The following is a 121,896-nucleotide window of genomic DNA, read 5'->3' as shown; positions in this document are numbered from 1 at the left end:
GGGGTTCCAGGTGTCTTGTCAATAGTTGCGTGGCAATGACAATATAACTAATGCATTTCCACAGAGCCCAATGTAAAACAGGGCAGCTAAGAACTCAGTTCAGAGATCTCTTACTACATCAGGGTGTTTGTAACCAAAGGGAAGAAAGCCGCTGTGAAGGCTGGAGTGAGTTAATAGGCAATCAAAAGATTAAAGAGATAGTCTCTGTTATTCCTAAGTGGTGCTAGAGGATGTCAGCTTCCTAAGGCCACTTCCTCAGCATCAGCTGTGCCCTGCAGGGTGTCTGGCACATAGTAGATGCTCACTAAATATTGATCAAATATATCGTTTTCTCATCCACTAATATAACAACTCAACTAACTCTATCAGAGAGCTATGACAGCATCTCCTCACTCACCACCTCCATCTTTGAAATGTTTCAGCTTTGGCAGGGATGAAGAAAGGCTTGTCAGTTGGCATTTATGGAGAAAGGAATCAAGCAATGTGTGGCCTGGATGAACTCCAGGTGATTCCTGCCCTCTCTGACAGGACGTGCTCTGTGGTGATTGTCATGCAAATGACCCTGGAACAATCACTGAACAACAGAAACATCAAACAAAAGCAGCCTCTGGATTTTCTGACAAACCAGGGATAATCTGCAGGTGCATACTGCTGCTGGCATTTGTAAGTTCTTACATTTGGCGGTAAATATTGGGAGGGCTCTGTCGGCAGGTTAAACCTGGGTTATTTGATTTATGGTGTTCCAAATCGGAACAGAAATTTAAACCTGGGTTATTTGATTTATGGTGTTCCAAATCGGAACAGAAACTCATTCCTTGCCTGACACGCAGGGATTCTTGGCAATAGACATAGACTGAATGGAGCTCACCTAAACCTGTTTTCCATTGACTTTTACCCTTGTATTTGCTTCTGCTAAGAAATTGAAAATGCCGAAAGGCAGCAAATAAAACCTGTGGCCAGGATATAGCTTTGCAGTGGTTTGGCAAACGCTAGGCACACTGAGTGAAGAGCAAAAGGAAAACAACTTGGGAATCCACAGACTGAAAAGGTTGAAACGCATTTGTTACAGCATGTAGCCACATGCCTCCTGGTAGAGCCATTACAGTGCATGAGGTGAGTGCCATAGGGATATTTTGTGTCTCTGACAAATAAGGGAAATGTCACCAAAACCTGCTTGGGCTGAAGTCCAAAACACATTCTCTGTATTTAACAGATTCTCAGTCGGCACAGGCGAGTTGAGATGTCTCAGCCATTGTGTGCCAGCAAAGCATCACCTAGAGGTTTGGATCGTAACCGAGAGTGGAATCATTTGAAATCCACGGGGTTTGAGGAAAGCAGAGTACCATAGCTCCTGGTGGCACACTGCTCATTGCATGACCCACATTTAAACAGCAGCAGCCTGCTGAAGTCAGGCCATAAAGGGGATGCCTGGAGGAGTCCTGATCAGGAGGGGAGGGAAGACAGGGAAGATGAATGCATAATATCTGGAGTCCACAAAATTTATTTTCTCCCAAGGTTTACAATTATGGGGCAGAGGGAAGAAGGCTGAAGACAAAGGTGGAAGTTACTTTGCAGGTCATGAGTCAGATGGGGAAATAAAGTGTCATGCCTCTCCTACAGGAATGCTGAAACCTGAAAGGATCCCTGAGGACATGTGGTACACACTGAGGCCCCTGTAGCATTTGCCACTGAAGAGATACTTGAACAATGACAGCCAAGCAGGCAGAATGGGGAAAGTGAACCAGCAAGTGCACTCAGCCCAGTGTTGTCTGTGAGTTGTCCTTGCTTGGCTCTGAACCAGTTATCTTGTTTGAGAGATGCCCACCTTGGAAAATCTGAGTGGTCCTTAATAGCAGTGGTTCTTAAAAGTTAGGAGTTTTTGGGTGGTCCAGTCAACTCGCTTGGTGGCTAACTGAAAGTTCGGCAGTTGGAGTCCTTCCAGAGGCTCCTTGGGAGACAGTTCTGGTGATCTACATCTGAAATATCACCCGTGGGGTCACCATGAGTTAGAATCAACTCAGCCGCAATGGGTTTGGTTCTTAAAAATTAAGCATGTACCAGAATCTCCTGGAGGGCTTGTTCATACACACACTTCTGGGCCCTGTTCCTAAAGTTTTTGATTAAATAGGTGGGGGATGGGATGTAAGACCTGCATTTCTAACAAGTTCCCAGGTGATGCTGTTGCTGCTGGTCCGGGCTACAAAGTTTGAGAACAATTGCTTTGCAGTATGCAATGGCCTGGGACGTCTTTATAGGTGGTTCTGGTTCTTGGTGGTTCTGATTCAGGAGAGATGTGGTTTGTTGCCTTAGTTTCCCAAACTATCAATTTCAGAGCTAATAGGAAAAAGTAGAAAGTAAACATGTTAATGTTTAATAATTCCTTGGAGTGTGGCAACTGGGAGTATTGTGTGTCATGTATTTTGTTTTTCTGTTTCATTCATCCATGGGGAATATGGATGTAGCTATTCTGCTTGTCGCCTTTTCCTCCCGACTTAAAAAGCAGTACCAGCTTATAACATTTGGTTGTGACGTCAAGCCTCAAAACTTCCTTGTAGCCACCAGGGCAGCAAGGCAAATTCAAAGTGAACGACTGGCAAAGATTAAACATTTCTCGGGAGACTCTGCTGCCTTTTTTGCACAACCAGCTTAATTAAGAATCTGTGGCAATATATTAACCACAAGCTTATGGTTCTCAATATGCCAATCAAACATAATGAGATAAATGCAAATGTCAAAGCACAGACTCTTTGCCTAGGAATATCTGAGGGCTTAAAGCTGTATCCTCAGTTGCTAGAAAGCAATGGGAATAGCTGGGCCTGGGGAGGATGGGGTTTGCCCACTGCAATTTAATAAAGCTGTGGTGTGACCTCTAGGACTGAGATATTCTACATCCAGGTAAGATCTGAGGCTCTGAAAATAAGGCTAAAAATCTTTGGTGTACAACATCACATTGATGATATTATTATTATTATTAATAACGTATCCCAAAACGCTTGCCTGCTTCTAGCGAGTCGAGCTAGAAGTCAGGAGTCAACAACCAACGTTCTACATCCTACTTCAGTGAGTAGTATTTGGGGTCTTAAAAGTCTGCAAGCGGCCATCTAAGGTACAACTATTGATCTCTTTCTGCAAAAGAGATCAAAAGAAAGTGAAGAAAACCAAGATGCAAGGAAACGATTAGTCCAAAGGACTAGTGGACGACAGGAACCGCAATCTCCACTACTCTGAGACCGAAGAACTAGATGGTGCCTGGCAGCCACTACTGACCGCTCTGACCAGGATCACGATAAAAGGTCCCAGTTAGAGTGAGAAAAAAATATAGAACAACATTCAAATTCATAAAAAAAAACCAGATTTACTGGCCCAAGAGAGACTGGAGGAGCCCCCGAGACTACGGCCCATAGATACCCTCCTAACTTGGAAATGAAGCCATTCCTGGAGATCACCTTTCAGCCAAATAATAGACAAGCCTATAAAATAAACAATAACAGCTGTGAAGAAAGTGCTTCTTAGAACAATTATCTATATAAGAACAAAAGAGCAACATCTGGTCAAAAGAAGAAAAGACAGGAAGCGGCAGAAAAGCACGTTACGGATTGAATTGTGTCCCCTCAAAATGTGTGTCACCTTGGCTACACCATGATTCCCAGTATTGTGTGGTTGTCCTCCATTTTGTAATCTGATGTAATTTTACTATGTTTTGTAAATCCTAACTCTACCCGTGGTTAAGAGGCAAGATTAGGTTATGTTAAAGAGGATTAGGGTGGGATGCAGCACCCTTACTCAGGTCACATCCCTGATTCAATGTACGGGGAGTTTCCTTGGGGTGTGGCCTGCCTCACCTTTTAACTTACAAGACATAAAAGGAGAAGGAAGTGAGTGAGCAGAGAGATGGGGACTTCCTACCACCAAGGGGCCCGGGATCTCTGCACTGAGAAACTCCTAGACCTGGGGAAGATTGATGATAAGGACCTTCCCCCAGAACCAACAGAGAGAGAAAGCTTTCCCCCAGAGCCGGTGCCCTGAATTCGGAATTCTAGACTGTGAGAGAATAAATTTGTTTGCTAAAGCCATCCATTTGTGGTATTTCTGTTATAGCAAGACTCTACATCTAAGACAACTGGAAAAATGGAAATGGGGGACTCGGGGTGGTAACGGGAAGAGTGCTGACACAATTGCAGGGATTGCAACCAATGTCATGGAACAATCTGTGTATAAACTGTTGAATAGGAAACTAATTTGTTCTGTAAACCTTCACCTAAAGCACAATAAAAAACAAACAAACAAAAAATGAAAGCCTGCATCCCAGGTCTGTCACTCTAAGATCTTAGACAGGTCAAATGACATCTCTTTTTCTGAATATCTTGTTAAGTAGGAATGCTAGAAAGGAGCCCCGGTGGCAGAGGGGTTAAGTGCTCTGCTGCTAACCGGAAGGTCAGTGGTTTGAACCCACCAGCTGCTCGGTGGGAGAAAGATGTGGCAGTTTGCTTCCATAAAGATTATAGCCTTGGAAACCTGATAGGGGAGTTGTACTCTATCCTATAGGGTTGCTATGAGCTGGCTTTGACTTGATGGCAACTGGTTAGATAGTAGCTGACTTTGTTTCACAATAATGCATATAAGAAAAGAGAGTAAGATATTTAATTACGTTAATTTATCTTTTCAATGATTGTGCTAAAAATGTTTAAAACAGAGGACTGTCATCAACTTGGTGAATTTGGCCCTCAGGCAGATTTGGCACATTTATAACTGGCTGAACAGCTTGCAACTTAAACAGATGGTTGTTACCTGGAAATGCATATTCTGGTGATGTGCTGAGGGGCTTACCTTGCTGAAAGGCTTGGTGGTGTTCACCATTTTTACTTAAGACCTGAATAAAAGTCAGTTGTCAATTTCATGAGTGTCACAAATTTGGAAGTGGTAGCTAATATCATCTGTGAATAAATCAAGCCAAATATTTTTTTTCCAGTTTGACTATAGGGTGATTATAATGTCACCATTTAATAAACATAAAAGTAGATGTTCCAACAAGATTAATTTTTTTTTCTTTAAATGAACAGAGTAGAACTGCCTTATAGGGTTTTCTTGGTTGTAATCTTTATGGAAGCAAATCACCAAGCCTTTTCTTCCATGGAGCCACTGGGTGGTAGGTTTGAACAGCCAACCTTCTGGTTTGCAATAGAACACTTGACTGTTGTACCACCAGGCAGGGCTCCTTACCTAGGGGATAAAACTTAAAATCATATGTGTGGAAAGCACCTTTAGGTTTCAATATGAGGCATCAGTGTGGAGTCTAAGGAAGTTAATGTAATTTTTGTTGCCTTGAATGGATTCTAGTATTCAGAATGAGATAAATGACTGTATTGCACAAAATTAGCCAGACTACGTCCAGTATCACCACTGTATTGATTGCAGAGAAAAGCAGTCAGATAAGTGAAGGGAGTAACTTCATATGAGGTGTGGTTGAATGAACTGGGGAGATTTTAGCCCAAATAAATGAAAAATAAAGGAAGAACATAAGCTCTGATTTAAAGTTCTTGAAGGATAGCAATGTGAAGAGAAGTTATAATTAATATTTTATTTAAAGCCTTGGGACTATAATTAGAATCAGGATTTAGGGAGGTAGATGTTAGGTCAGCATAAGAAAAACATTTCTTAAAAAAAAAAAAATATCAAAGTAATAGTGTACACAGTTTACAGAAGCAAAGGATGCTACAAAGCAAATAATTAAAAACCACAGTTATCTTCACCTTCCCGCCCTCATCTTTGTCCCCAGAGGCAACCTCTAAGAACTATTTTCACTTATTCTTCTGGCATTCCCTCTTCTTTCTAAATACAATATATGTTCTACTTTAAAAATAAAATTTAATAACTTCTACTATGTCGTCATTGTTGTGTGCTCTCCATTTGATCCGGACTCCTAGTGACCCTATATGACAGAGTAAAACTGCCCCGTAGGGTTTCCTAGGCCGTAAACTTTACAGGAGCAGATTGCCAGGTCTTTTCTCCTTCAGAGCTGCTGGTAGGTTTGAACTGCCAATATTTCAGTGAGCATCCAAGCACTTAACCGTAGCACAACCAGGGCTCCTGACTTTGGTTCTCTATCACCCTACCTTCCCCTTCCCCATTCTCTCAATATAATTAAATAACTGTTTCCAGTTAAATCAATATTTAGATGGCACATTACGAAGATAGGTATGTCTGAGCCACTTAATGTATTATGGTTACGTTTTCCTCAGAATTAATGTTTGTCTTATTTTTTGTTTGCTTGGTCCATCCTCCCCATGAGGTACTATTCATCGATTCATCCCTGTCTTAGTCTTCTAGTGCTGCTATAACAGAAATACCACAAGTTGGTGGCTTTAACAAAGCAATTTATTTTCTCACACTTTAAGAGGTTAGAATTCCAAATTTAGGATGCCAGCTCTAGGGGGAGGCTTTCTCTCTCTGTCAGCTCTGGGAGAAGGTCCTTGTCTCTTTTCAGCCTCTGTTCCTTGGTTCCTTGGTAATCTACATGTGGCATGGCATCTATCTTCCCCCATCTCCACTTACTTGCTTGCTTAATCTGCTCTTTTATATCTCAAAAGAGAGTGACTTAAAACACTTCTTTTACTAATATTTCCTTATTAACATAATAAAGAAAACCCATTCCCAGAAGGGATTATAACCATAGGCATACCAAAACCCATCACTGTGGAGTCAATTCTGACTCATAGCAACCCTGTAGGATAGAGTAGAACTGCCCCATAGGGTTTCCAAGAAGTGGCTGATGGATTTGAACTGCCAAGCCGAGTTCTTAACCTCTGCACCACCAGGGCTCCAACCACAAGTATAGGAGTTAGGACTTAACAACACATATTTTGAGAGGACACAATTCAATCCATAACAGTGTGGAAATTTTTATATTCATTGTGCTTTGGAAACTCTTCGCTTTTAGTTCTGAAAAATTTTCTCATGTTCTTTCTCTTTTTTTTTAAACAAATTTTGTCCCTTCACTTTTTGTTTTCTTTCTGGAACTTCTATTAGTCAACTGTTGTATATTCTGAAGTTTCTAATTTTCTCGTGTTGTCTCTCTGTTTCTCCATCTCTTTTTATTTAACTTTATATTCTGGAGAATTCCACTATTTTATCTTTCAATAAGTGTATCAACTTTTTGTTTTCATTGCATTATTTTGAATTCCCAGGTAGTTCCTACTTGTTCTCTGAAAGTTCTGTTCTTATAGAATCCTGTTTTAATTTTATGAATGCAGTATCTTATCTCTTTGAGAATCTTTTAGTATTAATTTTTTCTGCATTATCTGTCTCCTCCAAGCCTCTCTTCCCCTTATTTTTTCTGTGCAATGGTTTGGCCTCAGCCTTTCATATTAAGGGCTTTCCTAAAAAATAAATGTTGGGATAGCCAGTCATATTCTAGAGGAAACATGTTAGATTGGGTTCCCTGGGAAATAAACCCTGTGAGGCAAGTTTACTGTGAATTCCCTTAGGATCAATACCTGAGAGGGAGAGGGGGGAACTGAATGAGAATATTGTTACAATCTGTCCTCAGGCAATCCATATAGGAAGCTTCGAGATTGAGATGACTGTTCAGTTGTTGCTGTTAGCTGCAGTCCAGTTGGTCCTCAGCTCATGGAGATTCCATGCACAGTAGAAGAAAACACTGCCTGGTTCTGTGCTATCCCCATGATCGGTTATAGATCTGACTGTTGTGATCCATAAGGTTTTTCATTGGCTGATTTTTGAAGTAGATTGCCAGGCCTTTTCTCCTAGCCCATCTTAGTCTGGAAGTTCCATTTAAACCTGTTTAGCATCATAACAACATGCAAGCCTCCACTGATAAATGGGTGGTGGCTGGACATGAGTTATATAGACTGGGAATTGAACCAAGGTCCCCTCAGGGAAGGTGAGATTCCACCACTGAACCACAAATGCCCTCAACTCTCTCTTCAGAGAGGTACCAAATTGAAGCAAGAGGGCTGGGCCTATTTACCCCACATCTATAAGTCATTGGATGTGGGCTGTTCCCCAAGAAATGGGTGTGATTTGGGGCAAGACAGCTTTCTACATTTGAGAGCAATTTGCTGAGTGGGAATCTGCTCTGAGTCATAAGCAAGTAACACTTCCAGCAGTTGGGAGTACCACCTTGATCCTGAGGGAAATATTTGGGTAACCTGCTTCAGCATTCACTACAGCAAAGTACTAAAATGCTGTGATGTGGATGAAGTTAGGCAAATGGTAAACCTTACAACAAGATAATCTTTTTGTCCATTTTTTAGGGAAAGTCTCAAATGTTAGTATCAGTGGTATTTCTCCTGAGCTTGTAAATTTCTACAGAGAGGAAATTGGGGAAAGTTTTGGGTGGTAGCCAGTGATCTCAAAAGCTAGACAAAGAACTCAGCATTCAATGGGATTATATCTAATCCCATTATTTTTAGGAAGCATTTAGCCTTCACCATTTAATGTGTCAGAAACCCTGATGGCATAGTGGTTAAGAGTTTGGCTGCTAACCAAAAGGTCAGCAGTTCAAATCTACCAGATGCTCCTTGGAAACCCTATTGGGGAGTTCTACTCTTTCCTATAGGGTCACTATGAGTTGGAATCGACTCGATGGCAACGTTTTTTTTTTTTTTAATTTACTGTGTCCGGTGTCCAAGTGTCGATTATCTTTATGGCTCAACATCTTTAGAAAGCAAACCAATATGCATCTGTCTGGGTAGGAGAGAGGATAATTTCCTGGCTTTATGGGATGAGGGGAGGATCTGGGTGCCTGACTCTTCTTATATACCCTTTCAGCAAATTCTCCCATTTTTAACCCCATATCCCATCTCAGATATACCTGATACACCAAGTTCCGGAGCCTTTCATCGGCCTTATCTTCTTCTTTGCAGGCTTGAGTTTAAAGTTCCTCTATTCCGTCCAATAAGCTTCTAAAATTGTGTGGATATTCCTGGCTCTTTGTTCTTGTGGGAACTTTAAGTTATTTTCTTGTTTCACTTGGATTTTGGAGATGAAGATAAGAGATAAATGTGTTGTTCAGTCTTCCATGTTTGACTTTAAATTCCAGTAATTACTTTCTAAAAGGCAGAATATGCTGTCTCAAGAGGTGATGAATTCTCAGTCACTGAAGGTGTTCAAGCAAAGAATGGACAATCACTCAAGGGGCATGTTGACAGGATTCCTGCCTCAGATTGAAGCTAAGAGCTAGCTTCATCCAGTCCTGAGATTTGATAGCTTTATATGATATGGAAGAAAGGGCTTTGTGTCCATGAAAGGAAATGCTACATGAAAATCAGAGAACTGGAGCCCATCTACCGCAACCTCCTCATCTGATGAACGTATGTAATATTTGGGTCCTTTTTTGATCTGACACTCTTCTACTACTCAAGTCTCAATTCACACTACTCCCCAACACACCCTTGAATTCCTTTGTACAACATTCTGTGAACAGAATTCCTGGCAGTTTCTCATATGCATCATGCTAGTTCAAGTTCCAACGTCTTCAAGCATACTGCTCACACTTGGGGTGCTCGTCCCACTTTTTTGTCCAGCCTACACCTATTCTTCCTCCAAAAACTTAGCCCAAGATTTCTTCCTTCCTAAAACCTTCCCTCAGTGCCTGCCTCAGTCTTATTCAGTTGCTTCTTTTCTGTTTCTCCCACTAAACTGTACATTCCTTGGAGGCAGGGATAACATCATTTGCAGTTTTGTGCCTAGCACAGTACTTAGTGAATGGTAAGAGCTCCATAAATCTCTGTTGATTAGATTTATAAATGAATAAGGACGCCATCTGAAAAAGCTCAAGTAACTGACCAAGGACACATGGGAGATCAATGGCAGAGTTAGCTGGGAACATAAAAGCGTTTTTAAATTTCCAGTAAATTTTTCTGCCACACAAACTTATGTTTTCCTACTTGCATATTTTCACGCTATTCTGTTGTAAGATGACCAGTCTTTCTTTCTTTCCCATTTCCTTCTTTTTTTTTTTTTATTCTCTATTCCATTCAACAGTGATTAAGTGACCTCCTTTTGTTAAGTTTGGAAAATACAAATACGAATTCTGTTCATCAACTCTAATTCCATTTTTCTGTTACATATGTCCAGTCTTTCTCAAAGCTACACCTAACGTTCCTAGAAACCCCTGAGGTTATCTCACATTTACTCAGATCAAGGCCTTTTGATTATTACTGTTTATTTCCATTTTTATCCTCTCTGCTGTCTATCCCTTCAGGGGGGTTCCTTGCTGAGTCTCCATTGCTTTTAAAGCCATTCCATCACTTACTATTGCTGATGCTCCAGGCTCGCAGGAGAATTCTGATGTCTGTTAGAAGTATCTACGGATGCTTCTCCTTTCTTTGAGTTACATGTCATCCCGCTGGCTCTAACACAGAGTTCCTTGAATCCAATTGTCTTACAAAGTTTATAAATATTACTGGCCACCCATCCTCCTTCCTAGGATTTAAACATAAATCATACAAGCCCATAAGGAGTAAACCAGGGGCAAATTCAAGTGATGGTGACTTAACTGCCCTGTCCAAGACCTCAGGCTTTGTCATTGGGCAAATCTGTCCTGTGCAAATTTCTCTTCCCTTAGTATAAGCTATTTCCCTCAAAACTTTTCAATTCCTCACCCAAATAAGCTCAAGCTGGGCCTGCTCTTCCAGTCTGCTGGAAATGCTCAATCATGTCTGGATTCCAGCAATGAACATATTTTAGGCTCAAGCTGAGACCACCTCTAGAAGAAGAACACAATGAATTACATATTCTAGCTGAGTGTATGGATTCACGAATGGATAAGCAAGACAAAGGATCAGTGCCCACGAAGCAAGTAAATACTCTGATTATCTCTTCTGTCCTGTCTGCACTTTGGGGGTCAAACTTAGGTCAACTTCCCCACATTTATTCCCCAAAATTATTTGGATGAGAAGGCAGAACATTCATTTGTCTTCTATGTTATTACATTTAAGATATTGCAATACTAAGATCTTGCATTAATAGAAATCTTACCTTATGGCGGGCAGTGTTCTAAGAGCTTTACATGAATTAACACATTTAATCCTCATAATAAAACCCTATGAAATAAGGTAATGTTTTATCTCCATTTTATAAATGATGAAACTGGATCACAGAGAAATTAAGTACCTAGCCCAAGATAACACAGCAAGTGGCAGAGCCAGGATTTAAACAGATTCTGATCTGGCTCTAGACTCTAAGCTCTCAAATGCCGTGTGGCTCTGATCTTTCTTATTAATGTAAGATAATATCCTCCAAGTGATCTGTATGCAACAATAAACTTCACAATAAGTGACACAGAAAGTGAATAACAGAATAACCATTACCTATGACTGATGAACACTATTTTCTAGGCACTCTGTTAAAATGTCTTACCTATATTATTCACTCAATATTTACAACAACTCTGTGTTTTTTTGTTCCTGTTTTAGTGATGGAATACTAAGACACAGAGCAGTTAAGTAACCTTCCTAGTTTTACACAGCTAATAAGTGGTGGAACCAGGATTCTAAGCCAGGTCTTTGGGAATACAAGTCTAATATCGGAACAGCCTCTCAAGACTGCCATCCATGTAATTTAGAGGAGGCTCTAGGCTTTATTTGACTTAGTGTTTGAAGTTCACTATCGTTGCAAGTGTCACATAGTCCAGGACATGTAGTACAGTTAGTAATCATGGAAGCATCAACACTTTGTAGTTGCTGGGGGGCTGCCAGGCCATCCTGCCCTTCAATACTTGTAATTTCTCGTCACTTTGCAGCTCACTATTCATATTCATACATAATTTCACTTTTAAAATTCTATGCCACACAAGCCTTTCAAGATTTGGAAATTCATGAAAGCCTGGGGTAATCCCTTTTGACCATTATGAGACCAAGTTGCACTTTCTTGCATGTTGACTATTCTCATAAGTTATGTTTCTATATATACATGAGTTTGTTTATATACCTCTGTATATAGCGCATTGCTTACTATCTTAAGATTGCACTATTTAAGCAATTGCAGAGTGGTGGAAGACTCAAATTCTTTGTAATCATTATTGCTTTTCTAGATGTATTGTTCTGGACATCTGAGAGATCTCCATATTTTTACTTAAAAAAAAAAAGGAATCATTAACTGTTATTAGCACCATAAAGTAACATCATGATATATAGCAGGTACTAGTTCTATCGTAAAGGCACATTTGTTCTCCAGTGTTTTTTAAACAATTATTTTGAGAAAGTGGGAATTATAATAACTATATCTTAGAGATAAAATTGGGTTATTCCACAAGATGTCACTATTTCCCTTTTAGTGGAAATAGTTTGCCATCAGATTGTTTCTAAGATATTTTAAATTAATAAAATGAAGTAAATAATTTCTTTTTGCACGGAAGAGTCAACCAACACAACATACTGTTTATAAAGGGACACCTTTTAATATTCAACCAACCCAGCACTATAAGCTACCTTTGAGCTGGGCACAGTACAGCCTTCTTAGCAAGGAGCCTGATCAGTATAGTACTGACATATTTTTAAGAGAAGGATTCAAGTCCAGTTCAATGGTCTGGTTAGCTCTAAAGAAAAATGTGGGTAAAAAAATTTCTTCTTAAAAAGCAAGAGTTTCAATTATAGTCTACAAAACTTCACAGCCACCGTATACTTGCTCCTCTCTTCTTGGGAGTTATTGAACCTTCCCAATTTTATTGACTCAGTATAGAAGATTATAGAAGATTAAGTTCTAAAAACACTAGAAAACAGAATGAGAGAAATACACAAAGTGTCTATGTCCTGTCGTTGGGAGCTTTAGATTTATTTATTAGTATTGTTTTCCTGAGGGACAATATGCAATCCATTTCAATAACCAGATCAAATACAGAGGGCTCAATTTGATTTTGCATGGAATAAGTGTAAAGGCCATTTTTAACTCACATTATTTTTGTAACTCATGCCATGTTTTATTTTCCTGTCTAAAATGTCTTAGCCATGAGTCTTTGAGAACAGATAAACAGATTGGTGAGGAAGCCCAGATAAAACATTGACAACAGCTTTTGATTTTTTATAGCCTGTATTATCTTGTTTCTATTATGCACATTTTAAGAAATCTACCTGCCAACTCAACAAAAAAGCAGTTTGATGACTTGGTGGGAATGGACAATATAGATGAATTCATTCAGCAAACATTTATTGAGCTTTTGCTGTGTTTCTATTGTTTTGACGTGGTGGTGACGGCACAGACATGAAAGATAAGGTTCTAGTCCTCAATCAACTTCCAGTCTAATGAGGAAGATAGACAAGCCAGGAGGTGTAATACACTCTTAGGGCAGTGGCAGCTGTACTCATAGGAGGTAAGCACCATAGGCTGACAGATTAAAATAGGGGAGCCTGCAGCTCATGTTCCAGAAACCGTAGCAGCCCATTAAGTCAGCAGTTTTACTTGAGACCATCCACCCAACGTTAGACCATGAAAAAAACACCCAATTCAGGGTACATCTGAAGTAAAGAAACAAAGCATCAGGCCTGCTTTTTCTAGATTAGCACATGCAAGATGTTTATTTTCAAAATAATGTTTTATTCAAGCAAGAATGAAAATAAATTTATTTTTAAATGTTCCCTAATAGAATCTTAGGCTTAAAATGATCCTGTCAGATTGAGTTTGGAAACACAAGCTTTTATGTTCTCTATACTAAGTAATCTGTTTATTTCAATAACAGAAATCTGAATGTTTCACTGGAAAAACACATTGTGGGAAAAGAGATTATGTCAAGGCTTCTTTTTCATTGTAGAAGCCCAATAGGTCTTAACATAAAATAGAGTGGGAATTATTGGTTATATCATTGAGCTATTGATCTGGGAGATAATTGCATAGATTGGTAGCATTTTAACCAAAATAAACAGTTATTTTTCTTCACAGAATAGTATTGTTTTAATTCTTGGCCAAAGAGAGGACATTTTTTATTCTTGTTTTTCGTAGTTGATATATGTAGATTAGTGTTTTCTCTTGTTCCCCTTTGAAGTTTTGGTATTTTTAAAAACCAATAGAAAATATCAGAAAACTTCTGGGTTGGTTACAAAAGTGTATGAATGGGGAAGAGAGAGAAAGCCAAATATCCAGCAATTGATTCTTGCTAATAAAAGTTACGGGATATACATAGAATGGAATACTATGCTATCATTAAAAATAGTTCTGTAGGAGAATAGTTAATGGTAAATAAATACATTCATGATATGTTTTAAATGAGAAAGCATATTACAAAACTTGGTACGGTATAACTCAAATTCGTATTTAAAAAACTGTACTGTTTTGCTGGTGTGTACTTAATTTTACAAAAGGAATTTATAATCCATTTGTAAAAAAGAATTTTAAAAAAGCAATAGAGGTTGTATATGTGTCTTCTTTTTTTGATTTTTAAGAAAAAAAACTGCTCTTCAGTCTTATTTTTTTATTCTGTTGTTATTTCGAATGGATACAAACTATCCCATAAATTTGTACTTAGATATCTAGTAAGTACTTTTAAGGTATTTATTAGTTTTTTTTTTTGTTTGTTTAAGTGATAATAATTGTTGAGTATGTCTTTGCAGGAAAGAAATGACTGAGGCCTCAAGTTATAGCATTTACAATTACTTGGATTTCCAGGGAATATATGCAAAGACTACATTACATATAAAAGTACATTGTTCATCTTAATGTTTGGCCCCAAATCTCCAACCAAGTGAAATTCCTTGGGCCTTATCTGCTTCCCAAAGGCTCATAATTTAGTGCTCTTTAAACACTAAATTACCTCCTCCTGGCATTCTTCTCCCTAGGCCTTAGCTGGGTTACTACTTGGACTTCTAAAGGCAGAGATTTCTCCTCACAGGTGGGAGAAGTTTCCTGGTCAGCTCACCTACTGGGGCCATGTCTTAGTTACCTAGTGCTGCTGTAACATAAAAACCACCAGTGAGTGTCCTTAAAGAACAGAAATTTATTTTCTCACAGTTCTGGAGGCTAAAACTCCAAATCAGGGCCTCTGCAATTTCTCCTTGGTGGTAGTCTCAGGTGTTCCTTGATTTCCTGGCTTGTAGGCAATCCTCACATGGCATCAGTTTTCCCCAGTGTGAGTGTCTCTGTGTCTAATCTGATCTTTTCATAACTGAGAGTTGACTATCTTTAGAACCCACTCTATGTGAGAATGAGCTAATTAATAAACAAAGAAAACCCTATATCCAAACAGGGTTACATATGCTTTGAGAAAATACAACTTTATCCATAACAGGCAGCATGAGATTGAAAGTCTCAAAAAATAAAAATAAAGTAATCCAAGTCTCCACCTCATGGAACAGAATAAGCATAGATTATTCTCGCCCGTGCAACTCCATTTGTAAAGCCTTTACTTTCACTAAGAGCTATACTTTCACTGTAATGACTTTGATGTTAAAGTTCATTGTGTATCCTTCTGGAGGGTGGAGGTTTGAGCTCTCCTACAAGGTTTGATTGTACAAGGTCAACAGGGATGGCTGATTAGCTTCCCTGGCTAACTTTCTCTAATCTCATATCTCATGGTTATGGAATGGTAGAAGGCTACAAAAAAAAAAAAAATCCATTGCTGTCGGGTTGAAGCCAATTCATAGTGACCTTATAGGACAGAGTAAAACTATTCCACAAGGTTTACAACACTGTAAATCTTTGAGAAAGCAGGTTGCCACATCTTTCTCCCATGAAGTGGTTGGTGGTTCAAATCATTGAACTTTCAGTTAGCAGCTGAAAGCTTAACCACTGCACCAGTAGGGCTCTTAGAAGACTACAAAGGCAGACAGCACATAGGACATGATTAATAAGAAAAACATAAGCAGCAATACAACCTCCATGTGAAACACACACACACACACACACACCACTACTAAGAAAAGCAGTTCATCTGATACAATATAGAAGTGGATTGGAAAATATCCTAAATAAATCCTTGTTTTGTTTCCTGGCTTTCACTGTTCAAATTTCAGAGGACAATTATTATTGTCTTCAAATGACTTTTATGATTCTATTATTTGACTAGAGCTCAGATTGTCTTCTCTAGCTTAGTGAACCTCAGCTCAGATCTCTGTTGGCTGGTCTGGCTAATTTGATGTGGAATGTGATCGTACCATTCATTTCCTGACTTGATGATGGTACACATTATCTTCATTAACCACCACTCCTCTGTGAGTTTGTCATACTATGGTGGCTTGCATGCTGCTGTGATGCTTGAAGCTATGTCACCAATATTTCAAATAACAGCAGGATCACCTATAGTGAACAGGTATCAGCAGAGCTTCCAGATTAAGACAGATTAGGGAGAAGGACCTGGCAATCTACTTCTAAAAAAAAAAAAAATTACCAGTGGAAACCCCGTGAATAGCTGTGGAACGTTATCTGATATAATACCAGAATTTGAGCCCCTCAGGTTAGAAGGCGCTCAAAATACAGTTGGGGAAGAGCTGCCTCCTCAAAGTAGAGTCGACCTCAATGACATAGTTGGAGTCAAACTTTCAGGGCCTTCATTTGCTGATGTGGCACTACTCAAAATGAGAAGAAACTGCTGCAAACATCAATTAATAATCAGAAAATGGAATGTACAAAGTATGAATCTAGGAAAATCGGAAAAATGAAATGGAACACATAAAGATGGATATTGTAGGCATTAGCGAGCTGAAATGGACTGGTACTGGCCATTTTGACTCAGACAATTATATGGTCTACTATGTCAAGAATGACAAATTGAAGAGGAATGGCATCGCATTCATCTTCAAAAAGAACATTTCAAAATATCTCCTGAAGTATAACACTGTCAGTGATAGGATAATATTCATACCCCTACAAGGAGGGCCAGTTAATATGACTAGTATTCATACTTATGCACCAACCACTAAGGCCAAAGATGAAGAAATTGAACATTTTTGCCAGCTTCTGCAGTCTGAAATTGATCAAAAGTGCAATCAAGATGCACTGATATTTACTGGTGATTAGGACGCGAAAGTTGGAAACAGAGAAAAAGCATCAGTGGTTGGAAAATATGGCCTTGGTGATAGAAATGACCTCAGAGACTATGTGATAGGATTTTGCAAGACCAACAACTTATTCACTGCAAATATCTTTTTTTCAACAACATAAATGGCGACTACACACATGGCCCTCACCAGATGGAATACACAGGAATCAAATCGACTACATCCATTGAAAGAGACAATGTACAAGTTCAACAGTATCAGTCAAGAACAAGGCCAGGGGCAGACTATGGAATACACCTTCAATTGTTCTTGTGCAAGTTCAAGATGAAGCTGAAGAAAATTTTAAAAAGTCAAAAAGGGGCAAAGTATGACCTTGACTACATCCCACCTGAATTTAGAGACTATTTCAAGAATAGATTTAACACATGAAACACTAATGACCAAAGACTAGAGAGCTGTGGGAGAACATTGTGAATGAAGAAAGTAAAATGTCATTAAAAAGATAGGAAAGAAAGAATAGACCAAAATGGATGTCAGAAGAGACTCTGAAACTTGATCTTGAAAGTAGAGTAGCTAAAGTGAATGGAGGAAATGATGAAGTAAAAGAGATGAACAGAAGATTTCAAAGGGTGGCTTGAAAAGACAAAGTAAAGTATTATAATGAAATGTGAAAAGACCTGGAGTTAGAAAACCAAGAGGACACAACACGCTCAGTGTTTCTCAAGCTGAAAGAACTGAAGAAAGAATTCAGTCCTCCAGTTGCAACACTGACGAATTCTATTGGCAAAATACTGAACAGTGCAGGAAGCATTAAAAGAAGATGGAAGAAACACACACAGTCACTGTAAAAAGAATTGGCTGATGTTCAACTATTTCAGGAGGTAACATGATAAAGAACCAACAGCACTGAAGGAAGAAATTCAAACTTCACTGAAGGCATTCAAGAAAACAAGGTTCCAGAACTGAAGGAATACCAATTGAGATGTTTCAGCAAACTGGTGCAATGTTAGAAGTGCTCACTTGTCTATGTCAAGAAATTTGAAAGACAGCTACCTTGCCAACCTACTGAACAGATGGATATTTGTGCTCACTACAAAGATAGGCGATCAAACAGAATGAGGAAGTTATCAAACAATATCATTAATATCACAAATAAAATTTTGCTGAAGATCATTCTAAAGCTGTTGCAGCAGTACTTTGACAGGGAACTGCCAGAAATTCATGCCGGATTCAGAAGAGGACATGCAATGAGGGATATCATCGCTGATGTCAGATGGATTTGGGCTGAAAATAGAGAATACCAGGAAGATGTTCACCTGTGTTTTACTGACTATGCAAGGGCATTCGACTGTGTGGATTATAAAAACTATGGATAACTTTGCCAAGAATGGGAATTCCAGAAAACTTAATTGTGCTCATGAGGAAGCTGTACTTAGACCAAGAGTCAATTGTTTGAACAGAACAAGGGGATGCTGCGTGGTTTAAAATTAGGAAAGGTGTGCATCAGGGTTGTGTTCTTTCACCATACTTATTCAATCTGTATGCCAAGCACATAATCTGAGAAATTGAACTATATGAAGAAGAACATGGAATCAGGTTTGGAGGAAAACTTATCAACAACCTGTGATACTCAGATGACACAACCTTGCTTGCTGAAAGGGAAGAAGACTTGAAGCATTTACCAATGAAGATCAAAGACTGTAGCCTTCAGTATAGATTACACCTCAACATAAAGAAAACAAAAATCCTCACAACTGGACCAATAAACAACTTCATGATAAACAGAGAAAATATTGATGTGGTTAAGGATTCGTTTTGCTTGGATCCACAATAAACACCCACAGAAATACCTGCTGAGAAATCAAATGACGTATTGAATTGGGCCAATCTGCTGCAAAAAAAAAAAAAAAAAAAAAAACCTCTTTAAAAGTGTTGAAAAGCAAAGATGTCACTTTGAGGGCTAAAGTGTGCCTGACCCAAGCCATGATGTTTTCAATTGCCCCATATGCATGCAAAAGCTAGACTACGAATAAAGAAGACCAAAGAAAAATCAATGCCTTTGAATTACGGTGTTGGCTAAGAATATTGAATGCACCATGGACTGCCAGAAGAACAAAAAAGTCCATCTTGGAAGAAGTATAGCTGGAGTGCTTTTTGGAAGCAAAGATGGCAAGACTTCGTCTCAAATACTTTGGGCACGTTATGGAGAGGATTTGGTCCCTGGAGACTCTTCTGGTGTTTGGTCATTAGTGTTCCATATGTCAAATCCACTCGAGATGGTCTCCAAATTCGGGTGGATTATATTCAAGGCCATATTTTGGTTCTCATAGACTTTTTAAAAATTTTCTCTAACTTCAACTTGTACATGAGCAATTGATGGTCTGTTCTGCAGTCGGCCCCTGGCCTCATTCTGACTAATGATATTGAGCTTTTCCATTGTCTCTTTCCATAGATGTAGTCAATTTGATTCCTGTGTATTCTGTCTGATGAGGTCCACGTGTATAGTCGCCATTTATGTTGTCGAAAAAAGGTATTTGCAATGAAGTCATTAGTCTTGCAGAATTCTCTCATGTGATCTCTGGTATTGTTTCTGTCACCCAGGCCCTGTTTTCCAACTACTGATCCTTCTATTTTTTTCCAACTTTAGCATTCCAATCATCAGTAATTATCAATGCTGTTTGATTGCATGTTTGATCAATTTCAGGCTGCAAAAGTTGGTAAAAAGTGTTCAATTTCTTCATCTTTGGCATTAGTGGTTGGTGCTCACATTTGAATATTAGTCATATTAACTGGTCTTCCTTGTAGGCATATGGATATTATCCTGTTACTGACAGCCTTATGCTTCAGGATAGATCTTGGAATGTTCTTTTGACAATGAATGTGACTCCATCCCTTTCTGATATGTCATTCCCAGCATAGTAGACCATTTGATTGTCTGATTCAGAGTGGCCCATACCAGTCCATTTCAGCTCACTAATGCTTGGATTATCAATCTTTATGCAGTTCATTCCATTTTTGAGGACTTCCAATTTTCTTACATTCATACTTCATACATTCCATGCTCTGATTATTAATGAATGTTTACCAGCTGTCTCTTCTCATTTTGAGTCATGCCACAACAACAAATGAAGGTCCCAGAAGGTTGACTCCATCCATGTCATTAAGGTTGACTCTACTTTGAGGAGGCAGCTCTCCCTCAGTCATATTTGAGTGTCTTCCAACTTGAGGGGCTCATCGCTGGCACTGTATCAGACAATGTTTAGCTACTATTCATAAGGTTTTCACTGGGCAATTTTTTCAGAAATAGGCTGCCAAGTCCTTCTTCCTAGTCTGTTTTAGACGGGAATCTCCACTGCACTGTGTCTACCATGGATGTCCCTGCTGGTATTTGAAATACCGGTGGCATAGCTTCCATCTTCACAGTAACACACAAGCCATCACAGTAAGACAAACTGACAGATGAGTCAGTATGCCACACAGAATTTTTATCAGTTTGTGAAATGCGATATGGTCTCCTCCGTCCTTGCCAAGCTGTTCCCTCATCCTGGAAAATTTTCTCTACTGTTCACTTTGGCCCCACTAACTCATACTCCAGGCTTAAGTATTTATCCTTTGTTAAATATGTCTCTTCCCTCTCCCCTTCCAATTACTGTCTCTTCACAATACATAATATTGACTTGGGCACTTGTAAAAAGTGTTTCTCTAGATCCGGACCAGGAATCTAGCCTCTTTCTCGTCTTGCTGATGGATGCAGTGGTGACTGCCCAATGGTGGAGGTGGGGGAGAGAGAGGAACATTCTTCCATTATCCCCCTCCTTCACACTCCAGCACTAACAAGAAAGCCCTTTCCTACCCAGGAAAAAATTATTAGAAAAAAGACACTTTCCAAGTAGCTTCTTCACAAATTTCTAACCTGATTATCTTAGAAATGCAAGGTAAATTTCTCTCAACTGCAAATTACTGCTATTTCAAAATAACTTCTTCTTATTTTTGCATTTTTGATTCCTTCCCCAGCATATTCATCATCAAACTATTAATTTCTCTCTGAAGCACCCCTTCTCCTCCATTCCCCAAATTAGTGACTTAAAATAGCCTGCACTTTTTTTTTTTCTCAAAAGAAGTTGCTACTCCTTACCCAGTTCTGAAATTTCACAAAGATGCACATTAATGAGATTTCCTTTTCACCTGCTGTACTGGGCCCCAGACGGGCTCTTTCTTTTGCTGTATTCACGTACATTCACTCTTGGAAATAAGGAGCCTTCATGGTTTAGTGGTTTGGCACTAGGCTACTAACCAAAAGGTCAATGGTTCGAAACCACCAGCCACTCCACAAAAGTAAGATATGTCAGTATGCTTCTGGAAAGATTACAGCCTTAGAAGCCCCACAGGGCAGTTCTACTCTGTCTTATAGGGTCGCTATGAGTCAGAATCAACTTGAAGTGCTTTTATTAGGAATTTTATTTAATGATTAGGAGTGAGTGTTCTGGAGTTCTGAAGCAAATTGTTTTACATTATGCAATTTAAAAAATCTTTCTCTGGTCCTCAGTAAAAAACCCCATTGCCGGGGTGTCAGTTTTGACTCACAGCAACCTTATAACCCTCAGTATTCTTATCTAAAAATTGGGATAATAATTTAACCTACCCCCTAGTGTTCCTATGAGGATTAAATAAGAGTGAACATGTAAAGCTTTTAGAACAATGCCTGATACCCAGTTTTATTTTACACTTGGGTTTGAACAAAATGGATTTGTGTGGAAGATATTATTGTTCACTAAAGAAAGATTAAACATCAAAGAGAAATTTTAATAGGGAATTTGGTTAAGGAAATGATGAAGCCATTGCAGTTTTTAATTTCCTGGGCTTTATTACAAAGTACAATGGATGAGATTAACCAATATTCGCTAAGTAGAGAAACCTACACTTTCAAATTCAGTCTCTTTTCTCAAATAATTTTTCAGAAACTAATGGAGCAGTGGTTAAGAGCTAGGCTGCTAATCAAAAGGTCAGTAGTTCAAATCCACCAACTGCTCTTTGGAAACTCTATGGGGCAGTTCTACTCTGTCCTACAGGGTAGCTATGATTCAGAATCCACTTGATGGCAAAGATTTTTTTGTTTTTGTTTTTTTGTTGTTGTTAGTAAGGAAACAGGAGGCAATTGGATTCAGTGGTAGAAATCTCACCTTCCTTGTGGGAGACACAGGTTCAATTCCCGGCAATGTACTTCAAGTGCAGCCACCACCCGTCTGTCAGTGGAGGCTTGCGTGTGGCTATGATGCTGAATAAGTTTCAGCAGTTTCAAGGCTAACACAGTTGAGGAGGAAAAGCTTGGAGGTCTACTTCAGAAAAACCAGTCAGTGAAAACCCTATGGATCACAACAGTCCGATCCCATTGTATATGGGGCTGTCACTCGTGAGGGGCAGCTACAGTGCAGCTAAGAACAACAGTAAGAAAACAATAGACTTCTGTTCTTGTTTATCTCGTTCTGTTCTGTTTATCCGAAGCTATATTTACCCCTCTGCCTTTTACTACCTTGCCTTTCACAATCATTGGAGTTGGGCAGAAATATTCCCAGGCAGTCTCTTGAAACTTTTTTATGGAAGACTCTTTCAATGCTTGACCAAAGAGGAACCCACATTCTGCATTAGGATTTTACACAACTCCTGGACATGCCTGAGAAAGAACATAAAATTCATCACTCAGGGACATCATTTGGATTTGTGACTCTCTCTAGAGGCCAGTGTACCCATAAAACAATGAATGGATTAGATCCACTCAAACGTGGGTTTTTTTTTTTTGTTTGTGACAGATGTAATATTGATAATATCCTTAATTTAATAAGTCACCCAAATATAATTCAGTGCACATTTCTAGTATAAATTACTAGCCATATTCATCTTTCTTGACTGTTAATAACACCAGAAGAGTGAGCACAACTGCATAAAAATTCCATGTTGAAATTTAGAAGGAGGGCTGCTTTTGTAGCAGGACTTGCTGATCCTCCTTGGAGAAGTGTCTCGAGTGCAGCCTCTTACAGAAAGCCAGCTCATGCAAGCCAAGCTCGGTCTTACTGTGAATAATTTGTAGCCAGGCAGGTAACAGTGGGGAAAGGAAAAAATTCCTTAAAAAGCTCTATCAAATCTGGCCTCTTTCCTTTATCGCTACACAGTTCTTTCCCCGTCTTCTCCTGTAATGGATTTCTGCCTGTTCTGAGTCACGGGGATTTAGAACATAGACAGCAATGTCTGTTCTTTTTGGAGCACATAGACGCCTCTGTACTAACGGGTGACCTGAAAATAGCTGGGGAAATCAGACAGCATGGGATACAAATTTACATAAAATGAATATTTCGACTGGAGTGTCAAATGTAGAGCTATAGATTATATGCCCTTCTGATAGTATAATATGGCAGCAAATGAAGAAAAAAATACATGTGAAAGTTAGGTTTAAACCCGCTGACCTTATTTCATGCCCCTATCTCTATTTAAGTCCTACAAACTGGCTCAGCGTTACTAACAGAACTCCATCCTTTAAGAACGCTGTGCTATTGCAATGACAAAATATATTTTATCACAATTCTAGCTTGACCTCTATGTTGCATTTGACCTGAGTAATCAAATCTATTTTCTTCAAATATCTCCTTCCTTGGTTTCTAAAATATTCTACACTTTTAAAACCTGACATTTCTAAATCTTCTAGTTTTCCGAGTTTCCTTTTCCCCCCATTATTAAGTCTTTCTTCTGGGTAGGGTCTTTTGTGGGTGTGGGTGCTAAAGACCTTGTATTTCTCCCTACAATATTGTTTTATTACTTGATCACAACCTTAGAACAACCCCATATCCTTCTTAAAGTGCCTGTGATCACCTCTATATGAATGATTAAAAAATCCATATGTCCAAACCTATTTTGGAAGTGTCTGATTCTTCCCTCTCCTTTCAGGCCTCATATGCAGTTAGTCATTGAGTCGTACTGATTATTCCTCTAAAATATCTCTAGGGATCAGAATAATAGGTGAGATCATCGTTGAGAGGACGACATTGGAAGACAGGCTATTTCTCCAGCACTTGTGCTCCTGCTCAGCTTCCCCGGTTTAATCAGTGATATCACTTCGCCTGTTTCCTCACCTGAAATCTCAGCGTGTGTGCCATTTTCTCACTTCGATACTCCATATGAATTGCTTTTAATAGTCATCCCCTCTTCTTTGGGGCCACCTTCCTAGTTCAAGCCCATCACCCCAAATTACTCCATTTTTCTATGCCCATTATCTCACCAGGGTGCCAGATTTATTTCCCAATTATCAGATTTTCATCTCTGAATCTGCATTTAATTATCTAGAAAAAAGAAGTGTTAGATAAAATGATCTCTATTCATCTTTCCAATACTTGAAATTCTACATGTTGTTACTTAAGCTCTATGATTCTATATTACTGTGTACTTTTCCCCAAAGTCTTAATGTCTACTGATTGCCCACCAAAGAAATATCACATTAACTTTCCCAGCTTTCAAGACATACTCTGGTCATATTCTGATATGGCTGCACCTTACTGAGTAACCAACTGCATTTTCCCTTAGACCATTGTCCTCCCTGTCATCTAGACAGTACAGTGTGTTCTGGCACGTGCTCCCTTCCATTGTTCATACACTTGTCCTCATTGTTAATTAGCTTTTTTATCTTTTTGCTGCCTATTCTTTAGTACCAGGGAGAGTATAAAGTAAGACTGATGTGTGATAGATACAGATGAGAAAATAAAATATAACATTGGGCTGGGTCTCTTGCTATGGTCTCTGACAATTTCTCTCTAACGATACTCTTCTTATAAAGGGCATAATAGCTGTTGGCAACCCTCTATTTACACCCTTCAAGCTCATTAACTCTCATGGAGGACTTTGACCCAGATTGGGCCATTTATTGCTATCGGAGGAATGTTCCACCCTGAATGAATAGGCCTGGAAAACATGTTCTCCAGTTGCTGGCAAACAGTGGTTTTTGTGGCAAGGAGTGGATGTGGCATCAGCTCTAGCCAAACCACAAAGAATGTGTTAACAGAGGTGAGAAGGAATGTTGAATAAATCAAAATAACTGGTGTTCGCTATACTCTGTATAAAAAAAATATAGGCTCAGTTAACATAATATGAACCTAAATATGTGAACTTGTATGTAAACATATTCATTTATTCAATAACTGTAATATAATTTTGTCTACCTGAAGTCAAATGTGCAGCGATTGGGAATTTGGCAGACACATCCAGCTGTCTAGTAAATATCCATGCTCCCCTGCCACAAAAGAGAGTATTTGCTAAGAAGCTAATGCCCAGATGACTACATTTCCCACTCTGCTTACATCTGGGTGGTGCCATGAGATTAGCTCTTTTAAAAGGAATATGACAGATGTTTCGATTCCAAGCCAAACTGATTAAGCAGCAGGTGTGCCTTCTCTCTCTCCTTTCTGTTTCCCTGACTGGAACCTTTAAAGTATGGTGGAGCCACCATATGGAGAAATTCTGGATCCTGAGTCACCACAATGAGGTTACATGCCAAGCATTCTCACTAATTGTTGTGTGAGCAAGAAATACTATTTGATTACATCAAATCACTGAAATTTGGGGATTTATCTATTGTAGCAGCTAGTGTTACCCTAACTAAACAGGAAACAGCCGAACTTGACATCATTACCAAAAAAAAAAAAAAGATTGATTGTATTAAATTGACCTAACATTGGTTCCCTTCATTAATGCGTAACAAAAACTCCTTGAGGACAGGGATTTTCCCCTGTCTTGTTCAGTACTGTATCCCAAATAGTACTATGAGTACTGACACGTAGTAGATGATCAGTAAATGTTTGTTGATTAAGGGTGTATTTGTTGTCTTGTGCTGCATAACAAATTATCATGAACTACTCGCTTACATAACATACATGTAGTATCTCCCAGTTTTCATGGGTCAGGAGTCTGGGCATGGCTTAACCAGCCCTTCTTCTTAGGAACTCAAAATGCTGCACCTAGGTGTTGGCCAAAACTGGGTTCTCATTTGAGACCCCAGGTCCCTTTTCAAACTGATGCAGTTGTTGGCAGAATTCATTATTTTGGGCAGCAGTAGAACTCTTATCAGTTTGTTTTATCAAAACCAGGAGGAGAGAGGTTCTGATCTCTAGGCCCTCTAGGTCCTGGACATGACACCAGGGATATCACTGCTGATGCTAGACAGGTCCTGGGCTGAAAGCAGAGAATACCAGGAAGATGGTTACCTGTGTTTTATTGACTATGCAAAGGCATTCAACTATGTGGATCATAACAAATTACAGATAACATTGCAAAGAATGGGAATTCCAGAATAGTTAATTGTGCTCATGATGAACCTTTACGTAGATCAAGAGGCAGTAGTTTGAACAGAACAAGAGGATACTGTGTGGTTTCATCAGGAAAGCTGTGCGTCTGGTGTTGTGTACTTTCACCGTACTTATTCGATCTCTAGGCTGAGCAAATAATTCGAGAATCTGGACTATATGAAGAAGCATGGAGCATCAGAATTGGAGAAAGACTCATTAACAACTTGTGTTATGCAGATCACACAACCTTGCTTGGTGACAGTGAAGAGGACTTGAAGCACTTACTGATGAAGATCAAAGACCACAGCCTTCCATATGGATTATACCTCAACATGAAGAAAACAAAAATCCTCACAATTGGACCAATAAGCAACATTATGATAAAAGGAGAGAAGATTGAAGTTGTCAAGGATTTCATTTTACTTGGATCCACAATCAACAGCCATGGAAGCAGCAGTCAAGAAATCAAAAGGTGCATTGCCCTGGGCAAATCTGCAGGAAAAACCTCTAAAGTGTTGAAAAGCAAAGATGCCACCTTGAAGACTAAAGTGCACCTGACCCTAGCATGGTGTTTTCAATCACCTCATACGCATGCAATAGCTGGGCAATGAATACGGAAGCCTGAAAAAGAATTGATGCCTTTGAATTGTGGTTTTGGCAAAGACTATTGACTATTCCATGGGCTGCCAAAAGAAGGAACAAATCTGTCTTGGAAGAAGTACAACCAGAATGCTCCTTAGAAACAAGGAGGGCAAGACTACATCTGACATACTTTGAACATGTTATCAGAAGGGATTAGTCCCTGGAGAAGAGCATCATGCTTGGTAAAGCAGTGGATCAGTGAAAAACAGGAAGACCCTCAACGAGATGGATTGACACAGTGACTGCAACAATGAGCTCAAGCATAACAATTGTGAGGATGGTGCAGGACCGGCAGTGTTTCGTTCTGTTGTACATGGAGTTGCTATGAGTTGGAACCGACTTGAGCACACCTAACAACAACAACAGCAACAGGCCCTCTTTCAAAGAGCTCAGTTGATTAGGCTAGGCTTATCCAATACAATCTCCCTTTTGATTAATTTGCAGCCAACTGATTACTAACCTTAATTACATCTGAAAAATCCCTCCACCTTTGCCATAAAATGTAACCTAATCGAGAGAATGACTGTCCCATCATCTTTGTCATATTCTATTGGTTAGAAGCAAGTTATAAGTCTTGCCCAAACTCAAGGGGGAGCATATTATACAGGGGCATTATTCATTGGGGGTCATCACGGAATTATGCCTACCACAAAAGACAAAAGCTATTGAAAAATTGCTCATTTTAAATGACAAGTACAGATCATTATTTTAAAATAAAGTTGGAGACTACTTGAAAGTTTGCTATAACATAAATTCAGCATTTTTAAAGATTTTAAATTTAGATAATACTTTTTTAAAATTAGTAAAACTTTGATGAGACGGTGAAATAAATATTATATTGCCTTGCATTCTTTATAGACCTTGAGTAAGCATAATATAACATACATGCTTATTTATGTCACTTTAGAAAAATTATAACAAGGTAAAACTTTTACCAAATGATAGTTAATAATCTATTTTGAGAGATAGTCTTACATTACACTAGTAATTAAAAGAATAATGAGGACAAAGTATTCTGTTTATGTAAGATTGGTATTAATTTGGCAGATATAATAATTATTGCATGATGTATGTTGTGCTGTTGTTAAACCTGGAGGACCTATCATCTAAAAAGTTAGTAGAAATGTATTTCTGCTTTTCAAGGTGGAGACTTCTCTTCTCCCCTTTGTGATAATCCCCATCTTTACTCTGGAGAGGTCTACCTTTGTGAGTTTTTAAAAGTGATTCAGATATACAGAAAAGGTACCTATGTTTTCTTCTGAGAAAGTCTTGAAATCAGTAAAGTAACCCATGTTTAAGACTGAGATAGTAAATATTCTAATTGGTAATATGATTTTGATTTATAATATCCTGTGTTGACTATCTGTTCTTCACTTGTTCTTAGGGAAAGTATGTGTTTGTGAGTTTTCCTGTATGATCAGGGAGCTGGTGCCTAGATTTTTGTTATTTCTTTTCTTCTGGTAGCTTTAGACTTAGTTTGCTCTTCTTTTTCTAGTTATTCAAGTTGTAAAGTTAGGTTATTGATTTGTGCTTTTTCTTCTTTTTTTAATATAAGCATTTTGCCTCTATAAACTTTTCTATGAGCCCCCTGATGGTGCAGTGGTTAAGGGTTCAGCTGATAACCAAATGTTTGCAGTTTAAATCCACCAGCCACTCCTTAGAAACCCTATGGGGCAGTTCTACTCTGTCCTATAGGGTCGCTATGAGTTGGAATCGACTTGATGGAAATGGGTTTTTTGGGGGGGGGGCGGTTTACTTCCTCTCCTGTATCCAATATATTTTGGTATGCTGTGCTTTTATTTTCATTTGACTCTAAGTATTTTCTGATTTCTCTGTTGATCTCTTCCTTGATGCATTGGTTCTGCCGTGCCAAAAAGGAGAGAGATGGGGACAGTAGAAAAAGTTTTCTTACTACTTAAAAGTAGCCTTTTACTTGTTTCAGTGTGTAGTTAGTTGCTGTTGTCTCAGAGTTTTTATAGAGTTGAGATAACAGATTTCTAGTTGCTTTTCTTGGTGCTTGTGTGGAAAGCTTTGGAGCTTAGGCCTGCTGCTCACACTGTTCCCAGCTATCTCTCTTTCTTCTTTTAGTAAAGTCTTGTTAAACACTTAATCCAGTTTTAGTTGTGCTTTAGAGAATCGAGGCATGAGCCTACCGCTCTGTTTGGAGTGAAGCTAAAGAAGGCAAAGTGCCAGGTATGCAGGGATGGTTCAACAAAAAAATCAATGTAATCCATCACATAAATAAAACAAAAGACAAGAATCCCATGAACTTATCAATTAATGCAAAAAAAGGCATTTAACAAAGTCTATCACTTATTTATGACAAATATTCTCAGCAAAATAGGAATAGAAGGGAAATTTCTCAACATAAGAAAGGGCATTTATACAAAGCCAACAGCCAAAATCATCCTAAATGGCGAGAGTCTGAAAGCATTCCCCTTAAGAACAGGAACAAGACAAGGATGTGTTTTATCACCACTTTTATTCAGCATTGTGCTGGAAGTCCTAGCCAAAGCAATTAGGCTAGAAAAAGAAACAAAGGGCATCCAAATTGGAAGGAAGAAGTAAAAGTATCCCTATTTGCAGATGATATGATCTTATACACAGAAAACCCCAAAGACTCCATAAGAAAACTACTGAATCTAATAAAATATTTCAGCAAAGATCAGGATACAAAATAAACATACAAAAATCAGTTGGATTCCTCTACACCAACAAAGAGTACATCAAAGAGGAAATCACCAAATCAATACCATTTACAATAGCCCCCAAGAAGATAAAATATTTAGGAATAAATCTAACCAGAGATGTAAAAGACCTATACAAAGTAAACTACAAGATGCTACCGCAAGAAACCAAAAGAGAACTACATAAGTGGAAAAACATACCTTGCCCATGAATAGGAAGATTCAACATCGTGAAAATGCCACTTCTACCCAAAGAGATCTATAGATACAATGCAATCCTGATCCAAATTCCAATGACATTTTTCAGTGAGATGGAGAAACAAATCACCAACTTCATATGGAAAGGGAAGAGGCCTCAGATAAGTAAAGCATTACTGAAGAAAAAGAACAAAGAGGGAGGCCTCATACTACCTGATTTTAGAATGTATTATACTGCCATGGTAGTCAAAACAGCCTGGTACTGGTACAACAACAAATACATAGGCCAGTGGAACAGAATTGAGAATCCAGATGTAAATTCATCCAAAAATGAACAGCTGATATTTGACAAAGACCCAAAGTCTGTTAAATGGGAAGGAGACAGTCTTTTTAACAAATGATGATGGCATAACTGGATATTCATACACAAAAAAATGAAACAAGACCCTTGCCTCACACCATGCACAAAAACTAACTTCAAATGGGTGAAAGACCTAAATATAAAATCTAAAATGATAAAGATCATTGAAGAAAAGATAGGGACAACTCTAGGAGCCCAAATACATGGAATAGAGAGAATACAAAACATGACTAACAATGCACAAACACCAGAAAAAATACTAGAAAACTGGGAGCTCCTAAAAATCAAATGTTTGTGCTCATCAAAAGACTTCACCAAAAGAGTAAAAAGACAGCCTACAGACTGGGAAAGAATTTTTGGCTACAACATGACCAATTTGGGTCTAATCTCTAATATTTACAAGATACTGCAAAACTTCAAAAACATAAAGACAAATAACCCAATTAAAAAATGGGCAAAGGATATGAACAGGCACTTCACCAAAGAAGACATTCAGGTGGCTAGCAGATACATGAGGAAATGATTAGCCATTAGAGAAATGCAAATTAAAACTACAATGAGATACCTTCTTACCCCAACAAGGCTAGCATTAATCCAAAAAACACAAAATAATAAACGTTTTAAGCAGTCATGGAGATACAGGAACACTCATACACTGCTGGTGGGAATGTAAAATGGCACAACCACTTTGGAAATTGATTTGGCGCTTCCTTTAAAAGCTAGGAATAGAACTACTATACAATTGGTATCCAGCAATCACACTCCTTGGACTATATCCTAGAGAAATAAGAGCCATCACACAAGTAAATTTATGCACACCCATGTTCATTGCAGCCTTCTTCATAATAGTAAAAAGAAACAACCCAGGTTTGCAACAACAGAAGAACGGAAACAAATTATGGTACATTCACACAATGGAATACTACACAATGATAAAGAACAATAACAAATCTGCAAAACATCTCATAATATGGATGAATCTGGAAGGTGTTACGCTAAGTGAAATTAGTCAGTCGCAAAATTACAAACATTGTAAGAGACCACTATTATAAGAATCCAAGAAAAGTTTAAACACAGAAGAAAACATTCTTTGATGGTTATGAGGGTTGGGAGGGAGGGTGAGAGGAATTCACTAAATAGACAGCAGACAAGAATTATCTTAGGTGAAGGAAAGGACAACACATGATACAGGGGAAGACCACACAACTGGACTAAACCAAAAGCCAAGAAGTTGCTTGAACACAAGCAAATATTTTGAGGGACAGTGTAGCAGGGGCAGGAGTCTGGGGACAATGGTTTTAGGGGACATCTAGGTCAATTGGCATAACAAAGTTTATTAAGAAAATGTTCTGCATCCCACTTTGGTGAGTGGTGTCTAGGGTCTTAAAAGCTAAGGAGTCCCTTCTAAGATGCATCAATTGGTCCCAACCCACCTGGAGTGAAGGAGAATGAAGAACACTAAAGACACAAGGAAAATATTAGCCCAAGAGACAAAAGGGGCCACATAAACCAGAGACTCCATCAGCCTGAGACTAGAAGAACTAGATGGTGCCCAGCTACCACCAATGACCACCCTGACGGGGACCACAACAGAGAGTCCCTGATGGAGCAGAAGAAAAGTGGGGCACAGAACTCAAATTCTAGTAAAAAGGCCAGACTTAATGGTCTGACTGAGACTGGAGGAACCCCAGAAGACAAGGCCCCCAGACTCTCTGTTAACCCAGAACTAAAACAATTCCTGAAGCCAACTCTTCAAACAAAGAATAAACTGGACTATAGGGTCACCACAGGGCTGCTATAGGGTCTATAGGGTTGCTATGAGTTGGAATCAACTCGCCGGCAGTGGGTTTTTTATAAGACATAAAATGATATTCTTGAAGAGTATCACTTATAAATGGTACTCTTGAAGAGTGTGCTTCTTAGTTTACGTAGATACATGAGACTAAATGGGAAGCTCCTGTCTGGAGGTGAGATAAGAAGGCAGAAAGGCATAGGAGCTAGTTGAATGAAGAAGGGAAATTCAGGATGGAAAGGTGGAACGTGCAGTCATATTATGGGGATGGGAACTAGGGTCACACAACAATGTGTGTCTAAATTTTTGTATGAGAAATTAACTCAAGCTGTAAACTTTCACCTAAAGCACAATTTTTAAAAAAATAGCAGGTGAAGGACCCTTCTCCCCACCCTTAGACAAACATAAAAAGAAGCTCAACTCAGAATTGGGGGACAGTGTCCAGAAGCCCTGGTGTCCCAGTAGTTGAGAGCTCAGGCTGCTAACCAAAAAGTTCTCGGTTCAAATCTACCAGCCGCTCCTTGGAAACCCCATAGGGCAATTCTACTCCATTTTATAGGCTCGCTGTGAGTCAGAATTTACTTGATGGCAATAGATGTGTGTGTGTGTATGTGTGCGGTGGGTCCATAATCATTTCTTGGCTGTTTGAAGTGGCTAGTGAGAACCAGAATAGATTTAGACAGCATCTAACAAATGACCTCAGGATACTCAGAGGCACTTGGGAGATTAAAACCTAACAAAATACTAGGCTGCCTTATGTTAAACAGGATGAGTACTCGTACTAATATGAATTATTTAAAAAAAAAAATTAGTACTTAATTTGATGTCACACTCTTGTGAGGCCTTAAAACAGTTTTTTTGACTTTTTACTCTTTCTGTTCTTTATCCAGTTCTGGACAAAACAAATATGTTACACTTCTCAACTGTAGGTAGAATTTACAGTTTTAACTTTCTTTTAAAGGCCTTGATTACATCTAAAAAAAATAAAGGCTACAGGACAACAGGAAGAACAGTGGTGTTAGAGCACTTAAAGAATAAAAAAATAGTAACTTAAAATGAAAATATATTAATTTTATAAGTTAATTCCTGAACATAAATTTATATATGCATTAACTTTATATGTAAAACAAACCAAACTCCACATATGATTACTAATCAGAATCTTAGTAAACACAGTTGGAAAATACCCAGTATATTTAAACTGTCAAAATATCTACTTAAAAAAACCCTACATTTCATTTAAAAATTTGGTAGAGGGATATAATCACAAACAGAATGAAATGTATTTGATTTAGGATTTGGTAAGATTCATTAGCTTGAGATAGATTTTGAAAATATTTGGTATTTTAAGTCAAGTAAATAGCAGACAAAAGAGCTTGTTTTTATGCCACACCCTCCTTCCATCTGTAAGAGATTTTCTGATTTGTCATGCCAAGAGCTGACATTATAAAATTTGTGACTCCTCCCAGAAAATAGCAAGAAAGAATCTGAAAAAAAAAAAAAAAGTCATGCCATTAAGAATGGCTGAGACCAGCAGACACACACACAGCTATGCCTGTTGTGTGCTGACTCATAGCGACCCTATGTGACATAGTAGAACTGCCCCATAGGGTTTCCTAGGCTGTAATCTTTATGGGAGCAGATCACCACGTCTTCCCCCTCCCCCACCGAGGAGCAGCTAGCGGGTTTGAACTGGCAAACTTTCCAATATCAGCTGAAGATTTAATTAACTGTTGCTCCACCAGGGCTTCTTTATAGCTATAGAATGGAGAAGAAAATTCCTGAGTGGAGAGATGTAATACCTGTCTTCATATTTTTGAAGGACTACCAAAGAAATAATGAGGGTTTTTTTTTGTATGTTTTGAAAAGAATGACAGAGTTTGGAATAATAGAAGTTTTGGAAAGTAGAGATAGACATAATCCAAGGATGAGCTTTCTATCAATGGCTGTTCAGAAATGAAACATGTTGCTTCACAAAATAGGCAGTTACCATTACCACATATGAGAAAATGACCTAGCTGGTCAGAGACATTGTAGAAGGAATTTTCTCATGAGATGGGAGACGGAAGGTTAGACTTCTAAGCTCCCTTCCACCTCTAAGATTCTATGATTTTGACAATCTTGTTCACCATTTCATTTTGAATTAAAGGTTTATTTAATTAAATTTATTTAATTTATTAAATTAAATAAATTCATTAAATTAAATTGTTTATTTTTTTTTGCTTGGTACCCGTTGTTTCTTACGCATTTTCTTTTGGCCTATCTTTTGATTGACCAAATGCAAATACATCTCTACAGATTCTGCCTACACCTCACTAACATTTAAAAAAAAAAAAATGAAAAATTGAATCAATTATGTAGATGCTTTATCTAACTTGACACTAAGCATGCACAAGAGAGTGGGATACGAAGCATCATCTTTTTAGGGCACACTGACTGAGTTGTTAATGTTACTTCTGAGCTGAATATACGAAAGAACATGGTAGCTTTACATTCCAGCCTAGTGATACATATTACAACAAAGAAATCAGTGATCTGGGCTGCTATTTCTTTTTTTTTTCTTTTTCCTTTGGCTTTTCATAGTTTACAATGGAGCCCTGGTGGCATTGTGGTTAAGAGCGCGGCTGTTAACCAAAATGTCAGTGGTGTGAACCTACCAGCCACTCTGTGGGAGAAAGAGGTGACAGTCTGTTTCTGCAAAGATTTACAGCTTTGGAAACCCTGTGGGGCAGTTCTACTTTGTCTCCTAGGGTCACTGAGTCAGAATTGACTCAAGGGCAATAGGTTTGGTATTTTTTGGCTTAGGGTTTACAAGAATATTTCTATCCCTTATTTCATTTAATCTCACCACAGGTGGGTAAAGCTGGTATTAGTAATCTCATTTTATAGATGAGAGAATTGAGATTGAGGGACTTAAAGCAGCCAGCCCAAGGGAATATACCTAGTAAATGCTAAAACAGAACTGCTTAATGATGAAGTAGGGTCTTGAATCCAAGCCTTCTGTCTCCAAGATTTATTTCCCTTTAGCATCAGAGGCTGGTTTTACTTCAGAAACTTTTCTGGAAAATAGGTTTTAGAATTTACAATTTAATGTTCTTACACCTCAGTGGAGACTGTCAGAATCTGAATACATTATCAAATGCAAGGAAAAAAATTATGGTGCAATTAAAATATGGCAGAACATAATTTATGATTACATAACTTAATTCCATTTTCTCTACCTTTAGTTAAGGAAGAATGCTGAGTGGTGGCCTTTTCTGATCTAAAAGCAGTCTATTTCCTCCTCTGAATTACATTACCACACGTTTAGTATCACAGCAATTTTCAGCTGAGATTTTATTTGTAAAAGTAGAATCTACTTGATACAATTTCTTTTTATGACTGATAAAGCCTTTTCCTCTTCTCCTCAGTGGACTGCTTCCAGACCTGATATTTGTAAATGTGGCTCCGTCAAGCCATGGAGTCTTCTGTAGGTTCTAACCCATACCCATTGCCGTCAGGTTGATTCCAAACCATAGCAGCCCTATAGTAACCCTATAGGACAGAGTACAACTGCCTAGTAGGGTTTTCAAGGCTGTAAGTCTTTATGAAAGCAGACTGCTATATCTTTCCCCCGAGGAGTTGCTGGTGGGTTTGAACCACCAAACATTTGGTTGATAGCCGGGTGCTTAACCACTGTGCCACCAGGGCTCATTTGTTATGAAATTAGTCACATACGATCCTGTAGCGCATAGCAACTGCACCACAAGGGGATAAATTGCCTCTTGGTAGAAATAAAATATATACTCCTGTTCTTCCCCATATTTTGCTAGGCTAAATTTCTGAGGGACTAGGACATAAACCTCCAAAATATCATTGGATATGGGTGTTTCCGTAAAAAAAAAACAAAAAGCAGTTGAATCAGTTGGTTAACAAATACACAAAAGAAATCTTATTTTTTTTCCCCTGCATGTCAGCTGGCAGTTATGGTAAATTTTTTGGTATTGCGTAGACATCAGCATTGTCTACATGATGCCAGAACAGCTTGTTGATGAAAGAAAAATGCAAACAAATGAGTTACATAATGTTATGCAGCTACAACTTCAATTTTCTTGATTAACTATTCTGTGTTTTTTCTGAAGTGGTAAAATTATATTATGCTTCATAAATTCTTTCTTATGGATATAAAGTCAGGGAGTAGTTTTCTTGATTTTGAAATAAAATTGTTAAGAACCTATTTATTAGTTTAGGCAATGAATCTAAAAATAGAACTGCCTTTCAAGGACTTCAACTTAAAATGACCAGTTCTAAATGAGATCATGTTTTATTGACTACGGTAAAGAAATAAGAAAAAATATGTATAATACACACACACATATAATTTTATATGCCACATAATGAATTAGTAGTAGAATTTTGGCTTAGAATATTTTATCTATGAGTAAAATCAGTAATGGATTTAAATAATAATAAGGGTAATATAATTAGGTATTTATTTAGGAGTCACTAGAACGCATAAGCACAATCAAAGATGATCACTCAGAAAATACTTAACAGAGGCTTGAAGGGACATTGTTTGGGCCAAGGAAAAATAACATTTATTAAACGATGTTGAAATATGTATAAGAAAATTTAAGTGCTAAATTGTACATTTGATAATTGTTTAGGTATTTCAAGGAATAAAAGATTGATGAAGACCGTGTTAGAGAGGAGGTGCTCCAGCTGAGCCTTAAAGCAAAGGTCAAGTTTGAATTGATAGAGGTGAGAAAGGAAAACATTCCAGATGAGAAGGGCAACTTGAGGGAAATCCTAAAGGTAAAAGCAAGCAGGGTTTACATTTTCATTTTATTTGTGAAAATATAATAATGCGAATGTCTTAATGTAAATGGCTTAGGTCTAAGACTAGAAAATGTCTTGAATTTCCATCTCCTTTCTGATTTTGTAGACTTTGTCATTGTTGACCTGTTAGTGGCAATGTTTATTAGACAATAATACAAATAATAAGGGAACTATCTCAGTAATCCACTTATTTTTCTAATGTGCACTCATAGTGTTCAGCTCAACATATATCAATAAACAACCATTCTCATATGCAGTTCTCCAAATCCATTATTTACCATTAAAATGGCAATTTACAAGGAATATGATGAAGAGAACATGACCTTCTGGGATTTGGAATAATGATGTCATTCAGCTAGACTTCAGGGCAGGGCCTGAGCTAGGGCAAGAGTGCAAGACTGTGTCAAGTGCTGTTATCATCACTGGCTCCTGTACTAATGTTCCTTGGGCGGTTTTTTTTTTTTTTTTTTAAAGTTTCCCTTAGTTTTCTTAAAATAAGACAAAATGTTTTTTTTTCCAACACCTAGTGGGAAACTGATAACCCTTAAATATTTATGTGAAATGTGTGAGATGTGCCAAGTGGTATTTTATCTAAAGTCAGATGTCATTATAGACATTCAGAGTTTCACAGTTATGGAAAGAACCAGAGGAGAGGTAGAAATGACCAGAGAAAGGAGATAATTCCTCAGGAGAGTTAAGTAAGACCTTCTGGGAAATCCTTCCTAAATATGTTGTATTTCTTAAAGTGTGGCAAGTGAGACAGTTTTTGGTAGTTCACAAAACAACACTTTGATTTCAATAACTACGTATTGACTATCCACTAGTGAATTAGGAAAAAAAAAAAAAAAGCATATACGGCATAAAACCACAATTTAATGTTGTGGTCTTAAAGTGTGGTTCCCAGACCAGCAGTACCAGCAGCATCTGGGAAATTGTTAAAAAATGCAGATTATCAAACTCCACTTAGACCTGCACAACTCTGAGGATGAGGTCAAGCAATTTGTGTTTTAACAAGCCCTCCAGGTGATTTTGATATGTGTTAATTTTTTAGAACCTCTAATTTGATGAGTGTCCCTGAGTGGTACAAATGGTTAAGCACTGGACTACTAACCAAAAGGTTGGCAGTTCAAATCTACCCAAAGACTCCTTGGAATTAAGGTCTGGCTATTTGCTTCTGAAAGGTAACAGCCTTGAAAATCCTATGAAACAGTTCTGCTCTGCACAAATGGAGTCTCCAGGAGTTGGAATCGACTCATCTAATAACAGTTTGATGAATTATTTAGAATAAGATTAAGTAAAATACAGTTTATACAGTTTACTTACATTAAAATTTAAGTTTAATGAAAATAAATTTCAGTATAAGGAGCATGTGGATAAGACAAATGTCATGAAAGTAGTATTTGAATTAGTGAAGTTTAAGACTAGTGCTCTCCTGTGTAGGATTGTAAGGACTGTGGTTTGGCAAGAATTCACAGAAGGCACAAATGAGAAAAAAAGGAAAGGCCAATGTAAACTAACATGTGTCAGTAAAGACCATTTAGAAGATCTACTAACAAAATCAGTAAATCATAATTTGTGACTATCTTGCCTAATATTGAATATATGAACCCAATTTTTACAAATAATCTAGATAAGAACAGCAGTACGGTAAGATCCTTGACTTTATGGCTCAAACACACAAGCACTTCCCAGAAGGCCTGAATTAGTGGACGTTGTGTTTGTTAAGACAGAAAATGTTAAAAGCAAATTAGAGTCATCTGGGTCAGAAACCCTGCCCTCAGTTTTCCTTCTTTTTGGCAGTAGCCCAGATTGGACATTCCTTGTACCACTCTCTATAACCCAGAAATTGTGCATATATCAAGGGATACATATTCTCTTTCACAGAGAAGGCCAAAGGCAGTTTATTTCAGCCTCCTATACAAACAAATGTATAATCCTACTTTTTTTCAGGACTTTAATGTGTGTGTGTATGTGTGTGTGTATATATATATATATATATATATATATATATATACATACATAGATATATAATGCAGAAAAAAAAGAAAATGGCCCGTTGTCGAAAAAGTAGTCAGCAGAAATACAAATGGGTATGTCCCAGATTTTGAAATCATCACGTAGAAACTTTAAAATAACTATGATTAGTATATTAAATAATCAAGTGGAAAATGTAGACAACACACATGAACAGGTGGGAATTTCAGTAGAAGGATGAAAAGTATGAAAGAGAGTCAATTGAGAATACCAGGCATGAAAAATATATCAGAAATGAATAATTCTTTTGATGCACTTATCAACAGACTATACACAGCAGAGAAAACCGTCAATGAACTTGAAGATAAGTCAACTGAAATGATCCAACATGAAATACAAAGAGGAAAAAAAAAAGAGAGAGAGAGAAGAAAACAGAATAGAGCATCCAGAACCTTGGGACAATATTGCAGTACATAAAATACCTGGAAATGGAGTCCCAGAAGAAAGGGACACAATAAAATAAGTAGGGATGTTAATCAAGAATTCTTCAAAATAGACGAAAGCCAAAACACAACAGTTCCAAGAATTTCAAAGAACCCCATGTGGGATAAATACACCTAGGCACATCATAGATAAACTGCTGAAAACAAAAATTAAAGAGAAAAGCTTGAAACAGCCAGATTATACAGAGAAGAACAAAGCTAAAAATGACAGACTTCTCACTAGAAAGTAAGTAAGCCAGAAGAAAATGAAGTGACATTTTTACTAGGTAAAGGAAGAAAACAAAACAACTTGTCAGCTAAGAATTCTAAAAAAAAAATAAGAATTCTATATACAGACAAATAACCCAAAATCCCCCAGAAATTATTTTTAAAGTTATTGAATACATTGACAACTCTATCAACCAAGTTGACCTAATTAAACTCTACAGAACAATCCACCCAACAACAACAGAATACCATCTTTTTTTCCCAAGGGCACATGGAACAAGAAAGGCCGTATTTAGGGCCATAGAACATCAACACATTTAAAAATATTGAAATCATACAAGATATATGTTCTCTCACCACAATGAAATTAAGAAACTAATAACAAAAAAGATATCTGGAAAATCCTTACATATCTGGAAATTAAAAGAAAAAAAAAAAACTTCAAAATCACTTATGGGTTGCGGAAGAAACCACAAAGGAAATAATGAAACGTTTTGAACTGAATGAAATCAAATTCACAACCTATCAAAATTTATGGGATGTAGCTAACATAGTGCCTAGCGAGAAATTTATGGCATTAAATGCCTATATTAGAAAAAAAAAAAAGATTGTAGATTTTACACAAGTGCTTTCAATTTTGTACACATTCTTAAAAAAAAAATAAAAGAGACATAACAATTTCCAACTCACTGATAAGGTCTGCATTACACTGATACCAAAGCCAGACAAAAATATTACAAGAAAATTATAGATCAACAACTTTCTATGAATATAGATGAATAGACATTTCTCCAAAGAAGATATGCAAGTGGCCAACAAGCTAATAAAAATTCAATATGATTATTTTTCAGGACAACACAAATTAAAACCATGAGGAGATACCAATACAAACACACTAAAATGATTAAAATTTGTTAAAATTAACAAAAAGACTAACAATATGAAGCACTGGCAAGAATGTGGGGCAACTGGAATTCTTATATACTGCTGGCAGGAATGCAAAATGGTACAGCCACTTTGGAAAACAACCGGGCAGTCTTTTTATTAAATTAAGCATATGCATATGACCCAGCAATTCCACTTTTTGGTATTTACCCAAGATGAATGAACATACACAAAGACCTGTAGAAAAATCTTAGGAGCTTTATCTCTAATAACCAAGTACTAGAAACTACCCAGATATCTGGCAACTGATAAAGGGTAAACAAGTTGTGGTATATCCATACAACTGAATACTACTCAGTGCGTGCGTGCACGCGCACACACGCACACATGCACACACGCTGTTCATATTTACACATGCAACAAAATGATGGATATCAAAATCATTAAGTTAAATGAAAAAAGCAACTCCACGAAAGATTTAATACTATATGATTCCATTTATATGAAATGTTTTAAAAGGCAAAACTGAAGAGATAAAAGAAATATTAGTGATGGTCAAGAGTCAAAGGTAGAGGGAGGGAATTTCTGAAAGCTGCGTTGGGGAACTCTTGCGTTAGAAATGTTTTATATGTTGATTTTGGTGAAGGCTACTTGGCTATACAAAGGAGCCCTGGTGGCACAATGGTTGAGGGCTTGGTTGCAAGCAGACAGGTTAATGGTTTGAACCCACCCAGGAGCTCTGCAGGGGAGACCTAGCAATTCACTCCTGTAAAGATTAGAAAACAAAACAAAACCCGTTGCCATTAGTCGATTCCAATTCATAGCTACTCTATAGGACAGGGTAGAACTGCCCCATAGGATTTCCAAGGAGTGGCTGATAGGTTAGAAATGCTGACTTTTTGATTAGCAGTCAAGCTCTCAACCACTGCACCACAGCCTAGAAAACCCAATGGAGTAGTTCTACTCTGAGTCAAAATCGACTAGATGGTACCTAACAACAACAACATGACTATATATAGTAGACAAACCTCATTGAATCGAGCAGTTTAAATGGGTGAATTTTATTGTATGCAAATTACCTATAAAAAATGGAATGATTCACATAAAAATTTTGCATTTCCAGCACTTAAAAATTTCAAATGTCTGACACTATTTGGCCCACACATTCTGGAAGAGCAAAAATTGGTTGGAGCTAATTAGCAACCACCGACTTTGGGAAGTTCAAGTGCTCTCCAGTTTGCCACCGTTCCCAGTAATTCCTGTTCACAATACTGAGGCCAAGTGTCAGAGAACTATTTCTCTATACCTATGTATTTATCAAAAGTGAAATAAATAAAAGATAGTCTGAGAAGGCTTTGTGTTTTTATTTATGTAAATGAAGGCTATTCATATGTGTTAATATGTACCCTGTTTCATTCATCCATTTATACTTTCAGTTTGGGCCTTTTAGGTATTTGAATATGCCAGCCACACAAACAAACTAGCTCGTTAAATGTATTTCTTTTTCTTTAAAATAATCCAACAGTATGTATTCAGATATCTTTAAGATTGTAGATTTTTATCTTGCCAGAAGAAAGAGTTAATATTCAGACTTGAATAGATCCTTTCTGTACATAAAAGAATGTCTCCAAGTCAAAATGATTCATTGTGATTATTGCTTGTAGTCGTTGGTAGTGGAGAAGTCCACAGTCTTTAAGCCTTCTGTTAAACATTCTGAATCTCCACCAATCCACTCTTTCTCTTTTCCGTAGCAGCCCATGTTTATTGAATCCTATGGATTCTTGAGTCCCTGGGTAGTGCGAATGGTTAGCAGCTGAGAGGTTAGAAGTTTGAGTCCATCTAGAGTAACCTTGGAAGAAAAGCCTGGTCAACTATTTTTGGAAAATCAGCCATTGAAAATCCTGAGTACTGTTCTACTCTGACACGCATGGGGTCGTCCTGAGTTTTTTTTTTAAATGGATTCTTAGTTTCTATGTATTTGCTACCCTTGATGGATGAAGAGGTTCTTGGAATCAGGGACCATTTGTCATTCTTGCCTGGAAGACAGTACCCAGCAGAGTGACTGGCACATAGCAATATTGAATTAGTGAATAGAAACATGCTCAGTAGATGGACATTCTTTCAGAGAGCTTAGAAAGCTGATTCAAGTAGAAATATTATCCCTCGGGTATTCTGGGTTCTTGCTCAGAATCCCAATGAGCCTTTTAATGTTGAGCCCCTTTTTTGATTCTGGCACTCAGGATTTCCGTATTGATTTGAGAATTGGAACACTCTCATAACCCACTTCTCTATTTTTAATGAAGTATCAGGAAATTCCTGGGTTATGAACCACTGACTTAAATACAACTCATAATTACAAACCAACCCACAGAAGCCTATTATATTAAATATTTGAGGTATACTACATGGTTTGTAATAACAAATATGTACACTTTGTGACACTCGCCAAAATGCTATTATCATTACCGTATTATTATGTTAAAGATGTTTTAGTATACCTGGAAGTGTTTCTTTAATGCCTTTTATGTATAGAAAGGTACGCTATACACTAAAACAAAACATCTAACTAACCGACATTAGATACGAACTGTACCCAGAGGTGTAACTAAGGTATAGCAGGTAGGTGCTGCTTGTGGTGTGCCAAGGAGCAGTTTCTGTTGGCCATCACAGTTTACATTACCAGCTGTGAGAGATCATTCAGTAATTTAACTCTAATTGTCCCAGATGCTATTTATTTATTTATTTTTTTTGTAGACAGGCCCCTGATCTAATTGTTCTAATTTACGTACAAATTTGGCTTAAAGACAGATTTAGGAATGGGAATTATTTGTAATCTGGGGACTGCCTGTATTTCTATGTTTCCTTTAGCCCAAGAATTTCCAGCAATGGTTTCAAGTCATCACTGACTTCATGATAGAAAATATTAGCATATCACGTAGATGATTTCATAGACGTGGACATGGGTTTGAACACGAGAGTCATGTATAGGAATCTTGTGATTTAAAAATACTGCTCTTCCTCCTATTTTTCTTCCTTCTCTTTCTTTCCCATTTATCCACCTGCTTCTCCCTTGTTTCCATCACATTCCTATTCGGAATCAGCCTGACAGCAATGCATTTTTGGTTTGATTATAAGAATGGAAACACTGGTGGCATAGTGGTTAAGAGCTACGGCTGCTAACCAAAAGGTTGGCAGTTCAAATCCACCAGGCACTCCTTGGAAACCTTATGGGGCAGTTCTACAGCTATGAGTTAGAATAGACTCAATGGCAATGGATTTGGTTTGGTTTATTATAAGAATAAGAAGAAAGCAAGATATAATATATTAGAAAGAATACAAAGTAGAATAAAAATAATTAAATGCAAGAAATAAAATATGTAGCTGGATAGAGCTCTGGAAACATAATGATAAATCTTTCAAGGAAGAGTGAAATCCAAATAAAATTGTTAAAAGCTCCATCTGTGAGCGTACAAGCTAGCCAGAGGGTGGGAGCGAGGTCAGAAGTATTTGTGTTTTTAGAGTCTTCCTTTCAATGGAACAATGTACAAAGTAAATTGAAGTATGTCGTTAAAAAGACATTGCTAAGTGTCATTCAAAGTTACCTCCTATGAAAAATGGTTTTTCCTCCAAACAACTTTATAGGTAATAAAATTCCAATCTAAAATCTAGAAAAGCCTTTCCAAGTTCTAAAGATTTTCATAGAAGCTCAACCATCTTCAATTCTCCCTACTGAGGATGTTGCATATTTTTGGAAATGATTCAGAGAACAGCTAAGCACCATCTGTGCACCATTTACAGGAGAAAATAAAGTATCTTTAAATTATTTAAATTCTGAGATTTGTTATTCTTGTTGGACAAAGTGGAATCAGTTTTGCTTTTAAGAAGCAAGTTACCCTTACTCAATGTATACTAAAGAAATAAATATCTGAAAGAAAAAAATCTTGCTGAAGAAAATATCATGACAAACACAGACATGCACTAAAGATACGTTCAAGACAATTTTTCAAGCTGCAGGAAAAAGATTTCAGATAGAAACACATAACTATGCAAAGGAAGGAACGGTTCATGACATGGTGAAAATGTGGGTAAATGTAAAAGCTTGTCATAAAAAAGTCAATGTGTAAAATTGGAAGCTATCTGGTAAGTTGTATGAACCTAACCAATAGGCTGGAGTGATCCTTAACCTATTGGCGATTAATGGAAACTAATTCACAGGCTTTCTCTATAGTATATGGAGTATTTAATTGTTTTTCAAATGGTTTTAGTGATTCAGACATGCCAACCAATTTGTACAAATTTTATGCCTTTCAGTGAGGGAATCACAGTCTATCCAACTGAGAGAAATTAAAAATAAAAACAATAACTTAATTCATTAAACAAAGTAGTTTAAGATTGCAAATACAGTCTCAGCCTTGAATTATTATTATTATGAATATTTTATAATTAAAATATATTTTAGCAGTAGGTAATGTTTCTTCTAATTTTTTAAAAATTTTTTAAGCAGATGATCTTTTTAATGAGCCATAAACTATGATAACTACACACACGTAGATGAACTCTTTAATCAAATAATACTTATAGAATAGATAATTGATATATTTAATGATATGTATATTACCATTGTATTGAATATCAAGTAGAAATATGATAAGAAACATATATAAATGATTTCAATTAGTCTTATTTATATAGCAAACCAAAACCCAAACTCACTGCCATCAAGTTTATTCTGACTCTGCCACCCCACAGGACAGAGTAGAATTGCCCCAAAGGGTTTCCAAGACTGTAAATCTTTACAGAAGCTGACTGTCCCATCTTTCTCCCACGGAGTGGCTGGTGGGTTCCAACTGCCGATCTTTCAGCTAGCGGTCAGGCGCTTTAACTACTGCACCACCAGGGCTCCTTTATTTACATAGAAACCAAAAACACTAAACCCGTTGCACTGAGTCAATTCCGACTAATGGATGTCCTGTAAAAAAAGAAAAACCAAACCCAGTGCGGTAAAGTCGATTCCAACTCATAGTGTCACTGTAGGACAGAGTAGAACTGCCCCATAGAGTTTCCAAGGAACGCCTGGTGGATTCGAACTGCTGACCTTTTGGTTAGCAACCAGGACTCTTAACCACTACACCATCACAGCAACCCTGTAAGATACAGTAAAACTGCCCAATAGGGTTTCCAAGGAGCAGCTGGTAGACTCGAACTGCAGGTCTTTCGGTTAGCAGCCGAGGGAGCTCTTAACCGCTATGCCACCAGGGCTCCTATTTATATATAACCAAAACCCAAAAACCAAACCCAGTGCCGTCGAGTCGATTCCAACTCATAGCGACCCTATATATAAAATCTAAAATTTTCCCTTTCAGTTTGCTAGTTCTTCAGTGACATTCCTTTAATATCAATGACTATAGTTTTCCCTTATGTCAGCATTTATTCATCCTCATTATTATCATCATCTTAAACAATTCAAGCACATATACACAATATTATTTGCTTACATTGAAGCCCAGGTCCTTCTCAATGGTTTAGGATTCTTTATTACCAATGCTTCCCCCACCACCTCGTACTGGATATTGGGTATACATTCTAAACATGTTATGAACGTTCATAGCAGCATTATCTATAATAGCCAAGAAGTGGAAACAATCCAAATATCCATAAACTGATGAATTAATAAATAAAATACTGTATATCATTACAATGGAATATTATTTGGCAAAAAAAGAAATGAGGTACTCACAGGTACTGGAATAATCTTGCAAATATTAGGCTAAGTGGAAGAAATTAATCACAAAGAAACACATATTGTATGATTCCGTTTATATGAAATGTCAATAATATTACAGAAACAGGAAGCAGATTAGTGGTTTCCTTGGGCTGGAGAGGCTGGGGGGTTTGAAGAGGTGATGGCTAAGGGGTGCAGTGTTTCTTTTGGGAGTAATGAAAATGTTTTGAAATTGATCATGATGATGAATATACAACTCTTTGAATACACTAAGAGCAATTTTATTGTGCACTTTAAATGTGTAAATTCTATGATATGTGAATTATAGCTCAGTAAAGCTGTTAAAAACTGTATTAATATTTTATAATAATTTTCACCCTCATTCTTTCACAAACATAGGTGCTACAGTATGGGTAATTATGTCTTTATAATAATGGTTAATGGAATGTATGCTTGTGTGTTCTCTAGAATTTTCTAAGGTAATAGCTTTATAGCTTTAGGATATAAATATGCATATTTTCAGAAAGGAACTCAATTTATTCTCAGTATTTCTACTGTGCTCTTCCTAGCTATTTTCCATTATACCTGCTATAATCTATAGAACCTCAGTATCATCCAATAAATTATCATTTTGTAATTTCAAAGTTCGACTTGCACTCATACAGAAACAAAACAAGAAGTACAATTGGTTGCCTTATTTCCAGGAATAATTTTTAATTTGGGGGAAATTTTTTACATATTTTAAATTTAATCTAATATTATTTTAAAATTTAATAATGTTTATGGTAAAATGAAAACATTTAAATATGTTTATATTTAAAATGTATTTGTATATTATGTTGAGTAAAAATATTTTAGGGTTTGCAGGACACATATGATCTCTGCCACTTAATTCTCTTTGCTTTGTGGTGGTGCACTTGTGTTTTGTTTTGCTTGCAACCCTTTAAAAGTATGCAAACCATTCTTAGCTCATGCACCATACAAAAATGGTCCCATGGGCTGTAGTTTCTGACTTCTTATATAGAGTTATGAAATTGGCAAATAAGGAATTTAAATATACATGTGTATGTGTAGATATATATATTCCGAACTGTCCTAGTTATCTAGTGCTGCTATAACAGAAATACTACAAGTGGGTGGCTTTAACGAAGAGAAATTTATTCTCTCATAGTCTAGGAGGCTATAAATTCAAATTCAAGGTTCCGGTTCCAGGGGGAGGCTTTCTCTCTCTGCCAGCTCTGGAGAAGAGTCCTTGTAATTAATCTTCCCTGGATGAGGAGCTTCTCAACACAGGGACCCAAGGTCCAAAGGACGTGCTATTCTCCTGGCTCTTGTTTCTTGGAGTTTCCTTGTATCTGTGCTTGCTTCTCTCTTATATCTCAAAAAAGATTGGCTCAAGATACAACCTAATATTTTGGATTGAGTCCTGTCTCACTAAGATAGCTGCCTCTAATCCTACCTCATTCACATCATACAGGCAGGATTTACAACACATAGGAAAATCGCATCAGATAAGAAAATGGTGGGCAATCACACAATACTGGGAATCATGGTCTAGCCAAATTGATACTCATTTTTGGGGGACACACTTAAATTCATAACACAAACTAAACCCATTGTCTTTGAGTTGATTTGGACTCATAGCAGCCACGTAGAACAGAGTAGAACTGAAACCTTACTTAGGGTTTTCAAGACTGAAATCTCTTTACAGAAATGTACTGCCAGATCTTTCTCTCATGGAGTGGAAGTGAAAGGGGTTCAAACCGCTGACCTTTTGGTTAGCAACCAGGTGCTTTAAGCACTGTAACAACCAGGCATCTATATATATGTAGATGTAGGTATCTTTGTATGTGTGTGTATGTATATCCATATATATATACGGATATGGATGTATATATATAGGTGGATATATATATCCACCACTTGCCCGTCAGTTTGTAGTACTGTGGTGGCTTATTGATGCTGGAAACTATGCCACTATTATTTCAAATACCAGCAGGGTAACCCATGGTGGACAGGTTTCAGTGGAGCTTCCAGACTAAGATAAACTGAGAAGAAGAACCTGGCACTCTGCTTCTAGAAAAAGTAGCCAGTGAAAACTTATGAATAGCAGGGGAATATTGTAGGATATAATGATAGAAGATAAGTCCCTCAGGTTGGAAGGAACTCAAAATACAACTGAGGAAGAGTTTCTTCCTAAAAGTAGAGTCTACATTAATGACAGGGATGGAGTAAAGCTTTTGAGACCTTCATTTGTGGATATGGCAAGAATCAAAATTAGAAGAAAAATCTGCAAACATCCATTAATATTTGAAATGTGGAATGTACAAAATAGGAATCTAGGAAAATTGAAAGTTGCCAAAAGTGGAATGTAATGCATATATATGGATATTCTGAGCTAAAAAAGACTGGTATTGGCCATTTTGATTTGGACAATCGTATTCTTCTACCATGCCAAGAATGACAAATTAAAAAGGAATGGTGTCACATTCATTGTCAAAAAGTACATTTCAAGATCTATCCTGAAGTACGATGCTGTCAGTGACAGGAAAATATCCATACACCTACAAGGAAGATCAGCTAATACAACTATTATTCGAATTTATGCAGCAACCATTAAGGTCAAAGACGAAGAAACTGAAGTTTTTTTTTTTTTAACCAACTTCTCAAGTCTGAAATTGATCAAACAAGCAATCAAGATACACTGATAATTACTGGTTATTGGAAGGTGAAAGTTGTGAACAAAGAAGAAGGATCAGTAGTTGGAAAATATGGCCTTGGTAATAGACAAGATGCTAGAGATTGTGCGATAGAATTTTGTAAGACCAATGACTTATTCATTGCAAATACCATTTTTCAACAACATAAACAGCTACTGTACATGTGAATCTAACCAGAAGGAATACATAGGAATCAAGTCAACTAACCCCACTACCGTTGAGTTGATTCCGACTCAACTACATCTGTGATAAGAGACGATGGAGAAGCTCAGTATCATCAGTCAGAACAAGGCCAGGGGCCAACTGTAGAACAGACCATCAATTGCTCATAAACAACTCCAAGCTGAAGCTGAAGAAAATTAAAACAAGTCCATAAGAGCCAAAGTATGAGCTTGAGCATATTCTACCTGAATTTAGAGACTGTTTCAAGAAAAGATTTTACGCATTGAATACTTATGACTAAAGACCAGATGAGTTCTGGAATGACATCAAGGACATCATACTTGAAGAAAGCAAGAGGTCTTTAAAAAGAAAGGAAAGAAAGAAAAGACCAAAATGGATGTCAGAAGAGACTCTGAAACTTGTTCTTGAACATAGAGTAGCTGAAGCAAATGGAAGAAATGAAATAAAAGAGCTCAACAGAAGATTCCAAAGGTTGGCCTAGGAAGGCAAAGTATTATAATGACATGGACAAAGAGCTGGAGACAGAAAACCAAAAGGGAAGAACATGTTCAGCATTTCTCAAGCTGAAAGAACTGAATTAAAAATTCAAGCCTGGAGTTGAAATATTGAAGAATTCTATGGGCAAAACAGTGAACCACGCAGGAAGCATCAAAAGAAGATGGAAGGAATACAGAGAATCACTGTACCAAAAAGAATTGCTCGTCATTCAATCATTTCAGGAGGTAGTATATGATCAAGAATCAATGGTACCTAAGGAAGAAGTCCAAGGTGCACTGAAGGCATTGACAAAAAACAAGGCTCCAGGAATTGATGGGATACCAATTGAGACGTTTCAATAAACTGAAGCAGCTATAAGTGCTCGCTCATCTGTGCCAGGAAATTTGGAAGACAGCTACCTGACCAAATGACTGCTTATGCCTGTTACAAAGAGAGGTGATACTACCAAATGCAGAAATTATTTAACAATATCATTAATATCACATGCAAATAAAATTTTGCTGAACATAATTCAAAAACGGTTGCAGCACTACATCGACAGGAAACTGCCAGAAATTCAAGCTAGATTCAGAAGAGGATGCAGAACCAAGGATGTCATTGCTGATGTCAGATGTATCCTGGCTAAGAGCAAAGAATACCAGAAAGACGTTTACCTGTGTTTTATTGACTATGCAAATGCATTGAACTGTGTAGATCACAACAAATTTTGGATAACACTGTAAAGAATGGAAATTTCAGGCACTTAATTGTACTTTTGCTGAACCCGTACTTAGACCAAGAGGCAGTCATTTGCACAGAACAAGGGGATGCTGCATGGTTTAAAGTCAGGAAAGGTGTGTGTTAGGGTTTTATGCTTTCACTATCCTTATTCGATCTGTATGTTGAACAAATAATTTGAGACCAAAAACCAAACTCATTGCAGTCAAGTTGATTCTGACTCATAGCGACCCTATAGGACAGAGTAGAACTGCCCCATAGAGTTCCCAAGGAGCACCTGATGGGTTCAAACTGTCAACCTTTTGGTTAGCAGATATAGCCCTTAACCACTACGTCACCAGGTTTTCTAATAATCCCAAGAGGCTTGAGTATAGGAAGAAGAGAATGGCATCAGGATTGGAGGAAGACTCAATAACAAATTGCACTATGCAGATGACACAATCTTGCTTGCTGAAAGTGAAGAGGACTTGAAGCACTTACTGATGAAGATTGAAGACCACAGCCTTCAGTATAAATTACACCTCAACATAAAGAAAACAAAAAACCCTCACAATTGGACCAATAAGCAACATCACGATAAACTGAGAAAAGATTGAAGTTGTCAGGGATTTAATTTTACCTGGATCCACATCAACCCATGGAAGCAGCAGTCAAGAAATCAAAAGACGCATTGCATTGGGCAAATCAGCCGTAAAAGTCCTCTTTAAAGTATAAAAAAGCAAAGATGTCACTTAAAGGACTAAGGTGTGCCTGACCCAAGCCATGGTGTTTTTAATTACCTCTTCTGCATGCAAAAACTGGACAATGAATAAGGAAGACTGAAAAAGAATTGATGCCTTCGAATTATGGTGTTGGTGAAGAATATCGACTATACCATGGACTGCCAAAAGAACAAACAAATCTGTCTTGGAAGAAGTACAGCTAGAATGCTTCTTAAAAGCAAGGGTGGTGAGACAAAGTCTACCTTGGACATGTTATCAGGAAGGACCAGTCCCTGTTGAAGGACAGCATGCTTGGTAAGTGGAGGTTCAGTGAAAAAAAACCTCAATGAGATGGATTGAAACAATGGCTGCAACAATGGGCTTAAGCATAACAAAGATTGTGAGGATGGCGTAACATCAGGCAGGGTTTCATTCTGTTGTACATGGGTCACTTGAGTCAGAACCTAACAACAATAATAAAAAAAAATACATATATATGTATATATACATATACACACATATGTGTATACTTATATGTATATATATAATTTAAAAGAAAATATGAACATATTTGGGAGAAAAATTAAACCCATCAAGAAACTATCAACTGGAACTTCTTGAGACAAAAATAAGAATATATCGGGTAATAAAGTCACTGGATACATTTAATAGCATATTATATCTCAAACAAAAGAGACAAAAACAAAGCCATTTCTGCCGAATCTATTCCAAATCATAGCAAACCTACAGAACCAAGTAGATTTGCCCCATAGGGTTTCCAAAGAGTGACTGGTGGCTTTGAAGTGCTGATATTTTCGTTAGCAGCCAAGCTCTTAACCACTGTGCAACCAGGGCTCCATATTATATCTAATATGTAGAAAATGTATACAGCGGCAGCAGTAATAGAAAATGTTCAGTGACTATGAATCAGGGCAATTGGCAAAACTGAAGCACACAGAGAAAAAAAATATTGAAAACTTAACAGTGATTTAGTGACCTGTTTGACAATAATGAGTCTTTTTTTTAATGCGTAGTGATTAAGAGCTACGGCTGCTAACCCAAGGGTTGGCAGTACACATCCACCAGGCACTCCTTGGAAACTCTGTAGAGCAGTTCTACTCTGTTTTATAGGGTCACTATGAATTGGAATCGACTTGATGGCAATGAGTTTGGTTTTTGGTTTTAACACACACATAATCGAAGTCCTTATTGGGAAGAAGGTCAGGGAATACAAAGTTTTCTTTGAAGAAATAAGATAGAAAATGTCCTAAATTAGGTGAAAGATACAACTTTATAGACTCAAGATCTCAGTGAAAACAAAACTGGATACATATGAATAAAGCCACACTTAAAGCCAAAACCATTGCCTTTGATTTGATTCTGACTCATAGGGACCATTTAATCCAACTACTAAAAACCAATGATGAAGAGACAATTCTTGAAAGTAGTCAGAGGAAAATAATACATTATATGTAATGTAATATATAATACATTACATGTAAGGGGACCGAAATAAGAAATACAACTAAATTCCCATGAGATATAATGCAAGACAGAAGACAAGAGTAAATTCTTAGAGGATTGAAAGAAAAAAATATTACCTGGGATTCTATGTTGTTGTTGTTGTTAGGTGCTATTGAGTTGGTTCTGACTCATAGCAACCCTATGTACCATAGAGCGAAACATTGCCCAGCCCTGCGCCATGCTAAGAATCGTTCGCTTGAGCCCATTGTTGCAGCCACTGTATCAACTCATCTTTTTGAGGATCTTCCTCTTTTCCACTGACCCTGTGCTTTACCAAGCATGATGTCCTTCTCTAGGAACTGGCCTCTCCTGATAACATGTCCAAAGTATGTAAGACGCAGTCTTGCCGTCCTTGCTTCTAAGGAGCATTCTGGTTGTACTTCTTCCAAGATAGGCCTGTTTGTTCTTTTGGCAGTCTGTGGTATATTCAATTTTCTTCATCAACATCACAATTCAAAGGCATCACTTCTTCTTTGGTCTTCCTTATTCATTGTCCAGCTTTTGCATGCATGTGATGCAATTGAAAATACCCTGGCTTGGCTCAGGTGCACCTTAATCTTCAAGGTGACATTTTTGTTTTTCAACACTTTAAAGAGGCCTTTTGCAGCTTATTTGCCCAATACAATGTGTCTTTTGATTTCCTGACTGCTGCTTCCATGGGTGTTGATTGTGGATTCAAGCAAAATGAAATCCTTGACAAACTTCAATCTTTTCTCTGTTTATCGTGATGTTACTTATTGGTCCACTTGTGAGGATTTTTGTTTTCTTCATGTTGAGGTATAATCCATATGGAAGGCTGTGGTCTTTGATCTTCATCAGTAAATTCTTCAAGACCTCTTCACTTCCAGCAAGCAAGGTTGTTTCATCTGCATAGTGCACGTTATTGAGTCTTCCTCCAATTCTGATGCCCCATTCTTCTTCATATAGTACAGCTTCTCAGATTATTTGTTCAGCATACAGATTGAATAGATATGGTGAAAGGATACAACCCTGACACATACCTTTCCTGACTTTAAACCATGCAGTATCCTCTTGTTCTGTTCCAACAACTGCCTCTTGATCTGTGTACAGGTTCCTCATGAGCACAATTAAGTGTTCTGGAATTCCCATTCTTCAACATATTATCCATAATTTGTTATGATTCACACAGTTGAATGCCTTTGATAGTCCATAAAACACAGTAAACATCTTTCTGGTATTCTCTGCTTTCAGCCAGGATCCATCTTACATCAGCAATGACATCCCTGGTTCCATGTCCTCTTCTGAATCAGGCCCGAATTTTTGGCAGTTCCTTGTTGATATACTGATGGAGCCACTTTTGAATGATCTTCAGCAAAATTTTGCTTGCATGTGGTATTAATGATACTGTTAGATACTTTCCACATTCTACTGAATCGCTTTTCTTGGGAATAAATATGGATCTCTTCCAGTTGGTTGGCCAGGTCTTCCAAATTTCTTGGCATAGAAGAGTACTTCCAGTGCTGCACCCGTTTGTTGAAACATCTCCATTGATATCCCGTCAATTCCTGTAGCCTTGTTTTTTGCCGATGCCTTCAGGGCAGCTTGGATTTCTTTCTTCATTACCATTGGTTCCTGATCATATGCTACCTCTTGAAATGATTGAATGTTAACCAATTCTTTTTGATATAATGTATCTGTGTATTTGTTTCATCTTCTTTTTATGCTTCCTGTGTTTTCCCCATAGAATCCTTCCCTATTGCAACTAGAGGCTTGAGTTTTTTTTTCAGTTCTTTCAGCCTGAGAAATGCAAAGTGTGTTTTTCCCTTTTGGTTTTCTATCTCCAGCTCTTTGCACATGTCATTGTAATACTTTGTCTTCTTGAGATGCCCTTTGAAATCTTCCATTCAGTTTCTTTACTTCATCATTTCTTCCTTTTGCTTTAGCTACTTGACATTCAAGAGCAAGTTTCAGAGTCTCTTCTGACATCCATTTTGGTATTTTCCTTTCTTTTTAATGACCTCTTGCTTTCTTCATGTATGATGTCCTTGATGTCATTCCACAGCTCGTCTGGTCTTCAATCATTAGTGTTCAACGTGTCAAATCTATTCTTGAGATGGTCTCTAAATTCAGGTGGGATGTACTCAAGGTCGTACTTTGGCTCTTGTCAACTTGCTATAATTTTCTTCAGTTGGAATTGGCTTGATGGCAACAAAATTCTATAGCCAGCAAAAATATCCTTCAAAATGAAGATAAAAATACATACTTATAGAATTAAAAAAAAAAGCTGAGTGAATTTTTCACTTGCAGGCCTGCATTGAAAATACATTCAGTAAAGTTCTTCAGGATGAGAAAGATTTCAGATAGAAACTCGTATCTGTACAAAGGAAGACACAGCGTCTGAAATAGTAAACGTGGGGAAATATGAAAGATTACTTATCTTAAAATTGTATTTGAATATATTTTACAATATTAATAATATATATGGAAGTAAAACAAATGACACGAAGAACACAAAAGGCAGGAAGGCTGAAATTGAAGTATGTTGTTTTAATGTTCTTACATTATACTTGAGTCCACAGTATCCCAAAGAAGTAATTCTAGAAAAATGCATCTAAATGGGCATATCTAAAAATGTATTATGATTTAGAAGTATTCTATTTGAAAGTTTTCTTAGTCCCTGTATTTCCAGAAGAAGGCACTGTAGGAAATCTGGATCATACCTTGGTTTGCCATTTGCCAAACACCAAATTAAGTTTGATTATGAAATGCATGCAGGGGGAAAGAACATAAGTATATTATTCTTCTTGCTTGTGATGGATAACAATAAGCAGATATGCTGGCTTTGACTGAAACACACCTGGGGAAAAACTTTTGCTGAATCTGGACATTTGACTCATAGTAATATAATATTTGAATGCTGAAAAGGAAGTCGAAGTTTGCATTTTCCCACACTTAACACAAGTGGGGAGAATAGGATTCTATCAGTGTGATGAATGCCAGGAAGGTGTCATAAACAAGTAAGGAGTGTATGTGTAACTAAGAATTTCCAGGGGAAGGAGAATAATAAGAAAGTTTTCTTGAATTTTCTTATGAGAAAATCACGCATGTTTTATAGAATTTTTTTTTTTTATTAATAATAGTGTAAAGTTCTTTCACATGTTTTTATCCCCTTGACCTTCTGGATAGCTTTGGAAAATTCTTCCAAAAGAAGGTGGGATTTCACAGAACACGTATCTCCACAAGGAGATGTCTGTGCATTTGCTTTGTTCGATTGTAGTAATAAATGATAGAATTGGCCTTAAGTGAAGTGTGTTAAGTGTATGTTGAAACCTTGAATTATCCAAGGACCATAACTTTGGAGTAGAATCAATCTCTGTTAAATCTTAATGTCCACCAAAATAAGATACCATGTAAAAATCATAGGTACAATATATTTACCTCATATCCATAAGCCTGATGCATACATATTGCTGCTAAAAAATTTGGCAAGTTAACAAAGGTGTAAGACTTAATTTAATAGCATTCAAGCACAAGTATTGAGTTGTATAGCTGTCCACAATCACAGACAGGAAATTGAACAAATGTTTTAAGACTGAGAGGTGTTTTATGAGCATAATTTTACCAGCAAAGAAGTTAATAGTTTGAAGAAAAGAAATTCAGCACTAGCAAATAAATGGCAAGAGATTACATGCTTGTCTCTTTGCCAAAGTAGCAGGCTTGTTTTTAAAGCTTATATAATCATTTATATTTTAAGAAGGTTTTTGGAGAAATTGAAAGACAGCTTGGGAAGCTGACACTTCTCTCTTCAAAACAGAGAAACTTTTAAAATTACTTTTTACTGTGAAGTCAGTAAAGCATGTTCCCAAGTCAACAGTATGAGGCATAATAAACTCACTGACTCAGAAATGTTGGTGAAGGACCTACTATATACTTTCCTAGGCACTGAAGGTTCTTCAGAGAATAAAACAATTTCTCTGCTCCCAAGAGATGTACATCCTTGTGGAAAGAGACAGGCAAGAACAAATAAATCCGTATCATGTCAGTGCTATGAAGTGTTACTAGTAAAATAAGCAAGGTAAAGAAACATGGACAGACACTGGCTGGGTGTGATTTTTCAGAATGCTCAGAGGCCTCTATTTTAAGACAAAATTTAAGCATAAACAAATTAAATGATGCAGTGATATTTACCTGCCTATAGCACCAAAAAAAAAAAAACAAAAACAAATGGCACAGTGGTTAAGCATTTGGCTGCTAACAAAAAAGGTTGGCAGTTTGAATCTACTGGCTGCTCCTTGGAAACCCTGTAGGGCAGTTCTACTCTGTCCTATAGGGTCACTATGAGTCAGAATCAACTCAGTGACAATGGGTTTGGTTTTTTGTTTATTGTACATATAGGCCTAGGTAGTGCTCCAGGCAAAGGGATTAGTAATTGTAGAGGTCCTGAGGTGGGAGTATCCTTGGAATATTCTAGGACCAACAAGAAGGAGAATACAGGGATGTAGCTGAGTAAAGAGAGTAATCAGAAGGAGTGGTAGAAGATAAGGCCAGAGAAATGGATAAGGACAAGATCCCATAGACTCTTATAAGCAATAATAACTTGGAAATTCATTCCAAATAAGATGGAATGTCATGGGAAATATTATAGCTGAAGAGTTCTAATCAGGGCTTTGGCATGAAGGGAAGCGAGGGTAATTGTGGGCTACTGAGATAGCCAGGAAAAATATAACGGTGGCTTGGTTGAGGACTAATGGTGGTATTGATGAGAAATGGTTGGATCCTGGAAATATTTTGAAGTTAGAACAATGGAATTTGTTTATGGATCAGATCTGGTGTATGAAAGAAAAAGAGGGAACAAGGATGACTTCAACATTATTGTCCTGAACAGTTGGAAGAATGGGATTGCTATTTATTGAAATAGGGCAAATGAGGGAGGAGAACACTTAAGGGGAGAAGAATCGAGTTTAGTTTTATAAAAGTTAATTCTGAGATGCCTTTTAAACCTCTAAAAGTTGATGCTGAAATGAGAATAAGATATGAATATACAGTTGGATATATTTCAAGGAGATATCAAGGTAGAATTATAAACCTGTGACTCAACATGATAAAGAGAATATTTAAAACCATGGGATGAGATGAGATTACCAAGAATTTGTGAGTATATAGGGAAAAGAAGTGATCCCAGGACTCAGCCCTAAGACATTCTGGTGTTTAGAGGTTCAAAAGAGAAGGCGGAGTAAGGATAAAAAGATGAGAACAATGAGGTAGGAAGAGAATCTACAGAGTAGGGTTAAATGAAAAATTTAGTTTAAGAAGAGTGGAGTGGTCAGGTATGTCAAATGCTGCTGATTATTCAACATTCGTTGGCCTAATACATGATAATCTGTAATTTACCCAGAAGTTGCTTTTTCTTGTTGGTTCACCCTTACAGCCTATTGCTGTAAAACTGGAACCTCCATCCTGTATGACAGTACCAAATGGTCAAAATCTGCAGTTATTCAAGGCTTTAGGGTCACAGGGGATAAAAGCTAAGATATAAAAAATGATGAATAATACTCCCACACCAAAAACAATGAACCTCATGGTTCCACCAAACTCTTATCTCCCCAAAAGAAGGAAAGAATCATTAGGGAAAGAAAAAGCGACATTGTGTGGTATCAAAGGATCTAGAAATATGGCAAGGGTTCCTCTTGGGAGAGCATTGCTGCTTTATCATTAGTCCAAGGCCTTAGACCAATTAACCTAGTGGAGATGTAAATCATTCTAATCATGAACTTTAACATGGCTTAGGGGGGCTAAGTGTTAAATTAAAATTGTGACTTTTAAATATATAGGCTCCCCTTAACTAAGATTTATATCTCTGTCTTCTCCACTAACATAAAACAATCAAGAAATTATTATGTATTTGGGTAAACATATTTCATATGTGCCCTACTCTAACAATAATTTTAACCTTTTGTGTCTGTAACTAGATGAATGCAATATTTTAACATAACATCAGGCTGAGGTACTTTGATTTAATGCATTTGAACATGATACCATAATCATTAAATATGACTTTCCATAATGACAAAGAATCTGACACACATAAATTCAATTTTCATATCATTGGTATAAAGCCTACGAAATCAAATGAAGAGTTTGATGGCACAATGTATTTAAATTTAAAGTAAAATCAAATATTTGAGGATCTTTATTTTATAAAATTAAAATAAATCACATTGGAAAATCAAGAACAAGGGCCCAGCTAAAAGAAATTCCTTGCTCACTAGGTAAACTATAGAACAAGAAAGATGGGTTCCATTGAGTAGTCTTTTCTTGAGAAGGTGTCCAGATGGTAAATAGAATTTGAGTTGGACTTGGGACTATGGAAGCATGCATAAGACTCAGCCAAGGACAGCCCTTTTAAAACCTCAGGCAAAGAAAAATTACAGGCTACTGTTTTCCTAAGGCAAAGAAAAATTATAGGCTAGTGTGACTCTGGGTCCCACTAATGGATTCTTTACGGGGTCTTAGCAATATGTGTATGGGAAGGCGGAGCATGGACTGGTTTCCCACAGTAATTTGATGCCACAAGCAATTCTCCTCTAATGGAGTTATAATAGACTCTTTACTTCAAACAAACATTGATATTGGTGGACGTTAATTTTCATGGTGTTTTCCTCTGAGAAAGGAGGAATTTTGTTCAGGATGATAAAACCCTGTTTCAATTTATGAGATGAAAGTTTTTAGGGGGCAGAGGAAGAGGAGTCTATGTTTTTATGCTTTATCTGGGATTTTTCTCAACTCTTTTCTGCTTATTCCTCTGGCCATATCTATGTTCATGATTCACTGCAAAACATTGATGACGTTGCCAAATGGCTGTGCATTGTGGTCTTTACAATTGTTGAAATAACCACATTGTTGGTCAATATGATAGAGTCACTAAAAGCTGTCTAAAACCAAACCGAAACAAAAAATACCATGTTCATTGGATGTTGTGGTGATCTTTTTTTTTTTTTTTTAACTCTATGCATTTACTATAAAATGTCCCATCAAATAACATATATTGGGTTGTGGATTGTTTCGGAATTGAGCATCTATGAACATCACTGGAAGCAAATATCCAGGACTTGATATATGAGGTTTAGGGTTCTCTTTGCCTTCTTGTTTTTCAAAAGATTGAGATTTTTATGGTAGCAGTGGCCAATCTCAAGCTCTGATCCTGGACTTAATCACTAGCCTGTAGCTTGATATCTACTCCTGACTCAGAAACAATTTCCTTTGAGGAAATAGTGCTTATGATTTAGAAGTGTCATTTTTTGTCAGTTTGTAAACTCATACCCATGCATACCAAAAAGTCTTAGTTTTCAACAGGTATGTTAAAATTTGTCAGCTTTTCATTATGTTTCGTGAAACATACTTGCCATACAGACTATGCACTCTAAAATGTTCTAGTATTTTCCCTGAAATTCCATATCCATTTAAAGGTGATCTATGCTAACTGTAAATCAATCTGCATGTTGCTGCTGCTTAAGACTCTTCAGTGGTTTTCCATTACCAATGTGGTAAGATCCAAACTCCTTAATATGGTATATAAAGCCTTTCTCGATCTGCCCATTTGCTCTTGGAAAAACATCTTGCAATTTACCACACTATATTGTTTCTTACCTGTGTGTCTTTATCAATGCTGTATCCTGTGCTTAGAAAGACTTCCCCTTTTCCTGTTTCTCCAGTCACCAGTCTTATGCACAGAAACAGACTTTACTCCCTAGGAAGACTTTCCTCATCACTCAGGTCAAGCTATCGGCTCCTCCTCTGTGTTCTGTCTCTGGCACATTTCTATCATTGTGTTGCCCCCTTAAATTATCATCTTGTCTATTTTTGTCTCTGTATTCCCCAAGATTCTGTGGTCTCCCTGAGAGCGGGAATATCAAACTTTAATTCCTTGTCAAAAGCAGCGCATAGCTAAACAGTGAGTAATCACTGAATGAATGTTTGTCAAGTGAATGAATGAATGGATGGTGAGGAAGAATCGTTAATATCGGACACTATCAGTTTTAGTGTGTTTATTTTACTGATGTCGTTTCATCCAGCCTCTCCTAAATACCTAGAAACAACTGCACCTTGAAGGATGCACCACACATTGCGTTATGATTTAGTTCAGAAGGAATTTGATATGCTACAACAACCGAAGGCATTGGTGAGCCCTGAGAGACAGCGTGTTCATGCCGAAGCAGAGTTGTAATCTTCCTGAAGGAAGGGAACTCCAGCTTGTGATTTATTGCTTGAAAGTTTCCAGCGTGAGTACAATTAGCGCACTCTTAGAATGGCTCCAAATGATGAAGGATTTAATTACATCGAGGAGCTCTACCTCCAGTGCTAGAGACATAGACATAAATTTGTGTTTCTATTTAATTTGCTTGAAAGAGTTTTGATTTTAGCCACAAATTTGAATTTAAATGAATATAACTGGAAGCTATAGTTAAAGTCCATTATTCCTGGGAATCCAATGATTTGAGATAAAAATGTTTACATTTGTTTACTGTAAACCCAATTCTCAAACTAAACAACAAAGTTCACTTTTTCTTTCTTTTCAGGCAGCTGCTAAAAGACGGGTTTTCAAGTTACCTAATGATACTTTTAATGATACAGTTCCTTGCCTTTAATGGGGAAAATCCTAGATTTTGCACATTTGAGAATTATATCATTTGTTTTAGTCATGGAAATTTAAATATATAAGCTTAATGTATTTAATATTTACTATAGCAGCCTAATTCTTATACTTTAGAATATTTCTAAATATAAATATTTGATATACTTTGCTTAGTAAATTTTTAAAATTGAGATAAAATTCACATAACATAAAATTCCATTTTAACTATTTAAAGTATAAAATTCAGTGGTTTTGCTTTATTCACAGTGTTGTGCAACATCACCACTGTCTAAGTCCAGAACATCTTCATCACGCCAAAAAGAAACATCAAACCCATTAAGCAGTCACTCTCCTTCCCCTTGCCCACCGCTCCTGGAAACCCACTAATGTAGTTTATGTCTATGGATTTTCCTATTCGGGACATTTCATATGAAAGGAGTTATACAATACAGGGCCTTTTGTATCTGGCTTCTTTAACTTAACATAATATTTTTAAGGTTAATCCATGTTGTAGCATGTATCATTCTTCATTCCTTTTTATGGCTAAATAATATTCCATTATATGGCTATACCGTATTAAGTTTATCCAGTCATCTGTTGATAGGCATTTGGGTTGTTTGCACTTTTTGGCAATTATGAATAATACTGCTACATTCATATATAAGTTTTTCTGTAGACATATGTTTTCAATTCTCTTGGATATCTCCTTAGGCATGGAATTGGTGGGTCCTCTGGTAATTCTAGGTTTAACTTCTTAAGAAAACTGCCAAATTCTTTTCCATGAAGGTTTCATCATTTTACACTCTTGCCAGGAATATGTGAAGGTTGTGGTTTCTCCACATCCTTGCTAACACTTGTTGTTTTCCATTTTTTTTTTTATTATACCCATCCTAGTAGGTGTGACTAAGATGTGTCCAGCCCAAGTCATGATCTTTTCAGTTGCCTCACATGCATGAAAAAGTCAGATAATAAAAAAGGAAGACAAAAGAATTGATGTGTTTGAATTGTGGTGTTGGTAAAGGATATTGAATATACCCTGGACTGCCAAAAGAATGAACAAATGTCTGAGAAGAAATACGAACTGAATTCTCTTTAGAAGTGAAGAATGTGATACTTCAACTCACTTACTTTGGGCACATCAGCAGGGAAGACCTATTGCTTGAAAAGATTTCATGTTTAGTAAAATAGAGGGCCGATGAGAGCGAAGAAAACACTCAGTGAGATGAAATGACACAATAGCGACGACAATGGATTCAAATATACCAGCGATCATGAGGATGGTGCAGGACCAAGCGACACTGCCCCGGCTAGAACTTCTAGTGCAATACTGAATACAAGAGCAAGTGCAGACATCCTTGTCTTATCCTTGATCTTAGGGGGAAAGCTTTCAATTACTCACCATTAAGTATGATATTTTGTCAGGTTTTTTTTTTAATGGGTGTCCTTTATCAGTCTGAGGAAGTTCCTTTCTATGCATAATTTACTTAATGTCTTTTACGATGAAACCTGTTAGGTTTTGTCAAATGTTTTATCTGCATCTATTGAGATGATCCCAAATTGTCCTCCCGCCCTGATTCTGGTAGTATGATATATTACATTGATTGGTTTTTGTATGTTGACTCACCATTACATTACTGGAATAAATACTACTTAGTCATGGTGTGTTTTTTGAATATTATACTGAATGTGGTTTGCTAGTATTTATTAGGGATTGAATTTTTACACCTATATTCATAAAGGATATTGTTTGGTAGCATTCCTGTCTTGGGATGTCATTGTCTCACTTTATCAGGGTAACACGGGCTTCATAGAATGAGTTTGGATGTGTTCCCTCCTCTTTTTTTTTTTTTTGGAAGAGTTTGAGAAGGATTGGTGTAAATGCTTCTTTAAATGTTTGCTAGAATTCACTGGTGAAGTCATCTGGCCCAGAGTTTTTCTTTGTTGGAAGTTTTTTGGTTACTGTTTCAATCTCTTTACTAAAGATCTATTCATATTTTCTATTTCTTCTTGAGTCAGTTTTAGTAGTTTGCATGCTTCTAAGAGTTTGTCCATTTCACCTTGGTTATATGATTTGTTGGTATATGCTTTTTAATTACTATTTTCTTATAATCCTTTTTAGTTGTATAATGTTAATAGTAATGTTCCCTCTTTCGTCCCTGATTTTTGTAATTTTATTCTTTTCTCTTTTTCACTTAGTCTAGCTGCAGATTTGTCATATTTATTGTTGTTTTAGAACCACCTTTTGCGTTTGTTGATTTCCTTTATTGCTTTCCTATTCTGTATTTTGTTTATCTATATTCTTTTCTTCTTCTTGTTTTGGATTTAGTTTGCTCTTATCTTTCTAGTTTCTTAAGATGAAAGATTAAGTTATCTATCTGAGATTTTTCTTTTTCTCAATGTAGACATTTAAAGCTACATATTTTCCTCTGAGCACTGCTTTCACTCCACCTCAAAAGTTTTGGTGTGTTGTTTTTCATTTTTGTTAATCTCAAAGTATTTTATAATCTCTTTTTTGATTTCTTCTTTGACTCATTTGTTATTTTGAAGTAAGTTGTTTAATTTCCATATGCTCTTTAATTTTCCCAATTATATTCTGTTAATGATCCCTCATTTTATCCCATTGTGCTAGGAGAACATACTTTGTTTGACTTTAGTATTTTTAAATTTATTGAGACTTGCTTTGTGGGCAACATATATCCTATCCTGAAGAATGTTCCATGTGCACTGGGGAAGAACTTTATAGTCTGCAATTGTTGGGTGGAATGTTGTATATATATGTTAGGTTTAGTTGTTTATAGCTTTTTTTTAATCTTATATTTCCCTGCTGTCTTTGTTATCTAGTGCTGCTATAGCAGAAACACCACAAGTGGATGGCTTTAACACACACAGATTTATTTTCTCACAATTTAGCAGACTGGAAGTCCAAATTCAGGGCCCTGGCTCTAGGGAAAGGCTTTCTGTCTGTCAGTTCTGTAGGAAACCTCTTATCTCTTTAACTCCTGTTCCCTCGTTCCTTGGATATCTCCATGTAGCTTGACATCTATCTTCCCCATCTCTGCTTCTTTAATCTGTTCCTTTTATATCTTGTAAGAGATTGACTCAAGACACACCCTACACCCCACAAAGAAAAATCATTCCCAAATGGGATTGTAACCATAGGAATAGAGATTAGGATCTACAATACATATTTTGGGGGACACAATTCAATTCATAACACCTACTGTTCTTTGTCTAGTTATTCTATTCATTTTTGAAAGTAGAGTATTAAAGTCTCCAACTATTGTTTTGTAGTTGTTGTTAGGTACCATCAAGTCGGTTCTGACTCGTAGCAACCCTATAAGTCAGAATAGAACTGCTCCATAAGTTTTCGAACGAGTGACTTGCGGATTTGAACTACCGACATTTTGATTAGCAGCCAAACTCTTAACCACTACACCACCAGGGCTCCACTATTGTTTTAGAACTGTTTATTTTCTCTTCAACTCTGTCAGTATTCGCCTCATGTATTTTGAGGCTCTTCTCTTGGGTGTATATATGTTTATAATTGTTAAACTTCTTGATGGATTGGAGCTTTTATCATTATATAATGTCCTTCTTTGGCTCTTTTAAGATTTTTTGTCTTAAAGTCTGTTTTATCTGATGTTAGTATCAACACTTTCACTCTATTTTGATTATTGCTTATATAGAATTTTTTTTTCTGATCATTTTACTTTCAAGCTATGCCTTTGAATCTAAAGGCACATTTTGTATAATATCGTGGGCAGCATAGTTCCAGCATAGTACGCTTATGCGGGGAGGGCATGGTTGGTAAAAAAATGTAGAAAGTGTATGTTATTTACATAAAAATATGGTAATTACATCTTTATATATTTTGCACCCATCAACATAGATTTATAATTTTTGTTTCATATAGTTGTGTTTTAAATCAAATAGAAAAAGAGGTTTTGCAAACAAGACATGCATTAATTCTGACTTTATATTTATTTATATAATTAACTTTATCAGTGTTCTTATTTCTTCATGTGGATTTGAGTCACTGTATAGCATCCTTTCATTTTAGCCTGAAGGACTTCTTTCAGCACACCAGAAGGGCAGATCTACTAGCAACACTCTCTCAGTTTTTGTTTTTCTTCTAATTTTTGAAGGATAACATTGATGAATATAGAACTCTTGGTTGATAGTATTTCTTTCAACATTTTAAGTATGTCATTCCACTCCCATCTTGTGTCCATGGTTTATGATGGAAAATTGGCTGTTAATTTTATTAAGAATTCTTATATGTGATGAATTTCTTCTCGGCAGCTTTTTTCAAGATTATCTCTTTCTTGGGCTTTTGACTGTTTGATTATAATGTGTTTCAGTGTGGATTTCTTTGAGTTTATCTTGCTTGGAGTTCATTGAGCTTCTGGAATCTGTAGATTGATTTTTTACCAAATTTGGGAAATTTTCAGCCATTATTTCTTTAAACATTCTTTATGTCCCTTTCTTTCACTCTCTTCTCTTTCTAGGACTCCCATTATGTGTATTTTGGTATGTTTGATGGTGTCTCAGAGTTCCCTTAGGCTCTGTTCATTTTTCTTTATTCCTTTTTCTTTCTGCTTCTCAGATTGTGTTGTGGATTAAATTGTGTCCCCCAAAAATATGTGGTGTAAATCCTAACTTCTGGTTTGTGGTTATAATCCCATTTGGGAATGAGTTGTCTTTGTTATGTTAATCAGGAAGGGTTAGTGTGGGATGTGTCTTGAGTCAGTCTCTTTTGAGATATTAAAGAGATTAAACAAGCAAGTGAGCAAGCTGAGACAAGGGAAGATAGTTGCCAAGCCACATGGAGATCTCCAGGGAACCAGGGAACAATCTGAAGAGACAAAGATCTTTCCCAGAGCCAACAGAGAGAGAAAGCTTTCCCCTAGGCCCAGTATCCTGAATGCGGACTTCTAGCCTCCTAAACTGTGAGAACACAAAATTCTGTTTGCTAAAGCCACCCATTTGTGGTATTCCTGTTACAGTAGAACTAGATGACCAAGACAGACTGGATAGTCTAAACTGACCTAGCTTCAAGTTTGTTGATTCTCTGTTCAAGTCAGCTTTTGAGGTCCTCTGATAAAATTTTCACGCGTTTATTGTAATTTCAGCTCCAGAATTTCTATTTGATTCATTTTTATTATTTCTTCCTCTTTATTATACTGTATATTTGGTGCAACATTCTCCTGGTTTTCTTCAGTTCTTTATTCATGTTTTAAATAACTGATTTACGATTTTTGTCTGTTAAGTCCAATGCCTGGGCTCACTCAGGGAAAGTTTCTGTTAATTTCCTTTTTTCCTCTGAATGGGCTGTAATTTGTTGTTTCTGTGTATACCTCATAGTTTTTTGTTAAAAACTGAACATTTTTAATATTATAATGTGACAAGCCTGTAAATCAGGTTTTCCCTATTTTCTGAGACTTGTGAGTTGTTGATTGTTTAGTGAATTTTCTGAACCAGTTTTGTAAAGTCTATATTCTTTTCATGTGTGAACACCGAAGTCTTTGTTGTATTAACTTACTGGTCGGTTAGTGATTAGACTAAGATTTCCTTAAGCAACAAAAATATCTTCTAGTCTTTGTAGTTAGGCTCTGTGTGTATGTATTGGGGCACACTTTCAACACTCAGCTAGTCAGTTTGCACTAGCTTTACCTTTCACTCCCTACTTGCACCAAGACTGAAAGTGAGCCAAAGAGATTAGAACTTTATCTGGTCTTTTCTAAACATGCACTTAACCTTACACAAGCACATGGCCTTCTAGATCCCAAGGAATATGTTAGAAATTTTCAAAGCCCTGACTCCCCAAACCATCTCATTCCCCAGCCTTTTTCTCAAACTTTTGTTTAGTGTATTGTTTGCTCCAGCTGCATTGTCCCAGGTAACAGCAATCTGATTTCAACAAATGCCCCCTGGGTAGCTGTCTCAGCACTGGGTGAGTTCTGATTTATGTAAGATAAGGTCAAGCCCTCTGAACTGGTCCTCTAGGGAGTCACTAGGCAGGTCAAAACAAACACCACAATTCTTTGCGAATAAATTGTGGCAATACTTCTACTAGATATGCAGGCTGTTTGCTTCCCAGCCCCTGCCAAGCTGGAGAGTAAAAGATCAGACCAGGCTAAGTTAAAACACCACAAAGCTTGTAGATTTTATTAAGTTCCAGCTGGTTATTCTGGATTCAGGTTTTTGGTTAGTTTCCAAAGTTCTAAAAAAAAAAAGCTAATTGTGGCAGTTATCACCAGATTTTTTTTGTTGCTTTTATGGAGTGATGGACTTTTGCAGTTCTTTACTTTGCCATGTTTGTTGACATCATTCTTCAATAAAATTTTTAAAGCCTTTATTGCTTGTTTGTAATCTAACAGTTAAGTTTGGAGTTAAAATATCAAAGAGAGATAGGTATTAGGATAAATGTGGAAAATTCTTAAGAAAAAAAAAATTTTAAGATAGCTTTTAGAGAAAGACTTACAAGCAGTGAACTGGATTATTTTCAGAGTTTTTCCATTCCATAAATAAGAACAGGGTGACATAGAATTGAAGTGTTAAATTTGGTCATAATCAAAATAGATGTACTCCCCAATTTGTAAACAACTTGGTTTACAAATGCAATACAAATACAGAATGACCAAGATCTGTCCACCGTTTTCCCTTTTTCTCCCACTCAAATAATGATTTAAAAAGTAATGAATGAGAAGCAGTAATTTTTTGTCCATAGTGATGAGAAAACTGGCATTGATTAAAGGTAATGGATATACAACTTGACTATTGTAGCTGTTACCACTAAACTGCACACCAGAAAAAAGAGAAAAAAGGAAAATAAAGTGTTTTATATAATTTTATGACTACAACAGCAGCCTCCTACCCTTCCAAAGAAAGGGTGCCCCTGTTGATACTACTTAGACACAACTGAACACTTCATGGGGTTAGTTTTCTTGGATCTAAGGTTTAGGGTCATGGCTTTGTGGGTCTATGTGGTCAATTGGCCTAAAGTTGTTTTTAGAGTTCTGTTTTACCCACTATTTCAGTGACTAGCACCTGGGGTCTTAAAAACTTGTGAGTGGCCACCTAAAATACAACAATTGGCCTCAATTTGTTTTTAACTGCAGTGGAAGGAGACCCAGGAATCAGAGAAGGAAGTGAACTGTAGGTTTAATTGCTTCCATGAACTGCAACCTCTTCTGCCATAAGACTAGAAGAAATGGGTAGTACCTGGCTACCATTACTGAACATCTTGATCAAGGACCCAATAGATGGATCCTGATAAAAGGAAGAATATTGTGGAACATAGCTTCAAAATCGTATGGAAACCAAACTTACCAGATCCATTGAGACTGGGGGGAAGGGGGGGACCCCTGAATCTATTACCCAGAAATAATACTTAAACCTTTAACTAAAACTATCCCATGGAACCATCATTAAGCTAAGCAACAGTTTAGCTTAATTAAGAAAAAATGTTTGCCTTGAGCACTGCACTTTTCTAAAGAATTATCTGTATGAGTCCAAACAGACAATAAAAAAACCAAACCTAGTGCCGTCGAGTTGATTCCAACTCATAGTGACTCTATAGGACAGAGTAGAACTGCTCCATAGAGTTTCCAAGGAGGGCCTGGCAGATTTAAACTGCCAACCCTTTGGTTAGCAGCTGTAACACTTAACCACTATGCCATCAGGGCTTCGAAACAGACAATAGTTAATCTAAAGTACAGATGAGATCTTTAAGGGACCTAAACCTAGTGCTGTCTAGTCATTTCCAACTCAGAAAGCCTAAAATTAGTGGTGATGTAACAATATGGGTAGAGATAATGAGAATGGTGACACATTGTGGAGTATGTAACCAATGTCCTTGAACTGCACATGTAGAAGTTTTGAACAGAAAAAAAAGAAGAGACTATTTTATTAAACCTGAAAATTTAATAAAAAACTAATTAATGAAAAATAAAGAACTTATTGTTAATTCCAAATATTGTGATACAGAAATTATATTCTGTCTATGTCTTTCGAAAGTGCCCTGCAAACTCAGCCTCAGTGTCTGTAGTCAGGATGGAAAGAACATATAGGCAACACATGTGATGGAATGATATGAAAGGGAGGGAAGATGTGATGTAGCCAGATTATTTAAAGCAGTTTAAGATAATTTTGCTTTTGCCAATCTTCTCCCTCAATCCTTAACTCTCATGTTTTTTTGTTCTTTGTTTTCCCCAGCAATCACACTGATCTGATACAGCCACTGATTGGTTTCAGGACTCAGGTTGATCTGGGCGGGACTGCTGGAAGACTTTGCCTAAGAGCTACTAGATCCCAAATGGCATGTTTAGCCCAAACAATGTTCTACAGGCATAACAGTATTGTCCAAGACAATATTTATTGCAAAATTTTAATATTTTTATCTACGTGGGTTAAATGGACAACTGTGGGTTGCCTTTGGAATTTATTTTATACATGTCTGTATATAGAAAGGGCAACTGGTGGCATAATGGTTACGTGCTGCCGCTGCTAACCAAAAGGTCAGCATTTTGAACCCACCCGGTGCTCCTTGGAAGCCCTATGGAGCAGTTCCACTCTGTCATATAGGGTCACTATGAGTCAGAATGAACTCAACGGCAACGAGTTTAGTTTTTTTGTTATTTTATATATAGAGAGAGGGATATAGAAATTTAGATAGTTCCTGTGAGGAACACAACATTCATGTAACAGACTCATAAATGAACTTTTGGAAACCAGCTTATTCGTAAATCAGGGAGCCTCCATTTATCAAACACCTTTTGTGTACTACAATAGATTCTCTCTTATTGTAGCCATGAGACGACCAGTTCTGTTTTGGTTCCAGTCAGGTTCATGCAAGTATTTTCTAACACTGCTTAGCCTCAGGCCATCCATGAAGACCTCTCTTGACACAGCTGCTGGGGTGGAGCAACTCTTCAAATGATCACTCAGGTGTAACCTGGAAGTCCTCAGAAGGGCAGGCCTTTGAGTGATGGGAGGCAAGAGCATGTGGATAGACGCCTCCTCCTCTTCTTACTCTGTAGACATTTCTAAAATGTGCTTCACAATGTTCCACAAGAGGTTTTGCAGGATTGAACTAACATTGCACCATAGCAGCAGCCAACTTGGGGAGGCATATTTGTATTAATTCTCTCTCCTTCCTTGCTTTACTCCTCAACTCTCATTTCTATTCTTGGATCACATCTCCTAATAAAGTACTTCTACTTAAGGCTTTGTTTGAAGCTCTGGTTTCTAAGGAACCCAGGGAAAGATATCCTGCCCTTAAAATGATCCTTATATTGATATAAATTAGGGGTTAGAAAATGCAAACAATCAAACAAAAAAAACAGATTCTGCCCCCATTTGTTTAGCTCAGTACGTATAAGCAAATATATGTTGGAAGGCACACACATACATACAAACATTCACCCCTTTATTTCATCTGACGAAAGAATTGAAATTCAAGAATATGGTGTTATTGAAAAAAAACAATTTTCGATGGTTATGAGAGAGGGTAGGAGTGAGAATGGAAAAACACTAAATAGACAATGGATAAGTGGTAACTTTGGTGAAGGGGAAGACAGTACACGATACTGGGAAAGCCAACACAACTTGTACAAGGCAAGGTCATGGAAGCTCCATAGACACATCCAAACTCCCTGAGGGACCAAATCGCTGGGCTGAGGGCTGTGGGGACCATGGTCTCAGGGAACATCTAGCTAAATTGGAATATCATAGCTTATAAAGAAAATGTTCTACATTCTACTTTGGTGAGCAGCATCTGGGGTCTTTAAAGCCTGTGAGCAGTCATCTAAGATACTCTACTGGTCTTACCCTTTCAGGAGCAAGGAAGAATGAAGAAAAATAAACATAAAAGGGAAAGATTAGTCCAAAGGACTAATGGACCACATCTAGCATGGCCTCCACCAGACTGAGTCCAGTACAGCTAGATGATCCCCGGCTACCACCACTGACTGCTCTGACAGGGATCACAATAGAGCACAGAGCTGGAAAAAATGTAGAACAAAATTCTAACTCACAAAAAAAGACCATATTTACCGGCCTGACAGAGCCTGGAGAAACCCCGAGAGTATGGCCCCTGGGGCCATACTTTTAGCTCAGTAATGAAGTCACTTTTGAGGTTCATCTTTTAGCCAAAGATTAGACAGGTGCATAAAACGAAATGAGACTAAAAGGGCACAACAGCCCAGGGGCAAGGACTAGAAAGCAGGAGGGAACAAGAAAGCTGGTAAAAGGAAACCCAAGGTCGAGAATGGAGAGTGTTGACACATCATGTTAACCAATGTCGTAAAACAATATGAGTACTAACTGTTTAATGAGAAGCTAGTTTGTTCTGTAAAGCTTCATCTAAAGTACAATAAAAAAAATGCAACGAACAAAAAAATAAATAAATAAATCAAGACTTCCCCGGGGGAAAAAACATACGGTGCTACAGACGAGATGTGTAATTCTCAGGCTCAGTGCTCTTGACTGGACAGTGGAAAGAAAAGGTTCTCTGTGCAAATTATGATTCCCTGGGTGGTGCAAAGGGTTAATGTGCTTGGCTGTTAATTGAAAGGTTGGTGGTTGAAGTCCACTCAGAGGTTCAAGACTGCCTTGGAAGAAAGGTCTGGCAATCTACTTCTGAAAAATCAGCTATGTGCCCTATGAAGCAGAGTTCTACTCTGAGACAGTTGGGGCCACCATGAGTCAGGATCAACTCGATGACATTTGGAAAAAAAAAACCTCCAAAATTATAATATTGACTGGGGGCTCAACAGGCTACACTCTTTAGCTTAAAGATGAGAACAAATGAGTTCTCTACCTTGGAGGTACAGAGTATACTGTTAAGTATACAGTGATTCCTTTAAGTCTTTCCTGATGGGAAGATGAAGAGTCTTCAGTTTTAAAGTGCAGAACCAACTATCACAAAACAACTGTGAACAAAATCTCGTCATCAGTAGATGCAGAACTGAAAGCTTTGTTTAATGTGTCAAGTAAGAATATGATGTAGGCTCATTCTGATAGGCGCTATCACATTTTCTTCACACGACACCACATGTTCACACCGACTTATCTAAAATCCATGCACTTAAGTGCTTTGGCCGGCTCTCCCCGAAGATCACACATGCTTCATTCATAGACTGAATGCTCCATATGTGTCTTTTAAGAGTCCAATGCAAGAATGTGCAATGAAGGTTCTGTCACTCCATGTCATCATTGGTCCTACTTTGGCTAAGCTTAGACACTTTGTTTTTTCTGCTGGAGGAGAATCCTGAGAAAACTACTGAGTGGCAGTTATGGGATCCACAGATACCACTTGGCATCCCTAATTTGTCCAAATCATGCTCCAGGCTTGAGTTTTAAATATTGATTTCCTGTGGGTTTTTCTGATTTAATACTCTCTGAATGGCATACAGTAGACTTTATGTCGAAAGAGGGAATTATCAGAAAGCTTATATGTCTCTGATAACACAAGCAGGTTATGTTACCAGGACTGATCAATTGTAGGCAGAAGAAATGTCCGCCTTTCTGATTTTGCAAGAACTGGAAAAGCTTCCAAATGTCTTCCTCAGAGCAAAATGCATACCTGAGCTTTCAACATTACCTGTGTGTATAACAGTAAACGTGGAGTTAGAAGACGTGGCATTTGAGAAATGACTATGGCTCTTGCTCATTATATGGTTCTGATAGTGAGATAATCTCATTTACTCTTACTTTTACCACCTGTGAAATATGGACAAAAACACCTACATGACTACTTCACAGAGCTGTTGGGAGGAGCAAATTAGAAAATAAAAATAAAAAAGTATTTCAAACTATATACAGCCATAATGGTTTGCTTTTATTACTGTTAATAACTTCTCTTTATTACTAATAGCATGCCAAAAAAATCAAACCAGTTATTGTTGAAGCAGTTCCTACTTAAGGCGACCCCTGTGTGCAGATAGAACTACACTCCATAGGGCTTTCAAGGCTGTGATCTTTCTGAAGCAGATTGCCAGGCCTTTTTTGCAAGGTACTTCAGGGTGGGTTTAAACTGCCAACCTTTCAGTTAGTACAGTTAGTAGTCAAAGCACTTAACCATTTATTCCACCCAGGGACTCCTACTAATGACATAAATTTATGTAGTATCAGTCATCCATATCTTTATGTGAATTTGAGGATCTAAAAGTACACTTCAATAGGTTATACTCCAGGATTTCTGAACAAGGTGATAGAAAGAGGGTGCTAAGTAAGAGTGAGAAGATCCAGGAAGAATAGTCTCAAGTTTTGAAAATAAATTTGCCTGCTTTTAATAAGGTCAAGAGCTGATTTTGATTAAAATGATCTGGCCTGTTCCTCCCAGTCGATCAGGATAATGGGCAGTATACTAGGTGGGCTCACGGCTATATTTATTTGTACCCTGTTCTTCAGTGGAGGAAGTGGGGCAAAGCTAATTTTCTTTCATTATAAAACAGGTATGACTCACGCCTAGGAATATTTCTGCATCTTAAAGATAGTCTGAGCACTATATTCTTGAAGGATAATGGGGCTGATGGTTTAAATGAATGAAAACCAACGTAGCAATTTCCCTAACCCACCTAGTCCAGAACAATGCAGTCACTCCCTCTCTGAACCTGCATAGCACTTCAGATGTCTCTTCTTGCATTCACTGCATTCTGATGGCATTATTTCATTTAGTTTCTCTTTCTCTTTAACTCCATTTAGATCTCAAGATTTCTGAGGACAGAAACAATGTCCTCCTCATGTTTATATTGTCTGCAGGTAATTGTAGCATGATGCCTTCTAGGAGTTGATGGTTAATGAAGGAAAAAAGAATGAATGCAAAATACAGACAACATTACTAATGCGTAAAACTAAAACAAAAAACCCACTGCCTTTGAGTTGAATCCAACTTGTAGTGATCTTATAGGACAGAGAACTGCCCCATGGGGTTTCCAAGGCTGTAATTTCAATGGAAGCAGACTGCCACATCTTTCTCCTGTGAGCTGCTAGTGAGTTTAACCCACCGGCTTTTAGGTTAGCAGCAGAGCGCTTTAACCACTACACCACCAGGGCTTTTTATTAGTGCATATTGCTCTGATATTATAATATCTTTTCTGCTAATAAATTGAAGAGATATGCCTTGGTTATTTGAGTAAAAATTGAAAATGGGTTTCTACTTAGTAGTTAAGCCAGCCTGTAATTACTTAAGAAACAAAAAAATTTCCTTTCTGTAATTTCAGAATAAATACACCGACTCAAACTTTGCTTCCAATCAAGAATAAGTCCAATCCAATACAAAGCCATGTGTGAATGAGGAAAATCCTAGCAGACTTTCTATTTTTTAAGTGAAAAAGTGTTAAAAAGGAATACAACCTGAAATTTTTGTAACAAAATAAGAAAAATGATTTGGAATTTCCAATGCATAAAGGATTAACATATCTCAAGGCTTTTCTTATAAAGAGAGGACACTACTCCAACAATGCAGTGTTTTTTCTTTTTTTCCCCATGGATTTCCCTGAAGAGGATAGAACTGTGACTTAGATAAAGGGAAGAAGAAAAAAGTCTAATAGCAAAAATGTGGTATTTCTACCGGGGAAGGGCAATCTGTAGTGAAACCATTAGTCTACAGATGAAATTTCTCTGAGAAAGCTATTTTGGAGAAATATAGAGAGGCCTCATACTGTGTGGAGCACAATGGTACTACTAGTAGGAGAGCCAGTGTATGACAGTGAAGTACAGAGTGGCCTGCTGTGTAATTAAAGAGGGATGTTAGGAAGATTGAGAAACCCCATACTGTGTCCACAGAGGATGCAGATACTTCTAGGGAGATGTGATGGAGTTATACAACTAGTCACCAGGCTTTCAAAATAAATTATGGGGTGCCTGTTAAGCTTTAGAGGTAGATGACACTGATTTTTCTTTGCAAACTGAAAGTGCTGATCCATTACTGATTGTCTACTAGGCCCATTTTTGATATTTCTTTGTCTTTTTTCCTGTTTCCTAAAGCTGTATAAGTTTGGGAAAAGTGACAGTTTATGCAGGGAGAGCTATGGGTATTGTCTTATAATAAAGTTTCCTCAAAAGATTTCAACCCAAAGTATGCCATGAAATAATACAAATGTTCAGGCGAAATACACAGCAAAAGGAGACATCGAGCTCTTAACGCACGCAGTCTGTGGCCACCATGCCAAATCAGCGTCCTCTCACTGAATTGTCTCTTCCTTCCTCTTCTCCATGAAGGCCAATGAAATTCATTTTATTAACTTCCTCTAGGCTCTGAAGAGAAGAAGACATATACTAGTTTGGGGTTCCTGGGGAGTTAAAATCTATCGTAGATGTGGTTTCTCTCCATTTGCATACGTCCTTTTAGTATTGTATTTCTTAACCGTAAAAAAAAAACAAAACCGTAAGCTTTACAAAAACAGGCCTTTCTTGCTCCATCCCACCTCCAGATTCTGATTCAGTGGCTCTGGAGTGGCACCTAAGAATCCTATTTTTAAATCCCTTTTTCCCCATTTGATTCTGAAACACAGCCAAATTTGAGAACCGCTTTTTATGAGCCCTGAGGTTTTACGGGCATTTAACATATACTTGGAGCCCTGGTGGTGAAGTGGTTAAGAACTCGGCTGCCAACCAAAAGGTCAGCAGTTGTAATCCACCAGTTGCTCCCTGGAAACCCTACAGGGCAGTTCTATTCTGTCTTATAGGGTCACTATGAGTCATAATCTACTCTGCAGCGATGGGTTTGGTTTTTGGGTTCTTAACTTACACCGAAAGGATCAGTTGAGATTTGGCTGTACATTGTGTGATCTCCTGGATGTAGAAAATACTGTTTAATTGTTCAGGTTCACCCTAGCTTCTCTTTCCCTGGAAAATAGGAGTAAATATGTATGAACTGAAGTTCTATCACTGAACTAGGGAATTAGAGCTATCAAAAAGATTGTTCTTTGAAGAGCAAAAACCTATTCAAGACAGCGTGTCTTAACAGTGTCATGACCAAAGGTATTGAAGGAATCTAAGAGTGAAATGGTGATGAGATTGTATATAAATACCAGGTTCAAGTGTCTATAAGCAGAATAGAGGTTGCAGGGCAGAAGAATCTCCAGCAAGTAGTGAATGTCTGTAAAAGACCAGGATGGGAGCAAGTGAAGAGGTTCAGGAAAATTTCTGAAATGGCCTTGGGCTGTCTCTGACACCGTTCATTGGCCAGCAGGTAGAGAGGAGTAGTGATTTGGAGGCTGCCTTAAAAGACAAAGAACAAGCGTTCTCTGTTTGTGGTTTTGCTTTTGCTCATATCCTTGGTACCTGTGCTTGGCACAGAGTAGCTTTTCAACAAATGTTTATTGAATGTATTCATTAACATGAAGAAGAATAATTTCCACCAGACAGTAAGTACTTAACTATCTTTCCTTCATTTCATGACAGATTTTATACTTGACAGTTCAGTCAATGACATGTCCCAATTTTCCCTAAAAGGCTGAACTTGACCTATAGGACTGATAGCATTAGGCCAGTGGATCTCAATCTTGCCTAAAAATTTTCATCTAAAAAAAAGAATCACCTAAAAATTGTTCAAACAATGATGCCTGAAACCAACCTCCAGATATTCTTTTAAATTGGTTTGGAATACAGTCTATGCTTTGGTATATTTTAAAAAAACACCAAACTAAGCCAAACAAAAACACCTCTCCAGGTGAATCTAATGTGTAGCCAAGGAATTGGATCTTCATAGATATGCTTAAAATCTATCAATCGTTTTTACTGCTTGGCTTCATACCACATTTATTTTAACACAAGCTAGGTCACTTCACTTTAAGATTTCTTGTAGCTTTGATTTCTGACTATGTTCATGATGAATACAAAAACAACCTAATGATTTGAGGGAAATAAAACAAAGAAACCAAAAATAGTTGCTGGTGAGTGGACTCCAGTCATGGCGACCTCATATGCATCAGAGTAGAGCTGTGCTCACTCAGATTTTTAATGGCTGATTTTTGAAAGTAGATCAACAGGCCTTTCTTCTGAGGCATATTTGGGTGGACTTGAACCTCTAACCTTTTGGTTAGCAGCCGAGTATGTTAACCATTCGTACCACTTGGGTGCTTTAGGAGAAATACTAGCTATAGTTTAAGCTGCTAAAATATGCCAGGAGTATCAGTATATGCCTAATATGTATGGTCATTCTGTCTTAACAATTCTAGCCTCCTGGTCCACTCACCCTTAGAGTCCTAAAAATAAATTATTAATATCCACATGTACTGGATCAATTATTTTGGAAACTTTCATATTTACTCCTATTCTTCTCATGATACGAGCCCATCTTCACCCAGTATGAATTTTTGATTGAGTGACAACAAATAGAATTTTCCACTCTACACTCTGTGTCTGTTAGCATTTGGACTTGGTCATGTTACTGTTGAAACCTTGACACTGCCCAGTGAATTTTATCTATGACTGACTTTTTAACAACTCATCTACAATAGGGATCCTCCATGCCAATTTCAGATCCAACTCCACTCAAATGAGATTCTAGACCATAGCTAGTAACCCTCCTCTCCATCACAACTCACACACAAGGAAAGGATTAGAATACCATAAGAGATGAGCCAGGCAAATGGAAATAAGAGGACATCATAGAATTATTACATATTAATTATTACATACTGAGCTTAATGTAAAGTCTTACATTTCAAGCTAGAGTTGAGTCTACTGATGTACGTTTATAAAATAAAAACCAAACAGAAATCCACATTCAGCCTCTAGGAACATTTTCTGTGTAGACACATTTCCTGAGCCCCAAAAGTCTGCGGGAAATGAATGTCCACTGTAGATGTTTACCTCTGTGACTAAAAATGGGACACTCCTGTGAATTGCACTGACATCTGATGAACGAAGTTTTGAGAGGATGGGATTTCTATGGGTTCACCTTTCTAATGACCCTTCCTACTATAGCCAGGACAAAATGGGTCTTTCATCTGTTTCTCTTTTAGTTCTTTCTTCTTTTTCTTCTCTTCTCTTATGATTTATTTGTGATGAGTCATGTGTTCCCTGGACAAAGCGATTTTTTAAACTGAAAAAGAAGTGTGCATTACTCTGCTCATTTAATTTTAATACATCACATTTGACTTTTAGAAATGCATCCAAGGTGCATTTAGTGTATCTGTGAGATTGCCGCTTACTCTCATCAAATCTGTTACATTCCTTAGCCTTTATAGTGTGCAGCTCCATTCACCTACAAAAACAGGCATTGTGTCAAGCTCTATGAGAGCCTGTAATTTCTATATGAGCCTTTCACCATTTGGTTATTTCTTCCAAAAAGCAAAATGTAACAATTCCTGGCTAGGTATTCAGAGGATCACAGAGAAAGAGGGTGGATGAAATCTTGTATCTCTGATTTGGGTCCAAATTTCAGCATGTTTCAGTAAGTCCTAGTTAGCACTGCTGGTAATAAGCATAAAGGTTGAATATCTGTAGGCGTCAAGAAATATGTGCATACAGGGGAGGTCAGCACAACTGGGCTAAACCAAAAGCAAAGAAGTTTCCTGAATAAACTGAATGCTTCGAAGGTCAGTGTAGCAGGGGCAGGGGTTTGGGGACCATGGTTTCAGGGACTATCTAGGTCATTTGTCATGATAAACTCTATTAAGAAAACATTCTGCATCCCACTTTGAACAGTGGCATCTGGGGTCTTAAATGCTAGCAAGCAGCCGTCTAAGATGCATCAATTGGTCTTAACCCACCTGGATCAAAGGAAAATGAAGAACACCAAGGACACAAGGTAATTACAAGCCCAAGAGACAGAAAAGACCGCATGAACCAGCGACTACATCATCCTGAGACCAGAAGAACTAGATGGTGCCCGGCTACAACCGATGACTGCCCTGAAAGGGAACACAACAGGGAACCCTTGAGGGAGCAGGAGAGCCGTGAGATGCAGACCCCATATTCTCATAAAAAGCCTAGGCTTAATGGTCTGACTGAGACTAGAGGGACCCCAGTGGTCATGGTCTCCAGACCTTCTGTTGGCCCAGGGCAACAACCATTCCGAAGCCAACTCTTCATACATGGATTGGACTGGACAATGGGTTGGAGAGGGCTGCTGGTGAGGAATGAGCTTCTTGGATCAGGTGGACACTTGAGACTATGTTGGCATCTCCTGCCTGGAGGGGAGGTGAGAGGGTAGAGGGGGTTAGAAGCTGGTGAAATGGACACAAAAAGAGAGAGTGGAGGGACAGAGCGGGCTGTCTCATTAAGGGGAGAGTAATTGGGAGTATGCAGCAAAGTGTATATAAGTTTTTGTGTGAGAGACTGACTTGATTTGTAAACTTTCACTTAAAGCACAATAAAAACTATAAAAAGAAAAAAAGAAGAAGAAATATGGGCAGCAGGCTGGAGAATCAAGAGACACTAGACCAATAAGTAGCCACATTTGTCAAGATTCATGTATGAGATGAAAAATGTTCTGTCTAGCAGCAATGCTGCTATTCTCTGCATAACAGTGTCTCCATCTCCCTGTGACCCTGCCTCAGGCAGGAGCAGAAAGATGGCTCATAAAAGGACAATGCATAAAAGCAGGAGGGGTTGAAAGGAATTAATTCTCAGAGAGGTTGATTTCCATACCTTTTCCATGTCTTTGTAGATACATACATGATTTTTTTTTTTTTAAAGAACTCAGATTCTCTCTGTTATTTATTGATATTGTGGAGGAAACAAAGTAAATTCCGTAAGATGAGTAAGTTTCCAAGATGTGTTTTCAACACAATAACATTCAGATGAATCATGAGTAATCTCTTTCAACCAATTCCTGCCTTTATTTTAAATAAGAATTGGCAACTCATTGCTACTAATTTGGAAAAGATTTCAAGCAAGTTAAATCATGCTTCAGCCCATATTTCTAGCTTATAGGATGCCAACCACATTGGTTATAATCACAACAAATTGTAGCACCATTGCATGCATTTAACCAAGCATAAATGAAAATAATTCTCCATAGTGTCCAAGCACAAATACTCACCTAATCCTTTGTAATTATAGTCTTAAGCACAGATTCTTTTAATTTAATTCTCCTTTTATGAAAGGTTTGTTTTACTGTATTTTTACTGCAGATTATGATTACCGTATACCAAAACATAATTAAAAAATGAAAACAGACTCACAATTGCAAATCTCTAGTCAATCCTAGTTTTTTGCATGCAGCAATTTGCTGTGTCTCCTATAATAGGAAGCATTAAACTTGACATTTCCTTGGAGCTATAAAAATTTAGAGCTCACCTACAAACAGCTATTTATGGGAAAAAATGACATCTGAAGTTCTTTTTTGATGTAATTTTGGAAGGTCTCAGACCTCTCTTATTTCTTTTTTTTCACTCAGGCCCACTCTTTCTATCCTTGCTCACTCCCCCTATTCTCAAATCTTAATTCTCACACTCTCTGCTTCCCATTCACAACACATGTCAGGGTTCTGACAGTGCAAGCCAGGCCACATGGCTTATTGGACCAATCTAAGTTAAAAAGCAGCACTGTGTCTGATTCACGTCCATGTCCCCAGGACCTAGCATGGTACCTGCAGCATAAAAGAAATTCAGTGAACACGTATGAATAAATGAAGCCACATTAAACCAGAGAAAGAACATAAACTATAATTTAGAAATTCCTCAGAACCAGCCCCAAATCAAGAAACATTTGTTTTGTGAGAAATTCTTATTCTCCTCCAGAATAACGGTTTCCAATGTTGATTTTAAAATAAAATTAGATTATGCTTCATGATGCCTTACTATGATTCGTGCATTTCCACAGGCAGAATTGAAGAAAAGATATGATGTAGAAGGGTTGAGCTGGTAAATAAAATAAATGATCATGTGTTAGCTCTACGCCAGCTAGGTTGATGAGCATATTTTTATTTCATATCATTACCTAGTAAAAGATACACCTTTCACAAATAAATAGAAATGGAATGACTCTAGGCAGTAAATGAAAATGTGTATAATTCCCTATTGTGAACCCATGAGCATAATCTTTTTTCTAAGGGAAGGATTCTGATGTCCAGTTGAGGTCAAACTTATCAAGACTTATCAATGAAGAATTTCCAATATTTTAGAAACTCTGTTCACTCACTGTGACGCTTAGTGTTATGGATAAAATATTGTCCCCCCCCAAAGCATATGTTGGCATTCTTTTCCTGTACCTGCACGTGCGAACTTGCTTGGGGAAATAGGGTTTTTCTTTGCAGATATTATCAGTTAAGTTAAATGAAGTCATACCTGAGCAGGGTGGGTCCTAATCCCAATCCCTTTTGAGTGGTATCTTATAAAAGGTAAGGATAGGTACGATACAGTCACATGCAAAACTGTGAAAAAATAAATTTCTGTTCTTTAAAGCCACTCACTTTGTGGTATTTTGTTATGGCATCCTTAGAAGACTAAGATATCTACATTTTACTCAATTCCTAATATACACCTTTCTCTATTTTAATATCTAGTGGGCCATGTAAATATTCTAGATAAATATTATAATTAAGGAGATCTGCAGTAGCCTGCTCTTGAGTCTTTGAATTTTGCCATGAGATGGTCCAATGATGTTCCTTTTGACATCTTACCCCAGGCATTTGTGAGAAAAAATAATTTAACACTCCTAAGGCACAGCAACAAAAAACAAGACTCACTAATCACTAATTAAGTGAAACCCCAGTAGTTTGACATTAAGTCACTAATTAAATATTATTTTATCCATCACAGCTAGAGAGTATAGTACCCACCATATATAATGTGCTTTAGAATTTTCCTAAGGATTCTCCCTTCCATTATCTTATTTGATCCTCACAGTACTAAAGTTGTTTGACATAAACAGGGTAGATTTCACTTTTATAGATTCTTAAGTGATTGAATCAGGATTTGCATCTACATCTTCAGACTCTGTATCTGGTGTTCTAAGTAGAGGTAGAATGGGTATCTGTTGAATGTAGAGTCTTGTATGTTCTCACCATACATTCACTAGACTAATTGTAGGCCATTATTATTTCTTCCTTTGGGTAAGGATCTCTTATAAGCTAGTATGACTTCCACTGGGTTTAAGGCATAAAACTTCAGCATGTTGCAAGTCAATGACTGTTTCGGACATTGGAGGACTGTGTTTCATATAATGGAGTAGGCCTTTTATCCCACTGGCAGGGACATAATTTAGAAACTTGTCAATGTCCCTCAGGCTCGCAGAATATTTGGGCATGAGTTTAGAGTAGCCTTTACTTTCAAAATTCAGGGATTAAGCATGGAGAGAAAGAGATCTTTTCCTCTTCAGTCTCGCTGTGAAGTCTTGGCTTTAACACCACTTTTTTCCATATAAACCAACTGGTTGCTGTCCCTTTGATTCTGACTCATGGCAACCCCATGTGTGTCAGTGTAGAACTCTGCTCCATAAGGTCTTCAGTGGCTATTTTTTATGAGTAGATCACCAAGGCTTACTTCCAAGTCATCTTTAGGTGGATTTAAACCTCCAAATTGCAGTTAGCAGCTGAGTGTGTTAACCATTTGTATTATACAAGGACATCTTTTTTAGGCTTATGGGTTACCCATGTACCTGCCTAACTCCGCTGTTGTATTTTAAGAATAATAAGAATGAAAATGTATTGAGCACGTAATATTCTCAGTCCCCTGTAAGTGGCTTTTTACATGTATTATCTCATTGATCCTTAGGAATCATTGAGGTCAGTGTTTTTAAATTCCATTTTATTGATAAAGGACCTGAGTGTCAAATAACTACAGAGCTACTAAGTAACATAGCAAAAATTCAAATCTAGGACTATGTGGCCACCAAGGCCCTATTCTTTTCATTTTGCCTTTGTATTTGACCTTTCTTGAGGTTAATTTTGTGGTTATTCTATTGCTCCCAAATTCCCACCATTTAGATGTCAAAAGTTGCTGCTATCAACCATGCTTAGGTTGGAGTGACTAGGGAGTTAATGACTTCATTTTACAAGATGACACCAAATCAGTATTGTTTAAGTAAATGATCTTTGAAAGACACACTAAAACAGGAAGAATTAGTATGAATTAGGACCAGAAAAAAACATTTAAAATTGTTGGAGTTTTACACCCATTATACAGCAAAGAGAAGGAAGAGAAAAAGACTATAAAAAAAGTTATGATTCAATTTCTCTGGTTGGTGAACATTCCGTTTTAAATGCTTGCATTGAAACACAAATAAAATGAGTAGCATTACTACCTGTATAGCAACCACAGTAAGTGGAGAAAGAGCCCTCCATTTGGCTGCACTTTGGAAGCCACACATCCAGCACATGTGACAAACCGCACTGTGCAAGTTACTGGTTGTCTGCAAGAGCTGAGCACAGAACTGCATCAATCAAAACGAGTTCCCTGGGCTCAAAGTGCTGGAGATATCACAATCATTAAACAGTAATGCAAATAAAAAAGCAATATCTCACCTCATTAGTACTAAATATGTTGTTTATTCTTTCCCCAAGTAAAATGTTTAGAAGCCTGCATAATGAGGGTCTCATTGACAGAGGTGTGGAATTATGAAGCTGCTAAATCCAGCGCGAAGACAGAGTGATAAAATAGATTGGATTTTGCAATAGCTGTGCTCAAAGCAAACTTGGTGGCTGGATTCCACATTAACACATTGTTTTGACATTCATGCACTCAGAGACTCTATTTCATGGTGACGGGGGATGTGACATGTGGGTAGAGAAGAGAGTGTTCAGGCTGAAGTTGAAAGCCATAGGCTAGGGACAGGGAAGGAAACTCGATCAGTTCTTGGTGTGATACCTCATTTTCTAATGGTATTTGCAGACAAAAGACCATGCAAAGGTCTAGAGACTTAATTAAAGCTGACAGAGTACAGAGACCAAATTACAGTTGGGAATGTTTGCCTTGTTCAAAATAGCCCTTGTACTAATACTTAATAATAATAAAAGTCTATCCCTTTAATTCTATTCTGCAGTGTAAACCAGCACCTAGAAGGCACTTTAATGCTTGTAGTGAAATGTGCTGCTGTTCGTGAGTGATTCGTTATATGACAATGTGCTGGAGCTAAGGAATCTATTTTGCATGAGTTTGTGAGTCTTCCATGTCTTATCAGAATTAGAATCCTGTCATTTCTTTCACAGAATTAGTGGCCCTAGTTCATAATGTTGATCCCACCTTGAAATTGCCAATTCAGCCAGTGGAATGTGTGAATAAGAAAAAGAGCGTAAAATACCACCAGACTGCAGGGACAGGTGGGGGGCGGGGGCGGGGAGAGGGATTTATTGCTTTAGGGCCACCAAGTTTCTATTAAGGGTGATAGAAAAATTTAGAATGGGTAGTGGCGATGGTTGTACAGCATGGCGAACATAATTAATGCCACTGAGACGTACATGTGAAAACAGTTGAAGTGGTAGATGTTTGGTTATAGCTACTTTATCATCGTCATAATAATAAATGCCCACCAGCCTGTAAGGTCCTTGAGTGAAGCAACTTTGCCCAGTTCTTCTTTGTATTCCCCCACATTGGCATGGGATCTGGCCCCTAGCAAGTATTCAAACAAGTGTTGAATGCCTGAATGAAAGAGGACACATTGTAGTTCTCCATTTCTACTGTGAAAATCCCAGGCTGCCAACTGGGAATTTGGGACATTGTCTGAAAAGACTCCTGATGACTATTGTAGGAAAGCAAGCTTGTGAAGCTTTCATCTGCTCAACCAGGTTTCACCCTGTGATCCCTACCCCAGATTCCAACACCACTCACAGAGCCGTGAAGGTTATATTAGTGAGAGAAAGAAATAGCAGCCACGGTAGCATTATGTATAATCTGTTTATTTCCAAAGATCATTTTCATTTTTACGTTATACCACATTTTACTGATGGACACTTCTTCCCACTCTGGTTCTTTGAGGAGGAGTAAGGAGATTGTTGAGGCAGAATTTGTTTGTATGGACTATTTGGTCTTTGAAGTTTTTCTAATGGAAAATTCTCCTAGCCTGGGGTGCTGAGCTTCTTAGCCACAAGGACAACTGATCCCCTACTAGCACAAGTCTTTTATGTACACTAGAGGGCAGTGACTCCTTGGAATGTATGCAAGGGGTCTAAAAAACATTTGGACAAGTGTATCGGTAAAGACAAGATGCCATTATAATAAAAGGTAGATTCAGAGCAAAATGGATGAAAGTATATTAGAAAAAAGCTGAACTTGTTTATCTTCAGTTGGTTAAAGAGGCAGTGTATAGTGTGGGAGGGTTTGGAGTGAGACAAAATTATGTGCCACTTATTTGTTCTGTGGTTTTAAAAAGATTCATTAACCCCACTGAGCCTCATTTTCTGCCTTTTTAAAATGGCATTCATACTCATCATTAGGTTGTTACGAGAATTCTATGAGCACCAAAATCCTTAGCATATTAACAACTATTATTACCATTTAGTTCATTTTCCCTGAATACTCAAACTGCTTGATGTGTGTATTCGGTGCCACATTTTTTTTTACCTGTTTTGAATTTATAAGGTGATTCAACCTCCAAGGCCTCTGATCGTGTGTCCATAACAAATAGTGTTCTAAAAATAGAGAAAACTAGTATGCTGTTTCATGCATTTTAATACATTGGTATTCCAAGTTTCTTTCTAATGAAGCAAATATGTATAGATATGTTGTTGTTGTTGCTAGGTGCCGTCGAGTCAGTTCTAACTCATAGTGACACTATGCACAACAGAAAGAAACACTGCCTGGTCCTGAGCCATCCTTACAATTGTTGTTACGCTTGAGCTTACTGTTGCAGCCACCGTGTCAATCCACCTCGTTGAAGGGCTTCATCTTTTCCTCTTACCCTGTACTCTGCCAAGCATGGTGTCCTTCTCCAGGGACTGATCCCGCCTGACAACATGTCCAAAGTATGTAAGTCTCACCATCCTTGCTCCCAAGGAGCATTCTGGTTGTATTTCTTCCAAAACAGGTTTGTTCATTCTTTTGGCAGCCCACAGTATATTCAATATTCTTTGCCAACACCACAATTCAAAGGCATCAATTCTTCTTTGGTCTCCCTTATTCATTGTCCAGCTTTCACATGCATATGATGCGATTGAAAATACTGTGGCTTGGGTCAGAATACAACCCTGACGCACACTTTTCCTGACTTTAAACCAATCAGTATCCTTCACATGTCTGTCAGTTTGTCATACTGTGGGGGCTTGCATGTTGCTGTGATGCTGGATACCAGCAGGGTCGCCTGTGGCAAACAAGTTTCAGCTGAGCTTCCAGACTAAGACAGACTAGGAAGAAGGACCCGGCAGTCTACTTCTGAAAAGCATTAGCCAGTCAAAACCTTATGAATAGCAGCGGAACATTGTCTGATATAGCCCTGGAAGATGAGCCCCCAGGTTGGAAGGCACTCAAAAGATGACTGGGGAAGAGCTGCCTCCTCAAAGTAGAGTCAACCTTAATGATGTGGATGGCGTAAAGCTTTCAGGACCTTCTTTTGCTGATGTGGCACAACTCAAAATGAGAATAAACAATTGCAAACACCCATTAATAATTGGAATCTGGAATGTACAAAGTATGAATCTAGGAAAATTGGGAATCGTCAAAAATGAAATGGAATGCATAAACATTGATATCCTAGGCATTAGTGAGCTGAAATGGACTGGTATTGGCCATTTTGAATCAGATAATCAAATAGTCTACTGTGCTGGGAATGACAACTTGAAGAGGAATGGTGTTGCATTCATTGTCAAAAAGAACGTTTCAAGATCTACCCTGAAGTACAATGCTGTCCGTGATAGGATAATATCCATATGCCTACAAGGAAGACCAGTTAATACAACTATTATTCAAATTTACACACCAACCACTAGGGCCAAAGATGAAGAAATAGGAGATTTTTATCAGCTGCTGCAGTCTGAAATTGATCGAACATGCAATCAACATGCATTGATAATTACTGACGATTGGAATGCAGAAGTTGGAAACAAAGAAGAAGGGTCAGTAGTTGGAAAATATAGCCTTGGTGATAGACACAATACCGGAGATCGAATGACAGAGTTTTGCAAGACCAACGACTTCTTCATTGCAAATACCTTCTTTCATCAACATAAACAGCGCCTATACGCATGGACCTCACCAGATGGAACACACAGAAATCAAATTGACTACATCTGTGGAAAGAGATGATGGAGAAGTTCAATATCATCAGTCAGAACAAGGCCAGGGGCCAACTGTGGAACGGACCATCAATTGCTCACATGCAAGCTCAAGCTGAAATTGAAGAAAACTAGAGCAAGTCCACGAGAGCCAAAATATGACCTTGAGTACATCCCACCTGAATTTAGAGACCATATGAAGAATAGGTTCGATGCATTGAATACTAGTGACCGAAGACCAGACGAGTTGTGGAATGACATCAAGGGTATCATCCATGAAGAAAGCAAGAGGTCATTGAAAAGACAGGAAAGAAAGAAAAGACCAAGATGGATGTCAGAGGAGACTCTGAAACTTGCTCTCAAATGTCGAGCAGCTAAAGCAAAAGGAAGAAATGATGAAGTAAAAGAACTGAACAGGAAATTTCAAAGGGCGGCTCGAGAAGACAAAGTAAAGTATTATAATGACATGTGCAAAGAGCTGGAGATGGAAAACCAAAAGGAAAGAACACACTTGGTGTTTCTCAAGCTGAAAGAACTGAAGAAGGAATTCAAACCTCGAGTTGCAATAGTGAAGGATTCTATGGCGAAAATATTAAATGACACAGGAAGCATCAAAAGAAGATGGGAGGAATACACACAGTCATTATACCAAAAAGAATTAGTCGATGTCCAACCATTTCAAGAGGTCGTATATGATCAGGAACCGATGGTACTGAAGGAAGAAATCCAAGGTGCTCTGAAGGCATTGGCGAAAAACAAGGCTCCAGGAATTGAACTGAACAGAAGATTTCAAAGGGCAGCTCGAGATGACAAAGTAAAGTATTATAATGAAATGTGCAAAGACCTGGAGTTAGAAAACCAAAAGGGAAGAACACACTTGGCATTTCTCAAGCTGAAAGAAATGAAGAAAAAATTAAAGGCTCAAGTTGCAATATTGAAGGATCTACAGGGAAAATATTAAATGACGCAGGAAGCGTCAAAAGAAGATGGAAGCAAAATACAGAATCACTATATCAAAAAGAATTGGTCAATGTTCAATCATTTAAGGAGGTAGCATATGATCAGAAACTGATGGCAATGAAGGAAGAGGTTTAACTGCATTGAAGACACTGGCAAAAAACAAAGCTCCAGGAATTGACAGAATACCCATTGATATGTTTTAACAAACGAATGCAGTGCTGGAAGTGCTCACTGGTCTATGCCAAGAAATCTGGAAGACTGGTCAACCCACTGGAAGAGATCCATATTTGTGCCCATTCCAAAGAAAGGAATCCAACAGAATGAGGAAATTTTTGAACACATATTGTTGAACTCACACACAAGTAAAGTTTTGCTGAAGATCATTCAAAAGCAGTTACAGAGGTACAGATGGACAAGGGCTGCCAGAAATTCAAGCCAGATTCAGAAGAGGATGTGGAAGCAGGTATATCATTGCTGATGTCAGATGGATCCTTGCTAAAGCAGAGAATACCAGAAAGATGTTTACCTGTGTTTTATTGACTATGCAAAGGTTATTTGACTGTGTGGATCATAACACATTGTATGTAACATTGCGAAGAATGCGAATTCCAGAATACTTATTTGTGCTCATGAGGAACATGTGTTTAGACCAAAAGGCAGTCTTTCAAACAGAACAAAGGAATACTGCATCACTTAAAGTTAGGAAAGATGTGTGTCAGGACTGTATCCTTTCACCATACTTATTCAGTCTGTATGCTGAGCAAATAATCTAAGAAACTGGACTGTATGAAGAAGCAGGAGGCATCAGGATTGGAGGAAGACTCGTTAACAACCTATGATATGCAGATGACACAACCTTGCTTGCTGTAAGTGAAGAGGACTTGAAGCACTTGCTGATGAAGATCAAAGACCATAGCCTTCAGTATGGATTACATTTAAACAAAGAAAATAGAAGTTTCACAACTGGACCCGTAAGCAACATCATGATAAACAGAGGAAAGATTGAAGTTGTCAAGGATTTCATTTTACTAGATCTACAATTAAGCCCATGGAAGCAGTAGTCAAGAGATAAAAGGACGCATTACACTGAGCAAATTTTCTTCAAAACACCTCTTTAAAATGTTAAAAAAAAAAAAAAAAAGAGAGAGAGAGGAAGGAGAGAAAGAGAGAAGAGAAGAGAGAGGGAGAGAGAGAAAGCAAGAAAGGAAGAAAGAAAGAAAGAAAGATGTCACTGTGAGAACTAAGGTGCTTCTGACCCAAGTCTTGGTGTTTTCAGTATGTACGCTAAAGCCGGACAGTGTTTAAGGACAACCGAAGGAGAATTGACGCCTTCAAATCATGGTGTTGGCAAAGAATGCTGAATATACCATGGACTGCCAGAAGAACAAAAAATCTGTCTTGGAAGAAGTATAGCCAGAATGCTCCTTAGAAGCCAGGATAGCAAGCCTTTGTCTCATGTACTTTGGACACGTTATCAGGAGGGACTAGTCCCTGGAAAAGGAGCTCATCCTTGGTAAATCAGAGGTTAGCAAAAAAGAGGAATACTCTTAATGAGAGGGATTGACACAGTGGCTACAACAATGGGCTTAAGTATAAGAAGGATTGTGAGGATGGAGTAGGACTGGACAGTGCTTGGTTCTGTTGTACATGAGGTTGTTATGAGTCAGAATGGACTCGAAGGCACCTAACAACAACTCTTAATTGTCAGAAATTAAATGTTTCTGCTACCAGGCTGAATGGGGCTCAAGTTGGAAATTAAGTGCAATTAAATGAATAAAGTTACTTTTTTGAGAAGCGTACTCGAGATTATGATCTGAGTGTTAGTCTCTAATACATATATAACTGAAGTCCCTGGGTGGTGCTCTTGACTGCTAACCAAAATGTCGGTGGTTTGAGAACACCTAGAGACACCTCAGAAGAAAGGCCTGGCAATCGACTTTGAAAAATTGGCCATTGAAAATCCTACGGAGCATAGTTCTACTCTAACACACATGAGTAGGAATTGGCTTGACAACTGTTATTTATTTATTTATTTTACACATATATAATAAATTCCCTTAGTTTGCATACACCCCGAGCAATTTTAAAATTTAATTTTCTTTCCAGGCTCTTGTGAGTACAGTACTGATGGCACATACTTATGTTTATATTTTTATGTAGTAATAATTATATTTACATTTTTCTGTGTTAGCTTGTTAACTAATTAAACACATTTTTAATTGAGTGCCTACTAAGGGCAAGTTGCTGTTCTGGATTCTGAGGATGCAGAACTGAGCAAAAGAGACAGAAATCCTTGCCCTCGTGGAATTTACCTTCTAATAAATAAGCAGAATATCTATTCTAATAATTTAACAAGATAAAAAAAATAAATTTAAATTTGGTCAGGTGGTGATAAGGGCTATGGAAAAAGAGAAGCAGAGAGAGGGAGGGAAGGGTGGGAACGCAGTGAAGTTGGATTTTTAACAGGGACTCAAATTAAAGCCTTTCTGAGAAGCTGACATTTGCAAAATGACTCAAAAGAGTTAGGGGAGCAAGCTATAAAGATAATTAAGGAAAAGAGGTCTGGGTGACCCAAGCAGAGCAGACAAAGGGAAGGGTAGGAACAGGGGAGCTCAGAGAAGTAATGGCAAGCAGTGCAGATCAGGTAGAGTTTTGCTGGCCGTCGAAGAGAATAAACGAACTTTAGGGTTATACGGATAAGGTCCATGAACTTGACTAATGGGAATTTACCCCAGAAAACATTTCTTCTCAAGGTGCTGCCAAAATCAGGCTTTCGAAGCTACAAGGCTCTCGGGAGTTTTGGAACGTGGTAATTTTTGCACAGTGATGTCAGACTCCTGGGCGACCATTCTCTCCCTTTGACGGACAGCATGCCTAAGGAAATGAGTCTTCCATATGATCTGAAAAAACAAAACAAACAAAAAAACACATAAGGCCCAAATACATACACATAAAAGATTTGTCACCACCCTTACCAAAGCAATGGGATGGAACAGTTTCTGTACCCTTTGGCATAGAGCTCTCATGATACCCTTTTGTCACGTCTTTCCCCTTAGTTTTTCCCTTGATCTCATCTTGAACTGATTTAAAAAAAAAAAAAAAAAAAAAGTACTAGGGGAAGTAGAAAGGAAAAGGAAGTCCATAGGGTGATTTGTGACTCTATCCAGATATCCTGGCCTGGACTCGACACCTTGCAGAGAGGTCCAGACATGTAGCCACACCCACAGCTTCCCAGTCCTCCCCAGCAGCCTGTCTGATTCCTGCTCTCCCCACACTCACAGCACTCACAATGCACAGGTCCAACCGAACACCCAGGACCACACCCCAGAGCTGTGCTAGGCATAGACCAGCAGGTAGATTTTCTTCTAGCCCTCAGATCTAAGAAACTGAGTATATTTTATTACTGGATTCTATTGCTTTTCTCATAAGTTTGCCAACAACTTATATGGAATAAATGTTTCCATTTTTAACTATGTTGTTTTTTCATCCTCAATCTGTTGTTATTTTTTATCTTCCATCTAGAATATTCACACTCATGATTTTAGCACCTGTGGAATAATCAGGGTTATTTAACATCATGCACTGTAGATCAAATCATTAACCTGTTCATCTCTTATTTTATTTGTTGATCATATTCAATAAAAACCCTTAATCAAGCATATCAGCTTTTGGCTTAGAGATATCCCAATACATGGAGCAATGTGGTAATAACTTGGAAGAATTTTGTTTTCATGTTCGTAACATTTTTAAAGATTATGCTTCCCACACAACAATGAGGAATAGAGAATAATGACACCTTTCTTAATATAAGGAGCCCTGGTGGTGTAGTGGTTAAGAGATCAGCTGCTAACCAAAATCTCAGCAGTTTGAATTCACCAGGCGCTCCTTGGAAACCCTCCGGGGCTGTTCTACTCTGTTCTGTAGGGTCACTATGAGTTGGAATCGACTCGACAGCAATGAGTTCTTAATATAAAGCTAACAATTGATGTTGAGCTTGTCTGTGCTGTCACAGTGAACTAAAGTAAGTGACGTTATAATTTTCATATAGCATAGAGCAGAGCCCTGAAGACAGATAGCCTAAGGGTTAAATCCTCGCTTTCCTATTTAGAAGCATCATAATTTCTATACTGAATACTGCATTTCTAAAATGGGTGCAAAATATACTTGATAAAAAAGATCCGAATACAGATTGCATTTCCAAAAATTCTTTATAGTATTCTAATGTAGGATGCAATCCAGTTATCTCATCAATATTAATGTAGTCCACCCCTTGATGTGTTTGATAAAACTGTGTAAGCTGGGATGAGTCCTTAAACTTCTATTTACTTTGTAGGCTAAATCTTACCACATAAAGGACTGTCTCTTTTCTGAACTAATGTGCCAAATCAACTTGGATCTGCTTGATGGTTCTCACACCTTTATTGCTCATAAGACAACATTTTTATGTCACCAGATGTAACCCAGATGGTATGTATTTATTTATATATGGATACTAGAAAAATATATAGTTTCCATCTGAAGTCTTTTACATACGATTTTTAAATTGATGTGAACATTGCCTTTTTTTTTCCCCCAACTTGCACCATAATGCAGTCAAAATATGGCTCCCAGGTGAATGAATACTTACCTGTCTCATGTGTATTTCTCTGTATTTCTGAGCTATGACTTCTGAATGAATGTGTCTTTTCAGGGTTGGTTTCCACTGGCTGAAAACCAATGTGATAGTGTCAAGTAACTATCATTATGTTGAAAGGCAGTGCTGATAAGATAAATTTAGAACATCTTTCATCTCATTTTCAATATTAACAACTCTTCTGTAGTCTTGCCAGCAGGCACAAATGTGTGATAAAGTTTAGACATTGTAATCCTTTAGTCTCTACTGTTTTGATAAATACCAGACGTAAGGTGGTACTTGAAACACTATCCCCAAATCTCCAGGTTTTCAGAGAAAATGGTCCATCATAAGCTCATTATAAAACTATTTACAAAAGAAATTATAGGGCCAATTCAGTAGGCAAATATGAGATCACTGTCCCCTGTTGCCCTCTCTTTTCTCCCATGAAGAGTTTGAGGTACATTGCTCAAAAACAAACAACAAAAACTGTACAAACATTTGTAATGGCCCTTGGAAGAATAGAGACGTAATTTTTAGAAGATATTTGGTAAAGATTATTAAAGAAAAAGATGCTTCTTTTACATTTCCCTCCTTCTGCTTCCACGTCTTCCTTTTCTCTGTTTTATGTTCTGCTTTACCTTTTTTTACCTTATTGTTACATGATGGACAGCAACACTGACATCTTCATTGTGTATTTAGCACGTGCATGGGCGCTTTGGCGGCCATAAAATTGCTCACACAATTTAGAATTTATATGCTGACATATCTACTTACTATTCCAAAATAATGTAAGAATATCACAAGCCCTGTTAACTAGTATCTTTGAGGTAGGATAGAGGGTCAGGTTAGCACCCCCACCATCTGCTGTAAAACTTGGAGCATTAATTTATATTTGGCTTTCTTTATTATTTTTACACACAAATTAGAATGCTTAAAGGTTCCAGTGAACTTGGTCACTGAGTCAAAGGAAGACAGGAAGATGAGAAAATAGAGGAACTGCTAAACGATGCATATAAAATTCTTAAAATAATTAAGCATTTGGCTATTTATCTAGTATGCCCAAAGCTGCTCAAGTGAACTGGAGGGTCATCCATTTCTGTAACTAACCTCTAACACTGCCTTTTACAGTTGTGCAGAAGCCCAAGGACGCAAGCTTTGAGGATACCCAGAAATTCAAACTCTTGAAGCAGCAAAGTTCCACTAAGTTCTTACTATGAAGAACACAGATTCTGTGAGGACAAAACCATGCCGTGTTGCATGCAGAAAAGAAGAACACACACTTTGCCCCTACTCAGTGTCACACACTGGCACATAGCAGAGAAAGCCACACCTCTCAGGTTTCTCTGAATCCTTCCAGATGGAAACAATTCCTCTGACTTCCGCCTGGGGAGGCTCTCACCACAGAACTTGGGCACAGGTCCAGAGACCACTATCCAGGTAAGGCACACAGCTTTCATACGATCCCAGTCCTGCTGTCCTCAACCACTTTAAGGCAGGTAGATTCTAAGATGGCCCCAAATCATCCCCACCTCCTGGTACTCATGCCATTGTATAATGCCCTCCTCTTGAGTATAGGCCAGTTATAGCAACTTGCTTCCAGCGAACAGAACACAGCAAAGATAATATGATATCACTTCCATGGTTAGACTACAAAAGATTGTAATCCTGTCTTGTTAGCAGACTATTGTTTTCTTGGCTTGCATGCACTGATGAAGCAAGTTGCCATTTGGAGAGGACCACATGGCAGGAAACTGGACCTCTGGGTAACAGCCAGTGAGGAACTAAGACCTCAGTCTGACAACCTTGAAGAACAGAATCCTACCAACAACCATGTGGTCTTGAAAACAGATTTTTCTTTCCTCTGTTGAGCCTGGGATGAAATCTCAACCCTGACTGACATCATGTTTTCAGCCTTGTGAGACACCCTGAAATAGAGGGCCTAGCTAAACTGTACCCAAATTCCTGGCCCACAGAAACTATGAGATAATAAACTCATGTGTTTTTTAAGCCACTAAATAAGGAGCCCCGGTGACAAAATGGTTAAGCACTTGGGTGCTATCTGAAAGGTTGGTGTTTTGAACCCACTCAGGCAGAAGAAAGACGTGGTGATCTTCCTCCATAAAGATTACAGCCAAGAAGATCCTATGAGGAAGTTCTGCTGTGTCATGGGGGGTCACTATGAGTCAGAATCAAGTCAATGGCACCTGACAACAACAAATTTGTGATAATTTGTTGTGTAGCAATAGATAGATAATACACATTCCAACAGAGTACTTTCTAAATCCCTGTCCTGCATGTGAATCAAGTCCTGGAAGCCTGACCCACCAGTTTAGCACAGCCTGGTTCAGGTACATGCATAACTTTACAACAATCCGTCTATCAGCTTCCTCCCTAGAGGCAGGACAATGGAAGGTGTTTTTGGATTATCTGTGGGTATCATTTATTCCTAGCCTTCCATTCTCAAGGAGAACTGAGAGTTAACTTAAGCAATTGTCTTTTATTTTTAATTTGCGTGAGAAGTGTAGTCACAAATTTGAAAGTATGAAGTCACAGGATAAAGAAATTGCATTAAAGCCCAGATGTTGCCCTTCTCAAAGCTACTTTATTTTACGTTCATTTCCTCTCTGGATTTTCACTTAAGTGGCATCTTTAACCTAGTGATTTAAAGATACTCACAAAGACAAATTAACTAATTACCTTGCCATCCCTGGTGAAACTCAATGGCTATGCTTGCACTGGTACAATGTGCCCTGCTATTAAAACTGGACAGCCTGTACATCGGATGTAATTGAAGTTGTTTTTTTTCCCCTCTACATCCTCTAAGGTGCATTTTTTTTTTCAATGCCAAAATTGATTTCTGGGGTCCGGCATAAGCCTCCATGGCTAATTCTGTTGACAGCAATAGAAAATCCACCACTGATTTTAGCACTGTAGAGATGGCTACTGCCAGGAAGAATAACTGAGTGCTGGGAGGCCAGGTAAGCACCTGGGGTAAAGTGTATGCAGCTTTAAGTCAGATCCTCGATCTCTCCTCTGCCTTCAATGTGCCGCGTCCCGGTAGAATGGTTGTGCAATAGCTAAGGCAACAGCTTACCAGGAGTATTGAAAACTCTGTCTATTATATTACTTTTTCCCTTTTCCCACAAAGTAGAAAATATGCCTGGCAGTTTTGCTGACAGTTCAATAATGCAGTTGATTTTGCTGGTATTCTCAATGGCTTTCTCAGTTTCTGGTTTAGTAAATCAAAGCCAAAATAAAACTTAGAGGTAAAGAGATTTTAATTGAGTCTTTGTGATATTAAGTATCTGGGAATTTGACAAAAAAATGAAGAAATTGAGGTAATTTTGAGAGTCTTATTTTTTGTTGTTTGAGCATTTCATTGAGTATTACAACAGCTTTTTGATGGAACAACAAACATGTAAGAAGTCTTCCTTATGGACTTTCTGCAACTTGGAAGATTTGGGGGAAGCTACTGCCAGTGCTTTTTGTTTCTCCTAATGGAACTTACCTATGATTTTCTTGATAAAAATTGAGAATTTGGTGGCTCAAAATTACTAACACATTGCTAACTTACCAATTAATGAAATTGCTTCTTTTGATAACTGCATGGGATTTGTTGTTTGTCAAAAGAGCTTTTATTCAACCAATGGTTAAAACAAGCTGTTGAGTCAGCGCTGACTCATGGTGACCCCACGTGTGTCCGAGTAGAGTTAGGCTCCTTAAGGGCTGATTCTTCAGAAGTAAAATAGCAGGCCTTTCTTCTGAGGCACCTCTAAAAAAATAACTCATTGCTGTCAAGTCAATGCTAACTCAGAGCAACCCTCTAGGACAGAGTAGAACAGCCCCATAGGGTTTCCAAGGCTGTCATCTTTACAGAAGCACACTGCCACAATTTTCTCCCTCCAAGTGGCTGGTGGGTTAGAACCACAGACCTTCTGGTTAGCAACTGAGCACTTTAACCACCGTGCCACTAGGGCTTCCCCTGGGTGGACTAACCTCTAGTTTTTCAGTTAGCAGCCTAGCGTGCTAACCGTGTGCACCACCTAGGGACTCTAAATGGTTAGAACACTATCACGAATATTACTCATTTTTATCATACCCAAGAAGTAGGTACTCTAGCCCCTATTTAGTGTCCTCATTTCGTGAAAAGTAAAAGGGCATAAATGGGAGAGATGTTTAACAAATGGATATTAAATGTAAAGGATGTTTTTATAAAGCAAATAGCCTTGATGAAAGTACTATATTTTTTTTTCCCATGAGCAATGTTCATTCTAAATGTGTTGCCACAATTCACGGCAACAACAACAACAAAAGGCATGCTTTAGTTGTCCCTCTTCTCCCTGTCTTATAGTGCAATAAAGATATTGTGCATCTTTACCCAAGAGGCCAAGAGTTCCTGAGTGGCACAAATACTTAAGCACTTGACTACTTGCCAAAAGGTTGGCAGTTCGAACCCACTCAGAGGCAACTGGTGACAGGCCTGGTGATCTTCTGAAAGGTCACAGCTTTGAAAACCCTACTGAGCAGTTCTACTCTGCACACGGTGAGTCATAGAAGACTTGATGGCAACTAACAGCTAAGCCATTACCTGAGGGACAAATATATGAGCTTAGAAACTAAATTCAGTGTTAAGTTTTAATTCCTTTGTTATTTTGAGAAATTGATAGAAATTGTGAAAATATGCCTGATGTCTTGTAAAAAGTTTTTCTGAAAGAAAAAAAGATGGAATAGAAATGTATGTTAAGTGGAGAATTTTATTATTCTGGCAGATTTTATATTCCCCAAATGGCCACAATAATATCTCTGATCTGACAAGTTTTCCTTGCAATGTGACAGTGTCATACCTCCCAATAAGAGGTTGGTTTTTGTGCACACCCCCCCCCACTTTGTCTGGATAGCTTCTGACTATGGTAGAGGTTATGATATTAGCCCTGGTGGCACAGTGGTTAAATGCTCGGCTGTTTACCAAAAGGTCAGTGGTGTGAACCCACTAGCCACTCTGAGGGAGAAAGATGTGGCATCTGCTTCCTTAAAGATGACAGCCTCAGAAAGCCTGTGGAGGCACTTATACTCCATCGTATTATGGAGTCATTACAAGCCAGAATCAACTCAACTGTGAGAGCTTTTTTTTTTTTTTTTTTAAGGCAGGCCATAGTAGAGTATATATCTTCTGCATATTTTTCTGGAAGCGTTTACTCTTGGAACATGGCCTCCATGCTATGAGGAAGCTCAAGCATACTTGGAGAGAGGGACCAAGCCCATGTGGAGAGGATCCAGATGTGCACAGTTCATAGGCCCCACAGAGGTTCCAGCAACCACCAAAGATGAGTGGTGAGCCTCCAGATGATTCCAGTCCCTCAATTCTCAAGTCACCTTCACCTCCTATTCACTCCATCTAATGCTGCATGGAGCTTTCCCCCCTGAATCCTGCCTAAGTTACAGATCTCTAAACAAAACTGTTAAAAAGCAAAGATGTCACTTTGAGGACTAAGGTGCGCCTGACTCAAGCCATGGTGTATGTTCAACCGCCTCATATGCATGTGAAAGCTGTACAAGGAACAAGACTGAAGAAGAATTGATGCATTTGAATTATGGTGTTGGTGAAGAATATTGAATGTATCAAGGACTGCCAGAAGAACCAACAAAACTGTATTGGAGGAAGTACAGACAGAATGCTCCTTCAAAGCAAGGATGGCAAGACTTGGTCACACATACCTTGGACATGTTCTCAGGAGGGAAGAGTCCCTGGAGAAGGACATCATGCTTGGTAAGGCAGAGAGTCAGAGAAAAAAGAGGAAGACCTTCAATGAGATGGTTAGACACGTGGCCGCCAGAACGAGCTCAAACATAGCAATGATTGTGAGGATGGCACAGGACCAGCCAGTGTTTAGTTCTATTGTATATAGGGTCACTCTGAGTCAGAACCAATTCGACGGCACCTAACAACAACAATAACAAGCAAAATTAATGCCTGTAGTTATTTTTAGTTATAAATTTTGGGGTTATTTTTTCACAGCAAAAAGTAACACAATTCTTAACTCATTTTTGCATATGAGGCAACTAAAGTCATGTTGGATAAGGGATTTAACTAATGAAACAGAGCTAGTAATCTGTAGACCTTGACTCCACAGCCCGCCCACTTTCTATATTACAAAGTGGTTGTTTCTAAAAGCAGACCATCAGTGGTAATTGTTGTCTCTCATACTCACCTACAGATCTACAATTACTATGTCTCTATTGGGAATTTACAAGTTTATGGGTCAGATGTTTTCGTGGCTTTTAGAATAAGGAAAATACTTTCAGACCACCCTGATGCTGAGGTGATTTCTGTTTCCTAATTCCAAACCATTTACAAATTCATCTGGTCCAGATCTGTTACCCTCGTTCCCTAGAAAATATGCTTGAATTATGGTGGCACTGAGTTCAAAAATAAATACTGAACACCTGATCAAGTAAATATGCTGCCGTTAGAAGGAAACAGTGGGAACACAAATTAAAAAAAAAAAAAAGGAACTACTTAGCATCTCATTTGCATTCTCCTTATACACATTGATTCCACTTCTATTTGATTTCTTTTCTAATACTATTCAAATTGCAAAATGTAACCTTCCTGAACATTTACAGCTGTGCCTCATTCTTTGTCTAATCATCTCAGGTGTTCTCACAGGAGAGCAGGGAGTGCTATTGAAGTGTTTCCCCCAGGATTTAAAGAAAGATGGAGGGTAAATGTCATCTTAGGAACTTACAAAGGCAAGAATTCCATTCCCCACACCCTCTCCAACCTCCCACCGCCAGATTGCTCACAAGCATTACACACAGAAATCATTTTTTTTAAGTCCTTTATTGCGTATCTTCTTCCATTTCCTCTTATGTGTCAACCAATAATTATTTAATACCTATTTAGTACATGGAGCTGGGCTGCTAACTAAAAGGCTGGCAGTTCAAATCAACAGCTGCTCCTTGGAAACCCTATGGGGCAACTCTACTCTGTCTTATAGGGTCGCGAAGAGTCAGAATCGACTCTACAGCAACGGGTTTGGTTTTGGGTTTTATTTGGTGTATAGAATTATAGTAAAAACAAGGGTATAATCAAAAGCCCCTATCGGATTACGAATAAGACAGACGCAAAAAGCAAGTGATGGAAGCTTGTCATACCAAATTAAAATACGAAATATAAATTCTCTTTCAGTTGCTAGCGGTGCCTCTGTTGGAACGTTGAGAAGCCATCTTACATTGCCCCAGACCTTTGCCTGAAAACGCGTGTTTAGAGAGTTTGAGCAACTTTAGGATAATACTGTCAAGTTGTTTTGTAAGATTGGGCAATGTAACCAATGCAAAAAAAAAGAACCTTTTATTTGCAACATCTTCTATTAAGTACCACGTACCATGAAACATTAAGTATCATTATTTGTCATCTCTAAATGCTAATTTAGAGCTGAGTGTATGTGGTCATTCAGTGGTAGAATTACCCCTTCCATGTGGGACACCCAGATTTGATTCCCTGCCACTGCACCTCAAGTACAGCAACCATGTATCTGTCAGTGGAAGCTTGCATGTTGCCATGACGTGAAACAGTTTTCAGTGGAGTTTTCAGGCTAAGACAGATGAGGGAGAAAGATCTGATGATCTATTTCCGAAAATCAGCCAGTGAAAACCTTACGGATCACAATAGTCTGATGTGCATGGCAACCCCATACGTCAGGGGCCAACTCAACGGCTTCTAAGAACAAGAGCATCCTGAATCTAAAACATGTGGGTCAATGAAGAAGATAAAAGAACAGACAGTTGTTACTGAGTGTCTATTATGTATAAGGCACTTGCTACATATTTTCTCATTTAATTCTCACTAAAGCTCAGTGACATAGATTTTATTGTCCTTTTATAGCCAAGGAAACTGAAGCTGCAAAAGTTAAATAACTAATCCACTGGCTACAATGTAGCAAAGGTAGGATTCTAAACTCTACAATTTCAAGATGCGAGCTTTTGCCACCAGACCAAAACGTCCCTAAATAGACATGTACCTGGAAGCATGGTGTCAACTGAAAATGTACATTTAAACATCTTTAGTCCCCCACCACTGACTCTGTATCAGTTGTGTGACCTTCTACTTTCTGAACATTAGTTTCCCAATCTCTGAGATGGAATAGTGTCTGTCACAGATTTAGAGATTACAGAATGCTTTGCAGAGGATCTAATACATGTGTGGTGAGCTGCTATTATTTCAGGAAATGAGGAATTTAACTTCTCAACTTGCTCCCAATAGCTCATGGGAGGCAAAGAAAGAACAGAGTTATTTATGTTTTAATCACCATGGCACTGGTGTTTTCATAAAACAATGCTTTTTTTTTTTTTTAAGATAGTCTCACCCCTTTAGCTATTTCTTCAAAACACCTGACAAACAGGAGTCAATTCATTTCTCTTTTTTCTTCTTATTATTTTTCACTGCCCTTCTTGTCAAGATCACTTTAATAATTATCAGTTATGCCTGATCAGGCCTGCCAGGCTGACAGAGCGAAGCTCTAAAAAAGAAGAGGAACAGATGTCAAAAATGTATGGTTTTCTCTTTTTTGCCAAATGCCAGGCAAAGAATGGCATCATTCTGCTTGCCTGCCCATTCTACTGATGAATAGATCAAAATGGTTCACATAACAGCTCCTTTTGTAAAGACCTGTTAGCATTGCCCACCTATGTCCAGACTTCATCACACACAACCACAAATACCTGTAGGACTGAAAGTGAACAAACTCCCCCAGGATGACCGACCCAGTGTTGTTTTGTTTCAGTGGCTGGACAAATGGCACAGGAATGGTAACATTGACTGGAACAGAGATTTAGTCTCCTTTTGATTCTGTTTTCAGAAGATTCTTTTTCCCATACAAATTGGCCGCCATTTTAAGGACACATCACTGAAGATAAAAATGCAATGCCCTCAACAGTGGGAAGGATGAGAGGAATAGTTCATTACAGAAAATGCCCTACTGTTAGACAACCAAGCCCACATAAAGAGCTCAGAGAACACAGCAGAAGAATCATTTACTCCCACTCCCCACCCCCACCCCAGAATGCCCGTAGATCCTTATTCGATTAACTTCAGGGCATAAAGAATTCCTTCCTTATGATATCCATCTGTCTTCTCTATCAGCACCATCCTCTCCTAAAGCTCCAGACTGCTCTGCCTCTCTGTTATTATCCCACATTTGCCTTCTCTTGGCTTTTAAAATGTGTGCTCCTTCCTTTGGTTGTGTACAGTTTCCCCTGTAGTGGAACTCAGGTGCGTGGAGTGGAAAAATCATATCAGAGATTGTACCTATAAGGAGAGGACGAGGAAACGTTACCCTTCTGAAGCATGTATAAGACAAGATGTTTTCCTCATTAAGTTAGAGCACCACTGAACGTATCTTAGGTGTTTGTAGTTAAGTCTTCACATGTGTTTTAGTTTAGTCTGGGCCCTACCCCTAAAAGGGGCATGGGCCTACCCCATAATTCTGGAGAATAGAAGACAAATTCTGTCATACCACAAAGAAAATAGAAATGATGATTTGAAGTTTGCTGGTATACCTCTTCCTGCCAGAGTATCTGTCTCTAGATTTATTCTACAGTGGCAGGTCAAGATAGACACATGGATGAACATCATGAAATAGCATTTGTATGACAGTCAATGAATATTATATTGTAGAGCTGAGGTCACAACCATTTTTCTGTAAAGGTGCAAATATTAAATATTTTCAGCTTTGCAGGCTGTATGATCTCTGTCTCAACTACTCAACTTTGCCATTGTAGTATTAAAGCAACTACAGACAAAAATCCTTATTTACAAAAATAGGTGGCAGATGGCATTTGACCAGTGAGTGATAATTTTCCAACCTTGTGTAGAGGGTAGAAATAAATCTATATTCCAAACCTTTTCTTTCCTCGGTGGCCCAGTGAGGAATATGTTACTTTCCCCGCTTTCTAAACACTTTCTTCAGTGACTAGAATCTTGACTTCTTTCTACTTCTTTTTGTTCTCTCTCTTTTGGCAATAAACACTAAAGAGTGAAAAAAAAGTCAGTCATAAAAGGACAAAAATAAAATGATCCCGCTTATATGAAATATTCAGAATAACAAATGTATAAACCAAAAAAACCCAAACCCAGTGCTGCCGAGTCAATTCTGACTCATAGTGACCCTATAGGACAGAGTAGAACTTCCCCATAGAGTTTCCAAGGAGCTCCTGGTGGATTTGAACCACCAAATCTTTGGTTAGCAGCCGTAGCACTTAATCACTACGCCACCAGAGTTTCTGAACAAATATATAGAGACCAAAATTTATTGGTGGTTACCAAGAGTGGGATAAAGTAGAGAAAAGGGAGTCATTGCTTAGGGGGTACTGAGCTTTGGTTAAGGGTGGCAGAAAAATCTGGAAATGAATAGTGGTAGTGGTTGCACACCACTGTGATATAAGTAATGCCACTAGATTTTGAATATAGAAAATGTTGAAATGGAAAATTCTTTGTTACATGTGTATACTTACCACAATTAAAAAAAAAAAAGAAAAGAACAAAGACCAAGCTATCAACCTTACCTTTCAGGAATGAAATATGTGTTATTATAGGACAAAGTAGAAATATGGAGGAGGGAAGAGTTTATTCTACCTAACAGATAGGAAAGACTTCATAGAGGAGGTGACAGAACTGAATCTTGAAAGTACAGTTGATATTTTCTAGATTAGGCATCATGGGGGTGATATTCTAGGCAGAAGGAGGGCTGCGAATAAATGAAAAGAGACATGGAAAAGCGAGACCCATTGGGGAAAGGCAACTTGTTCTATGTAGCTTTACTGAAAGGTGAAATGAGGTTACAATGTAAGATAGGAGACAAGGTTAGATTACAGTAGCCACTGCATACCGTGCTAAGGAGGATTAGGTTTGGCTTATCCTTTGTTCACTGATATGGAGAAGAAAGGAATAAAATTATTTGCAGAGATCCCAGTTAGGACAGCACAGTGTGGAAGCTTAGCCTCTAATTCTGAAGCAGGCTGTCTGGGCTTGCTTTTTCACTCTATCCCTCTTGTGTGGCATTGCTCAGCCTCTCTGTGCTTCAGTTCCTTTACTAAATAAGAGAGAAATGAAAATAAATATAATGCTTATCTCATAGGGTTGTTCTGAGAATTAAATTATTTAATATTTGGAGAGCCTTTAGAACAAGTTCTGCAAAATTAAAAAAAAAAGTTGCCTTTAGGTCATCTCTGATTCATATTGATCCCATGTGTGTCGTAGAAGAACTGGGCTCCACAGGGTTTTCAATGGCTGGTTTTTCAGAAGTTGTTCACCAGGCCTTTCTCCTGAATCACCTCTGGGTAAACCTCCAATCTTTCAGTTAGTTCTGAGTACATTAACCATTTGTACCACCCAGCCACTCCCCGGTAACATAGTAAGTGCTAAAGAACTACTTGTTAAATAAAAAGAAATATACCCACTCCTCACTTATTGACATGATTAGGTTTCATAAACTAGGTTGCTGTGCAAAATTGGCATGATGCAAAAATGGAGTATGACCACATCAGATCACAAAATGGAGGATGACTACATCATTACACAAATGCCAAATTACATCACTATGCAACTGCCAAACCACTGAGAATCATGGCTCAATCGAGTTGATGCATAACCTTGACCATCACAGCAGCATTACTCTCACCTTACATCTTGGCATTTGTTATTGCCTGGCGTAAGTTGTTAATGTGCAAAATAATCAGATAGTAGATTGTTTACTCTTGCCATAAATGCAAAATGTCAGATAAAGAGGTAGTTGATGAGAGAAATAGGTGTATAAATAATATGGAGTTCCTGGAGAGAGGATGTGAGCTCAAATGTTAACACAGAATGGAAAAGGGGAGGTAGTTATGAGATACAATAAAGACCTGTATCTAAAAGAAGAGTAGGTTTCCAAATAAATGCAGGTGACTTAGGTGTCCTTAGAGAGAACTGAAAATAGCTGAGAATACTTTTATGGTTTGGTCAGCTGCATTAATGAAGGTAAAGTTTCTGGGCTAGGGAATCACAGTGAAAAAGCAGAATTGGAGAAGGTTACTGGATATGCTAATCATTGCCTCCTCACTCGCCTTCTTTTATTGGAAAGTAACACCTCTTTCCACAGCCTCTGCAAGGAGCAGCCTTGTGCCTTGGGTGAACATCTAATGTATCCTCTAAATCGGAAAACTTCAGAGAGTGAAATAGGGAGTTGTAATAATGACTCCAGAACAATAGGTATTAAACAGTACTGTCCAGAGCAAAGTAGGATGTATGGACACAGTACCTTTAAACCAACCGAGCTCCCAGGCCATAGTTGATTGGACGATGGACAAACACCTAACCCATTTTAGCCAATAAGATCCTTTCTTCCTAGATTTTGGGATTGAGAAATTGAGAAATTCTTTCATTTAGTCAGAAAATACACACTTATCATTAGTGATGTGCCAGAAAATGTTCCAAGCACTGTTGATATAGCAATGAAAAAAACAGTGAAAATTCCTGCCTAATTGGAGTCAAATTCTGGTAGAAAACCAGATTAAAAAAACAAATGTATATATAATGTCAGAAAGTGAAAAGCACTATGAAGAGAAATGAAGCAGAGGAAGGAGATAGAAAATGGCAGAATGCTGTCTTTAGATAGGGTGATCAAGGATAGATAAGTGCCTGAGGAGACAACATTGGCACAGAGAGCTGAATGAAGTCAGAAACAGGCACAAAGGCCCGTGGGAGAGATGGAAATTTGTTTGAAGTGCTTGAGGAGGAGGATGACTTAAGTACTGTGAAAGAGGAGGCAAATGATGGGAAACAAAGACATAGATGGTCAGGGTCCAGATGGTAACTACAGGGTGGTCATTCAGAGCTGGGACTAATGCATTGACTGTCACTGTTGGTTACCTACTCAATAACCCATCCATCTAATGCCTTCCCATTGTCCTCCAATCAGGGGGACATATTGGCAAATCTAGTTCCTCTATGGGCAATGTGACTTAGTTTCCTAGTACTGCTGTAAGAGAAACACCACAAGTCAGTAACCAAAATTTGCTTTATCATTTTATCCTGGAGGATAAAAGTTCAAATCAGGGTTTCAACCATGTAAATTCCTTCCTTGTCAATAGCTGTGGGGCATTCCTTGGTTCCTTAACTTGCAGACAATCCTCACATGGCTTCTGTCTTTCTCAGTGTGTGCTTGCAAAGCTGTGACCATGTTGATCTTTATATAACTCAGAAGTGATTAAGTTTAGGATCCACCCTATACTGATATGACCTCAACTGATTGATTATGTTACATTAGATAACATTATGGAATGCGATTGCATTACATTAGATTAGATTATGTGCACAGATTTAATTAAAAAAAAAAAAAGCCCCTTGCTATGGAGCCCATTCTGACTCCTAGTGACCCTATAGGACAAGGTAGAACTGCCCCATAGAGTTTCCAAGACTGTATTCCTTATGGACCACTTCTCATCTATCAGTTTGTTGTAATGTGGTAGCTTGTGTGTTGCTGGGATGCTGGACACTATGCCATCGGTATTTCAAATGCCAGCAGGGTCACCCATGGTGGCCAAGTTTCAGAGGAGTTTCCAGACTAAGAAAGACTAGGAAGAAGGACCTGGCAAACTAGTTCTAAAAAAATTGTTGTTGTTAGGCACTGTCGAGTCAGCTCCAACTCCTGTGCACAACAGAACGAAACACTGCCCGGTCCTGCGCCATCCTCACAATTGTTGCTATGCTTGAACTCATCATTGCAGCCACTGTGTCAATCCATCTTGTTGAGGGTCTTCCTATTTTTTGCTAACCCTCTACCAAGCATGATGTCCTTCTCCAGGGACTGATCCCTCCTGGTAACATGTCCAAAGTATGTGAGATGTAGTTTCGCCACCCTTGCTTCCAAGGAACATTCTGGTTGTACTTCTTCCAAGACAGGTTTGTTCTTTTTTTTTGGCAGTCCATGGTATATTCAATGTTCATCTTCAACACCACAATTCAAAGGTGCGAATTTGGTCTTCCTTATTCATTGTCCAGCTTTTGCATGCATATGAAGCGATTGAAAACACCATGGCTTGAGTCAGGCGCACCTCAGTCCTCAAGGTGACATCCTTTCTTTTCAACACCTTAAAGAGATCTTTTGCAGCTGATTTGCCCAATGCAATGTGTTTTTTGATTGCTTGACTGCTGCTTCTATAGCTGTTGATCGTGTATCCAAGTAAAATGAAATCCTGGACAACCTCAATCTCCTCTGCTTTTATCATGATTTTGCTTATTGGTCCAGTTGTGAGGATTTTTGTTTTATGTTGAGGTGCAATCCATACTGAAGGCTGTGGTCTTTGATCTTCATCAGTAAGTGCTTCAAGTCCTCTTTACTTTTGACAAGCAAGGTTGTGTCATTTGCATAACACAGGATGTAAATGAGCCTTCCTCCAATCCTGATGCCCCATTCTTCTTCATATAGTCCAGCTTCTCAGATTATATGCTCAGCATACAGATTGAATAGTTATGGTGAAAGGATACAATCCTGAGGCACACCTTTCCTGACTTTAAAAAAATAGGCCAGTGAAACCCTTATTAAAAGCAGCAGAATGTTGTCTGATGTAATCCTGGAAGATGAACCCCTCAGGCTGGATGTTGTCAAAAAAGAAATGGAATGTTCGAAGATAGATATTCTAGGCATCTGTGAGCTGAATGGACTGGTATTGGCCATTTTGAATCAGACAGGTCTACTACGCCAGGGATGAAAAATGAAGAGGAATGGTGTCATATTCATTGTCAAAAAGAATATTTTAAGATCCATCCTGCAGTGCAATGCTCTCTGTGATAGCATAATATTTATGTCTACATGAAAGACCACTTAGTACAACTTTTATTCAAATTTACACACCTAACAACAACAACCTTTATGGAAGCAGACTGCCACATCTTTCTCCTGCAGAGTAGTTGGTGTGTTTGAACTGCTGACCTTTCATTTAGCAGCTGAGTGCTTCATCACTGTGCCACCAGGGCTCCTATGCACAGGTGTAGGGGTTGGTATCCCAACAGATATATTGTGGTAACATGATCCAGTTCAGAACAGCATAGAACCCAATCTGCCCAAATGTGTCATGAAGTTTCCTTGAGGTCTTCTCTAGAAGCTTTCTTCAATTTTGAAAAGAAATAAGGTAAACTAATCTCTCTTCTTTCACAGGATGCCTGGAATTGCAGCAGCATCTTGTGACTAAGGAGGGATCTAGCCTAAGGATAAAGGTTGACATGGCAAGGATGGCTGAGCTAGAAGATGGAAATAACATGGGCTTGTAATGAGGTCACTGGGCGGCTGAATTAATCAACCCTGCTTTGTCACATCTTGTAACATAAAATAACAATTTTTCTCATACAGTGTAAGCCATATTGAGTTGATGTTTTTTATTACAGCCAAAAGCATCTTAAAAATGCACACAAAAAATCAATACCAAGTGCAGCATAAAGTTGTAATGTAACTGAGAATCCAAGAGTAAACAGAGAAAGAAGGCATGAGACTGGACAGCAATGCAGAATGATAGCCATCCAGGGAGGGGCCTGGTTCCAGACTTTCCAGTCCTGTCCCCACCTGGCTGGACTCTACTTAGTGTTTGTTCCTGGACGCCCATGTGTTTGCTTGTTGTATCTGTTTAGTAAATCCCTTTTCACTTGAATTAATTTGAGTAGGCTTATACTCCTACCACCGAACCAAAACCCGTTGCTGTTGGATAGATTCCAACTCACTGTGACCCAGTAGGACAGAGTAGAACTGCCCCATAGGGTTTCTAAGGCTGCAATCTTTATGGAAGCAGACTGCCACATTCTTCTCCTACAGAGCTGTTGGTGGGTTCAAACTGCCAACCTTTCAGTTCACAGCCAAGTACTTAATCATTACACCATTAGGACTCCTTCCACCCACCCCAAAAAAACCCACTGCTCTCAAGTTGATTCTGACTCATAGCGACCCCATGGGATTTCCAAGGCTGTAAATCTCTGTGGAAGCAGACTGCCACATCTTCCTCCCAAGGAGCCACTGGTTAGCAGTCAATTGCTTTAACCACTGAGCAACCAGGGCTCTTCTTCTTCTGCTGAGGGTCTTAATTTCCCTCCTGAATGTGTTGTATTTGAGGTGCCTGTGTGTCTATCAAAGACGTGATGCCTAATTTGAAGTTAAATATTCACATCTGAGTTGGAGATGGTCTTAAGAGAATCATCAACATGTTTGGCCATAGGAATTGATGGAATCACCTAGTTAGGATGTGATACATAAAAGGAAAAAGGGCTAGGAACAGACCTGAACACTGGGGCTTATGGCAACATTTGAATGGACAGTACTCAAAGAGGTGGAATGAGGGGGTGGGATTGAGAATCACCTGTAGGAACTTCAAAAGTACATGCTGCAACCCACTTGGCATTCTGACTTGCTCCCGGCATGAGGAAAGTCGGCACTGCAATTGATGAGCAAAAGAAAAAAATCAATAAAGGATACTGATAAGAAAAAACCAGAAAGTAGAAGATGCCCATCTCTCTCTTTCTCTCTCTCCCTTAGTCCTCTCATTTGAAGCAGAGAATTTCTCATAGTTTATGGATACTTATTGTAATAAGTCTGTCAGTTTGCCATACTGTGTTGGCTTGTGTATTGCTATGATACTAGAACCTTGCCACCAGTATTTCAAATACCAGCAAGGTGACTTATGGTGGACAGGTTTCAGTGGATGCAAGACAGCCTAGGAAGAAGGGCCTGACAACCTATTTCCAAAAATTAGTCAGTGAAAACCCTATGGATCACAACAGAATATTGTCCGATATAGTGCTGGGGTTGGAGGCACTCAAAATACACAGTGGCTACAACAATGGACTCAAGCAGGCCAATGATTGTGAAGATGACGCAGGACTGGGCAATGTTTTGGTGTGCTGTACATGGGGTCACCACAGTGAGCCAAGGCGATGGCAACCAACAACAATGGTTCTAATTTGGCTTGATAAGTTCTGTGGTGGGTGGAAGTCCACACAGAATGAACCTTGGAGATTGTTCCCTGCGCAGACTTACCTATTCAGCACAGACACTGGAGAGCTCCTTCTGTCAGTTGCTGGGGCCATGCTCACAACACCTGCGTACAGGCTCAAGTCTCTCATCTCAAGAGTTAGTGGTGGGACTATATTAGGAAGAGATGTATTTTTAAATCCCTTGGAAAATAGCACTGAAAGTAATTGGCTCTTGGATCTCAGTAAAGCTTACTGGTCTGATCTATAAAAATCTCTTTCCTCTTTCCCTACCCCATTGCCTCATTTTCTCTTCATGTTGGGAAATGATTTTTCATTTCACTTCCTGCTTTGTTCTGTGAAGGCCTGCACTGATTTCATAAATAGAAAAGAAAAGAAAAATCCCTATATTTGTTTTCTTGCTGCTGCTGAAATATTGATCTTTAGAAATTTATGAAGGATTGCCTTAGGCCTCCTAGGAAGTATGACTCAATTGGAATTGTGACTTCTTCTGGCTGTTTTGTATTAGTCATCAGGAATAAGTATTTGCATTATTTTTGATGATTGTTTTTCAAATAACACTAGTTCTTTTCTTGGGGTTTAATTTATTGTTATAGAAGATGTCACCGCAGCTTATAAAGCTCCCTGGCAGTCATTACTGTATCTAAGGGTTTGACAGAAGTTTTGTGCAAATCCAGCTCTTCCAGTATATTCAGCGTACAATTATTACAACAAATTTCTAAATGTCCAAGTTAATACAGAACTCTTAAGTACATGTTTTCTCCACCTATATGCATTGCCATGGAGTTGGTTCCAACTCATAGCAACCCTACAGGACAGGGTAGAACTGCCCCTCACCCCCACCCCATAGGGTTTCCAAGGGGTGGCTGGTGGATTTGAACTGCTGACTTTTTGGTTAGCAGCCAAGATCTTAATCACTGAGCCACCAGGGCTCCATTTTCTCCACAATTGTTTATAAAAGTCCTATAGGATTCTAGAAAGCTTATGTAAGAAGCTCCTTCTTGACCATGATTACAGAAGGAAAATCAACTTCTGTAGAGAGAGGCTCTGTTTCTAAAGAAAATTCTGAGTTAGTAACTTCAGGTTGAAGTTCAGTCTGTGAGGAAAAATAAGAACTTTTATAGTCTCATTTCTTTTTTTTTCTATTTTAGTTTCTTTTAGAAATGAAATGCTGATATTGTTATGATACATAGAATATTGATGTTGATATAAAACAATATTGTTTTTAAAAAAGGGCTAAATAAAACAAAATGCCTGCAAGTTCACAGGCAGTGAGGGCATTGGGGAGATGAACGCATTCAGGGGTTAGTGAAAAATCAGTGGCAGTTGAAAAGATTGAACATATTCGCCATTGAGCCTGCATTCTCAGGACCATGGAGAGATGCTTATGCTAAGCAAGGGAGTGTTGGCAATTTGGAAGGTTAGTTAGGGTTACCTTTAAATTTCTAAAGGGTAAAAAGTCCACAGTATTCAAGGGGCAGTTCACCTCAGTAATGAAGGGGATAAAACCTTTGCTCTCAGATAATGAGGTGCCAAGACTAATGTTTACGTGGTTTGGGGTATGGATTTTCTGTTGTTCTAACCTTTCTAATAAATATTCTGTATTATGCTCAATGTAAGGGGTTAAGCATTTGGCTGCTAAGAGATCAGCAGTTTGAACACATCAGTGGAATCTGTGGGGAAAAAAGGCCTGGTGATCTACACCAGTAAAGATCACAACCTAGGAAACTGTGTAGGGTCGCTGTGAGTTGAAATTGACTCCGTGGCACACAACAACATGCTTAGTATCTGTGTAATTTACTACTTTCTCTCTCTGCTGGAAGGACTTATAATCGATTTGGAAGATGGCAAAACTGGTAGAAGAGGGAGGTGTATTTGATGGGTAGCTGATTCTTTATATGAGTTAGATTTTCAATTCCATCCTGGCTTACTTCTTACTGATTTCTACATTCTGCAGAGGTTAGAAATTGAAAAACAACCATTCAACCTACCTTGAAAGTGAAACAAAGTTTATAACAGAGTATTATTGAATATTTTTAAATTAACCATTCATGAAATGTTAACTGTATGAAACAATGCAATACAAACTACAGAGGTGAACTAGTATTATTTGCTGGTTTGTTTGTTTGGAGATGAGGCCCTTTGTTCAGCTTTCTCTTATATCTAAGAATATTCTCCTTTTCCGTGCCTTTGAGCTATAAGACTGTTCTTTAAAATTTCATTGTAAATGAATGGTTTTAGTTAGCCTGTTCTTTTTTTTTTTTTTTTCTGTGACCCTTAGAGTTAAAAAAAAAAAAACTCTTGTAGGCCAATTCAAACTAATCCCCTTCTTTGTGGAAGTGAAAATAGCTCTAGAACCAACTCCAGGTAAACGTGGCTTTTTAAACAAAGATGTTTAGTAGAAGAGAATAAGAAATCAGGAAGAAGGTGCATCAGATATAAAAATGCGATGTTTAGGTATAAAATTTAAGGAAAGGAGGCCATGATACCTCACGGATTGCCCTTCTATTTGTATTGCTATTATTATGTTTTGAAAAATCTCTCTCTGAGTCTTAGAGTGAAACAGTCAAACTGGAAGTCGGAACCCTTAGGCTTTAATCCTGATTTAGTTACGAGCACATTTGGTCTCCATGTGCTTCTTTCTTTGCTGAAAAAACAGGGGTGTGAATTGCTCAGTGCTTTACAGGAACATCAAGAGGATAAAATGAGATAACTTGTTAAGTGCTAAGGAAGATTCTCTAGAAACTCAAGCTATTATAGTTACTTAATATGAGTCTCTCCTCTGGAGGCTGTCATCCTAGATCGTTTGCCAGCACAGCCTTAAAAATGGCAGGCATCACAGAAAGGGAAACCTATAAATGAGAAAGTTGGCTGCAGTCAGTCCCAGGGGCCCCCTGGCACCGGCACTGTGGGGACTCGCCGTTTAATCAGTTAAACCTGTGTAGAGAACGTCAGCTACCCCTCTGCTGCACCAGCCAGTGTCACAGAGGTCTTGAGCAGCAAGCCAACACCTCCTACTGAGCAGCAAAACATTTGTGCTTTCTGCCATCCTGGGGAAAACAGTCATGTTGCTGAAGAGCATAATCGATGGAGAGGGAGCTGGGTCACTTCTCCCATCTCGCCCTCCTTCCACCCGGGAATATACGCAACAACTATTGAGCCATCAGAGTAAACATCTTGTATAACCTGGCAGTGCTCCAGATACATAGAATGGCCTGCAGCATTACAGCTTTCCGAAAGATGGTTGATTTTGTTGTATGTGTAATAAGAAAATGTGAACCCGGTTTATATTTTATGTTAACTCTGTCTCTCATGCTCTCTCACTTTTGTTCTCTTACGCATATTCAACAAACACTCATTGTCAGAGATGTTCCAGGCATTGTTCTAGATAATATAAGAAATGAGAATTGAATCAGAAGTAGCCCTTTCTCTCAAGGAGTTTACTATCTGGTTAAGGGAAAGAAGACAAGTATGATATAAGGTAAAAGCAATACAAAGTAGGTATGTCTATTTGCATATTTATATACACATGTGAAAATGAATAAAACCCTGTGGTTTTTGTACTGTGGTGGTTTGCATGTTGCTATGATGCTGAAAGCTATACCACCAATGTTTCAAGTACCAATAGAGTCACCCGTGGTGGGTGGGTTTCAGCAAAGCTTAAGACTAGACAGACTAGGAAGAAAGACCTGGATATCTTCTTCTGAAAATTAGCCAATGGAAGCCCTATGGATCACAACAGAATATTGTCCAGTATAGTGCTGGAAAAGGAGTGCTTCAGGTTGGAAGGCACTCAAATATACCAGTGATCAGGAAGATGGCCCAGGATTGGGCAACGCTCTGTTCTATGGTACATAATGTCACCGTGAGTCAGAGCCAACTCAATGGCAACTAAACTATGAAACATGAAGGGAAGGGACTATTAATTAAGATTGACGAACAACTCAATAGAAGGCAATAACAATCCTCAGTTGTTCCTAAAAACACTTTTTCAATGTAATGATCTATCAGATACTGTCTCAGTCACTATTATAGCAGCTGAGGATACCACAGTGAAGAAAACTGGCAAAAATTCATGCCCTCCTGAAGCTTGAACACTAGATGGCTTCAGAGAAGAGAGGAGAAAAGTAACAAATGGGTCCGATGGGTCTGGAGTGGTACACAGAGAATATTCAGTCCAACCTGTTAAGTGCTTGTAAGAATTTTGGCTTTGGTCTTGAGTAAAATAGAAGTCATCGGTCCTTCCCGTCTTTTTCTGACAAAGAAACAAATGTAGAGACTAGAGTAACAGGAACTGTAGAAAGGTGACAGAGACTGGAATTGAAACAAATGATGGTACCTGGAAAATTGTTTTTGAAGAATATCAGGCTTTCAAGCTTCTTTAAATTTTGAATGAGTGTGGGGCTCTCAGAAATCATGAAGAAAGAGCTCTAAACAAAACTTCTGATTGTATCATCCTGTTGAGTAATTAGAATTACTCAACATTGCTCAGAAGTTGTTCCAAAAGATAATCCTTTTTCACTGGTTTATGTAAACTACATGTATTACCAAAAGACATAAGCATCCATATAGTTTTTCATCAAATGGCACTTACGGTTTTTACTCCCTATAATCTCCAAGGATAAACTATAAGACATGTACATTAGTCCATACGAATATTTTAATAGACAAAAGATGATATGTAATGATGTACAGAGAGGAACCACAGCACCTCTATCTGGATTAGGATGGGTCATAAATATTTCTCTGAAGTGTCCCTTAAGGACCCATAATGAGCTATGAAAACCATGTGTGATATCTGATCACCGGCAAGCTAATGAGCAAGGGTATGGGAAGAAAGGATATTATGGATTGAATTATGTCCCCCAAAAGTTATGCTGAAGTGCTACCCCTGTACCTGTAAATATGATCCTGTTTGGAAATGGGGTTTTTCATTTGTTATATTAATGATGTCATACTGGAGCAGCGTGGGTCCTAAACTCTATCCATTCTGAGTGGTGTTTTATAAAAAGAGCAGAATAGATGTAGACAGACCTGCAGGAGAGAGGTCATGTGACAATGGAGGCCAATCATCTATAAGCAGCAGGTGAACACCAAAGATTGCTGGTGTCACCAGAAACTAGAGAGAGACCCACAGAGGAACTGACATGGCAAAAACCTTGATTTGTACTTTTAAACTCCAGAACTGTGAGAAAATAAATTTCTGTTGACTAAAGCCATCCATTTGTGATATTTGTGTTAAGCAGCACTAGGAAACTAAGACACAGCTCATCTGCCTCATGGAGAGTCCAGGAACTAGAACATGCTTTCTCCTGCCGGAGGGTTGTTGTCCATAGAGGTCTCTGTGCTGAAACTCTCCTTCCTCCATCTCTTCTTTTGGATGGTTTTGCCTTATTCTTGAGTTTTCAGTTGATATGTTCCTTTCTCTGGAAGGCTTTCCTGATAAGGCTTCTCCCTTCAGACTACTATGGGTCTTCCTCTTATAAGTCTGGCAGCGATGTTGTTGAATGAAGACCTGTCTCTCCTGTCAGACTCTGAGAGAAAGACTAGCTTCCACCACCTTTGTGTACTGCCTGACATGTAGTGGTGCTACTTGTAAAAGTTCTGATTGACCACAAGCTTCCTGTTACAGGCATTTCACTGCCTTCTAGGAAAGGTAAAAACAAGGCACCATTGAATTGATTCCAACTCATGGTGACCCCATGAGTGTCAGAGTAGAACTGTGCTCCGTAGGGTTTTCAATGGTTGATTTTTTTGGAAGTAGATAGCCAGGCCTTTCTTTCAAGGAGTCTCTGGTTGGATTTGAAACTTCAGTCTTTAATTAGCCGCTGAGTCCATTAGCCATTTGCACAACCCAGAGACTCTTCTAAGAAAGGTAAAAAAAAAAAAAAAAAATTTTTTTTTTTTTAGATCCCGGTAATTGAAGGACCATTGACCAGGGTGTGCTTTAGAGTGGGTGTGAAAGTGTAAATCTGAGATAGGAGCTGGATAGTGCTAAATGGTTTTGTGTAAGAAAAGTGGGGGGCATATGGGAAGAAGAGAGGAAATAGCAAATGTGAGTACTATGGTGAGGTGAGAAATGGGAGACCAAGAACCCCTGTTTGCAGCATGATAGGAAAGAAAAATGATTTCACGAAGTTTGCAAAGGTGTTTTCAACATAAATCCTCTTTACTATCTCCCCTGTGAAATCATCAGTAAATTCTAAATTGCTAAATTTCTCACTTACCCTTTTAGAGAGTCCATTACTTATGGCATGGATTATACCTTCAGTATGGATTATACCTCAACATAAAGAAAACAAAAATCCTCACAACTGGACCAAAAAGCAACATCATGGTAAACAGAAAAAAGACTGAAGTTGTCAGGGATTTCATTTTACCTGGATCCACAATCAACACCCATGGAAGCTGCAGTCCAGAACTCAAATGACGCATTGCATGGAGTAAATCTGCTGCAAAAGATCTTTTTAAAGTGTTAAAAAACAAAGATGTCACCTTGAAGACTAAGGTGCACCTGACCCAAGTCATGATGTTTTCAATTGCCTCATATGCACGCAAAAGCTGGGCAATGAATAAGGAAGGCCGAAGAATTGAAGCCTTTGAATTATGTTGTTGGGGAAGAATATTGAATATACCTCAGGCTTCCAAAAGTACAAGCAAATCTGCCTTGGAAGAAGTACAACCAGAATACTCCTTAGAAGCTCCTTCAGAAGTCGCACATACTTTGGACATGCTGTCAGGAGGGACCAGTCCCTGTAGAAGGACATCAAGCTTAGTAAATTAGAGTCTGCAAAAAAGAGGAAGACCCTCAACAAAATGGACTGAAACAGTGGCTGCAACAATGGGTTCAAGCATAGCAACGGTTGTGAGGATGGCACAGGACTGGGCAATGTTTTGCTCTGTTGTACATAAGATTTCTATGAGTCAGAACTGACTCAATGGCACCTAACAACAACAACATTATTATTTATGGTGATCCAGAGAGGGGCTAAGCTCTGCAGCCAGATTGTTTCAGTCAAGAATGGAAATTAATATGCCTATATGGTTTTTTTTTTATATGGGGACAAGACAGTGACAATCCCTTGAGAGGAAGAAGGAAAATAGAGGTGGGGAGAGAGAGAGAGTCTGGGGCCTTGGAGAAAGGGTGATACCAGGACTTTCCTTTCATTCTCTCTCTCCTTTATGTCCTCTAATTCCTAAAACAGAAAAAAATTCAACAGCCAGAGAAATAAGACCTGGTTATCATCTGTGTCTGTAATTTGTTGAGTCTTGTTCTGTGTTTGTGAGAGAATTACTAGGCTCTTCCATCTTGAGATGTTGACTAATATCAAAGTATCATAGCTTGGTGAGCAATTAGGAGAGTGACCATGCAAGGAACTGAACTGGGAGCTATGCTTTGCTCAGTCTAACCCGGATCCCTGTTCCCCACATTGAAGGGCTCACTCCCAGCCTCACTCACAGCCATTGAGGTCAACCAAGCCTAAGTCCAAATCTTGGACCTGCCATGTTTGTAGCATGAGGCTATTCACTTAACTCATGTTCCTTGGCTTCCTCACCCATAAAGTGAGGGTGACTACATAAATCCTATAGAGCTGTTGAGAAAATTAAAGGTGATAATGTTTGATATCTGGGACAAAATCAGTGTTCAGCACATGCAATTTTCCTTCCCTTTCTGAGAAAAGTTGATAATGTGCCTTTTGAACTTTCTCTCTTGTAGTGTCACAACCGGTAATAATTCTGCTCTGCTTTTCATCTAGCTCTCAGGTCCCCTAGCTATAAAATGAGATAATCTCTCGAAATCAGTCAGACTCCACTATTCTTTGATAATAATTCCAACATTTTTTGAATGCTAGGTTATGCCAGGCACTGTGGTAAGTGCTTTACTTGTGTAAACTCATTTAAGGCTCAAAAAAACCCTATATAGTAGATATTATTATTATCATCATTATTTTACAGATGAGACACAAAAATGGTAGAAAACTTGCCCAGGGTCATGCAGGTAGTAAGTAGCAAAAGTGGAACTGAGCTCAGAAAGTCTGTCTTAAAACCCAGCTCTCTAACACCAAATAATATGTCGTGTTACTTCTCTATGAGGAGAAAGAAACATGCCTGTGATTAATTTAAAAAAAAAAATTAAACTGCTATCTGCTTATATTTGGAAAGAGTACTACCTATTCTATTTAATATAAAACAGCATATCTGAGTAGGACCAGGTCTTATTTCTTCAATTCACTAAGGCAGGAAACTTCTCTTTGCTACTTCAAGTGTGATTCATGGACCAGCAGCATCGGTAGCACCTGGTAGCTTATTAGAAATGTAAAATCATGGCCCTTCTCTAGACCTATTAGATCAGAATGCTCATTTTAACAAGATCTCTAGCTGGTTGTTATTAACATTAAAGTTTGGGAAGGTGATTTATACAAACACTAAAGTTTGGGAGGCATTCCTTTTGCTTCTCTAGACATCAGTGTCCTCATCTGTGCGATGGAAGCCATTCTTCATGGGAGCCCAGAAAACAATTGCAAACCCTTCTTATTTTGCTCAATTGAACATCGAACGGCCTCTTCAACTGGTTTGATCATTGCATGAATTTTTTTTTTTTCTTTCAGTTTCAGCAGACTACTCAATCCTTGCTTCATACTTTTCATTGGGAGTATATGCTTTTTTTGTTTTGTTTTGTTTTAAGCTAAATAGGTAGCTGCCGAAGTCGGTTTGGCTTTATTGAGGATATTTTAGCACATTTTTCCTTCAAGAGAGGGTACAAACAGTGGCCCTTTTACCTTTACCTTCTTCACAATACCTAGGAAGGGTCTGTTTATAACCTGTTCTTCAGATGCCGTTTTGTTACTTTTCCTTGATCTACTTGTTGGCTTCTAAGTGGACAATTAGAAAGAGAAAAGAAAAAGAAAACTGTGTGTTTTATTTCAACAATATGAAATGAGCTAAGACATCTTTTTTCAAAATTTCCCTAACTTCCCTTGGCACACTGGAAGAATTTTGATTGGCAACCACTTAGAGGAAACTTCTGCTAAACTACTAGACAGGAAAAGGATGACTATACATGACTTGAAACAGCTTTAGGAACTGGACTCATGAATGACCTGTGCCAAATGGGCTGGGTCCACATAGTTTTGATACGTAGATCTAGATAGATCAATCAGTAGATGAACAGATCAATAGACAAGTGGTGTGTCTTCGGCAGCAACCTCCAAGTAGCTCTACCTGGGAGCCATCACTGTATTCAGTGCCCTTGGCTTTGCAGACCCTACGACACAGGAAGACACAGCTGGGTATAGTCCCGTCACTTTTGCTGACCACAATAAGCACAGATTTCTGAGCTGCAGAGGCAGTGGTGACACTCTGACCTCACTTTATATTGTTTTTTACAGAAGAAGTGCATATCTACGAGTCCTTTTGTTCTTTGGATCTTTCAGTGTGTGACTTTTTATTTTGAGAAATGATTGTCAGGTAATTTCATATATTCTGTAATTATCTTGTCATAAGGAAATACATAAAAAGAACTTAAAATTTTAATCAATTACTCAAAAACCAGTGGTTATGACATTTTTATAAAAACATTTTTTAGTACTTTTAGAGTTTTATAGCTCCTTTATAGCTCTGATATTGCCAGTGAATGGGGAGTATATTTATAATCGATGTCTTAAAATCTACACTCCTCACCCTCAGGCCTTGCATCTCAAGTAAGTGAGCCACACAGTCTTTTTCTCTTTTCCCTCTTATTTCCAGTGACAGGATGTTTGTATAAAATTGCCTGAAAATCAGCTCGAGGCTATTGTACAGTTGGAGAAATGGTCAACTTAACCCTGAAATCTCCAAACTCCTGCTCTGGGGCTGGCTGGCTTATATCTGGGTCTTCTCATCTCTCTACATAGAAAACATTTTAGATAGTTTTGGATATGACCTCTCAGGATTTTTGATTTTTTGACCTAAATCACGTAATCTATGCTTTTAATGAAATAATCACAGGACTGAAAAGGACCTCAATATCCAGAACTACGACTTCACTGAGAGCCTGCATTTCACACAGACTGCCAGAAAGTGGGCAGTCAGTTTAGGTCTTTTCAATTAACTTTCCCCCAAGGCTACTGATTTCATCTTTGAACATGAGAGATTGTTTGTTTGTTTGTTTTCCCCCCTTGGCGGTGTAGCAAATGGTGATATAAAACAGATGGTCTTCAGCTCTCACCTAAGCACTTTGCAGGCTGCAAATATCCTCTAGCCATTATTTCAGAAGATAGGCTTATGCTAGGCATTATATTAATTCAAAAATACATATATATTTCTAGAAAAGTTGGAAAGGTCAAATATCGCCTTATTTATTTGGCAACTACCCTGCAGATATTCAAAGGTAGATTCGTGGTCACCCAGAACCCTTGGGCCAGAACCCACTACTCTGGCCTCCTTGGGAATCGTTCCAGCCACCAGATCAGTCTGTCTTTCTGGGGCTTCTTTTTATGCTTGTTGTGAATATTAAAAGCTTCTTCCCAAAGTCGGTCTTCTCCCACTGCCGTAGTCAAGTGTCTGTGAGCAGAGCTTTGGGAGGCGGGGCCACAAGAGCCACACGTTCTTCATCAGCCAAGGCTTGATTTGGAATCTGGAGACTTCACTCCTGGTGGGGATAACAGCAACCTTTCCCCCATAATTAATTTCTGTAAGCTGGAGTTTGTCAGAGAGAAGAATGACAGCCTCCAGACGCTGATGCTGGCTTGTGTGCGACTCCAAAGTTCTATCCCCTTATTTAAAGGTGGAGTCAGCCATTAGTGGTAATAATAATTCAAACATCTTTTAATATCAACAGCAACTCGACCACCTTAAAATAATTCTAGTTGTGAGCAAACTAAGCAATTTAAAGGCAGCTCATGTTCTCTTGAAATTTTTCATGGCTGCTACTGGGAATACTTGATAATTTATGAAGGCTTATACCATCAAATTAATTACATTTTCCGGATGCCACATGCCTTTTTTTTTTTTTTTTTTAATACCAGCTAGCTCTGAATTATAAGTAATGACACTGTAGCTATTCACTCCTCCAGTTTGTGAAAAATAATACTTGAACTATCTTAGAAATGCCATTATTCCAGGCACAGTTAAAGACGTGTCAGCAATTTTTTACTCTTCATTCTATGTAATTTTGGCTAAAAATTAGAAGACAGTATTCCAGATGGGAAGACATTTTTTCAACACAGTGTGAAAAAAAAATTATTAGTCTTTTGCAACTAATCTGAGGAAAAAAAAGAAACCAGGTGGTGGGGCATTTGAATTTCTAGCTTATGAATGTGAATAGGCTTAGGGCTGACCAGCTCTAGAAAGTCACATGCATTAGTATACAGTCAGAGCCTAAAGCAAATGAAAGCAAACCAAGGTGAGGTTGCTACAAATGAGAATCCAAATAATAGAGAATAGAGTTCATAGTCTGGCATCTGTTTCTCTTCAGTTAACAGCTGCTCTTTCCTATTGAATATTGACTTGATACCCCACTTAACGAGTGGACGGGGGGTGGTGAAAATGTCCCAGTCTGATCCTTTTTTTCATTATATTTTAAATTCAGTTTAGACTAGGAGTCAGAAGCCTCAACTCTGTGCTGACTTAATAAAGTCTGACTATGTTTTCTATTGTAAAACGAATATAATCATAGAATTTTTCATTTATTCAACACATACTTATGGAGCCCTATTGAGTAAGGCAGTTAGAAGTGATCTAGAATAGTGGTTTAAGGAAAGAGGTATTTTGGAGTCAGACAGACCTGGGGTTAAAATTTCACTCTGAGATGGACAAAAAAAAAATAACCATCTTCATATGGAAAGGGAAGAGGCCCCAGATAAGTAAAGCATTGTTGAAGAAGAACAAAGTAGAAGGCCTCATACTACCTGATTTTAGAACCTATTATACTGCCACGGTAGTCAAAACAGTCTGGTACTGATACAGCAACAGATACATAGATCAATGGAACAGAATTGAGAATCCAGGCATAAATTCATCCACCTATAAGCAGCTGATATTTGACAAAGGCCCGAAGTCCCTTAACTGGGGAACAGACAATCTTTTTAACAAATGGTGTTCACATAACTAGGTATCCATCTGCAAAAAAAGAAAGAAGACCCGTACCTCACACCATGCACAAAAACTAACTCAAAATTGATCAAAGACCTAAATATAACATCTAAAATGATAAAGATCATGGAAGAAAAAAT

The 121,896-nt window shown here is 38.1% G+C and overlaps 1 long non-coding RNA gene across 1 annotated transcript; it reads left to right on the top strand.

Moving 5' to 3' along the window:
• The first annotated feature begins 428 nt into the window (after nucleotides 1-428).
• On the top strand, nucleotides 429-94,424 carry LOC126058831 (uncharacterized). The gene is made up of 3 exons (XR_007513298.1): nucleotides 429-663; nucleotides 92,392-92,525; nucleotides 93,802-94,424. It is a non-coding gene; the product is annotated as an uncharacterized LOC126058831 (long non-coding RNA).
• Nucleotides 94,425-121,896: the final 27,472 nt, after the last annotated feature.

Source organism: Elephas maximus, chromosome 15, assembly GCF_024166365.1.
Source record: "Elephas maximus indicus isolate mEleMax1 chromosome 15, mEleMax1 primary haplotype, whole genome shotgun sequence".
Classification (NCBI taxonomy): Eukaryota; Metazoa; Chordata; class Mammalia; order Proboscidea; family Elephantidae; genus Elephas; species Elephas maximus.
Note: the sequence above shows the minus strand (reverse complement) of the source record. Positions and strands in the feature narration are given on the sequence as shown.